This window comes from Rhinoderma darwinii, chromosome 5 (genome assembly GCF_050947455.1).
Source record: "Rhinoderma darwinii isolate aRhiDar2 chromosome 5, aRhiDar2.hap1, whole genome shotgun sequence".
NCBI classification, from domain to species: Eukaryota; Metazoa; Chordata; class Amphibia; order Anura; family Rhinodermatidae; genus Rhinoderma; species Rhinoderma darwinii.
Window position 1 is genome coordinate 213,384,032 of NC_134691.1, and position 105,485 is coordinate 213,489,516.

Here is a 105,485-nt window from a genome sequence, read left to right on the forward strand (position 1 = left end):
TTTTAACTGTTTCTAAAATCTCCTGCTCCGTCAGGTCCTGCAATAAAAAATTCTGGGAGGCAGGGTCTAAAACAGTGGTAATCTCCTTCAGTGAGTCACGCATAAAATCACGATCCACAGTCTTAACATTAAAAAGGTCAGTATAAAACTCATGAACTTTACTTAAAAGACCCTGTACATCCGACACACCTTCAATGTTTTTGATGACAGCCCTTTTGTTGTTGATTTTTTTAAAAAAGTACCTGGAGCAGGTCTCGTTCTCCTCTATGTTTTGAATTTTTGAACGAAAGATTATTTCTTTACCTTTCTGCTCCAGGCACTGGGCTATCTCCTTTTTGAGGTCGGTGATGTCGGCTTCCACTTCTATTTCATTGTCTCGCATTTTGTACAGGGTCTGCAGACGGGTGTTTAGTGTATTAAAAACAGCATATTTTATTTTGGCTTTTGCCACACTCTTTTTAATAAAAAAATCTTTTATTTTACTTTTCATCTTCTCCCACCATGCACTGATGGGAGCTCTGGTATCTCTCACCCGCCTGCTTTTCTTGTAAAATTCAATAAAATCGGTTAAAACCTGTGGATCATCTAAAAGGGAAACATTCATCTTCCAGGACTTCTTACAAATAAGATTATTAAGATCACGCTTCACATAAAAAGATAAAAGCCTATGATCTGAAAACACGTTGGTTAAAACTTCACATTTAAAAGGCAGTAAGTTCTCATTACAAAATATAAAATCTATCCTGGAGCTACAGGTGGCGTTGCTCCAGGTAACGCCGGCTTCCTCTGGACTGCTCCTGTTACATTCTTTGTAAACATCTTTTAAATTAAAATCGCTCACCATATTTTTGAGCAGTCCAGAGGTCTTATCGTAATTTCTGCTTGTAGCACTTGTAAGCCGGCGTTCCCCTCTCAGGATACAGTTAAAATCACCTGCGAGGATAAAAGGCTCAGTTGTGTTAATAAAAAGAGGTAAAACTTCTAGCATTTCTGCCCTCTCATTTTTATCAGGTGAGCCATAAAAATTTAAAAACTGCCATTTCACACCGTCAATAAAAGCCTTAACCAATAAAATACGTCCTGGTAAGATTTCTTGAATAAAATCAATTAAAACGTTTCCCTTAAATAGAATGGCGACCCCTGCTGATCTGGACTCGTTTGATCCAGACCAGACGGATGGACCATATTTCCAATCTTCTTTATATTTGGTGTACTTCATCGTATGGGGAATACCGCACTCCTGCAGGAAAAAAACAGAGGCTGCCAGGCAAGATAAAAAATTGAAGAGAGCAACCCTTCTTACTTTAGACTTGGCGCCCCTCACGTTGAGGGATATTCCCTTTAGTTCAGACATTGTGGAGTTTTGAATGCGTATTTGATTTTAAAATAATAAATAGTAGCGGTATTTTAAAATCACACATTTTCTCCACCAGCAATACCAAATATCTCACTTGGGCTCAGATACCCGCCCCCGTCCGAATCATTTGTCAGGAGGGAGAACGAAGGAGAGGAACTACCTTCGCTGAGGGTAACGCCAGCAACCAAACTTCTGCGTACGGGGAGCCCAAACTCATTCGGATCTCCCTGGGTCTCAAACGGTTGACCGTCTAGGTCGGGTGGGTCCCCTAGGGGGCTCGCACCTCCCCCCTGGGACCGTGCAGGCCCTTCTGGAGGGGGAGGTTGCGCACAAGGTGGGGTGTCAGTTTCCACGGGGGGAACAGTGCCCGCCCTCCTCACCAGTCGCGGCGAGGAGGGGGTTCTAGGAGGAGCCGCATCGTTTTTCACCGTTGTGTCCATCTGCTCCTCCCCTGTCTCCCCCCTACTGACTCTGGCTTGCCTCCCTTTTTTACGGGGACCCACCGGCACCTCGTCCTCTTCCTCCGACGAGGATGCCAGAGACCCAGGGCTTGGAGCAGGCCCGGCACCCCCTGAGCAACCAGCCTTCTGGGATGCCTCAGTTTTTCCGGCCTGCTCCTTTTCCGCCTTCCGCTTAGTCTGCCGCTTTTCCTTCGCACTGGGCTCCCCTTTATCCTCCAAGGTTGCTGGCTGCGAGGTACCTGTTTTGGCTCCAGTCCCTCGCACCTTTGAAGCCCAGGTACCTCTCTCCTCTTTCGTGTGGCTGGTCTGTTCCTCTCCCTGGGGACGGGTTTGGTCCGCTGGTGGAGCACGTGGGGGCGCTCCGGGTTGCTCATCTTCTTCGCCTCGGTACCTATAGGGGCAAGAAAAATACAGATGACCAGTTTTCTGACAAAAGTTACATTTTTTTTCTCCTGTGCATTCTCTAATTGTGTGCTCTTTGCTTCCGCAGTTCCTGCAGGTGACATCGCAGTTGTAACTGGTATGCCCATAGGTACCGCAGGCCCTGCAGAAGTTTGGCATCCCCGAGAAGTAGAGGTCGCCATTCACTGTTCCAATTTTAAAACGAGCCGGTGGGAGTCTCGTATTTTGGGTGGAGGGGTCCTTTATCAAAGTCACTAAGTACTTCCACTTGACGGTCCACACACCGCACTCGTTCATAACTCTCCCCATAAGCTTGATGTTCTTGAAGTAGGCAGCTAAGAATGCTGCCACTTCCTGGTCCTTCACATATGGGGAATACATCTTAATCACCACGAGTTTGGTTACCTCAAAAGCATGCTCTATTACCTGGACTCCCAAAGACGTGAGTTGAACTTTTTCCCTCTCAGCTTTGTCCATAGCATCACGGAGGATACCTTCTCCAACAAAAGTTATGTCAAAAACTCCACGCCTTGGGTAATCCTGGATCGCCAAAATTTCATGCTTGCGGACCGCCAGCAACTTCTCGAGGATTTCGTATACGAGGAACTTGACACCTCGTGGACCGCCTCCACCCTCTGCCAAGATGACTCTAGCAGAGTTTCGCAGCCGGGCGTATACCGGCACCGCATCGGGTTCGCCTGCCATTAGCGTGGCCAGGTCGAACCGCGCAGCTTTCGCTGCGCCCCTTGACGTACAGAGACCAAGGGGCTGGGGGGATCGCAACTCGTTGCTCAGGACTAAGCCTCTCTCCCAAATAGCAGCACGGGGGTGAAGTCCAGGCGAACCTGGACGATCCCCCGAGGCCGAGAGAGAGGGTACCTGAGCACCTTCTGACTAAAAACCTCCTGTATAAATACACTTGGTCTTAGCCAAAAGGCCGAGAAGCGATAACCCGAATGGGCCGGGCGTTGACCGAGCCTGCCTAATACTGCTGTTCACCCCTTGCAGCGATTGATTCAGCCTACTCCTAGGCAATTCCATGGGGCCCTGCAGGCTCACACACATTTACAGCTACTAAGCGGGAGGTGAATAAAGGCCGGAGAGGAAGCCAGACAGGATTTGCTTCTTTTGCTTGCACCACAATGCAGTGCTGAAAGAGGAGGAATCTACATAAAAACGCCTTCCTGGCAACGCCCAAATGCCCTCCTGCCATGCAGATAAACACTGGCAGCGGCAGCAAGTGCATGCCCACAGCCACCCCTTGTTCCTTCACACCTTGTATCAGCTGTAATCCAGTCCAGTCCAGTGCTGCCTGCTGAGCAGCACTGACCAACACTGCCTGGGCCCAGGCTTTTATCTCTGAGGCCCCATTATGATGTCAGAAAGCTGGCTCTGGAATCCTGAGGGCTCCACTATGACACGTGCAAAGTTCCGTCTGAACTTTATATAAGACGGTGCGGCTCAGTCAGTCACTCAGTGTTGCCTGAGAGGGCAACACTGCAACAGCCGGCCGCCAGGCTGTCTTTTTTTTGCACAGCTAGTTGCCTCCAGGAGGCCACAAGAGGGAGACAAGGGACTGCAAAATGGAAAATAGGCATCCACCAACTTTACAGACAACTTCTCCTTGCTCCTACAACCTCCATCCTTGCACAGTTTGTTATTCTTCCAGGTAACAAAGTAACAAATCCAAATTGCTGCTCTCTTTGTAGGCAAGCAAGGGTTTGTTGCAACTGCAATTCTTACTTCTTCTTGAAATGTAGGGACGACAGTACATTCCATCACATCCATCTAGTGTACACAGGTAGGTCCATTGTGGCGGGTAGGCGGCTGGCTGCTTTAATGGCTGTTTGCTGTTCCCCTACTCCACTCCACTCCACTATTTGACTGTGGTGCTGCATCAATCAGTGGCTGGCTCAGGTGCAGCTCTTTAACTTACCTAGGAGGGAGGGCGGAGAGAAGACAAGGAAGGTGAATGAGCTGTTCCAATGTGAAATGCCGGAAACACAGAAACACAGAAGACACACACACAACAAGAGGTGGCAATGTATTAATTAATTGCATTTAATAAATTAGCTCATTATCACACATGACTGTACAAATGCATTGTCCAACAGGTGTTGAAATAATGGGATTAAAAGGGGAGATCCCATCAGAAAGACAGAAACAATGGCAAACACAAAAAAACACTTTTGGAATCTGATTTTAGTCAACACATAAGGAAAGGGTGCACCGGTCCTGGAAATACTGCAATACCAGGTCAATGCGTGGAGTGGACAGAGCAAGCTCTATTTCCATCTCCCTGTTCTAAAAATCCATTTAATATATGGTCCCCAGATAGGGGACGTATCAGATATTAAACTGATAAGAACAGATTTTTACATTTTAATTTTTTTAGTTCTTATTCAGCTATTTCTTATAAAATCTGCGAAACAGAAAAAAGCTTCAGTTCAAACATCTTCCAACAGGACGTTCCAACTTCTTAAATTCCACCAGCTTGAGGCTTTTGGACCCACTCTCTTCCTGTCCAACAAATAGAAGACGTAAATTTCACTTAGGGCCAGCTTTATACAGTCTTTCTCGGAAATGGTGTCTCTTCTGAACAGTAAGATGTTGCGCACCTTCCATAGGGCATTTTTTAAACAGTTCAAGATAATCCACAACACTCTCTTCTTCTCTCCCACAGGATGCTTGAAGTCTCCATACAGCACCACTTCATGGTTCAGGAACCTTAATTCACAGGTAAATTTCAGTAGAATGCCAACAGTTTTCCATACCTTCTGAGCATAGGCACAGTTCCACATTAAGTGCATGACGCTTTCTTCTCCAGGACACCCAGCTCTTGGGCATCTTGGAGTGGAGACGAGCCCTCTTCTATACTGAAATGCCCTGGTAGGGAGACTTTCGTGTAGAATCATCCAAGACAAGTCTTTAAGAACATTTGATAGGTAAGGAGCGTTGGTGTTTCTCCATAGCTCCATAGACTTTGATGTTGTGAAGTTACTCACATTTGTTGTCTCTTGGTGACTGTCCAGCAACATTCTCAGCTTTCTGGCATTCTTAAGATGTTCCTGTTCCATACCTTCCAGTTGGTAGACACGGATGGTTCTTTCCAAACATACATACTGCACAGGTGGTAGCAGCAGGGTAGGCTTTGTAAGGGGCAGCTCTATCCACTTTCTCTTTCTGAACACGTGTCCAGCGGCATACCTTAGAAAATAGGCCCAGGTTTTATTCGTCTTGATGTTCTTGAAACACAAGGAGAAATACTGCAGATATAGAAAGCGTTTAAAGAAGATAATCTCCTTTCCTCCATTCTTCTTCTGCTTGTACATTATCTCTCGTCTAACTTTCTCCATTTTTGAATTCCAGATGAAATGGAAACATATCCTTTGGAGTTCCTTAAGACGATTTTCGCTTGGTAGAAAAACCTGGCTCAAGTACAACAGCAGAGGTAGTACTAGTGCTTTGATGACCAAGTTCTTCCCTTCAATTGTTAGCTGTCTGAGTTTCCAAAACTCAATCTTCTTCTTCACCTTTTCACTTATCAGCTCCCAGCTTTCTTTTCCATCATTCTGGGGCGTGAATATGACACCAAGAATTTTGATTCTGTCGCACTGGGTATTGACCTCTGGTAAGTCGAAATCCCTCCATTCCTTCAGTGTGAAGCAGTCGCACTTATTCTTATTCAATCTGAATCCTGATGCTTGACAGAAGAAGTCTGTTAGCAGTAGCGCCCTCCTCACAGATTGTTTATTGGAGCATAAAATATTGACATCGTCCATATAGGCACTTACTTTCACTGACTGCCCACCTCCTCCTGGAATCGGCACCCCTCTAAAGATCTTCTCTTTCCTCAACAGCGTGAGCAGGGGTTCGAGGACACAGATGAAGAGGATGGGCGACAGGGGGCATCCTTGTTTTACCCCAGACATCAGATCCACTTTTCCAGACAAGAAGCCATTAATGGTAACTTGGCTATAGGATTCTTTGTACAGTAATGCGACTTGTTTGATCACTGTCTCAGGAAAATTCATTTTCTTCAGCACAAGCCACAGAAACTCGTGCGAGACTCGGTCATAGGCCTTCTGAAAGTCCAGTGACAACACGGCCAAATCTTGCTTTCTGTCTTTGGAGTACCAGATGCAGTCCCTGATGGTATTTAGGTTATCTGCGATACTTCTACCCGGTACCCCACAAACTTGGTCTTGGTGGATGACCTTGTCGATGTGTTTCTTAATTCTATTGACCAAGATTTTGGATAACACCTTGTAATCGACATTGAGGAGGGTTATTGGCCTCCAATTTTCAAGGCTGGTCTTGTCTCCTTTCTTGAACAGCAAAGTAACTATTCCTCTCCTCCATGACTCAGGTAACAGCTCGCTCTTCATTGCTGCTTTGAAGATCTCCAGCAGGTCTTCCTTCAGAGTGTTCCAGAATGTTGAAAAGAACTCCACTGATAGACCATCTGATCCTGGAGCCTTCCCTCTTGCGAAACTCTTGATTACACTCAGGAGTTCTCCCAAGGTAAGTTCCTTGCATAAGTCTTCTTTCTCAGCTTGGCCAAGCTTAAGTTCTAGCGCTTCTAGGGCGTGTGAGACATAAGACATATCTATCTTCTTTTTGTCAAAGAGAGTCTGATAGAATTTCTTGGCCTCTTGAAGCATACCTTCTTTGCTGGTTTGACCAGCGATATTGGTCATGATATTTTTCTGTTCCATACTTTTCTTGAAAAAGAAGCGTGAACATTTCTCGTTATTTTCCAACTGTTGCACTTTAGTATTAAAGATCACTTCTTGTCCTTTTTGATGGATGACCTCTTTAATTTCTTTTTTAATTTTTCCCACCAGGTCAGCGACATCAACACCAGCGTTCTTCAAACTCAGGTAAGTCTGTAATTTTGTGTTGAGTCTCTTGTACCACCTTTTCTTCTCTCGGGCTCTTTTAATCCCATAATCTAAGAAGAAGTTCTTGATCTTCTCTTTAGTATTGTCCCACCATTCTAGGATTGATGGAAATTTTCCTTTAGCAGTTGCCCATTTTTTGTAGGCTACAATGAATTCCTCCTGCATCACTTTGTCTTCCAGAAAGCTGGTATTTAATCTCCATACTCCTCTTCCTCTTTCATTTGCAGGGATATGAATAGTTGCACTGAGCATTTTATGGTCAGAGAAGATATTGTCTTCAATCTTAATGTCCACTGGCTTCATATTTTTTGATGTGAGTACATAATCCAGTCTGGACTTGACTGTAATGTTCTCCCAGGTATAACCTGGTTCAGACCTCTTCAGACTCCTCCATACATCAGACAATTCAAAATCGCAAATGAAATTTTTCCACTGTTGCACGGTTTTATCTACTCTTCTTGCAGCACCTCCAGTTCGATCTTCACTTTCGAGTGCACAATTGAGATCACCTGCTACTACAAGCGATGTTGAGCCGGCAATAAATGGCTGGATATCTTCAATCAATTCTGACCTTTCATTAGTATCAGGTGAGGCATACACATTGAGGAGTTTCACTTCACTCCCATTATAGTCAACAATAACTAAAAGCGCCCTCCCGGGGATAAGTTCAACAAAGGAAATAATTCGGCAATTCTGCCCTTTCAATAAAACACCTACTCCTGTTGACTTATTTGAATTTTCGCCTGACCAAACCGATTGTCCGTGAGGCCAACTGTCTCTCAGCTCTTTATAGTCCATACTGTGATCTATATCACATTCTTGCAGAAAAACAATATCAAAGTTCAATGTGCTCAAAAACGAAAAAAAGGCAGCCCTTCTGGCAGAGCTCCTCACACTCCTCACATTCAGCGAGAGCAACTTCAGACAGGACATCATTCAGACTTCATGATGACCCATCAGAATCAGAAAGTTCAGGAAGTATATCCCCCAGGCTTGGAGTTGCGAACTCCTGGATATCCATGGTGGGCTGGATAGGTTGAGACATCTCAATTGCCGATACTGGTTGCGGTGTCTCCATTGCCAGCACTGGCTGTACGTCTTTTAATTTTGCCTTCATAGTCTTTTTCGACTTGACACTACTAGACTCAGCCGACTCAACCTTTTTCCTTTTTCTTTTCTCCTCCAGCTCCATCACTTCACCCCAGTCATCCTCTTGGCCATCAGGAAGACCGGGAGAGCGGACATCAGTCACACGAGAACCGCTAGATGGCAGACCCTTGGCCTCGGATGGGACATCGGACTCTGTAACTGCTACAGGACCTGCCACCATTACGGAAGGACTCAGGATAACGGATAGGTTCTTTTTTCCCTCTGATACTGGGGCCACCTTCCGTATGAGGCCAGCAACAGATGGCCCAGCAGCAGGCTCCTTGGATAGAATAGTCAGTCCAGGTTGTTGTTGAGCTGACGCTGCAACCTGCGCCCAAGTCTTTACCCTATCTGGGCAATCTTTGAACGTGTGTCTCTTCCCACCACACAGATTACATGTGATCTCCTCCTGACACTCGTCTCTATTGTGGCCAAGTTTCCCACAGTGACTGCAGAAGCGTGTGTCAGCCGCCTCTGCTTTGCATCCATCTGGCTTGTGCCCAAACTTCCTACATTTCCTACAATAGGAGGGCATATTGTTGTAGAACAGATAGCCTCTGTCACGGCCAATGGTGAAATTGGAAGGCGGGTGGTGAACTCCCCCAATCCCATCTGGGTCTGCTCCAAACTTCACCAAAAATTTGTATTTGCCTGTCCATAGGCCAACTTCGTCCATCACCTTCTGGCCATTTTTAATGTCCGTACAATACCGCAGCAGGAACCGAGCAATATTGTCCATGGTGACATACGGATTGTACATGAAGACAGTCACATACGCTTCACCATAGGAGTACAGCAAGGTGAATTTAAGTCCTTCCAGCTCTGGACTCCCCTCTTTCAATTTCAGAGTCTGGTAGAAGTTCTGGCAGGCAGCTGTTGTCTCCAAGACCAGGATATAATAGTCTTTTGCCGGATGTTGTAGGCAGAGAATGTCATTCTTTTCCACCAGAAGAAGTCCAAACAGGATCTCTGTAGCCAGATGTTTCAATCCGAACTCCTCCCGATAATTTTCTCCAATATCAATTCGGATGCCGTTCTTCACAAAATTTTGTCCACGCTCCAGGAATCGGATTCGGCCATAAGAAGCCATATTATCTGTATCCCTGTCTGGGAACTCAGTCGATCGCCTTCTTGTTCTCCGTGGTCTTCCCCTTATAGCAGCATAGAGCCTCAGACAGTAAACTGCCAATGCTCTAAGGCCAAGGGTATGACAGGCTAGGAGACCCTCTGACAAGCCACTTGAGCTTAGCCAAAAGGCCGAGAAGCGATAACCCGAATGGGCCGGGCGTTGACCGAGCCTGCCTAATACTGCTGTTCACCCCTTGCAGCGATTGATTCAGCCTACTCCTAGGCAATTCCATGGGGCCCTGCAGGCTCACACACATTTACAGCTACTAAGCGGGAGGTGAATAAAGGCCGGAGAGGAAGCCAGACAGGATTTGCTTCTTTTGCTTGCACCACAATGCAGTGCTGAAAGAGGAGGAATCTACATAAAAACGCCTTCCTGGCAACGCCCAAATGCCCTCCTGCCATGCAGATAAACACTGGCAGCGGCAGCAAGTGCATGCCCACAGCCACCCCTTGTTCCTTCACACCTTGTATCAGCTGTAATCCAGTCCAGTCCAGTGCTGCCTGCTGAGCAGCACTGACCAACACTGCCTGGGCCCAGGCTTTTATCTCTGAGGCCCCATTATGATGTCAGAAAGCTGGCTCTGGAATCCTGAGGGCTCCACTATGACACGTGCAAAGTTCCGTCTGAACTTTATATAAGACGGTGCGGCTCAGTCAGTCACTCAGTGTTGCCTGAGAGGGCAACACTGCAACAGCCGGCCGCCAGGCTGTCTTTTTTTTGCACAGCTAGTTGCCTCCAGGAGGCCACAAGAGGGAGACAAGGGACTGCAAAATGGAAAATAGGCATCCACCAACTTTACAGACAACTTCTCCTTGCTCCTACAACCTCCATCCTTGCACAGTTTGTTATTCTTCCAGGTAACAAAGTAACAAATCCAAATTGCTGCTCTCTTTGTAGGCAAGCAAGGGTTTGTTGCAACTGCAATTCTTACTTCTTCTTGAAATGTAGGGACGACAGTACATTCCATCACATCCATCTAGTGTACACAGGTAGGTCCATTGTGGCGGGTAGGCGGCTGGCTGCTTTAATGGCTGTTTGCTGTTCCCCTACTCCACTCCACTCCACTATTTGACTGTGGTGCTGCATCAATCAGTGGCTGGCTCAGGTGCAGCTCTTTAACTTACCTAGGAGGGAGGGCGTAGAGAAGACAAGGAAGGTGAATGAGCTGTTCCAATGTGAAATGCCGGAAACACAGAAGACACACACACAACAAGAGGTGGCAATGTATTAATTAATTGCATTTAATAAATTAGCTCATTATCACACATGACTGTACAAATGCATTGTCCAACAGGTGTTGAAATAATGGGATTAAAAGGGGAGATCCCATCAGAAAGACAGAAACAATGGCAAACACAAAAAAACACTTTTGGAATCTGATTTTAGTCAACACATAAGGAAAGGGTGCACCGGTCCTGGAAATACTGCAATACCAGGTCAATGCGTGGAGTGGACAGAGCAAGCTCTATTTCCATCTCCCTGTTCTAAAAATCCATTTAATATATGGTCCCCAGATAGGGGACGTATCAGATATTAAACTGATAAGAACAGATTTTTTGATTGAAAATTGCTTTATTGACAATCAATCGTCATCATACAAACATTACTGCGACGCAGCGCAAGCCATGAAGCAGTAAATAATAAATAATAACAGTCGTCAAACATAACATGACAGTATAATACACAGTACAGGCTAGCCTATGCTATACATTACACCACATGCTACACTAACATTCTTGCATTCACTAACGCCAAACAACAAAGCATTACAGACAAGTGATGGGATAGGGGAGTGGGTAGGAGGGGATAGGGAAGGGGGAAATCACAGGCCCGAAGCTTTATTGAAAGACAACACACAAGAAGGGAGAGTGGGGGGAAGGGGAGTATCAGTCCTCTTCCTCATCGACGTCCGGGCTGTCCCAGGTGGAATAGTCTCTGAGCAGGCTGTGGATCAGCCTGCGGCAGTCCTGGACGGACACACTCTCTCTCCGCAAAATCAGACGGTTCCTGGCAAACCATATAGCGTCCTTAAAGCAGTTCATAAGGCGCCAGGCTTCCTGGATTGCTCCATCCGTGGTATTCCCAGGAAATAGTCCATAAAGTACCGAGCGGTACGACAGTCTGTTCCTGGGTACTGCGTCCTTGAGTTCATGTTCCAAGGCTTTCAACAGACCCTGTGCAAAGGGGCACTGCCAGAAAATGTGCAAAGATGTTTCCTCCGTGAAGGGGCACCTGGGGCAGTACCGGGTCTTGCACAGGTTGCGGGCATGCATGAATGACCTAAGAGGCAGTCCTCCCTGGATGGCCATCCATGAAATGTCCTTGTGCCCGTTGGTCAACCTGCCAGATGACACGTTAGTCCAAACAGTCTCCAACGTGTCGGCATGAAGCCCTGGAACAGACTCCAGTGGGTCCTTTGCTCTGATGTGCTTGTGGATCGTCTTAGGTTTCCACAAGTCGGGCTTAAGACCCTCCAGTTGATGCTCCCTCACAAACCGGACGACATCTCCGTAGAACCAGGGAGCGTGCCAGTTGTAAGGGAAGGAGCTGTCCCACTTGTCCCAGCCAAAACCTCGCCAGAGGGGAAGGAGGAAGTAGCGGGACATGGCCTTGCCCGCAGAGCCGTTTGCTGTCCTCAGAGTCCTACGAACACAGTCACATACAAAAGCGATCCGCAGCAGAGTGGGAATGTCGGGTATACCCTTCCCACCTTTGCGGGGCTCCTTGTACATAACAGTCCGCTTTACTCTGTCCATTTTCGAGCCCCAGATGAAGCGAAACACAGTCCTGGTAATGGCCCTCGAGACGGTGGCAAGAGGGGGCCATGCCTGTGCAGTGTATTGTAGCACAGGCAAGACTTCGTTACGCAGGACCATTGCTTTGCCCTCAATAGTGAGTTGTCTGAGGCTCCACAGTCCGATCCTTTGGTTGACTTTGGCCAAGCGTTCTTCCCACGACTTTAGGGCTGCACCTTCCTTACCGAACCAGACTCCCAGAATTTTGATGAAGTCCGGCTTGATAGTAAACGGGAAGGAGGCAGGAGAAGGCAGGTACCACTTTCCGAAGAGCATGGCTTCCGACTTCCCGCAGTTGACTTTTGCCCCTGAAGCGCGTCCGAACTCCTCGCAGGTCTGGACGAGTGCAGTCACCGAACTCTGGTCAGCGCAGAAGACGGTCACATCGTCCATGTACAGCGAGCATTTGACCTCGAAGTGTCCTGGACCTGGTGCGGTGATCCCTCTGATCTCTCCATTCTGCCGGATAGCCTCTGCGAAGAGCTCTATAACACAAACAAAAAGGAGAGGTGAAAGAGGACAGCCTTGTCTAACCCCCGACGATACAGGAAAGGGGTCAGTCTTCCAGCCGTTCACCAGCACCGAGCTGTAAATGTCGCAATACATCAGGTTAACATACAAACAGAACAACCTGCCAAGCCGCAGCCTACGCAGAGCCTTACCCATGAATTCGTGAGAGACCCGGTCAAAAGCCTTCTCCTGATCCAGACTGACCAGGGCCGCGTGTGTACGGCGGCTTTGCATGTAATGCACCGTGTCCCTCACCAGGGCAAGACTGTCGGCCACCCTACGGCCAGGAATGCCGCAGGTTTGGTCCGATCCGATGATCTGTCCGATGACAACCTTCAGTCTGTTGGCCAATACTTTGGCGAGGATCTTGTAGTCCACGTTCAGGAGAGAGATGGGACGCCAGTTTTTCAGGTCACATCTCTCCCCCTTCCGCTTATACAAGATCGTGATCATGCCTTCTCTCAAGGACGGTGGCATTCTACCCTCCACCACCATCTCCTCATAGAGCTCCAGCAGGTCCGGACAGATCAAGTCCCCCAGCGCTACATAGAGCTCTGCTGGGAGACCATCACTGCCCGGGGTCCTGCCGGGTCTGAAGGATTTAGCGGCAGAGAGCAGTTCCTCCACCGTCAGGGGTACATCCATAGCCTCCGTACCTGCAGGATCAAGATGATTAGTGATACCTGACAGGAATTTATCGGCGGCTTCGGGGTCAGTGGTTTTCCGGGAGTAGAGGCTTCGGTAGTAGTCTGTGACGACTCCCATCACCTCCTTCTTCCCAGAATGCATGTTTCCGGTCTCATCTCGAAGTTCCTTCAGGGGCGTGTGGCCGGCATGGAGTTTCCTGAAAAAGAACGAGTTACATTTCTCACCCTTCTCCAGGTTCTCCACCTTGGAACGAAAGACAATTCGCTTGGATTCCTCCTCAAAGTGCCTTTTCAGGCCCTTTTTGGCTTCCTCCAGCTCCTTCCTGACGTCCCAGCCGCATTGAAGGAGGTCTTGCAGGGATCGCAGCTGACGCTGCATCTCTCTGAAGTCTCTCTTCCTCTCACACGCCTGTTGACGACTTTTTGCCTGAAAGAAACAACGAAATTCAACTTTAACATATTCCCACCAGTCACAGGTTTTGTCAAAGAAAACTTTATCATTCCTCCAAACAATATAGGCGTCTCTAAGTTCCGCCAGTACCTCCTCTCTTTCCAGCAGGGCACAATTCAGCTTCCAGGAGCCAGGGCCGGGAGGAAAACCGTGGCCGATGGCACCCTGGAAGAGAATGGCCCTGTGGTCAGAGAAGAAGCAGGGGACCATGGAGTGCCCATGCTGCTTGACTGCCCGGGAGGTGAACACAAAGTCAATCCGAGAACGAAGTGAGCCATCGGGTCGGCTCCATGAATAGTTCACAGAGCCGATCCCCATGGAGCCCACAACGTCCTGCAAGGATGCTTCGGTTACCATCTCGATAAGCAGTTTGGAACTGACATCCAGTTTGATTGAAGTGCCGGAACTTCGTCCATCCTCTTCGATGGGGCAGTTGAAGTCCCCGGCCATCACCACTGCCCTAGTGGTGGCGAGCTGGGTCCGCAGGGTCTGGAATAGTTCCAGGCGCTCAGCCTTCATAGGGGGAGCGTACACGTTGATGAGCCTAATCGGCTCTCCTGCCCAGGAACCGTCTACGACCAACAAGCGGCCGCAGGCGAGCTCCTGGACAGAGTCAACAGTAAATACGCTTCCCCTAATCAGGATGGCAACCCCTGCAGACTTACAGTCGCCCCCACCAGACCAGTAGGACGGGCCATGGGTCCACTGCCTGGCCAGATGATGGTATGACCTGGAAGAGGGGAGAGTACATTCCTGCAGCATAAATACATCACTCGACTGCTTGGAAAGAAAAGTTAGCACCATCTGACATCTAGTCCTATCTCTAACACTCCTCACATTGAGGCTAAAGATGTTAAGTTTAGCAGCCATGGGGGAGAATAAAGAAGGTTAGTGCAAACGATACACCTTAGTTACCAGTCCGGTCGGGCGGATCCTCCTCTCCTGGCGGGTCCGAAAGATCCAGCAGGCCCTCTGACAAAAATTGTTCCAGGATTGTAGCCACCTGGATGTCTGTTGTGAAGTCGATGACCTCAGGTTCAGACACGAGTTCCTCCACCATCTGCTCCATTTCCTCCTGCTGCGCAAGGGAATCTTCGCAGATTTCTACGACTTGTCGCTTTGAGGACTCAGCAGCTGGGCTGTCCCTCACCTTTCTCTTCCTCTGGATGGCACCTGAGGAGACAAGAGGGGGAAAATCCTCCAGGGAGAGGACTCCAGCAGCTGGAGGGGAAGATGTTAGTGCTGCTGGAGCTGGGGAGAAGGGAGGCTGGGTTGGGAGAGGTGCAGGTGACAGGACCACTGAGATGGGTGGGTAGGAGAAGGTGAGAGCCTCAGTGGGGGTGACAGGGGTTGGGGACGGGGGGGTGGGGAGGGCCGGGCGAGGGAGGGTGGGAAGGGTAGGGCGAGGGAGGGCCGGGAGAGGGGGGGGAGGGACTGTCGTCTTCTTACCATCCTTCTTTTTCCCGGTCTTCTGTGCCGCTGGAGCTCTGGCTGGGGCGGGGTTCCCTCTGGCTGGAGCTTTTGCTGCTACAGTTGCCCAGGATCGATCCCTCTTCGGGCAGTCCTTGTAAGAGTGGGCTGCTTGTCCGCAGAGGTTGCACATTGTCCGTTTCGGGCAGTCTTTGGTCTCGTGTCCTGTTACCCGGCAGTTCTTGCAGGCGTCCTCCTTGCAGTCCTTCACCGAATGACCCTTCTTGCTGCATCTCCTGCAGATCTGCGGCATGTCCGGGTAATAGATGAGGCCGTAGGAGTTGCCCAGCGAGAATGACTGGGGCAGGTGCTGGAGGCCGTCTTCCGCGCTCGAATCCTTGTTCAGTCGGACGATTACCGACCACTTGCCAGTCCAGAAGCCGAGTCCGTTCAGGATGTGGGTGGGTTCCCTCACCACTGTGCAGAACCGCTTCAGGAGCGTGGTGATGTCTTTGCCGGGGGTGTGTGGGTTCCGCATTGAGACCGTCACCCGCCTTTCCTCTCTTTGGACAGGGCAGTTGCCCACAAAGCGAGAGAAAGGGGATTCAGGCCTCGCCGCTTTCACCATCTCCCAGTACCTTCTGCAGATGTTGATCGAAGCGAAGGTCACGAAGAACATCCCGGTCATGAAGGCCTGGATGCTGATGGTCTCCGGCTTAGCGAAGCCCTGGTCCAGGAGCATCTTCTGGCAGAACACTTCTTCCGTCATGTCCGGCACTCTCCCGTCCACCTCCTTCAGCTTCAGGGCCACCGTCTGCTTCATCCAGGGCTCCAGGGTTGGAGCAGCCTGGTTCGGCTTCCTGGTGGCCTGTTCGCTTGAGGAGGCTTCAGGAGGAGATGTCCTGGCCTGGGCCGGCTCACCTGGTCCATCAGCCTTCTTCTTCTGGGTGGCAGGGTTGCTGGTTGAGGCCATGGCTTCTTCCAGCTGTTCCTGTCGCTTGGGGAGGATCTTCGATAGCTCTTTCCCGAAGGGGGCGGAGCTATGCAAATCTTCTCCTTGCTGGCCGAGGTTCTTCCACGAAATTTCTTCCGCAGCGGTTCCTCGTCGAGCTTCTTCTGCGGCCGAGCTTCTTCAAAGATCCCCTTCAGCAGCGGCTCTTCTCCGAAGGTCTCTGTCGCAGTTCTCCTTCTTCCCGGCAGCGATCTCCCGGAGCTTCTTCCCCGATGGCGGCTTCTCCCTTCTGGATCTTCGTCTTCGGTGGTTCTTCTCCGCAGTTCGTCGCCGGCTTCGTCTGGAACGCTCTTGGATCGCTAAGCTAGTGTTTATAGCCCCCAGTGGTTCTCCGAGCTATCTATCCTTACAAGGACTGATAAGAACAGATTTTTTTAAGTTGGCTACCCCTTTTCAGGGGTGTCAATGATTTATTTCATGATAAAAAATACAGTTTACAATAAAACCAACTTTTGTACAAATGAATAACAATAAAATCAATATTTCATTGCATTACATTACATAAAAGGGACATGGTGGCAAATCTTTATATGTTGGAGTTCCATTCTTTCACAAACCATTTATTAAGAAGGGTGGCATTTCTTTTTTTGTCTAATAAATAATAAATGTACATTTCGCTAAAACAAAGACCTAAAACATCATCAGTAGATAAAACATCGTGCTTAAAAATCAGGATGTTCCTGGCCTTCCATAGAGCTTCTTTGGCGCAATTCATCGTCTTCCACGCTATTATCTTTTGGCTCGCGGTTGGGCATCCAAATAGTCCATATAAAATATCTTCATAATTCAAGTCTTTCAGGTCTGCCATCTTTACCAAAAGAGGGAATATTTTTTTCCAAAATTCCTTCGCAAAATCACACGTCCAAAAAATGTGTCGAATCGTTTCCTCGGCCTGGCAGCCTTCCCTCGGGCAGACGGCAGACCTCGCGAGCCTCCTTCTGTATTGGAATGCCCGGCATGGAAGACATTGATGAATGCAGCTCCAGGCCAGGTCCATCTGTGTATTAAAAAGATAAAACACATTAATAATTTTGAAGATAAAAGCACTTCGTTCCTCATTAAAATTCTCAATCCTGCTGACCGTCTCACTTTCTCTTAGGTCTTTAATTAATTTTTTACTATTTTTCAGCTCATTTACATTTTTTCCCTTCAGGTTGAATAAGGTCACTATCTTTTCTAAAATCACATAGTTTATTGAGAGTTTAAAAGCGTAAGGTGAGGATAAAACAATGTTGAACCACCCAAACCTTCGCATTAAAAACCCTGTATTAAAACGTAAAAAATAGGACCAATAATGTTCTTTAAAAAGGGAATTAAAACAGAAACTGAAGAACTTGATTAAAAGAAACCTGTTAAAATTCGGAAAATCTTTGCCACCCTTCGGTTTGGATTTCATCACAATCTCTCTTTTAAGTTTCTCCATTCTGGAACTCCAAAAGAAGGTAAAACATGCTTTAGTAATTTTTTGCAATAAAACCGTGGGGGGAGGGAAAACCATACTGAGATATAAAAGCAGGGGTAAAATGACCATTTTAATAATTAAAACTTTTCCCTCCATGGTAAGTTTTCTCATGTTCCACATACATATTTTTTGATTTACCTTCTGCGCCACCATGTCCCAACTGATAAAACCATTATCGCACTCACTGAAGGAGACACCTAAAATCGTAATATTATCTGACACAGGGACGGGTATGTCTCTAAAAGCCATGCTTCCTATATTTAAAATATTACTTTTGTCGAAGTTCACCTTAAAACCGGAAGCACAGCAATAAAACTCAATTTGTCTGAGGGTTCTCTGAAGCGACAGGGTGTCCCTGCAAAAAACCGCTACATCGTCCATGTACCCCACTGCTTTAGCCTCTACGCCGCCACCCCCGGGCAGGGGGACTCCACGTATTAACTTATCGCGGCGAATTGTACACAGTAGAGGCTCTAATGCGCAAATAAAAAGCAGTGGGGACAAGGGACACCCCTGCTTCACCCCTGAGTCTAAAATCACGTCCTGTGTCTTAAAACCATTCACTAAAATTTTGCTTGTGCAATCTTTATAAAAGGCTTTAAGTGATAATAAAAATCCTTCAGGTATACCCATACGCTCTAAAACCTTAAAAAGATAAAAATGAGAGACACGGTCGAACGCCTTCTCGAAGTCTATAGATAAAATGGCTAATTTACCTCTTCTAGACCTCGTGTCCTCAATCACATCTTTTACCAGGTTAAGATTATCCCAGATGCTGCGGCCTGGCACCCCACACACCTGGTTAGAGTGTACAATGTGGGGTATTATGGCTTTTAATCTATTTGCGCACACTTTTGCCATTATTTTATAGTCGCTATTCAGAAGGGTTATTGGTCTCCAGTTCTTCAAAACTGCGATGTCACCTTTCTTATGTAGCAGGGAGACCTCACCCTTCCGCCAGGACTTAGGCAGCATCTTGGAATTAAAAACTTCATAAAAAAGGCTAAAAAGATCCTCTTTTAAAATGTCATAAAATTTGACATAAAACTCACTGGGTATACCGTCCGGTCCGGGAACTTTTCCGGCTTTAAAACTCTTTACCGTTTCTAAAACCTCCTGCTCCGTCAGCTCCTGTAATAAAAAATTCTGGGAGACAGGGTCTAAAACAGTAGTAATCTCCTTCAGTGAGTCACGCATAAAATTATGATCCACAGTTTTAACACTAAAAAGGTCAGCATAAAACTCATGAACTTTACTTAAAATACCCTGTACATCTGACACACCTTCAATATTTTTAATAATAGCCTTTTTATTGTTAATTTTTTTAAAAAAGTACCTGGAGCAGGTCTCATTCTCCTCCACATGCTGAATTTTGGAACGGAAAATGATTTCTTTGCCTTTCTGCTCCAGGCACTGAGCTATTTCTTTTTTTAAATTAGTGATGTCAGTTTTAACGTCAATTTCATTATCTCTCATCTTGTACAGGGTCTGCAGACGGGTGCTGAGAATTTTAAAAAAAGCATGTTTTTCTCTGGCTTTCGCCACGCTCTTTTTAATAAAAAATTCCTTTATTCTTTTTTTCATTTTCTCCCACCATGCACTGATGGGAGTACGCATGTCTCTCCCCCGCCTGCATTTTTGGTAAAATTCAATAAAATCAGTAAAAACCTGTGGATCATCTAAAAGGGAAACATTTAACTTCCAGGACTTCTTACACACCGGTTTATTAAAATCACGCTTTACATAAAATGATAAAAGCTTGTGATCTGAGAAAACATTAGTTAAAACTTCACAATTAAAAGGCAGTACATTCTCATTACAAAAAATAAAATCTATCCTGGAGCTACAGGTGGCGTTGCTCCAGGTAACGCCGGCTTCCTCTGGGCTGCTCCTATTACATTCTTTGTACAAATCTGTTAATTTAAAATCATTTACAATATCTTTGAGCAGTCCAGAGGTCTTATCGTAATTCCTACTTGTAGTACTGGTAAGCCGGCGTTCCCCCCTCAGGATACAGTTAAAATCACCTGCGAGGATAAAAGGCTCAGTTGTATTAATAAAAAGAGGTAACATTTCTAGCATCTCTGCTCTCTCCTTTTTGTCAGGTGAGCCGTAAAAATTTAAAAACTGCCATTTTACGCCGTCAATAAAAGCTTTAACCAATAAAATACGTCCTGGAAGAATCTCTTGAATAAAATCAATAAAAACGTTTCCCTTAAAAAGAATGGCGACCCCTGCTGATCTGGACTCGTTAGATCCAGACCAGACTGATGGACCATACTTCCAATCCTCTTTGTATTTATGGTACTTCATTGCATGGGGAATGCCGCACTCCTGCAGGAAAAAAACAGAGGCTGCCAGGCCAGATAAAAAACTGAAGAGAGCAACCCTTCTGACTTTGGACTTGGCGCCCCTCACGTTGAGGGAGATCCCCTTTATTTCAGACATCGTGGAGTTTTAATTGTGTTAGTCTTGATTTTAAAAAATAAATAATCGTGTTACTTAAAATCAGACTTGGCCTCCACCAGCAATACCAGAAATCTCGCTTGAACTCATCTCCCCGCCCTCGTCTGACTCTAGCGAGAAAGGGGATGATTCAGGAGAGGAACTACCTTCCGTGAGCGTCGAGCCAACAGCCCTCATCTCGTATACAGGGAGTCCAGATTCACACAGCCTTACCTGGGTCTCTAACGGCTGACCATATAGGTCTGTATCGGGTGGGTCCCCCAAGGGCCCCGCCGCTCCCCCCTGAGGCCGTGCAGGCCGTGCAGGCCGTTCTAGAGGGGGAGGTTGCGCACATGGCGGGGTGTCGGTTGGCTCGGGGGGAACAGTGCCCACCCTCCTCACCAGTAACGACGAGGGGGCGGTCCTAGGAGGAGCCTCACTTTGCTTTACGGACGTATCCATTTGCTCCTCCCCTGTCACCCCCCTACCGGCACGCTCCTGTTTACCCTTTTTACGGGGACCCACTTTCAGCCAACCTTCCTCTTCAGACTCCGTATCTAGAGACCCAGGATTGGGAGCAGGCCCGGCATCCACTGAGCAACCAGCACTCTGGGATGCCTCAGTTATCTCACTGGCCTGCCCCTTCTCAGCCTTACGTTTGGCTTGGCGTTTTTCCTTCGCACTGGACTCCCTTCTCTCCTCTGAGGCTGTTGGCTGTGAGGTACCTGCTTTGGCTCCAACAGACCGTACCCTTGAAGCCCAGGTACCCCGCTGCTCCTTTGCAGCACTGGCTTGTTCCTCTCCCTGAGGGCGGGGCTGGTCCGCTGGTGGAGCACGTGGGGGCGCCCCGGGTTGCTCTTCTTCTCCGCTTCGGTACCTATGAGGACAAGAAAAATACAAGTGACCAGTTTTTTGACAAAAGTTGCATTTTTTTTCTTCTGTGCACTCCCTTATATTGTGCTCTTTGCTTCCACAGTTTCTGCAGGTGACATCGCAGTTAAAACTGGTATGTCCATAGGTACCACAAGCCCTGCAGAAGTTTGGCATCCCTGAGAAGTAGAGGTCGCCATTCACATTTCCAATTTTAAAACGAGCCGGTGGTAATCTCGTTTCTTGGGTGGAGGGGTCCTTAATCAGCGTAACTAAAAACTTCCATTTGGCGGTCCACACTCCACACTCGTTCATCACTTTCCCCAGGAGTTTGACATTTTTGAAGTAGGCAGCTAGAAATGCTGCCACTTCCATATCTCTCACATATGGGGAATACATTTTAATCACCACGAGTTTGGTTATTTCAAATTCATGCTCTACTACCTTGACTCCCGCTGCTACGAGTTCACCTTGTTTCCTCTCAGCTCGGTCCATAGCATCACGGAGTATTCCTTCTCCCATGAAGGTGACATCGTAGATTCCTCGCTTCGGGTAGTCCTGGATAGCCAAGAGCTCGTTCTTGTGGACCGCCAGCAGATCTTCCAAAATGGCGTGGACTAAAAATTTAATACCACGGGGACCGCCTCCACCCTCTGCCACGATAAATCGTGCAGAATTCTTAAGCCGGGCGTACACCGGCACCGCATCGGGTTCGCCTGCCATTAGCGTGGCCAGGTCGAACCGCACAGCTTTCGCTGCGCCCCTTGTCTTACGGAGACCAAGGGGCTGGGGGGGATCGCAACTCGTTGCTCAGGACTAAGCCTCTCTCCCAAATAGCAGCACGGGGGTGAAGTCCAGGCGAACCTGGACGATCCCCCGAGGCCGAGAGAGAGGGTACCTGAGCACCTTCTGACCAAAAACCTCCTGTATAAATACACTTGGTCTTAGCCAAAAGGCCGAGAAGCGATAACCCGAATGGGCCGGGCGTTGACCGAGCCTGCCTAATACTGCTGTTCACCCCTTGCAGCGATTGATTCAGCCTACTCCTAGGCAATTCCATGGGGCCCTGCAGGCTCACACACATTTACAGCTACTAAGCGGGAGGTGAATAAAGGCCGGAGAGGAAGCCAGACAGGATTTGCTTCTTTTGCTTGCACCACAATGCAGTGCTGAAAGAGGAGGAATCTACATAAAAACGCCTTCCTGGCAACGCCCAAATGCCCTCCTGCCATGCAGATAAACACTGGCAGCGGCAGCAAGTGCATGCCCACAGCCACCCCTTGTTCCTTCACACCTTGTATCAGCTGTAATCCAGTCCAGTCCAGTGCTGCCTGCTGAGCAGCACTGACCAACACTGCCTGGGCCCAGGCTTTTATCTCTGAGGCCCCATTATGATGTCAGAAAGCTGGCTCTGGAATCCTGAGGGCTCCACTATGACACGTGCAAAGTTCCGTCTGAACTTTATATAAGACGGTGCGGCTCAGTCAGTCACTCAGTGTTGCCTGAGAGGGCAACACTGCAACAGCCGGCCGCCAGGCTGTCTTTTTTTTGCACAGCTAGTTGCCTCCAGGAGGCCACAAGAGGGAGACAAGGGACTGCAAAATGGAAAATAGGCATCCACCAACTTTACAGACAACTTCTCCTTGCTCCTACAACCTCCATCCTTGCACAGTTTGTTATTCTTCCAGGTAACAAAGTAACAAATCCAAATTGCTGCTCTCTTTGTAGGCAAGCAAGGGTTTGTTGCAACTGCAATTCTTACTTCTTCTTGAAATGTAGGGACGACAGTACATTCCATCACATCCATCTAGTGTACACAGGTAGGTCCATTGTGGCGGGTAGGCGGCTGGCTGCTTTAATGGCTGTTTGCTGTTCCCCTACTCCACTCCACTCCACTATTTGACTGTGGTGCTGCATCAATCAGTGGCTGGCTCAGGTGCAGCTCTTTAACTTACCTAGGAGGGAGGGCGGAGAGAAGACAAGGAAGGTGAATGAGCTGTTCCAATGTGAAATGCCGGAAACACAGAAACACAGAAGACACACACACAACAAGAGGTGGCAATGTATTAATTAATTGCATTTAATAAATTAGCTCATTATCACACATGACTGTACAAATGCATTGTCCAACAGGTGTTGAAATAATGGGATTAAAAGGGGAGATCCCATCAGAAAGACAGAAACAATGGCAAACACAAAAAAACACTTTTGGAATCTGATTTTAGTCAACACATAAGGAAAGGGTGCACCGGTCCTGGAAATACTGCAATACCAGGTCAATGCGTGGAGTGGACAGAGCAAGCTCTATTTCCATCTCCCTGTTCTAAAAATCCATTTAATATATGGTCCCCAGATAGGGGACGTATCAGATATTAAACTGATAAGAACAGATTTTTTTAAGTTGACTACCCCAACTTTGGGGGTAACCGTTTATTTAAAATTTTTCAGGTTTTACAATAAATTAACATTTTTCAACATTTTTACAGGGATTCACATTTTACAACAATGGTTAAAAAATAAATACAAATTGTCAGATTAAAATCATACAATTTATAAAAGGGCACTTGGTGGCATCATATTATAGAATTCCATTCGCTAAAAAACCATTTTCTACTTAAAACAGGAGAGAATTTTTTGTCTAAAAGATAATACTTGTGCATTTCATAAAAACAAATTCCTAAAATATCATTCACAGATAAAATTTCATGTTTGAATAAAAGAATATTCCTGGCCGCCCACAGAGCTGCTTTAACGCAGTTAGTAATCTTCCATGCCATAATTTTCTGAGTCCTTGTTGGGCACTCCAGACATCCGTAAAATACGCCTTCACTTGTAATTCTTTTTATTCCGGTTATCTTCTTCATCAAGGGGAGGATTTTTGTCCATATTAGTTGTGAAAAATAACATTGCCAAAAGAGATGTAAGACTGTCTCGTCATCGCGGCATCCTCCCCTTGGACACGCAGCCGAGTTGGTCAGTCCCCTTCGATGCTGGAATGCCCGGCATGGAAGACACTCGTGGGCGCAGCTCCAGGCCAGATCCTTCTGTGAATTAAAAATGAATTTAGCATTAACCATGCTCCAGATAATTTTGCATTTGTTTTCATTAAAATTGCTAATGGGGGCTATTAAAACATTTTCTTTTATTTCCTTTAAAACATATTTACTATTTTTTACATCTTCTATTCTTTTGTCTTTTAGGTTAAAAAGGTTCACTATTTTTTCTAAAATCTTATACTGGTCTGGCAGGTTAAAAGCATATGGCGAGCTTAAAACCGTAGAGAACCATCCGTACCTCCTCATAAAATAGCCAGTGTTAAAACGGATAAAATAAGACCAGTAGTGTTCCTTAAAAACAGTATTAAGACACAGTGTAAAAAAATGGATTAAAAGAAATGCTTTTATATTTGGAAAATCTTTACCACCCATTAGCTTTGGTAACATCACTTTTTCTCTCCTGAGCTTCTCCATCCTAGAATTCCATAAAAATGTAAAACATGCCTTGGTAATCTTTTTTAATAAAATATCAGGGGGAGGGAAAACCATACTTAGATATAATAAAATTGGTAAAATCACCATTTTTGTGATTAAAATTTTTCCCTCCATTGTCAGTTTTCTAAGATTCCATAAACAAATTTTCTTATTAACTTTTTGTGCCACCAAGTCCCAACTGATAAAACCATTGTTTGACTCATTGAAGGAGACCCCTAAAATCTGTACAGACTCCGACACAGGGACTGGAATGTCCTGTAAAATCATATTGCCAATATTTAAAATATTACTTTTATTAAAATTGACTTTAAAACCGGAGGAGCAGCAAAATTGGTATATCTGTTGTAATGCTTTTTGCAGTGACGGGGCGTCCCTGCACAGGACCGCGACATCATCCATGTACCCCACCACTTTTGCCTCTAGTCCCCCCCCGCCCGGCAGGGGGACTCCACATATCTGCCTGTCATTCCTCAATCTGCAGAGTAGAGGCTCGATCGCACATATAAAAAGTAGTGGGGACAAGGGACACCCCTGCTTCACTCCGGAGTTTAAAAGGACATCCTGTGTCTTAAAACCCTTTACTAAAATCTTGCTCGTACAATTTTCATAAAAGGCCTTCAGAGACTGTAAAAAACCTTCTGGTATACCCATCTTTTCTAAAACCTTAAAAAGATAAAAATGTGATACTCTATCAAAGGCTTTCTCGAAATCTATGGATAAAACCGCCAATCTGCCTTTTCTCTCCTTCGTATCACCAATAGCATCTTTTAAAAGGTTTAAATTGTCCCATATGCTCCTCCCAGGTATCCCACAGACTTGGTTGGAGTGGACGATTTTCTCTATAACAGCCTTTAGTCTATTCGCGCAAATCTTGGCCATTATTTTATAGTCTGCGTTTAGTAAGGTGATAGGCCTCCAGTTTTTAATATCTGTTTTGTCCCCCTTTTTATAAAGCAGGGACACCTCACCTTTCTTCCAGGACCCCGGGAGGGCTTTTGTTCTAAAAACTTGAGTAAAAAGGGAATAGAGATCCTCTTTTAAAACTCCATAAAATGTGACATAAAACTCTATGGGTATACCATCAGGGCCAGGGACTTTACCTGTTTTAAAACTCTTGATGGTATCTAAAATCTCCTGTTCCGTAATATCCTGTAATAAAAAATCTTTGGAGACAGGATTTAAAACAGCGTCAACCTCCTTCAATGAGTCGTTCATCAAATCAACATTAACAAGCTTTATATTAAAAAGATCCGCATAAAATCTGTGTACCTTTTTTAAAATATTGTCAGTGTTTGTATCTCCATCAACATTGTCTAACAGGGTATGCTTATCGTTAATTTTCTTAAAAAAGTACCTGGAGCAGGTCTCATTTTCCTCGAGGTGTTTCATTTTTGAGCGAAAGACAATTTCCTTACCTCTCTGCTCCAGGCACTGGGAGATCTCCTTCCTAATCTCCATAATCTCCTCCTCCACCTGCATACCCTGTTCTCTGAACTTGTATTGGGTCTGCAGCCGGGTATTCAAATTAGCAAAAAAATCCTGTTTTTCTTTTGCTTTTCTCCTTCCGATTTTTATGAAAAAGTCTCTTATTTTTATTTTTATTTTCTCCCACCATGAGACTATGGACATATTTGGATGTCTTACCCGTCTGCAGCCCTTATAAAAGGTAATAAAATCAGATAAAATTTGCGGATCATCTAAAAGGGAAACGTTCATTTTCCAGGCTTTTTTGACAGTATTTTTCCCAATATCATTTTTAACTTTAAAATACAATAATTTATGATCAGATAAAACATTGGGATTAAGATCACATTTAAAAGGCAGTACTTGATAAGAGCAGAATATAAAATCGATCCTGGAGCTACAGTTCACATTGCTCCAGGTGACGCCGGCCTCTGCAGATAAATTGCTGTTACATTTCTTAAAAACATCAGTAAGTTTAAAATCAGTAACTATATCTTTTAATAATGAGGAGGTTTTGTCATAATTCCTGCTTACTGAGTTAGAGAACCGGCGTTCCCCCTTTAAAATACAATTAAAATCACCCGCTAAAACAAGTGGCTCTGAATCGTTTAAAAAAAGGGGTAAAATCTCTAGCATTCTAGCTCTTTCATTCTTGTCCGAGGACCCATAAAAATTTAAAAACTGCCATCTAATACCGTCTATAAAAGCTTTGACCAATAAAATTCTACCTGGTAAAATTTCATTAAAACTGTCAATTAAAACGTTCCCTTTAAATAAAATGGCGACACCTGCGGCTCTGGAATCGTTAGACCCGGACCACACTGAAGGTCCGAGTCTCCAGTCTTCCTTATATTTGTTGTAGTTCGTGCGATGTGGGATACAGCATTCCTGTAGGAAAAAAACAGTGGCGGAAAAAATAGAAAGATAATCAAACAGGGCAGCTCTTCTCGTCTTGGAATGCACGCTCCTAACATTTAAGGAAATGCCACCTAACTCTGCCATGAGGAAAAGGGAAAAGAGACAGTCTTATGTAATCTTACCCGAGGTGGCCTCAGCAGTCCTCGGCGTTACCAGAGACCTCACTCGAACTCTCATCGCCCTCCGACTTCAAACCGACTGTATAACTTGAGGAGATTGGAGAGGAACTCATGTCAGACAGCTGACCCCCCGCCATACCTGAGGCACTGATCGAAAATGGGTCCCATATGGACTCCACGGGCAAGGTTTCTGGAGCATCTTGTATGGCAGCCTCCTCCCCTACGATAGGGGCAGGAAACGCACTCGCGGCCGTTTCCGGGACTTCTGTCACCTCAGAGGTAGCTATGCTTGTCTCCCCCAACTGGCGAGAAGGGGGGAGACCTTCAGCTGGTGCTTCCGGGGGCGCGTCAACTGGTTTCCCTGCTTTCGCTCTAGCAGGTACTCCCATCGGCACCCCCGCTGCCACCTCTGAGTACGCCCTACGCCTTTTAGTCCTTGCTGCCGCTCCGCCCGGGTCCTCTGCCTCAGGTACAGGCTGACCCAGCACCTCCTGCGGCCCAGGCGGATCAGCTTCATCCGAACTACCCATCTCCTCCGTTTCCTGAGGGGGCTTTTTCGTCCGCTGATCACTGGCTCTTCTCTTAAACCGCCTTTGCTCTTTTGGGTCACCTGTTTGGGGGGGTCTGCTGGAGGTGTCCATGTCATTTGCCTCTTCACCTCCTGGTTCCTCTCCTTGTGCGGGGGCGATCTGGCCTGCTGGCTGCTCTGGACGCCTCGGCCGGACCTCGGGTTGTTCCGATCTGTGGGGACAAGTAGCATATAGATGACCAACTCGGCTGCAAAAACGACACCTTTTCCCCAGAGGGCAAGTTTTGGCCTCGTGCTCAGAGCTGCCACAATTCCTACAGGTGCTTTCGCAGAACTCTTTGGTGTGACCGTACTTTTGACATTTTCTACAGAATGGAGGCATTCCTGTATAAAAAAGATCTCCTGCCATATCACCTAATTTAAAGCGTGCTGGCGGCAACATTATCCCCCCTGCTGTATTGGCATCTCTATAACAAGTTACTAAAAATCTCCACTTTGACGTCCAAACTCCAACTTCGTTCATTATTTTGCCAATACATTTTACACTTTTGAAATAGGGGGATAAAAAGGACATCACATCTTTTAAATCAGCAAACGGGCAGTACATTTTTATCACAATCATCTTAGTGATGTCCAACACATGTTCGTAAAATTCAATACCGTCCAGTCTCGGATCGTTTTTTACCATGTATGCCGCCAGCAGATCTTGGAACACTCCATTCTGTACAAACGTTATGTCATATGTTCTTCTCCTTGGATAGTCTTGCACCGCCAATATCTCCCGCTTCTGAATGTTGAAAATGCCAACAAGCACGGTCTCCACCAAGAACTTCAGGCCGCAGGTTGTCGCCTTCTCTTCTGATACAATAACACGGATTGTATTTTTTATCCGGGCATACGCCGGTATGTCACCAGGACTTTCGTCCATGGTGAGGGGATTTCGGGAAAGTTACGCCACCCGTTGGTGACGCAACGTCTACGCAGCTTCCCCTTTTCGGCCGAAGCCTACACGGGGGATATGTGGATCGCAACTCGTTGCTCAGGACTAAGCCTCTCTCCCAAATAGCAGCACGGGGGTGAAGTCCAGGCGAACCTGGACGATCCCCCGAGGCCGAGAGAGAGGGTACCTGAGCACCTCCCAACTAAGACCAGGCAGCACTGACTACAAGTAACCAGCACTACACTTGATCTCAGCCAGAAGGCCGAGAAGCGATAACCCGAATGGGCCGGGCGTTGACCGAGCCTGCCTAATACTGCTGTTCACCCCTTGCAGCGATTGATTCAGCCTACTCCTAGGCAATTCCATGGGGCCCTGCAGGCTCACACACATTTACAGCTACTAAGCGGGAGGTGAATAAAGGCCGGAGAGGAAGCCAGACAGGATTTGCTTCTTTTGCTTGCACCACAATGCAGTGCTGAAAGAGGAGGAATCTACATAAAAACGCCTTCCTGGCAACGCCCAAATGCCCTCCTGCCATGCAGATAAACACTGGCAGCGGCAGCAAGTGCATGCCCACAGCCACCCCTTGTTCCTTCACACCTTGTATCAGCTGTAATCCAGTCCAGTCCAGTGCTGCCTGCTGAGCAGCACTGACCAACACTGCCTGGGCCCAGGCTTTTATCTCTGAGGCCCCATTATGATGTCAGAAAGCTGGCTCTGGAATCCTGAGGGCTCCACTATGACACGTGCAAAGTTCCGTCTGAACTTTATATAAGACGGTGCGGCTCAGTCAGTCACTCAGTGTTGCCTGAGAGGGCAACACTGCAACAGCCGGCCGCCAGGCTGTCTTTTTTTTGCACAGCTAGTTGCCTCCAGGAGGCCACAAGAGGGAGACAAGGGACTGCAAAATGGAAAATAGGCATCCACCAACTTTACAGACAACTTCTCCTTGCTCCTACAACCTCCATCCTTGCACAGTTTGTTATTCTTCCAGGTAACAAAGTAACAAATCCAAATTGCTGCTCTCTTTGTAGGCAAGCAAGGGTTTGTTGCAACTGCAATTCTTACTTCTTCTTGAAATGTAGGGACGACAGTACATTCCATCACATCCATCTAGTGTACACAGGTAGGTCCATTGTGGCGGGTAGGCGGCTGGCTGCTTTAATGGCTGTTTGCTGTTCCCCTACTCCACTCCACTCCACTATTTGACTGTGGTGCTGCATCAATCAGTGGCTGGCTCAGGTGCAGCTCTTTAACTTACCTAGGAGGGAGGGCGGAGAGAAGACAAGGAAGGTGAATGAGCTGTTCCAATGTGAAATGCCGGAAACACAGAAACACAGAAGACACACACACAACAAGAGGTGGCAATGTATTAATTAATTGCATTTAATAAATTAGCTCATTATCACACATGACTGTACAAATGCATTGTCCAACAGGTGTTGAAATAATGGGATTAAAAGGGGAGATCCCATCAGAAAGACAGAAACAATGGCAAACACAAAAAAACACTTTTGGAATCTGATTTTAGTCAACACATAAGGAAAGGGTGCACCGGTCCTGGAAATACTGCAATACCAGGTCAATGCGTGGAGTGGACAGAGCAAGCTCTATTTCCATCTCCCTGTTCTAAAAATCCATTTAATATATGGTCCCCAGATAGGGGACGTATCAGATATTAAACTGATAAGAACAGATTTTTACATTTTAATTTTTTTAGTTCTTATTCAGCTATTTCTTATAAAATCTGCGAAACAGAAAAAAGCTTCAGTTCAAACATCTTCCAACAGGACGTTCCAACTTCTTAAATTCCACCAGCTTGAGGCTTTTGGACCCACTCTCTTCCTGTCCAACAAATAGAAGACGTAAATTTCACTTAGGGCCAGCTTTATACAGTCTTTCTCGGAAATGGTGTCTCTTCTGAACAGTAAGATGTTGCGCACCTTCCATAGGGCATTTTTTAAACAGTTCAAGATAATCCACAACACTCTCTTCTTCTCTCCCACAGGATGCTTGAAGTCTCCATACAGCACCACTTCATGGTTCAGGAACCTTAATTCACAGGTAAATTTCAGTAGAATGCCAACAGTTTTCCATACCTTCTGAGCATAGGCACAGTTCCACATTAAGTGCATGACGCTTTCTTCTCCAGGACACCCAGCTCTTGGGCATCTTGGAGTGGAGACGAGCCCTCTTCTATACTGAAATGCCCTGGTAGGGAGACTTTCGTGTAGAATCATCCAAGACAAGTCTTTAAGAACATTGGATAGGTAAGGAGCGTTGGTGTTTCTCCATAGCTCCATAGACTTTGATGTTGTGAAGTTACTCACATTTGTTGTCTCTTGGTGACTGTCCAGCAACATTCTCAGCTTTCTGGCATTCTTAAGATGTTCCTGTTCCATACCTTCCAGTTGGTAGACACGGATGGTTCTTTCCAAACATACATACTGCACAGGTGGTAGCAGCAGGGTAGGCTTTGTAAGGGGCAGCTCTATCCACTTTCTCTTTCTGAACACGTGTCCAGCGGCATACCTTAGAAAATAGGCCCAGGTTTTATTCGTCTTGATGTTCTTGAAACACAAGGAGAAATACTGCAGATATAGAAAGCGTTTAAAGAAGATAATCTCCTTTCCTCCATTCTTCTTCTGCTTGTACATTATCTCTCGTCTAACTTTCTCCATTTTTGAATTCCAGATGAAATGGAAACATATCCTTTGGAGTTCCTTAAGACGATTTTCGCTTGGTAGAAAAACCTGGCTCAAGTACAACAGCAGAGGTAGTACTAGTGCTTTGATGACCAAGTTCTTCCCTTCAATTGTTAGCTGTCTGAGTTTCCAAAACTCAATCTTCTTCTTCACCTTTTCACTTATCAGCTCCCAGCTTTCTTTTCCATCATTCTGGGGCGTGAATATGACACCAAGAATTTTGATTCTGTCGCACTGGGTATTGACCTCTGGTAAGTCGAAATCCCTCCATTCCTTCAGTGTGAAGCAGTCGCACTTATTCTTATTCAATCTGAATCCTGATGCTTGACAGAAGAAGTCTGTTAGCAGTAGCGCCCTCCTCACAGATTGTTTATTGGAGCATAAAATATTGACATCGTCCATATAGGCACTTACTTTCACTGACTGCCCACCTCCTCCTGGAATCGGCACCCCTCTAATGATCTTCTCTTTCCTCAACAGCGTGAGCAGGGGTTCGAGGACACAGATGAAGAGGATGGGCGACAGGGGGCATCCTTGTTTTACCCCAGACATCAGATCCACTTTTCCAGACAAGAAGCCATTAATGGTAACTTGGCTATAGGATTCTTTGTACAGTAATGCGACTTGTTTGATCACTGTCTCAGGAAAATTCATTTTCTTCAGCACAAGCCACAGAAACTCGTGCGAGACTCGGTCATAGGCCTTCTGAAAGTCCAGTGACAACACGGCCAAATCTTGCTTTCTGTCTTTGGAGTACCAGATGCAGTCCCTGATGGTATTTAGGTTATCTGCGATACTTCTACCCGGTACCCCGCAAACTTGGTCTTGGTGGATGACCTTGTCGATGTGTTTCTTAATTCTATTGACCAAGATTTTGGATAACACCTTGTAATCGACATTGAGGAGGGTTATTGGCCTCCAATTTTCAAGGCTGGTCTTGTCTCCTTTCTTGAACAGCAAAGTAACTATTCCTCTCCTCCATGACTCAGGTAACAGCTCGCTCTTCATTGCTGCTTTGAAGATCTCCAGCAGGTCTTCCTTCAGAGTGTTCCAGAATGTTGAAAAGAACTCCACTGATAGACCATCTGATCCTGGAGCCTTCCCTCTTGCGAAACTCTTGATTACACTCAGGAGTTCTCCCAAGGTAAGTTCCTTGCATAAGTCTTCTTTCTCAGCTTGGCCAAGCTTAAGTTCTAGCGCTTCTAGGGCGTGTGAGACATAAGACATATCTATCTTCTTTTTGTCAAAGAGAGTCTGATAGAATTTCTTGGCCTCTTGAAGCATACCTTCTTTGCTGGTTTGACCAGCGATATTGGTCATGATATTTTTCTGTTCCATACTTTTCTTGAAAAAGAAGCGTGAACATTTCTCGTTATTTTCCAACTGTTGCACTTTAGTATTAAAGATCACTTCTTGTCCTTTTTGATGGATGACCTCTTTAATTTCTTTTTTAATTTTTCCCACCAGGTCAGCGACATCAACACCAGCGTTCTTCAAACTCAGGTAAGTCTGTAATTTTGTGTTGAGTCTCTTGTACCACCTTTTCTTCTCTCGGGCTCTTTTAATCCCATAATCTAAGAAGAAGATCTTGATCTTCTCTTTAGTATTGTCCCACCATTCTAGGATTGATGGAAATTTTCCTTTAGCAGTTGCCCATTTTTTGTAGGCTACAATGAATTCCTCCTGCATCACTTTGTCTTCCAGAAAGCTGGTATTTAATCTCCATACTCCTCTTCCTCTTTCATTTGCAGGGATATGAATAGTTGCACTGAGCATTTTATGGTCAGAGAAGATATTGTCTTCAATCTTAATATCCACTGGCTTCATATTTTTCGATGTGAGTACATAATCCAGTCTGGACTTGACTGTAATGTTCTCCCAGGTATAACCTGGTTCAGACCTCTTCAGACTCCTCCATACATCAGACAATTCAAAATCGCAAATGAAATTTTTCCACTGTTGCACGGTTTTATCTACTCTTCTTGCAGCACCTCCAGTTCGATCTTCACTTTCGAGTGCACAATTGAGATCACCTGCTACTACAAGCGATGTTGAGCCGGCAATAAATGGCTGGATATCTTCAATCAATTCTGACCTTTCATTAGTATCAGGTGAGGCATACACATTGAGGAGTTTCACTTCACTCCCATTATAGTCAACAATAACTAAAAGCGCCCTCCCGGGGATAAGTTCAACAAAGGAAATAATTCGGCAATTCTGCCCTTTCAATAAAACACCTACTCCTGTTGACTTATTTGAATTTTCGCCTGACCAAACCGATTGTCCGTGAGGCCAACTGTCTCTCAGCTCTTTATAGTCCATACTGTGATCTATATCACATTCTTGCAGAAAAACAATATCAAAGTTCAATGTGCTCAAAAACGAAAAAAAGGCAGCCCTTCTGGCAGAGCTCCTCACACTCCTCACATTCAGCGAGAGCAACTTCAGACAGGACATCATTCAGACTTCATGATGACCCATCAGAATCAGAAAGTTCAGGAAGTATATCCCCCAGGCTTGGAGTTACGAACTCCTGGATATCCATGGTGGGCTGGATAGGTTGAGACATCTCAATTGCCGATACTGGTTGCGGTGTCTCCATTGCCAGCACTGGCTGTACGTCTTTTAATTTTGCCTTCATAGTCTTTTTCGACTTGACACTACTAGACTCAGCCGACTCAACCTTTTTCCTTTTTCTTTTCTCCTCCAGCTCCATCACTTCACCCCAGTCATCCTCTTGGCCATCAGGAAGACCGGGAGAGCGGACATCAGTCACACGAGAACCGCTAGATGGCAGACCCTTGGCCTCGGATGGGACATCGGACTCTGTAACTGCTACAGGACCTGCCACCATTACGGAAGGACTCAGGATAACGGATAGGTTCTTTTTTCCCTCTGATACTGGGGCCACCTTCCGTATGAGGCCAGCAACAGATGGCCCAGCAGCAGGCTCCTTGGATAGAATAGTCAGTCCAGGTTGTTGTTGAGCTGACGCTGCAACCTGCGCCCAAGTCTTTACCCTATCTGGGCAATCTTTGAACGTGTGTCTCTTCCCACCACACAGATTACATGTGATCTCCTCCTGACACTCGTCTCTATTGTGGCCAAGTTTCCCACAGTGACTGCAGAAGCGTGTGTCAGCCGCCTCTGCTTTACATCCATCTGGCTTGTGCCCAAACTTCCTACATTTCCTACAATAGGAGGGCATATTGTTGTAGAACAGATAGCCTCTGTCACGGCCAATGGTGAAATTGGAAGGCGGGTGGTGAACTCCCCCAATCCCATCTGGGTCTGCTCCAAACTTCACCAAAAATTTGTATTTGCCTGTCCATAGGCCAACTTCGTCCATCACCTTCTGGCCATTTTTAATGTCCGTACAATACCGCAGCAGGAACCGAGCAATATTGTCCATGGTGACATACGGATTGTACATGAAGACAGTCACATACGCTTCACCATAGGAGTACAGCAAGGTGAATTTAAGTCCTTCCAGCTCTGGACTCCCCTCTTTCAATTTCAGAGTCTGGTAGAAGTTCTGGCAGGCAGCTGTTGTCTCCAAGACCAGGATATAATAGTCTTTTGCCGGATGTTGTAGGCAGAGAATGTCATTCTTTTCCACCAGAAGAAGTCCAAACAGGATCTCTGTAGCCAGATGTTTCAATCCGAACTCCTCCCGATAATTTTCTCCAATATCAATTCGGATGCCGTTCTTCACAAAATTTTGTCCACGCTCCAGGAATCGGATTCGGCCATAAGAAGCCATATTATCTGTATCCCTGTCTGGGAACTCAGTCGATCGCCTTCTTGTTCTCCGTGGTCTTCCCCTTATAGCAGCATAGAGCTTCAGACAGTAAACTGCCAATGCTCTAAGGCCAAGGGTATGACAGGCTAGGAGACCCTCTGACAAGCCACTTGAGCTTAGCCAAAAGGCCGAGAAGCGATAACCCGAATGGGCCGGGCGTTGACCGAGCCTGCCTAATACTGCTGTTCACCCCTTGCAGCGATTGATTCAGCCTACTCCTAGGCAATTCCATGGGGCCCTGCAGGCTCACACACATTTACAGCTACTAAGCGGGAGGTGAATAAAGGCCGGAGAGGAAGCCAGACAGGATTTGCTTCTTTTGCTTGCACCACAATGCAGTGCTGAAAGAGGAGGAATCTACATAAAAACGCCTTCCTGGCAACGCCCAAATGCCCTCCTGCCATGCAGATAAACACTGGCAGCGGCAGCAAGTGCATGCCCACAGCCACCCCTTGTTCCTTCACACCTTGTATCAGCTGTAATCCAGTCCAGTCCAGTGCTGCCTGCTGAGCAGCACTGACCAACACTGCCTGGGCCCAGGCTTTTATCTCTGAGGCCCCATTATGATGTCAGAAAGCTGGCTCTGGAATCCTGAGGGCTCCACTATGACACGTGCAAAGTTCCGTCTGAACTTTATATAAGACGGTGCGGCTCAGTCAGTCACTCAGTGTTGCCTGAGAGGGCAACACTGCAACAGCCGGCCGCCAGGCTGTCTTTTTTTTGCACAGCTAGTTGCCTCCAGGAGGCCACAAGAGGGAGACAAGGGACTGCAAAATGGAAAATAGGCATCCACCAACTTTACAGACAACTTCTCCTTGCTCCTACAACCTCCATCCTTGCACAGTTTGTTATTCTTCCAGGTAACAAAGTAACAAATCCAAATTGCTGCTCTCTTTGTAGGCAAGCAAGGGTTTGTTGCAACTGCAATTCTTACTTCTTCTTGAAATGTAGGGACGACAGTACATTCCATCACATCCATCTAGTGTACACAGGTAGGTCCATTGTGGCGGGTAGGCGGCTGGCTGCTTTAATGGCTGTTTGCTGTTCCCCTACTCCACTCCACTCCACTATTTGACTGTGGTGCTGCATCAATCAGTGGCTGGCTCAGGTGCAGCTCTTTAACTTACCTAGGAGGGAGGGCGGAGAGAAGACAAGGAAGGTGAATGAGCTGTTCCAATGTGAAATGCCGGAAACACAGAAACACAGAAGACACACACACAACAAGAGGTGGCAATGTATTAATTAATTGCATTTAATAAATTAGCTCATTATCACACATGACTGTACAAATGCATTGTCCAACAGGTGTTGAAATAATGGGATTAAAAGGGGAGATCCCATCAGAAAGACAGAAACAATGGCAAACACAAAAAAACACTTTTGGAATCTGATTTTAGTCAACACATAAGGAAAGGGTGCACCGGTCCTGGAAATACTGCAATACCAGGTCAATGCGTGGAGTGGACAGAGCAAGCTCTATTTCCATCTCCCTGTTCTAAAAATCCATTTAATATATGGTCCCCAGATAGGGGACGTATCAGATATTAAACTGATAAGAACAGATTTTTTTTTTTTTTTTTTTTTTTTTTTTTTTTTTAGGTTTCAACAAAGTTTTTTATTGGCAAAAATAATATATTTTACAGACTTTTTTTTAAGAATTGAAACCACAAGATAAAATCAATGGCATAATACATAAATATTCATACATTTAAATGAATACAAAAGAATAATAATAAGACCAGTAATACAGATGTTATAATAAAAGTACAGAACAATAGCAGGATAAAATTTGTACAGGGCATAAAAGACATAAAAGAATAAAACCATTTTTATTTACAATGTTATGGTATTCCACATTTGCAAACACCACATGGATGTTGCTTCTTTTACCCCTAGCTGCTTTTTGTCCCTAAGATAATAAATATACATTTCACTTAGGGCATATTTCACACAATTTTTAACGTCAATAAAATCATGTTTAAAAAGCAGAATGTTCCTAACCTTCCAGATGGCATTCTTAAAACAGTTTAAAATGATCCAACAGACCATTTGCTGTTTAAAACTTGGGCAGTTAAAAAGACCATAAAACACGTATTCAAATTTAAGATCTTTAAGACCGCAGGCCCATTTCAGCAATGGGCCTACCTTCCTCCAAACCTCCTGTGCATATGGGCAGTTCCAAAACAGGTGCATTACCGTCTCGTCGTCACCACACCTGTCTCTCGGGCACTTGGCTCTCGCCACCAGTCCTCGCCTATGCTGGAATTCACGGGTAGGGAGGCACTGGTGAACGATTGCCCAGGCAAGGTCCCTGTGCACATTTGCCATAAATTTCCCGAAAACGTTCCGCCACACCACCTTGGACCTTGCCTGTGAGAAATTTGAAACTGCCAGTGTATCTTCCTGCCGCCTACAGGAGAGTGACACTTTTTTCTGGTCCCCCAATATGTCAGGCCCCAATTCTTGGAGACCTAGGAGCCTGACAGTTTTTTCGAGCACCGCATATTGTTTTGGGGGACACAGAAGCACAGGAGAATTCAAAGGGACACGAAACCATCGTTTAAAAATCATGCCCGTAGCGTACTTTAAAAAGTAGCTAAAAATACCATCAGAATTATACATTTTAAAACAGAAGCAAAAGTATTTAATGTAAAAGAAGTTAAAAAGGTTAGGAACATCTCTCCCGCCATTGTCCTTACATCTGTACATAAAATCACGTTTTAGTTTTTCCATTTTGGAACCCCATAAAAACATAAAACAGATCCTGGTCACTTTTTTAATATATAAAATTGTTGGAGGGAAAACCATAGCTACATAGAGCATTATAGGTAATAAAACAGATTTAATTATTAAAACTTTTCCCTCCATGGTGAGATTTCTCAAATTCCACATTAAAACCTTTTTTTCCATTTTGGCAATTACTGAATCCCAATTGGGTCTCCCATCGTTTTCTTGATTAAAAACAATTCCTAAAATTTTTATCTGATCCTGCTGCATGTTAACTCCTGGTGTCACAGAGGAATCCCATACACCAGTATAAAAACAGTCACACTTATCAACGTTTAATTTAAAACCAGAGGCTTCACAAAAAAAGCCGGTGTTCCTCAATGCCCTTCTCATAGAAGCGGCGTCTGGGCATAGGACGGTGGCGTCATCCATATAGCCCAGGATTTTTACCTGGTTCCCCCTTCCTCCAGGTATGGGCACGCCTCTGATGACTTTATCATCTCTTATTAGGGTGAACAGAGGTTCTATGGCACAAATAAAAAGGAGCGGAGACAACGGGCACCCCTGTTTCACCCCTGATAAAAGAGGAACACCTTTAGTTAAAAATCCGTTGATAGAAATTTGGCTAAAACAGGATCGATATAAAAGCTTAATACGTGTTAAAATAATTTCAGGAACAGCCATCTTTTTAAGAACCATAAAAAGATATTCATGGGAGACCCGGTCAAAAGCCTTCTCGAAATCTAAGGATAAAATAGCAAGACTTTGACCCCTTTCTTTAAAATACCAAATGATGTCACGTAAAATATTCAGGGACTCAGTAATTGACCTCCCAGGTACCCCACATACCTGGTTTGGATGGATTAATTTATGAATAAAAGGTTTAAAACGGATTGTTATTAGTTTAGCTAAAATTTTACAATCAACGTTTAAAAGAGTAATAGGACGCCAGTTTTTTAACTGGTCCTTCTCACCTTTTTTAAAAATTAAGGACACAATCCCCCTCCTCCAGGAAGGGGGCAGCTCTTCAGCAATAAAAACTTCCTTATACAATAAAAACATGTCATTCTTTAAAATTTCCCAAAAAGCATGATAAAATTCGATGGGCAGACCATCTTCCCCAGGAGCTTTCCCATTAGAAAAACTTTTAAAAGCAAATAAAAGTTCCTCCAAGGTAATATTACGGGATAAAACTTCCTGGTCTAAAATATCTAGCTTGGCATCAAGGGAATTAAGAACATGTTCTAAAAAGGAAGGATCAATATTTTTCTTGTTAAAAAGAGATTGGTAGAAATTAAAAGCAGAATTTAAAATGCCGACCATAGTGGTTTCTCCTTCAAGGTTTAAAATGACATCTCGTTTATCCATTACCTTTTTGAAGAAGAACCGGGAACACTTCTCGCCATCCTCGAGGTGCTTTACATGTGAATTAAAAATTATTTGTTTCCCTTTCTCTTCTATGGCATGTTTTATTTCAGCTTTAAGATTTAAGATATCATCATCAACATCCATACCAATCTCCTTCAATTTAAAAAGTACATGTAAACGTTTATTAAGAACATAAAACCATTGTTTTTTCTCTTTTGCTTTCTTCTTACCTGCTCGAATAAAAAAAGCTCTGATTTTGGGTTTAATGCCCTCCCACCAGTGTAGCATAGGCTGACTGGGCGCTCTATGGGACTGCCAACACTGGTAGGTCCGCACAAACTCCTCTTTAATGATGGGGTCCTCCAGGAGCGTGGTGTTTAGTCTCCAGGGACCCCTACAAGCTTTTTGCTCCCCCTCTAGCTCCAAGTGCACCGAAAGGAGCTTGTGATCAGATAAAATATTTGTTAAAAGCAAACATTTTTTGGGAATAAAACTGTTAGAAGTGAAAATAAAATCAATTCTGGAGCTCACTCTTCCATTGGACCAGGTGGGGCCTGGGTCTGCAGGCAAGAGTTCCCTCCAGCAATCTTTCAATTTAAAATCACCAATAAAATTCTTGAGCAGGTAAGAAGTACGGTCAATTTTTCGATTAAAATCCCCACCCTGCCGGTGTTCTCCATCTCGTACACAGTTAAAATCACCACCCACCAGCAGGGGGGTAGACCCAACACAAAACAATGGTAAAATTTCTAATAGTTCTGCCCTCTCCTGTTTGGAAGGAGGGGCATAAACATTTAAAACACGAATTAAAATTCCATTAAAAAGCAAATGTATTAAAATAGCTCTGCCGGGCATGATTTCAGTCACTGTTTGGATGGAGATAAAACGACCTCGGCAGAGCAATCCAACCCCCGCAGAGCGACAGTCATTTCCACCAGACCAGACTGAGGGGCCTAGTTTCCAGTCCATCTTTAGATCTTCATATTCCAAGTCATTAGGGATTCCACATTCCTGAAGCAGGCAAAGGTCAAAGTCCACAGTCTCTAAAAATGAAAATAAAGCAGTCCTGCGAACAGGGCTCTTTAGGGACCTCACATTTAGTGAGGCGACTTTGATAGGAACCAACATAGTCTTTAAGTCAGAGTCCGAACCAGAAGAGTCGTACTCGGAGATCAGCTGCGAATCTGGACCCCCTTTTTGAGGGGTCAACAAATCTTTAATGTTGGTAGGGTCAGAGCCAGATACGTGGGCGGCTCCAACCCCCACACTGCTTTCATCGGAACTCCGGTAGGCAGCTTTCCTCCGAACTCCGGACTCCTCCTCCTCTCGCTGTCTCTTAGCAGAATGGCTCCTATCCATCTCCTCGAAGTCGCTCTCACCCATCTCTGGCCCCTGGCTGAAGATATCGCTGATGTCTCTACTTGGCAGCTGCACAGGGGCCTGTGAGGTCCCATCACTTTTGGCAACCTTTGCCTGCTTACGGGGAGCCTTCATCGCAAGCCCCTCTACAACCGCAGTGGAGGAACTTTGCTCTGGCCCCCCTGTTGACCGGTAATGGTCAAAACGAGGCTCCAATCCAGCATGTTTGGGGGTTTTCTTAATGGAGCCCTCGTTTGACACAGAGTGTCTCCGCTCCATGCCCACACTCTTGGGACAGGCGTCAGGTCTTACCGCAGAACCTACGGAAGCACGACGCCTGTCGCTAACCACTGCCTCAACAGGGTCCACTGCAGGCGGAGCAGAGGACCCGTCTGCAGAGGTGCCGGTCAACTTATGTCCAGCAGAGTCAGAATTCCTCCTGCTCTGCCTGGACCCAGTGGAATCCCTGTGGCCGTCCCTCGAGGCTGACATCGGTGGGCCCCCCGATGGAGCTGTGAAGGACTTTGGCCTGGACCCCTCAGTCGTCAATGCTCGTTTTGGGGCATTACCAGCGGCGTCTGCACATGTTGCAAACTGCCGCTCTGGCCCTGGTCTGGGTGGCCCAGACTTCGCTCTGCGGGGGCAGTCTTTAAAAGCATGCCCAGTCATGCCGCACAGATTGCACAACACCTCGGAACTGCATTTTGCCGCCACGTGTCCAACCTGGCCACACCTGTTACACTGCACCACATGGGGCCGGTCACAATGTTCTCTGGTGTGGCCATATCTCAAGCAGTTCCGGCAGGCTATTGGCATCTGGGGGTAAAATAAGAATCCTCGATTCTTCCCAATGGCAAAGTTCTGGGGTGGGTGGTGAAAGCCTCCAATGCCATTGGGATCCTGGCGGAACTTCACCCAATATTTTCTTTTCCCATTCCAGAAGCTCTGGGTATTCAAGATCTTGTGTGAGAAGCGGACCTCCCTGCAGTAACGACTGAGGAAGGTTTCAATGTCACACTCTGGGACAAATGGACTGAACATACATATCACGAGCGGGACCTCTTCCTCCCCGTAGAGGAATAAAAAGTTCAGTCCATTTAGCCGCTCCTCACTCTGGCCCGCATCAGATAGTTTCTTGTGCATATTCTCGCAGCATGCCGCGGCCGTAAAGGAGATGGTGTACCGACCGCGGCTTTCCTGGTCATTGAGACACAGGATGTCCGCCCGCTTGAGCCCCAGGAAGTCCAGCAGAATCACCTCCACAATGAAGCGAAGGTTCTTCCGCTGACGATGGCCTTCTTCCACCTCGATGCGGACGGACTGGCGCAACCGGGTGTCCCCGGATGCGAAACCAAATGTGAATGGCATTTTCAGTGCCTGGGGGCTAAGCCTGTCCCTTATAGCAGCAAGGGCTCAGATTCCACAATTAAGTGAAACCCTCCCCCAAGGCCAAGGATTAGGGTACCCCAGACACCTACGATGCCCGACAAAACGCCCTTGGAACGCTCGTTTAATGACGCCTCAAGGCCGGTTGACCTCTTGGAAAAGGCGCGATCGCCACTCGTTGTCCGGGGGCTAAGCCCACTCCCCAAATAGCAGCAAGGGGGTGAAGTCTCTCTGTGAAAAGAGACGATCCCCCAAGGCCAAGGAGCAGGGTACCCCGGACACCTCCCAACAAAACCAGATGCAGAAATACTACACCCGATCTTGCCAAAAGGCCGAGAAGCGATAACCCGAATGGGCCGGGCGTTGACCGAGCCTGCCTAATACTGCTGTTCACCCCTTGCAGCGATTGATTCAGCCTACTCCTAGGCAATTCCATGGGGCCCTGCAGGCTCACACACATTTACAGCTACTAAGCGGGAGGTGAATAAAGGCCGGAGAGGAAGCCAGACAGGATTTGCTTCTTTTGCTTGCACCACAATGCAGTGCTGAAAGAGGAGGAATCTACATAAAAACGCCTTCCTGGCAACGCCCAAATGCCCTCCTGCCATGCAGATAAACACTGGCAGCGGCAGCAAGTGCATGCCCACAGCCACCCCTTGTTCCTTCACACCTTGTATCAGCTGTAATCCAGTCCAGTCCAGTGCTGCCTGCTGAGCAGCACTGACCAACACTGCCTGGGCCCAGGCTTTTATCTCTGAGGCCCCATTATGATGTCAGAAAGCTGGCTCTGGAATCCTGAGGGCTCCACTATGACACGTGCAAAGTTCCGTCTGAACTTTATATAAGACGGTGCGGCTCAGTCAGTCACTCAGTGTTGCCTGAGAGGGCAACACTGCAACAGCCGGCCGCCAGGCTGTCTTTTTTTTGCACAGCTAGTTGCCTCCAGGAGGCCACAAGAGGGAGACAAGGGACTGCAAAATGGAAAATAGGCATCCACCAACTTTACAGACAACTTCTCCTTGCTCCTACAACCTCCATCCTTGCACAGTTTGTTATTCTTCCAGGTAACAAAGTAACAAATCCAAATTGCTGCTCTCTTTGTAGGCAAGCAAGGGTTTGTTGCAACTGCAATTCTTACTTCTTCTTGAAATGTAGGGACGACAGTACATTCCATCACATCCATCTAGTGTACACAGGTAGGTCCATTGTGGCGGGTAGGCGGCTGGCTGCTTTAATGGCTGTTTGCTGTTCCCCTACTCCACTCCACTCCACTATTTGACTGTGGTGCTGCATCAATCAGTGGCTGGCTCAGGTGCAGCTCTTTAACTTACCTAGTAGGGAGGGCGGAGAGAAGACAAGGAAGGTGAATGAGCTGTTCCAATGTGAAATGCCGGAAACACAGAAACACAGAAGACACACACACAACAAGAGGTGGCAATGTATTAATTAATTGCATTTAATAAATTAGCTCATTATCACACATGACTGTACAAATGCATTGTCCAACAGGTGTTGAAATAATGGGATTAAAAGGGGAGATCCCATCAGAAAGACAGAAACAATGGCAAACACAAAAAAACACTTTTGGAATCTGATTTTAGTCAACACATAAGGAAAGGGTGCACCGGTCCTGGAAATACTGCAATACCAGGTCAATGCGTGGAGTGGACAGAGCAAGCTCTATTTCCATCTCCCTGTTCTAAAAATCCATTTAATATATGGTCCCCAGATAGGGGACGTATCAGATATTAAACTGATAAGAACAGATTTTTTTTAAGTTGACTACCCCAACTTTGGGGGTAACCGTTTATTTAAAATTTTTCAGGTTTTACAATAAATTAACATTTTTCAACATTTTTACAGGGATTCACATTTTACAACAATGGTTAAAAAATAAATACAAATTGTCAGATTAAAATCATACAATTTATAAAAGGGCACTTGGTGGCATCATATTATAGAATTCCATTCGCTAAAAAACCATTTTCTACTTAAAACAGGAGAGAATTTTTTGTCTAAAAGATAATACTTGTGCATTTCATAAAAACAAATTCCTAAAATATCATTCACAGATAAAATTTCATGTTTGAATAAAAGAATATTCCTGGCCGCCCACAGAGCTGCTTTAACGCAGTTAGTAATCTTCCATGCCATAATTTTCTGAGTCCTTGTTGGGCACTCCAGACATCCGTAAAATACGCCTTCACTTGTAATTCTTTTTATTCCGGTTATCTTCTTCATCAAGGGGAGGATTTTTGTCCATATTAGTTGTGAAAAATAACATTGCCAAAAGAGATGTAAGACTGTCTCGTCATCGCGGCATCCTCCCCTTGGACACGCAGCCGAGTTGGTCAGTCCCCTTCGATGCTGGAATGCCCGGCATGGAAGACACTCGTGGGCGCAGCTCCAGGCCAGATCCTTCTGTGAATTAAAAATGAATTTAGCATTAACCATGCTCCAGATAATTTTGCATTTGTTTTCATTAAAATTGCTAATGGGGGCTATTAAAACATTTTCTTTTATTTCCTTTAAAACATATTTACTATTTTTTACATCTTCTATTCTTTTGTCTTTTAGGTTAAAAAGGTTCACTATTTTTTCTAAAATCTTATACTGGTCTGGCAGGTTAAAAGCATATGGCGAGCTTAAAACCGTAGAGAACCATCCGTACCTCCTCATAAAATAGCCAGTGTTAAAACGGATAAAATAAGACCAGTAGTGTTCCTTAAAAACAGTATTAAGACACAGTGTAAAAAAATGGATTAAAAGAAATGCTTTTATATTTGGAAAATCTTTACCACCCATTAGCTTTGGTAACATCACTTTTTCTCTCCTGAGCTTCTCCATCCTAGAATTCCATAAAAATGTAAAACATGCCTTGGTAATCTTTTTTAATAAAATATCAGGGGGAGGGAAAACCATACTTAGATATAATAAAATTGGTAAAATCACCATTTTTGTGATTAAAATTTTTCCCTCCATTGTCAGTTTTCTAAGATTCCATAAACAAATTTTCTTATTAACTTTTTGTGCCACCAAGTCCCAACTGATAAAACCATTGTTTGACTCATTGAAGGAGACCCCTAAAATCTGTACAGACTCCGACACAGGGACTGGAATGTCCTGTAAAATCATATTGCCAATATTTAAAATATTACTTTTATTAAAATTGACTTTAAAACCGGAGGAGCAGCAAAATTGGTATATCTGTTGTAATGCTTTTTGCAGTGACGGGGCGTCCCTGCACAGGACCGCGACATCATCCATGTACCCCACCACTTTTGCCTCTAGTCCCCCCCCGCCCGGCAGGGGGACTCCACATATCTGCCTGTCATTCCTCAATCTGCAGAGTAGAGGCTCGATCGCACATATAAAAAGTAGTGGGGACAAGGGACACCCCTGCTTCACTCCGGAGTTTAAAAGGACGTCCTGTGTCTTAAAACCCTTTACTAAAATCTTGCTCGTACAATTTTCATAAAAGGCCTTCAGAGACTGTAAAAAACCTTCTGGTATACCCATCTTTTCTAAAACCTTAAAAAGATAAAAATGTGATACTCTATCAAAGGCTTTCTCGAAATCTATGGATAAAACCGCCAATCTGCCTTTTCTCTCCTTCGTATCACCAATAGCATCTTTTAAAAGGTTTAAATTGTCCCATATGCTCCTCCCAGGTATCCCACAGACTTGGTTGGAGTGGACGATTTTCTCTATAACAGCCTTTAGTCTATTCGCGCAAATCTTGGCCATTATTTTATAGTCTGCGTTTAGTAAGGTGATAGGCCTCCAGTTTTTAATATCTGTTTTGTCCCCCTTTTTATAAAGCAGGGACACCTCACCTTTCTTCCAGGACCCCGGGAGGGCTTTTGTTCTAAAAACTTGAGTAAAAAGGGAATAAAGATCCTCTTTTAAAACTCCATAAAATGTGACATAAAACTCTATGGGTATACCATCAGGGCCAGGGACTTTACCTGTTTTAAAACTCTTGATGGTATCTAAAATCTCCTGTTCCGTAATATCCTGTAATAAAAAATCTTTGGAGACAGGATTTAAAACAGCGTCAACCTCCTTCAATGAGTCGTTCATCAAATCAACATTAACAAGCTTTATATTAAAAAGATCCGCATAAAATCTGTGTACCTTTTTTAAAATATTGTCAGTGTTTGTATCTCCATCAACATTGTCTAACAGGGTATGCTTATCGTTAATTTTCTTAAAAAAGTACCTGGAGCAGGTCTCATTTTCCTCGAGGTGTTTCATTTTTGAGCGAAAGACAATTTCCTTACCTCTCTGCTCCAGGCACTGGGAGATCTCCTTCCTAATCTCCATAATCTCCTCCTCCACCTGCATACCCTGTTCTCTGAACTTGTATTGGGTCTGCAGCCGGGTATTCAAATTAGCAAAAAAATCCTGTTTTTCTTTTGCTTTTCTCCTTCCGATTTTTATGAAAAAGTCTCTTATTTTTATTTTTATTTTCTCCCACCATGAGACTATGGACATATTTGGATGTCTTACCCGTCTGCAGCCCTTATAAAAGGTAATAAAATCAGATAAAATTTGCGGATCATCTAAAAGGGAAACGTTCATTTTCCAGGCTTTTTTGACAGTATTTTTCCCAATATCATTTTTAACTTTAAAATACAATAATTTATGATCAGATAAAACATTGGGATTAAGATCACATTTAAAAGGCAGTACTTGATAAGAGCAGAATATAAAATCGATCCTGGAGCTACAGTTCACATTGCTCCAGGTGACGCCGGCCTCTGCAGATAAATTGCTGTTACATTTCTTAAAAACATCAGTAAGTTTAAAATCAGTAACTATATCTTTTAATAATGAGGAGGTTTTGTCATAATTCCTGCTTACTGAGTTAGAGAACCGGCGTTCCCCCTTTAAAATACAATTAAAATCACCCGCTAAAACAAGTGGCTCTGAATCGTTTAAAAAAAGGGGTAAAATCTCTAGCATTCTAGCTCTTTCATTCTTGTCCGAGGACCCATAAAAATTTAAAAACTGCCATCTAATACCGTCTATAAAAGCTTTGACCAATAAAATTCTACCTGGTAAAATTTCATTAAAACTGTCAATTAAAACGTTCCCTTTAAATAAAATGGCGACACCTGCGGCTCTGGAATCGTTAGACCCGGACCACACTGAAGGTCCGAGTCTCCAGTCTTCCTTATATTTGTTGTAGTTCGTGCGATGTGGGATACAGCATTCCTGTAGGAAAAAAACGGTGGCGGAAAAAATAGAAAGATAATCAAACAGGGCAGCTCTTCTCGTCTTGGAATGCACGCTCCTAACATTTAAGGAAATGCCACCTAACTCTGCCATGAGGAAAAGGGAAAAGAGACAGTCTTATGTAATCTTACCCGAGGTGGCCTCAGCAGTCCTCGGCGTTACCAGAGACCTCACTCGAGCTCTCATCGCCCTCCGACTTCAAACCGACTGTATAACTTGAGGAGATTGGAGAGGAACTCATGTCAGACAGCTGACCCCCCGCCATACCTGAGGCACTTATCGCAAATGGGTCCCAGATGGACTCCACGGGCAAGGTTTCTGGAGCATATTGTATGGCAGCCTCCTCCCCTACGATAGGGGCAGGAAACGCACTCGCGGCCGTTTCCGGGACTTCTGTCACCTCAGAGGCAGCTATGCTTGTCTCCCCCAACTGGCGAGAAGGGGGGAGACCTTCAGCTGGTGCTTCCGGGGGCGCGTCAACTGGTTTCCCTGCTTTCGCTCTAGCAGGTACTCCCATCGGCACCCCCGCTGCCACCTCTGAGTACGCCCTACGCCTTTTAGTCCTTGCTGCCGCTCCGCCCGGGTCCTCTGCCTCAGGTACAGGCTGACCCAGCACCTCCTGCGGCCCAGGCGGATCAGCTTCATCCGAACTACCCATCTCCTCCGTTTCCTGAGGGGGCTTTTTCGTCCGCTGATCACTGGCTCTTCTCTTAAACCGCCTTTGCTCCTTTGGGTCACCTGTTTGGGGGGGTCTGCTGGAGGTGTCCATGTCATCTGCCTCTTCACCTCTTGGTTCCTCTCCTTGTGCGGGGGCGATCTGGCCTGCTGGCTGCTCTGGACGCCTCGGCCGGACCTCGGGTTGTTCCGATCTGTGGGGACAAGTAGCATATAGATGACCAACTCGGCTGCAAAAACGACACCTTTTCCCCAGAGGGCAAGTTTTGGCCTCGTGCTCAGAGCTGCCACAGTTCCTACAGGTGCTTTCGCAGAACTCTTTGGTGTGACCGTACTTTTGACATTTTCTACAGAATGGAGGCATTCCTGTATAAAAAAGATCTCCTGCCATATCACCTAATTTAAAGCGTGCTGGCGGCAACATTATCCCCCCTGCTGTATTGGCATCTCTATAACAAGTTACTAAAAATCTCCACTTTGACGTCCAAACTCCAACTTCGTTCATTATTTTGCCAATACATTTTACACTTTTGAAATAGGGGGATAAAAAGGACATCACATCTTTTAAATCAGCAAACGGGCAGTACATTTTTATCACAATCATCTTAGTGATGTCCAACACATGTTCGTAAAATTCAATACCGTCCAGTCTCGGATCGTTTTTTACCATGTATGCCGCCAGCAGATCTTGGAACACTCCATTCTGTACAAAAGTTATGTCGTATGTTCTTCTCCTAGGATAGTCTTGTACCGCCAATATCTCCCGCTTCTGAATGTTGAAAATGCCAACAAGCACGGTCTCCACCAAGAACTTCAGGCCGCAGGTCGTCGCCTTCTCTTCTGATACAATTACACGGATTGTATTCTTTATCCGGGCATACGCCGGTATCTCACCAGGACTTTCGTCCATGGTGAGGGGTTTTCAAGGAAAGTTACGCCACCCGTTGGTGACGTAACGTCTACGCAGCTTTTCCCCTTTTCGGCCGAAGCCTACACGGGGGATATGTGGATCGCAACTCGTTGCTCAGGACTAAGCCTCTCTCCCAAATAGCAGCACGGGGGTGAAGTCCAGGCGAACCTGGACGATCCCCCGAGGCCGAGAGAGAGGGTACCTGAGCACCTCCTAACCAAGACCAGGCAGCACTGACTACAAGTAATCAGAACTACACTTGATCTCAGCCAGAAGGCCGAGAAGCGATAACCCGAATGGGCCGGGCGTTGACCGAGCCTGCCTAATACTGCTGTTCACCCCTTGCAGCGATTGATTCAGCCTACTCCTAGGCAATTCCATGGGGCCCTGCAGGCTCACACACATTTACAGCTACTAAGCGGGAGGTGAATAAAGGCCGGAGAGGAAGCCAGACAGGATTTGCTTCTTTTGCTTGCACCACAATGCAGTGCTGAAAGAGGAGGAATCTACATAAAAACGCCTTCCTGGCAACGCCCAAATGCCCTCCTGCCATGCAGATAAACACTGGCAGCGGCAGCAAGTGCATGCCCACAGCCACCCCTTGTTCCTTCACACCTTGTATCAGCTGTAATCCAGTCCAGTCCAGTGCTGCCTGCTGAGCAGCACTGACCAACACTGCCTGGGCCCAGGCTTTTATCTCTGAGGCCCCATTATGATGTCAGAAAGCTGGCTCTGGAATCCTGAGGGCTCCACTATGACACGTGCAAAGTTCCGTCTGAACTTTATATAAGACGGTGCGGCTCAGTCAGTCACTCAGTGTTGCCTGAGAGGGCAACACTGCAACAGCCGGCCGCCAGGCTGTCTTTTTTTTGCACAGCTAGTTGCCTCCAGGAGGCCACAAGAGGGAGACAAGGGACTGCAAAATGGAAAATAGGCATCCACCAACTTTACAGACAACTTCTCCTTGCTCCTACAACCTCCATCCTTGCACAGTTTGTTATTCTTCCAGGTAACAAAGTAACAAATCCAAATTGCTGCTCTCTTTGTAGGCAAGCAAGGGTTTGTTGCAACTGCAATTCTTACTTCTTCTTGAAATGTAGGGACGACAGTACATTCCATCACATCCATCTAGTGTACACAGGTAGGTCCATTGTGGCGGGTAGGCGGCTGGCTGCTTTAATGGCTGTTTGCTGTTCCCCTACTCCACTCCACTCCACTATTTGACTGTGGTGCTGCATCAATCAGTGGCTGGCTCAGGTGCAGCTCTTTAACTTACCTAGGAGGGAGGGCGGAGAGAAGACAAGGAAGGTGAATGAGCTGTTCCAATGTGAAATGCCGGAAACACAGAAACACAGAAGACACACACACAACAAGAGGTGGCAATGTATTAATTAATTGCATTTAATAAATTAGCTCATTATCACACATGACTGTACAAATGCATTGTCCAACAGGTGTTGAAATAATGGGATTAAAAGGGGAGATCCCATCAGAAAGACAGAAACAATGGCAAACACAAAAAAACACTTTTGGAATCTGATTTTAGTCAACACATAAGGAAAGGGTGCACCGGTCCTGGAAATACTGCAATACCAGGTCAATGCGTGGAGTGGACAGAGCAAGCTCTATTTCCATCTCCCTGTTCTAAAAATCCATTTAATATATGGTCCCCAGATAGGGGACGTATCAGATATTAAACTGATAAGAACAGATTTTTTTTTTAATTTTTATTGAAAATAAAGTCAGATTACATTTCATACATTTGTCATGAAAAGTACAAAAACAAAATATTCAAAGATACATCCATCATTTCAAAAGAGAAATATCCAAAAATACAAACACAAATACATTGTATCCTCCCAAAAAAAACAAAAAAAACCCATTCTTATAAGAAAAGAAAAAAAACACATTAAATTCAATTAATAAGCCATGACCGCCATTTTTTGTATTTCCAGACTCCTTCGGCATCACTGCCAAGTCTTTTTCGGTCACATAACACATACAGAAATAAACGTCCACGGATCATGCCCAAACACTCATACACTTCAACGTCCTTTTGCTTAAAAACTAAGATATTCCTGACATCCCACAACACTTCTTTTACGCAATTTACAATCAACCACAACAACCTAGCTTTCTCTCTATTCACACCACACAACCCAAACATCATCATATTAAACGTCAATAATTCAACCCCAGTTATACCTTTAATCAATTTACCCATCCCTTTCCATACATTCTTAGCATACTCACACTCCCACAGTAAATGAACATAATTCTCACACCTACCACATCCTGCCCTGGGGCAGTTCTCACTGTTTACCAACCTTCTTCTCCGTTGAAACTCGCGCGTAGGTAAACACCTATGCACAGTCATCCAAGCAAGATCCTTTTGCCTGTTTACTAACTCTTTATTTTGCACATTCTTCCACACTGCTTTACTCTCATTCTCAGTCAAACCAGCCACACATTCAACCATCTCTCTTGACTCCAAAACTTTCATCACTTTCTTGCTCTCACACCAATCATTCACTGTCACATTCTCTAAGTGGTTCCTCCTAATGCACCTATCAATCCTCATATAAAACCATGGAGTACCAAAACTTGTTGGCTCCCTCAAATCCCTTACCATTAATTTATATCTCAGTAACACCCTTCCAGCCAAATACTTCACCATACAACCATACACACTTTCCTTCTTACTGATCGACATACAAAAACTTACATACTTCACCGCCAGAAAACATTCAATATTCATCAGACCTTTTCCACCATTCACTCTTCTCTTCACCACTTTCTCTCGCTTCAATTTCTCCATCTTTGAGTTCCAAAGGAACAAAAAAATTACTCGGATGATTCTCGCCAGACATCTGTCAGGCGGAGGAAAAACATAATTAATATACAACAAAATTGGAATAATCACAGATTTAATCACCAAAACTCTCCCATCAATCGATAAAGTCCTTAAAGACCAAAAATTTGTTTTATTTTTCACCCGTTCTAAAACTCTCCCCCAACTCTCTTTCCCATACAAATCATTGTCAAAAATCACCCCCAGAACTTCCACCCCACCCTGTCTCACTGGCCATCCACACAAGTCATTTTCCTTCCATTCATCAAAAAACTTACAACCACTTTTATCCACATTCAACTTAAACCCACTCATCATACAAAAACATTCAATCAGCAACTTAGCCCGCTTAACAGCAGCCATACATTTACACACAACCGTGACATCATCCATATAACCAATCACACGCACATCTCTCCCCTTACTGCCAGGGATTTCTACACCCCGCATTACCTTGTCCCGCCTAAACATACCCAACAACGGTTCAATCACACAAACAAATAAAATTGGTGACAATGGACACCCTTGACGAACTCCTGACATAATCCTCACCTTCTCGCTCAGAAAACCATTCACCTGGATTCTACTCCCTATATCTCTGTATAAACACTGAATCCATCCAACCATTCTCTCCGGTACACCCATTTTCCTCAAAATCTTGAACATAAAATCATGCACAACTCTATCATACGCCTTCTCAAAATCAACCGTAATCACAGCCACACCTTGTTTCCTATCCTTACAGTCCCACAACACATCTCTCAAACCCAGCAAACATTCAGAAATCCTCCTGTCAGGCACTGCACACATTTGTTCTTCACCAACCATACAGTCAATCACACTTCTCAACCTATTAGCAATAATCTTAGATATAATCTTGTAATCGCAATTTAAGAGCGCTATCGGCCTCCAATTTTTTAAACTCTTTTTCTCCCCCTTCTTAAACAAAAGAACAGTCACACTTTCACTCATACTTTTTGACAACCTACCTCTCTCCAAAACTTCCTTACAAACTTCCCATACATAATCACCAATCATATCCCAAAATACACAATAAAATTCTACAGGCAAACCATCACTCCCTGCTACTTTCCCCTTCTTCATACCATTCATTGCATCCTCTACTTCACTCTTCCTTATGTCCTCACTCAAAAAACTCTGATCAATCTCATCCAACTGTTTATCCACATACCCCAAACATTCACTCTCTAATGAACAATCACGCTTCTTCTCAGTAAACAAATCCGTATAAAACTTCCATACTTCATCCAGAATCTCATTTTTACCAAACACTTCTACACCATCCTCTCTCAACACACTCACCATTCCAGTTTTTTTATTAAAAGCTTTTTTAAAGAAAAACTTTGTGCATTTCTCATCTTTTTCCCTTACTTCCACTCTAGCTTGTGCAATAATTTTCTTACCTTTTTCCTCCAAACATCTTTTAACATAATCACGCGCTTCTTCAATCTCACCTTCAACATTCATACCCACCCGTCTAAGTTCATACAAATACTCCAATCTTTTTTGCCATCTCTCATACTCCTCCATCTCCTTCCTTCCTCTTTCACACCCTTTTTTTTACAAAAAACCTTTTTGTTTCCCTTTTAACCCATTCCCACCAGTCAATCACACTAAAAAACTCCCCTTTCTTTGATTGCCACATCCCAAACAATCTCCTATATTGCTCCCGAACACATTCATCATCCAACAATGTCACATTTAATTTCCATACACCCCTACCAAATTCATACGTACTGTTACTTTTAACCACACATTCGATCCACGCATGATCCGTGAACGGCATCCTCCTCCTTTTAAAGTCCATAACAGTTAATGACCTAGAACAAAAAATAAAATCAATTCGTGACGATATATTTCCAGTATTACTAAAATACGTATAACCAAAAGAACCATCATTTTTTTCACGAAAACAATCCTTAAGTTCAAATAAACTCACAATTTCATTTAATTGTTTCCCAGTACTATCCACCCCACTATCACCTCCCCCTCCAACATTACTCCTATCCCCTGCATTCACTGTACAATTAAAGTCTCCCAGAAGGAAACAATTTTCCCTCCCCCCCAAGAAAAAATATAATTTCTCAAACATCTCCGCTCTTTCTCTCCGTCCAGTCGGAGCATAGACATTAATAACTTTATAAGAGGCACCTCTATACTCAAAATTAACTAATAAAACCCTCCCCTGAACTATGTGAATTACCTTCTTCACAACAAAATCATTACTTTTAAATAATATTCCCACCCCCCCGTTTCTTTCCTGGGATCCTGACCAAATTGCAGGACCCAAGGCCCAGGTAGCATTTATAGGTTCCTCCAGCAAACAACACTCCTGCAAACATAAAACATCAAAATGATAATTTGACAGAAAATCAAAAGTTGCAGCTCTTCTTGTTGCAGTCCTGATACTCCGGACATTTAAGGAACCTATAACAAAATGCATTATTTATAAATGAAAGTCAAAACAATTCAAACACAGGGCCTCACGACTTCTTTAAAGCACCCCTTCCTCTATGTTTCGTCGGAGTCCCATCCGCAGCAGTACGAGCCACATTCTCCTTCTTATTCCCCACTACACCTCTTGTGAAGTGAATGGTTTTCGCCAACTTGGTAACAGTACCACTCTCAAGGTAGCCAGCCCCAAAAGAAGAGGTAGAAGAGTCAGAATCCACCGCAGCCGATGAATCTCCCCCTCCCCCACCCGGACTGGAAAATTCCTCAATGCGCTCACTCAATGGCGTTGAAACTACGCTCTCTGGTTCCTTGCGCTTCAGAGAGGATTTATCAACCTGCATCTCCCCCGGATCTCCAGAGGACTCAGATGGAGCTTGAGCCTCCTCCCCTTCAGCGACCAACAGGTCCGGAACTGCAACAGCTTCCGTCATCACCGCAACAGGAACATCCTCCACAACAGCCGCCTCATGAACCTCCGGCTCCATCACAGGCGGCGCTGTTGGACCGGAGGCAGCAATCTCACCTCTCACGACCCCGGCATAGGACCTCTGTACCTCTCCATACACCTTAGGGCACCGCCTGGCCAGGTGTTCCACAGATCCGCAGAAGTGACACTTACGTGCCTCCTCGCAATTGGCAGTCTCATGTCCAGGCTTGTAACAGTTTCTGCATACCTGTCCAGTGGTACAATTCTCCCGGGTGTGGCCAAAGGCGTAGCACACCCTACAAAAATCCGGCTGGCCAGGGTAGTGAAGGAAACCTCTGTTGTTCCCAATAGCAAAATTCTGGGGAGGGTGGCACAGACCATCATGCCCATTTGGGTCTGGACGCAGCTCCACCCAAACCCTCCTCATACCATTAAAAGTCCCAAGAATGTTCTTCCTTTTCTCCACACCAGAGACATAGGCACAATAACGACCCAAAAATGCCTGGATCTCCTCATCCTCAACAAAAGGATTGTACATGTGGATTACCACCGGGATCCTCTTTTTCTTGGTCTCACAAGGGACAAAATCAATTCCCTGCAGCTCTGGATGGGAAAGGTTCTCCTGACTCCGGAGGTAGCAGGTCCTCATTTCACTCACGGTGGAAAAACTTGCATCAAAGAATCCTTGCTGGGGAAAGGACTGAAGACAGAAGATCGATTCGTGTGCCATTCCCAGAATTCCTTCCAACACCTTCTGTTGCACATGCAAAATTCCATACGACGTCCTCTTCTCCTCTGCGATAAACAGCCGAACTGTATTTGGTGCATTAGGCGGTCCAGCCATAATCCTCCTCGTCCTCGTCCTCCGATCGCCTTCCCTGTCTCCTGGATCACCCCCTAAAGCAGCAGGTGGCTTAAGCTGGCGGACCAGCGATGCCACAAGGCCAAGGGCGAACACTCAGACGGACCTCCCAGCTAAACCACTTGAGCTTAGCCAAAAGGCCGAGAAGCGATAACCCGAATGGGCCGGGCGTTGACCGAGCCTGCCTAATACTGCTGTTCACCCCTTGCAGCGATTGATTCAGCCTACTCCTAGGCAATTCCATGGGGCCCTGCAGGCTCACACACATTTACAGCTACTAAGCGGGAGGTGAATAAAGGCCGGAGAGGAAGCCAGACAGGATTTGCTTCTTTTGCTTGCACCACAATGCAGTGCTGAAAGAGGAGGAATCTACATAAAAACGCCTTCCTGGCAACGCCCAAATGCCCTCCTGCCATGCAGATAAACACTGGCAGCGGCAGCAAGTGCATGCCCACAGCCACCCCTTGTTCCTTCACACCTTGTATCAGCTGTAATCCAGTCCAGTCCAGTGCTGCCTGCTGAGCAGCACTGACCAACACTGCCTGGGCCCAGGCTTTTATCTCTGAGGCCCCATTATGATGTCAGAAAGCTGGCTCTGGAATCCTGAGGGCTCCACTATGACACGTGCAAAGTTCCGTCTGAACTTTATATAAGACGGTGCGGCTCAGTCAGTCACTCAGTGTTGCCTGAGAGGGCAACACTGCAACAGCCGGCCGCCAGGCTGTCTTTTTTTTGCACAGCTAGTTGCCTCCAGGAGGCCACAAGAGGGAGACAAGGGACTGCAAAATGGAAAATAGGCATCCACCAACTTTACAGACAACTTCTCCTTGCTCCTACAACCTCCATCCTTGCACAGTTTGTTATTCTTCCAGGTAACAAAGTAACAAATCCAAATTGCTGCTCTCTTTGTAGGCAAGCAAGGGTTTGTTGCAACTGCAATTCTTACTTCTTCTTGAAATGTAGGGACGACAGTACATTCCATCACATCCATCTAGTGTACACAGGTAGGTCCATTGTGGCGGGTAGGCGGCTGGCTGCTTTAATGGCTGTTTGCTGTTCCCCTACTCCACTCCACTCCACTATTTGACTGTGGTGCTGCATCAATCAGTGGCTGGCTCAGGTGCAGCTCTTTAACTTACCTAGGAGGGAGGGCGGAGAGAAGACAAGGAAGGTGAATGAGCTGTTCCAATGTGAAATGCCGGAAACACAGAAACACAGAAGACACACACACAACAAGAGGTGGCAATGTATTAATTAATTGCATTTAATAAATTAGCTCATTATCACACATGACTGTACAAATGCATTGTCCAACAGGTGTTGAAATAATGGGATTAAAAGGGGAGATCCCATCAGAAAGACAGAAACAATGGCAAACACAAAAAAACACTTTTGGAATCTGATTTTAGTCAACACATAAGGAAAGGGTGCACCGGTCCTGGAAATACTGCAATACCAGGTCAATGCGTGGAGTGGACAGAGCAAGCTCTATTTCCATCTCCCTGTTCTAAAAATCCATTTAATATATGGTCCCCAGATAGGGGACGTATCAGATATTAAACTGATAAGAACAGATAAGGTTTCAACAAAATTTTATTGACACATATATATATATACAGAGAATACATTTCATAGAATAAAATTCAGTAATAAAATGCTTGTTGTACATTTCATAAAATATTTTTGGTGTAATACAATTCTGTAATAAATTATTTGTTTGTACATTTTTCTTTAATAAAATTCAGTAACAAAAGGTTTTTATAATTCATTTCATTAAAACCTTTTTGTAAAATTAAATTCAGTAATAAAATGTTTATTTTTAATACATTTCATTAAAATGATAAAAGCAATAAATTTTTAACGAGAAGGTTTCTTTAAAAATATGACAATGGCAGGATAAAACAAGCAGTAAAATCACAATTACAAATACATAAATTATTTACATGGTAATCGTGTTCCACAGAGACAGACACCACATGGATGCCGCCTCTTTTGCTCCTAGATTTTTTTTGTCTCTGAGGTAGTATACATACAGCTCACTTAGCGCAATCTTGACACAGTCTGTAATGTCAATAAAATCACGTTTAAAAAGAAGAATGTTCCTAACCTTCCAGATGGCATTTTTAAAACAATTAATAATCATCCAGCAGATCATCTGCTGTCTGAATGATGGGCAGGTAAAAAGGCCATAAAAAACGTATTCGTACTTAAAATCTTTAAGACCACAGATCCATTTTAGTAAAAGGCCTGCTTTCCTCCATACCTCCTGTGCATAGTGGCAGTTCCAGAACAAGTGCATTATTGTTTCATCATTCCCGCACCTATCTCGTGGGCACTTGGCTCTCGCCACCAGTCCTCGCCTATGTTGGAATGCACGTGTAGGGAGGCACTGGTGGACGATTGCCCAGGCAAGGTCCTTATGCACATTTGCAAGATATTTTCCAAAGACATTTCGCCACACTTGCTTGGACCTTGCCTGCGAGAAATTGGACACTGCCACTGTCTCTTCTCCGTGTCTGCACGCCATCGACACCTTTCTCTGGTCCCCCAATATGTCAGGCTCCAATTCTTGGAGGCTCAGGAGCCTAACAGTCTTCTCTAGCACCACATAGTGTTTTGGGGGACACAGAAGCACAGGAGAATTTAGGGAGATACAAGCCCAACGTTTAAAAACCATGCCCGCTGCGTATTTTAAAAAGCAGCTAAAAATGCCATCGGATTTAAACATTTTAAAACAGAAGCAGAAATATTTGATATAAAAAAATGTAAAAAGGTTAGGAACATCTCTCCCACCATTGTCTTTACCTTTATACATAAAATCACGTTTTAATTTTTCCATCTTGGAGCCCCACAGAAACATAAAACAAATGCGTGTTAGCTTTTTAATATATAAAATGGATGGAGGGAAAACCATGGCCACATAGAGCATTATTGGGATTAAAATCATTTTTATGATTAAAATTTTCCCCTCCATCGTGAGGCTCCTAAGATTCCACATTAAAACCTTCTTCTCTATTTTTGCTATCACTGAGTCCCAGTTAGAGGTCCCATTGTTCGCCTGATTAAAAACAATCCCTAAAATTTTAATCTGGTCCTTCTGCATTCTGACTCCTGGGGTCAGGGAGGAATCCCAGCCTCCTATGTTAAAACACTCACATTTATCAATGTTAAGTTTAAAACCAGAAGCCTCGCAGAAAAAGGTGGTGTTCCTCAGCGCCCTCCTCATGGATGATGAATCGGGGCACAGAATTGTCACATCATCCATGTAGCTTAATACCTTTACTTGGTTGCCCCTCCCACCAGGTATTGGGGCGCCTCTAATAACTTTATCGTTCCTGAGCATGGCTAAAAGGGGCTCCATTGCGCAAATAAATAGTAGGGGAGACAATGGGCACCCTTGCTTGACTCCAGATAAAAGAGGAACACCACTAGTTAAAAATCCATTTATAGAAATCTCACTAAAACAGGACCGATATAAAAGCATAACACGACTTATAATAAAATCAGGCACCGCCATTTTTTTAAGCACCATAAAAAGGAACTCATGGGACACTCTATCAAAGGCCTTTTCAAAATCAAGGGATAAAATAGCAAGGTTTTGGCCTCGATCTTTAAAATACCAAATAACATCTCTTAAAATATTAAGGGACTCAGTGATAGATCTACCAGGTACCCCACAGACCTGATTTGGGTGGATTAATTTACTGATAAAAGGTTTAAAACGGACCGCTATCAGTTTGGCTAAAATTTTATAATCTACATTTAAAAGCGTAATCGGGCGCCAATTTTTGAGCTGGTCCTTTCCACCCTTATTTTTAAAAATTAGGGACACAATCCCCCTTCTCCAAGAAGGGGGCAGCTCTTCTACAATAAAAGCCTCTTTATATAATAAAATCATATCCTCGTTTAAAACATCCCAAAAAGTTAGATAAAATTCAATAGGCAACCCATCCTCCCCAGGGGCCTTTCCCGCTGAAAAACTTTTAAAAACAAATAAAAGTTCCTCCAAATTAAGATCCCGGGATAAAACCTCCTGGTCCAAAGTATCTAACTTAAAATCAAGGGAGTTAAGAGCATGATTTAAAAAGGATTCATCAATGGCTTTTTTACTAAAAAGGAGTTGGTAAAAATTAAAAGCTGCCTTTAACATTCCTCCCACGGAAGTCTCCCCTTCTAGGTTTAAAATAGCGTCTCTTTTGTCGTTTACCTTTTTAAAAAAGAATCGGGAGCACTTCTCGTCTTCTTCTAGATGCTTCACGTGGGAGTTAAAAATTATTTGTTTACCTTTATCATCAAGACATTTTTTTATTTCAGCTTTTAAGTTTAAAATATCAGAATCCACATCAAACCCAACATCCTTCAATTTAAAAAGCACATGTAGACGCTTATTAAGAACATAAAACCACTGTTTCTTTTCTCTGGCTTTCTTCCTACCTGCTCGGATAAAAAATAATTTAATTTTTGGTTTAATGCCCTCCCACCAGTGCAGCATGGTCCCGTGGGGTTTTCTCTGTAATTGCCAGCACTGGTAGGTCCGCACAAACTCATTTTTAATTTCAGGGTCCTCCAGGAGCGTGGTGTTCAACCTCCAGAGGCCCTTACTTACTTTTTGCTCTCCCTCCAGCTCCAGAGACACATTTAGGAGTTTATGATCTGAAAAGATGTTATTTAAAAGCATGCATTTTTGAGGGGTAAAATCATGGGAGGCAAAAATAAAATCGATTCTGGAGCTCACTCTTCCATTAGACCATGTGGCGCCTGCGTCTCCTGGCAAGAGATCCTTCCAGCAATCGCGTAATTTAAAATCATCAATAAAATTTTTGAGCAGGTAGGTAGTGTGGTCTTTCCTATTTGCATCACCCCCCTGCCGGCACTCTCCTTCTCTTATGCAGTTAAAATCACCCCCTACCAGCAGGGGGGCAGACCCAACACAAAACAGTGGTAAAATATTAAAAAGTTCTGCCCGCTCCTGTTTGTCAGGAGGGGCATACACATTTAAAATACGAATTAAAAGTCCATTAATGTGCAGGTGGGTTAAAACAGCTCTGCCGGGCATAATCTCAATCACATTTTGTATAGAAATAAAATGGCCACGGCAGAGTAATCCCACACCTGTAGAACGACAGTCATTGGCTCCAGACCACACCGAAGGGCCCAGCTTCCAATCTTGTTTTAGATCCATATAGTCCATGCTGTTAGGGATTCCACACTCCTGCAGTAGGCAAAAATCAAAGTCCATAGTCTCAAGGTAAGAAAACAAAGCAGCCCTGCGAACAGGGCTCTTTAGGGACCTCACATTCAGTGAGGAGAATTTTAGGGTACTACAAGGCATAATTTATGGAGAGTCAGTGTCCACTTCTGAGGAGCCCGACTCCGATATACTCTGGGAGTCAGGCTGCCCCGCATCCGGGGACGCGAACTCCACGATGTTCACAGGGTCAGAGCCGGACAGATGTTTCGACCCGACCCTTCCCCTGAATTCGCTTTCGTCCGAACTGCGGCATAACGTTTTCCTCTTTATTGTAGACACCTCCTCCTCTCTTGACCTCTTCCCCGTACTGGATAAATCCATCGTCGTATCGTCCTCGTCCTCCTCACTCGACGTCACCTCGGTCTCCTGGCTGATGTCATCTCCGTCACGATCTCCGGCCACTGCTACCTCAGGTGCGGCTACAGGTTCCTCCGGATCGCTGGTCGTCTTGGGTTACTCAGGAGCCTGTGAGGTCCCTTCCTTCTTCCTTATCATTCCGCCTACTGCATCTAAAGCCGTCAGCATCCGACCCTCTATTGGCGTGACAAGAGGGACCGACTCTAGCTGCCCGGCCGATCGGCGGCGGCTGGTGCTTGGGGTATCCCGCAAGGAGCCCCTACGTCTGGACTCCTTATTTGGCTCTTCACCAGCCGCCATCTCTGCCCAGTCCCCTTTTGTGGGTATCGAGGACCGGCGAGACTTTTTGCCGACCGGCTCCGGGTTGGAGCTTGGGGCCTTCATTACAGAGCTAGAACAGCCCTGCTCGGCACCCTTGGAATCCCTAGGACCACCCTCCACACGTGGCCCGGAGGGTATTGGCCCTGACCCTTCGGTGGGTCCCGGGGCATTACCAGCAGTGCCCGCACCTGTTGCAGGCTGCTGCCCTGGCCCCGGTCGGGGTGGCCCAGGTTTGGGTTCACCCCTCAATGACTGCGTTCTCTTTGGACATTCTTTGTACATGTGTCCTGTCTCCCCGCACAGGTTACACATGGTGCTGGAACTGCATTTGGAGGCCACGTGCCCAAGGCCTCCACATTTATTACAGCGTATGACATGACCCTCACTGCATGCGTCTTTCGTATGTCCATACGACTGGCAGTTCCAGCAGAACCGAGGCATCTGGGGGTAAAAGAGATATCCCCGGTTCCTCCCAATGGCAAAGTTGGCTGGCGGATGTATAAAGCCTCGTATGCCATTTGGGTCTTGGAAGAATTTCACAAAATACTTCCGCTTTCCATTCCAGAAGCCTTCCGCATTTTTAACTTCATGGCTGAAGTGGATTTCTCGACAGTATCGCCCAAGAAAGATCTCAATGTCCCTGGCAGGGACAAACGGGCTGTGCATCACCACGACAAGTGGAATAGATTCCTCCCCGTAGAGGAATGCGAAATAGAGCCCGTCCAGGCGCTCTTCTGTCTGGTCCGCACCAGACAGGGCTGCACAGATGGTGTCGCAGCAGGCCGCGGTACAAAAGGAGATGGTATATCGTCCGCGGCCTTCCTGGTCATTAAGACACAGGATGTTCTCCCGTCTGAGGCCGAAGAAGCCAAGCAGGATTTCCCCTACTATGAACTTCAGGTTCTTCCGCTGGCGATGTTTCTCCTCGACCTCAATCCGGATAGATTGTCGCAACTGGGTTTCCCCAGTCACGAATCCGTACGCAAACGGCATTTTCAGCTTGTCCCGACAAGGATTCGCCCTTCTAGGCCGTCCGGCGCAAGCCGTCCGCCTAGTGATCCCTTCTCGTTGCCTGAGGACTAGTCCGACTACCCAATAGCTGCAGGGGGGTGAAGTCAAGGCGATAAACCTGTGACGATCCCCCCAGGCCAAGTAGCCGGGTACCCCAGGCACCTTCTGACAAAACCTCCTGTATAAATACACTTGGTCTTAGCCAAAAGGCCGAGAAGCGATAACCCGAATGGGCCGGGCGTTGACCGAGCCTGCCTAATACTGCTGTTCACCCCTTGCAGCGATTGATTCAGCCTACTCCTAGGCAATTCCATGGGGCCCTGCAGGCTCACACACATTTACAGCTACTAAGCGGGAGGTGAATAAAGGCCGGAGAGGAAGCCAGACAGGATTTGCTTCTTTTGCTTGCACCACAATGCAGTGCTGAAAGAGGAGGAATCTACATAAAAACGCCTTCCTGGCAACGCCCAAATGCCCTCCTGCCATGCAGATAAACACTGGCAGCGGCAGCAAGTGCATGCCCACAGCCACCCCTTGTTCCTTCACACCTTGTATCAGCTGTAATCCAGTCCAGTCCAGTGCTGCCTGCTGAGCAGCACTGACCAACACTGCCTGGGCCCAGGCTTTTATCTCTGAGGCCCCATTATGATGTCAGAAAGCTGGCTCTGGAATCCTGAGGGCTCCACTATGACACGTGCAAAGTTCCGTCTGAACTTTATATAAGACGGTGCGGCTCAGTCAGTCACTCAGTGTTGCCTGAGAGGGCAACACTGCAACAGCCGGCCGCCAGGCTGTCTTTTTTTTGCACAGCTAGTTGCCTCCAGGAGGCCACAAGAGGGAGACAAGGGACTGCAAAATGGAAAATAGGCATCCACCAACTTTACAGACAACTTCTCCTTGCTCCTACAACCTCCATCCTTGCACAGTTTGTTATTCTTCCAGGTAACAAAGTAACAAATCCAAATTGCTGCTCTCTTTGTAGGCAAGCAAGGGTTTGTTGCAACTGCAATTCTTACTTCTTCTTGAAATGTAGGGACGACAGTACATTCCATCACATCCATCTAGTGTACACAGGTAGGTCCATTGTGGCGGGTAGGCGGCTGGCTGCTTTAATGGCTGTTTGCTGTTCCCCTACTCCACTCCACTCCACTATTTGACTGTGGTGCTGCATCAATCAGTGGCTGGCTCAGGTGCAGCTCTTTAACTTACCTAGGAGGGAGGGCGGAGAGAAGACAAGGAAGGTGAATGAGCTGTTCCAATGTGAAATGCCGGAAACACAGAAACACAGAAGACACACACACAACAAGAGGTGGCAATGTATTAATTAATTGCATTTAATAAATTAGCTCATTATCACACATGACTGTACAAATGCATTGTCCAACAGGTGTTGAAATAATGGGATTAAAAGGGGAGATCCCATCAGAAAGACAGAAACAATGGCAAACACAAAAAAACACTTTTGGAATCTGATTTTAGTCAACACATAAGGAAAGGGTGCACCGGTCCTGGAAATACTGCAATACCAGGTCAATGCGTGGAGTGGACAGAGCAAGCTCTATTTCCATCTCCCTGTTCTAAAAATCCATTTAATATATGGTCCCCAGATAGGGGACGTATCAGATATTAAACTGATAAGAACAGATTTTTTTTTTTATTTTAAAGCCCGAGTCGTGCTTTCTATCACCCAAGTGCATAAAAAGTGCAGAGGTGCCACACAAAAAGTGCACAAGGATGCGGTCTATCGCAGCCCTTCTCTTAAAAGAGAGAGGCCCCGCATAACCATTCCCTGACCCTCCAAACCATAGGCCTAGAGGATCAAGGATCGATGGTCCCCCCTCGCCGAAGCTTAGGGAGACCCAAACACACTCCTAGGCTTCTACCTGGGCTGCCACCCCAGTGTCCACCTAGGAGCCTGCATCCTAGTTGCACCTCCCCTCCGAAGAAGGGAGGCCGGGTTGCAGGGGAAAAAGGAACCAGAAGGCCACACATTTTCCCCCTAGACCTCAGGAGGGTCCCAAAAGGGCACCGCATCCCAAAATCCTTGTGACAAACGTGACAAACACACAGTGAAAAACAAAATTAAATAAGTGGATGTGCGCTGTGATACAGCCTGGACATCCGCCAGGTATATAAAAATTCCTCATCTCCCAGCCAGAAGGCCGGGAGAAAAAAGGTGTGTGCTTAGAAGTGTGAAAGAAGAGTGCGTGCAAGTGTGCCTTCACTCAGTGGGATCCCACCCCCAGTGAGTTAGGGCACCCCAGGGTCACCAGCCCTGGGGCACATAGCAACTCGGGCTTTCAAACTACCCGACCTCCTGACCTCGATCCGGCGGTCGCCCGGTCACCTACAAATGGTACCTTTAAACCAAATGCGTACACCAGAGCGATGACCGTTGTGGTTCCCTGCCCTCACCTCGGCGTTCTGTCATCCCCCTACGATGGCCCACGTACCACCGGCAGGGATGATTACTAACCTCAGCTTGAGCAGGTACTACACTTGATCTTAGCCAAAAGGCCGAGAAGCGATAACCCGAATGGGCCGGGCGTTGACCGAGCCTGCCTAATACTGCTGTTCACCCCTTGCAGCGATTGATTCAGCCTACTCCTAGGCAATTCCATGGGGCCCTGCAGGCTCACACACATTTACAGCTACTAAGCGGGAGGTGAATAAAGGCCGGAGAGGAAGCCAGACAGGATTTGCTTCTTTTGCTTGCACCACAATGCAGTGCTGAAAGAGGAGGAATCTACATAAAAACGCCTTCCTGGCAACGCCCAAATGCCCTCCTGCCATGCAGATAAACACTGGCAGCGGCAGCAAGTGCATGCCCACAGCCACCCCTTGTTCCTTCACACCTTGTATCAGCTGTAATCCAGTCCAGTCCAGTGCTGCCTGCTGAGCAGCACTGACCAACACTGCCTGGGCCCAGGCTTTTATCTCTGAGGCCCCATTATGATGTCAGAAAGCTGGCTCTGGAATCCTGAGGGCTCCACTATGACACGTGCAAAGTTCCGTCTGAACTTTATATAAGACGGTGCGGCTCAGTCAGTCACTCAGTGTTGCCTGAGAGGGCAACACTGCAACAGCCGGCCGCCAGGCTGTCTTTTTTTTGCACAGCTAGTTGCCTCCAGGAGGCCACAAGAGGGAGACAAGGGACTGCAAAATGGAAAATAGGCATCCACCAACTTTACAGACAACTTCTCCTTGCTCCTACAACCTCCATCCTTGCACAGTTTGTTATTCTTCCAGGTAACAAAGTAACAAATCCAAATTGCTGCTCTCTTTGTAGGCAAGCAAGGGTTTGTTGCAACTGCAATTCTTACTTCTTCTTGAAATGTAGGGACGACAGTACATTCCATCACATCCATCTAGTGTACACAGGTAGGTCCATTGTGGCGGGTAGGCGGCTGGCTGCTTTAATGGCTGTTTGCTGTTCCCCTACTCCACTCCACTCCACTATTTGACTGTGGTGCTGCATCAATCAGTGGCTGGCTCAGGTGCAGCTCTTTAACTTACCTAGGAGGGAGGGCGGAGAGAAGACAAGGAAGGTGAATGAGCTGTTCCAATGTGAAATGCCGGAAACACAGAAACACAGAAGACACACACACAACAAGAGGTGGCAATGTATTAATTAATTGCATTTAATAAATTAGCTCATTATCACACATGACTGTACAAATGCATTGTCCAACAGGTGTTGAAATAATGGGATTAAAAGGGGAGATCCCATCAGAAAGACAGAAACAATGGCAAACACAAAAAAACACTTTTGGAATCTGATTTTAGTCAACACATAAGGAAAGGGTGCACCGGTCCTGGAAATACTGCAATACCAGGTCAATGCGTGGAGTGGACAGAGCAAGCTCTATTTCCATCTCCCTGTTCTAAAAATCCATTTAATATATGGTCCCCAGATAGGGGACGTATCAGATATTAAACTGATAAGAACAGATTTTTTTTTTTTTATTGAAAGCCCGAGTCGTGCTTTCTATCACCCAAGTGCATAAAAAGTGCAGAGGTGCCACACAAAAAGTGCACAAGGATGCGGTCTATCGCAGCCCTTCTCTTAAAAGAGAGAGGCCCCGCATAACCATTCCCTGACCCTCCAAACCATAGGCCTAGAGGATCAAGGATCGATGGTCCCCCCTCGCCGAAGCTTAGGGAGACCCAAACACACTCCTAGGCTTCTACCTGGGCTGCCACCCCAGTGTCCACCTAGGAGCCTGCATCCTAGTTGCACCTCCCCTCCGAAGAAGGGAGGCCGGGTTGCAGGGGAAAAAGGAACCAGAAGGCCACACATTTTCCCCCTAGACCTCAGGAGGGTCCCAAAAGGGCACCGCATCCCAAAATCCTTGTGACAAACGTGACAAACACACAGTGAAAAACAAAATTAAATAAGTGGATGTGCGCTGTGATACAGCCTGGACATCCGCCAGGTATAAAAAAATTCCTCATCTCCCAGCCAGAAGGCCGGGAGAATAAAGGTGTGTGCTCATATAGCGTGAAAGAGAGTGCGTGCAAGTGTGCCTTCACTCAGTGGGATCCCACCCCCAGTGAGTTAGGGCACCCCAGGGTCACCAGCCCTGGGGCACATAGCAACTCGGGCTTCCAAACTACCCGGCCTAATGACCTCGATCCGGCGGTCGCCTGGTCACCTACAAATGGTACCTTTAAACCAAATGCGTACACCAGAGCGATGACCGTTGTGGTTCCCTGCCCTCACCTCGGCGTTCTGTCATCCCCCTACGATGGCCCACGTACCACCGGCAGGGATGATTACTAACCTCAGCTTGAGCAGGTACTACACTTGATCTTAGCCAAAAGGCCGAGAAGCGATAACCCGAATGGGCCGGGCGTTGACCGAGCCTGCCTAATACTGCTGTTCACCCCTTGCAGCGATTGATTCAGCCTACTCCTAGGCAATTCCATGGGGCCCTGCAGGCTCACACACATTTACAGCTACTAAGCGGGAGGTGAATAAAGGCCGGAGAGGAAGCCAGACAGGATTTGCTTCTTTTGCTTGCACCACAATGCAGTGCTGAAAGAGGAGGAATCTACATAAAAACGCCTTCCTGGCAACGCCCAAATGCCCTCCTGCCATGCAGATAAACACTGGCAGCGGCAGCAAGTGCATGCCCACAGCCACCCCTTGTTCCTTCACACCTTGTATCAGCTGTAATCCAGTCCAGTCCAGTGCTGCCTGCTGAGCAGCACTGACCAACACTGCCTGGGCCCAGGCTTTTATCTCTGAGGCCCCATTATGATGTCAGAAAGCTGGCTCTGGAATCCTGAGGGCTCCACTATGACACGTGCAAAGTTCCGTCTGAACTTTATATAAGACGGTGCGGCTCAGTCAGTCACTCAGTGTTGCCTGAGAGGGCAACACTGCAACAGCCGGCCGCCAGGCTGTCTTTTTTTTTGCACAGCTAGTTGCCTCCAGGAGGCCACAAGAGGGAGACAAGGGACTGCAAAATGGAAAATAGGCATCCACCAACTTTACAGACAACTTCTCCTTGCTCCTACAACCTCCATCCTTGCACAGTTTGTTATTCTTCCAGGTAACAAAGTAACAAATCCAAATTGCTGCTCTCTTTGTAGGCAAGCAAGGGTTTGTTGCAACTGCAATTCTTACTTCTTCTTGAAATGTAGGGACGACAGTACATTCCATCACATCCATCTAGTGTACACAGGTAGGTCCATTGTGGCGGGTAGGCGGCTGGCTGCTTTAATGGCTGTTTGCTGTTCCCCTACTCCACTCCACTCCACTATTTGACTGTGGTGCTGCATCAATCAGTGGCTGGCTCAGGTGCAGCTCTTTAACTTACCTAGGAGGGAGGGCGGAGAGAAGACAAGGAAGGTGAATGAGCTGTTCCAATGTGAAATGCCGGAAACACAGAAACACAGAAGACACACACACAACAAGAGGTGGCAATGTATTAATTAATTGCATTTAATAAATTAGCTCATTATCACACATGACTGTACAAATGCATTGTCCAACAGGTGTTGAAATAATGGGATTAAAAGGGGAGATCCCATCAGAAAGACAGAAACAATGGCAAACACAAAAAAACACTTTTGGAATCTGATTTTAGTCAACACATAAGGAAAGGGTGCACCGGTCCTGGAAATACTGCAATACCAGGTCAATGCGTGGAGTGGACAGAGCAAGCTCTATTTCCATCTCCCTGTTCTAAAAATCCATTTAATATATGGTCCCCAGATAGGGGACGTATCAGATATTAAACTGATAAGAACAGATTTTTTTTTTTTTTTTTTTTTTTTTTATTAAACCATTCAGGTTTTTTTGAATAAAACCGAGAACTGTAGTTGTTCAAACCACCTCTCTATTTTTCAAAAAATCTCATCACTCTGGTTCATTATTTTATTTTTCCATCAAATACAAGATAAATCAAACAAAATTCCTCAAACTAAATACCTCCATTTTAACATTCGCCATATCCCTTCCGCATCCATACCTCTTTCTAGATCCCATTTATAATAAAAATACAATTTAGCCAATACCATACTAACCACATCCTCCATCTCAAATACTTCTCTTTTATACACATTCAAATTCCTCGTATTCCACAATACTTCTTTCACACAAGTCAGAAAAATCCACAACACTCTATCCTTTTCACTACCCAAACTACACAAACCAAACAAGACAATTTCATACGTCAAAACCTTCAAACCAGTCAATTCTTCACACAACCCACTCAACTTTTTCCAAACATCCTTTGCATGCTTACACGACCAAAACACATGGCTCACATCCTCATCATCCCCACAACCTTCTCTCGGACACCTTTCAGACGCAACCAAACCTCTTCTTTTCTGAACACTCCTTACAGGCAACACTCCATGTACCGACATCCATAACAAATCTTTCTGCTTATTTGACACATCATACGTAACAATCTTCTTCCACACAGACTTAGACTCCATCGAATTCAAACCATTTACAGAACACATCACATTATTCATACACATACTTCTCACAACATTCTTTTCGCTCAAAAATCTCTCCATTCTTACATCCTCTAGCTGGAACTTTTTAATAAATTTTTCAACATACAAATACCACCCTGTGCACTGAAAAGCAATTGGTTTACATAAATTACGTTTTTCCCACCTTAGACGCTGAATCACCGTACCAGCTAGATACTTCGACATTCTGGAAGCCTTGGATTCTTTAAATAAAAGCTCTACAAAAAACCGTACACAATTAATTCCAATGAAGATCTCCAAATTTGGGAAATCAAGGCCTCCATTTCGTCTGCTTTTCATTAGAATTTCTCTCTTTGCCTTCTCAATCCCGCTCCCCCATAAAAAAAGGAACAAAACTCTATTCACTTTTTTTAACATATCAACAGCAGGAGGAAAAACCAGAGCAACATATAAAATCATAGGTAGAATAATACTTTTGACAATTAAAACCTTCCCCGAAAAAGAAAGATCCCTCATTCTCCACATTTCCAACTTTCTCACAATCCTACCACCTAACTCATCCCAACTTTCTCTCCCTTTCAACTCATCATCAAACACAATACCCAAAATTTTCACACCATCCACCTGTTCCATATCAGAATCACTCACTCGCTCATTACTGAAAAAAAATTTAAATTTGCTCTTACCCCAATTTATTTTAAAAGCAGACGCAATACAAAACATGTTTACAATCAACTTCACTCTGGACATATCATACACTGAATCACACAATACACAAATATCATCCATATATCCCAAAGCTTTCACACGTTTTCCATCACACCCGGGCACCACCAAACCTTTCACAACCTTATCATTTCTAATCATTTGCAACAATGGTTCAATCGCACAAATAAATAGGATGGGAGACAACGGACAACCCTGTCGCACACCAGACATAATACTAAATGATTCTGAAAAAAACCCATTCACCTGCACACAACTCTTTGCATTCGCGTATAAATTCTTCAACAAACTCACAAACTGAACCGGAAAACCCATTCTCTCTAACACTTTAAACAAAAACACATGCGCCACACGATCAAACGCTTTCTCAAAATCTAACGCACACACAATCACCTTCTTATTCCGACCCTTACAATCCTCAAGCATGTCCCGCACCAACGCCACGTTCTCATGCAATTTCCTTTTCGGTACCGCACATACCTGATCCTCATCAATCACACACCCAATCACGTCTCTCATACGATTCGCAATCAGCTTGGCAAAAATTTTATAATCCGTATTCAGCAAAGTAATCGGTCGCCAGTTTTCTAACCGCCTCTTATCTCCTTTTTTATGCAACAGAACTACCATACCCTTCTTCATCACATCACACATATTCGTCCCAGAAAACAACACTCTCATAACATCTATAACATCCTTCCCAATTATGTCCCAATATTTCCCATAGAACTCAGCTGGTATCCCATCGATCCCTGGAGACTTATTTTTAGCCATACTTCCCACCACATCCTTTACTTCACCATCCATAATCTCACCAAGCAAAACCTCACATTCACTTTCAGGAACAAAATTACACACAATATCCAAAAACTCCTCATCATCACCCAAATCACATTTCTTCACATCATACAGTTGTTTATAAAAATCAGACACCACATCAATCACATCCTTACCAAACACCTCTTTATCATCCTTATCCAATAACACATTCATTCCACTTTTTCCACCACACATTTTTTTAAAGAAAAATCTAGTGCATTTCTCGTGATTATCTCTAACCTCCACCTTAGACCTAAATATTATTTCTTTCCCTTTTTCTCGGAACCACTCCTTAATATCTTTTTTTGTTTTTTCCAAATCGTGTCTTACATCCATACCCAAATTTTTACATTGATGAAGGAACGTCATCCGCATGTTAAAGCGTGAATATTGCAATCTTTTCCTTCTCGCTCTTCTATATCCTATTTGTCTAAAAAACCCACCAATCTTTTTTTTCACCCATACCCACCATTCACACACATTAGAGAAAGAACTTTTCTTCCTAACCCAAAACCCATATTTTTTCCCAAACCTAGTTTTCACCCTTTCATCACTCAGAAAACTAACATTCATCTTCCATACCCCTCTACCATAAAAGAAATTATTTATGACAAAAACCCCCAACAAACACTCGTGATCTGAAAACCACACTCTCTCCTGCGAATAATCTACACATTTCATTGCTGAAGTAGAAAAAAAGAAAAAGTCCAGACGAGAATCCGTTCTTCCGTCATCGGCATGGTAAGTAAATGGACCTGGTTTCCTGGTGACAGCGTCCTGCAAAGCAAAGTCCTGCAACATTTTATTCCACAAAACTCCAGTGACATCCACATTAGACTCTGTGGACCCAGCTCGGGCCTGCTTCTCCAGGATACAGTTAATGTCACCAACAATAATTACAGGAACTTTACCATGAAGAAAAAATTTTAAAGAATCAAAAAGTGCCAACCTATCAGTTTTCACAGCATGGCCATAGATATTAATTAGCCTAAACTGCCATCCCTTATAGGATAGTAACACACAGACACATCTTCCTTCTTGTATAATTTGAGTCTGTTTGATGACAAACTCATTATTTTTAAAAAGAATACCAATTCCATCATTCCTATTTGTGGAAGAAAAAGACCAAATTGCTTCCCCAAACTTCCATTCTTCTTTCCTAGGCATTTTTGACAAACCACATTCTTGTACGCAAACAATGTCACTGCCCTTAGAGGCCAAAAAGTCCAGGACTGCAGCACGCTTGTGAGCAGAGGAGAACACCCGTACATTTTGTGAGACAATTTTTAATCTCAAAGACATGCGGGCATAGTATGGTTAGTGCAATGGAAAGCCATGAGATAACCAGAACATATCACGTCCCAGGGAAATACATCGCTCTTTCCAAATTTGCCACATTGACTTCACTGAGGAAACCTTCCCCAGGAGAGCTGGGTACTTCTGAAGCCACCTCAGATGACTTAGGGCTAGAACTGGAGTCACTATCCAGCAAAGAAAAAGGATTTGCATGAGCAGAATCTTCCAATAAGCCTATCTTAAGTCTCTTCACCGCCTTTCCAGACTTCCCCCTTTTTGAGACAACTTTATGGAAGATTTCCGCACTAGTGGCACTAGGCATCCTGGCCTCCTTCTCGTCCTCCTCCGATATTGACCACTCCACTTTTGCTGAATCGTCCATTTTTGACTCTGGGCTAGAAAAGGACAAAATTTGCATACTTGCACCATTATCAGGGTATGCACACCCACTAGGTGGCGCTGTGTCTTTACCTTCCATAGGTATAACCCCAGGTGTCTCATCAACAGTTGGCTCTGCAGGAGGGACCACACCCAACTCCATGCTGTCAGTATGTGAGGTTAGAACCTCTCCTAATCCAGCTTTCCCAGGGTCCTGAGAAGCAGCCACAGAAACACTGCCAGCTGGCTCTGAAATTACCTCAGAAGAGGCAGCAAGGGAACATGTTGTTCTCACCTGTCTGCCCCATGTTCTTCTCTCTTGTCCTAAGAAAGGAAACACCTTTGGACATTTCCTACAAGTATGACCCGGCAAACCACAAATGTCACACCTGGATGGGGAAATGCATGCACTAGCCTCATGTCCTGTTTCCTTGCAATTTCTGCAAACTTTGCCTTTGCATGCATCTTTGGTATGCCCGTAGGAAAAACATGATCTACAAAAGCATGGCATATCTTGGTAGTACAGATATCCCTTATTCCCACCAATGGAAAAATTAGCAGGAGGATTCATCACTCCTCCAATACAGCTGGAGTCAGGTTTCAGCCTGACCCAGTACTTGATATCACCATTAAAGACTCCCCATAGGTTCTTCTGCTCCACACCTCCTCTAACATGGGTACAGTAATGAGCTAAAAAAGCCCTGACCAGCCTTCTATCCAGAAATGGGTTATACATATGAATTGTTATACATTTCTCCACTGTAGAAAAAAGAGGTTGCACTTCAATGGATGTTAAAGCCTCATGCATGTGTTTTTCCTTTAGCAACTGAAAAACGTTTAAACAGTAGGCGGCCTCAAAAAAGGATACATCGTATGTAGCAATATTGCTGAAAGCTTGGATACAGAATACCTCTACCAACTTAACTCCAGCCAGGTCCAGAAGGATGTTCTCAATGATATGTCCAGTATCAACTTCGTCTCTCCTCTGCTCATTCACCACGAAACGGATAGTGTTACGCACAGCTGCCATCTTGAAATGGAATGCCCAACGGCACGATGATCGCTCCCAAAAACGTCGGATAGGACTCCACGAAAGACCGAACCCCCGGCCCAGACCAGGCAATAAACCTGATCTGAGCCAAAAGGCCGAGAAGCGATAACCCGAATGGGCCGGGCGTTGACCGAGCCTGCCTAATACTGCTGTTCACCCCTTGCAGCGATTGATTCAGCCTACTCCTAGGCAATTCCATGGGGCCCTGCAGGCTCACACACATTTACAGCTACTAAGCGGGAGGTGAATAAAGGCCGGAGAGGAAGCCAGACAGGATTTGCTTCTTTTGCTTGCACCACAATGCAGTGCTGAAAGAGGAGGAATCTACATAAAAACGCCTTCCTGGCAACGCCCAAATGCCCTCCTGCCATGCAGATAAACACTGGCAGCGGCAGCAAGTGCATGCCCACAGCCACCCCTTGTTCCTTCACACCTTGTATCAGCTGTAATCCAGTCCAGTCCAGTGCTGCCTGCTGAGCAGCACTGACCAACACTGCCTGGGCCCAGGCTTTTATCTCTGAGGCCCCATTATGATGTCAGAAAGCTGGCTCTGGAATCCTGAGGGCTCCACTATGACACGTGCAAAGTTCCGTCTGAACTTTATATAAGACGGTGCGGCTCAGTCAGTCACTCAGTGTTGCCTGAGAGGGCAACACTGCAACAGCCGGCCGCCAGGCTGTCTTTTTTTTGCACAGCTAGTTGCCTCCAGGAGGCCACAAGAGGGAGACAAGGGACTGCAAAATGGAAAATAGGCATCCACCAACTTTACAGACAACTTCTCCTTGCTCCTACAACCTCCATCCTTGCACAGTTTGTTATTCTTCCAGGTAACAAAGTAACAAATCCAAATTGCTGCTCTCTTTGTAGGCAAGCAAGGGTTTGTTGCAACTGCAATTCTTACTTCTTCTTGAAATGTAGGGACGACAGTACATTCCATCACATCCATCTAGTGTACACAGGTAGGTCCATTGTGGCGGGTAGGCGGCTGGCTGCTTTAATGGCTGTTTGCTGTTCCCCTACTCCACTCCACTCCACTATTTGACTGTGGTGCTGCATCAATCAGTGGCTGGCTCAGGTGCAGCTCTTTAACTTACCTAGGAGGGAGGGCGGAGAGAAGACAAGGAAGGTGAATGAGCTGTTCCAATGTGAAATGCCGGAAACACAGAAACACAGAAGACACACACACAACAAGAGGTGGCAATGTATTAATTAATTGCATTTAATAAATTAGCTCATTATCACACATGACTGTACAAATGCATTGTCCAACAGGTGTTGAAATAATGGGATTAAAAGGGGAGATCCCATCAGAAAGACAGAAACAATGGCAAACACAAAAAAACACTTTTGGAATCTGATTTTAGTCAACACATAAGGAAAGGGTGCACCGGTCCTGGAAATACTGCAATACCAGGTCAATGCGTGGAGTGGACAGAGCAAGCTCTATTTCCATCTCCCTGTTCTAAAAATCCATTTAATATATGGTCCCCAGATAGGGGACGTATCAGATATTAAACTGATAAGAACAGATTTTTTTTTCAGTTGGCTACCCCCTCGCGGGGGTGTCAATGATTTATTAATAAAAATTCAATTTTACAATAGATAACACTACAATTACATCAAACATTTTCATATTGTTACAATAGTAAAAATCAAATTACATTAATATTTATAGGGGGACATGGTGGCAAATCTTTATTTATTGGAGTTCCAGTCAGTCACAAACCATTTATTTAGAAGGGTGGCATTTGCTTTCCTGTCAATTAAATAATATAAATACATCTCACTAAAACAAAGACCTAAAACATCATCCGTTGTCAAAACGTCGTGTTTAAAAAGAAGGATGTTCCTGGCCTTCCAAAGAGCTTCTTTAGCGCAATTCATCGTCTTCCATGCTATTGTCTTCTGATTCGCGGTCGGGCATCCAAATTGTCCATATAAAATATCATCGTAACATAAGTCCTTCAGGTCTGCCATCTTTTCCATAAGAGGGAATATCTTTTTCCAAAAATGTTGTGCAAAGTAACATGTCCAAAGTAAATGACGCACTGTCTCCTCAGCCTGGCAGCCTTCCCTCGGGCAGATGGCAGACCTCGCGAATCTTCTTCTGTATTGGAATGCCCGGCATGGAAGACATTGATGAATGCAGCTCCAGGCCAGGTCCTTCTGTGTGTTAAAGAGATAAAATATGTTAGACATTTTCCAGATAAAACCACTGCGTTTTTCGTTAAAATTGTCTATTCTGCTGACCGCATCCTCTCTTTTTAGGTCGATTAAAAGCTTCTTGCTATTTTTAAGATCATTAATACTCTTCCCTTTTAATTTAAATAAAGCAACTATTTTTTCTAAAATTACATATTGTGGGGGTAAATTAAAAGCATAAGGTGAGGTTAAAATAATCTGGAACCACCCACACCTTCGCATAAAAAACCCTGTATTATAACGTAAATAAAACGACCAATAGTGCTCTTTAAAAAGGGAATTAAAACAGAAGCTAAAAAATTTTAGTAAAAGAAACCTATTAAAATCTGGAAAGTCTTTGCCACCCTTTGGTTTGGACTTCATCACGATTCCTCTCTTTAATTTCTCCATTCTGGAACTCCAAAAGAAAGTAAAACAAGCTTTGGTTATTTTTCTCAGTAAAACCGTGGGAGGAGGGAAAACCATACTCAGATATAAAAGCAGGGGTAAAATGACCATTTTAATAATTAAAATTTTTCCCTCCATAGTAAGCTTCCTCATATTCCACATACATATCTTCTTGTTTACTTTCTGCGCCACCATGTCCCAACTGATAAAACCATTGTCGTACTCACTGAAGGAGACCCCTAAAATTTTAATATTATCCGACACAGGAACTGGTATGTCACTAAAAACCATGCTTCCTATGCTTAAAATACTACTCTTGCTAAAGTTTATCTTAAAACTGGAAGCACAGCAATAAAACTCTATCTGCTTTAGGGCTCTCTGAAGCGACCGGGTGTCCCTGCATAATACCGCTACATCATCCATGTACCCCACTGCTTTAGCCTCTATGCCGCCTCCCCCTGGTAGGGGGACTCCACGTATCAACTTGTCTCGGCGAATTGCGCATAATAGAGGCTCTAACGCACATATAAAAAGCAGTGGGGACAAGGGACACCCCTGCTTCACCCCAGAGTTTAAAAATACGTCCTGTGTCTTAAAACTATTTACTAAAATCTTACTTGTACAATTTTTATAAAAGGCTTTGATGGATAATAAAAATCCTTCAGGTATACCCATACGCTCTAAAACCTTAAACAAATAAAAGTGAGAGACACGGTCAAAAGCTTTTTCAAAGTCTATTGATAAAATTGCTAAATTATTCTTCTTAGACCTCGTGTCCTCAATCACATCTTTAATAAGGTTAAGATTGTCCCAGATGCTGCGGCCTGGCACCCCACATACTTGGTTGGAATGTATTATGTGGGGTATTATGGCTTTCATCCGGTTCGCACATAATTTAGCCATGATCTTGTAGTCGCTGTTTAGAAGGGTTATTGGTCTCCAGTTCTTTAAAACTGCGATGTCACCCGTCTTGTATAATAGGGAGACCTCACCCTTCTGCCAGGACTTAGGCAGCATCTTGGATTTAAAAACTTCTGCGTATAGTAAAAACAAATCTTCTTTTAAAAGATCATAAAATTTTACATAAAACTCACTGGGTATACCGTCCGGACCAGGAACTTTACCTGCTTTAAAACTTTTAACTGTTTCTAAAATCTCCTGCTCCGTCAGGTCCTGCAATAAAAAATTCTGGGAGACAGGGTCTAAAACAGTGGTAATCTCCTTCAGTGAGTCACGCATAAAATCACGATCCACAGTCTTAACATTAAAAAGGTCAGTATAAAACTCATGAACTTTACTTAAAAGACCCTGTACATCCGACACACCTTCAATATTTTTGATGACAGCCCTTTTATTGTTGATTTTTTTTAAAAAGTACCTGGAGCAGGTCTCGTTCTCCTCTATGTTTTGAATTTTTGAACGAAAAATTATTTCTTTACCTTTCTGCTCCAGGCACTGGGCTATCTCCTTTTTAAGGTCGGTGATGTCGGCTTCCACTTCTATTTCATTGTCTCGCATTTTGTACAGGGTCTGCAGACGGGTGTTTAGTGTATTAAAAACAGCATATTTTATTTTGGCTTTTACCACACTCTTTTTAATAAAAAAATCTTTTATTTTACTTTTCATCTTCTCCCACCATGCACTGATGGGAGCTCTGGTATCTCTCACCCGCCTGCTTTTCTTGTAAAATTCAATAAAATCGGTTAAAACCTGTGGATCATCTAAAAGGGAAACATTCATCTTCCAGGACTTCTTACAAATAAGATTATTAAGATCACGCTTCACATAAAAAGATAAAAGCCTATGATCTGAAAACACGTTGGTTAAAACTTCACATTTAAAAGGCAGAAAGTTCTCATTACAAAATATAAAATCTATCCTGGAGCTACAGGTGGCGTTGCTCCAGGTAACGCCGGCTTCCTCTGGACTGCTCCTGTTACATTCTTTGTAAACATCTTTTAAATTAAAATCGCTCACCATATTTTTGAGCAGTCCAGAGGTCTTATCGTAATTTCTGCTTGTAGCACTTGTAAGCCGGCGTTCCCCTCTCAGGATACAGTTAAAATCACCTGCGAGGATAAAAGGCTCAGTTGTGTTAATAAAAAGAGGTAAAACTTCTAGCATTTCTGCCCTCTCATTTTTATCAGGTGAGCCATAAAAATTTAAAAACTGCCATTTCACACCGTCAATAAAAGCCTTAACCAATAAAATACGTCCTGGTAAGATTTCTTGAATAAAATCAATTAAAACGTTTCCCTTAAATAGAATGGCGACCCCTGCTGATCTGGACTCGTTTGATCCAGACCAGACGGATGGACCATATTTCCAATCTTCTTTATATTTGGTGTACTTCATCGTATGGGGAATACCGCACTCCTGCAGGAAAAAAACAGAGGCTGCCAGGCAAGATAAAAAATTGAAGAGAGCAACCCTTCTTACTTTAGACTTGGCGCCCCTCACGTTGAGGGATATTCCCTTTAGTTCAGACATTGTGGAGTTTTGAATGCGTATTTGATTTTAAAATAATAAATAGTAGCGGTATTTTAAAATCACACATTTTCTCCACCAGCAATACCAAATATCTCACTTGGGCTCAGATACCCGCCCCCGTCCGAATCATTTGTCAGGAGGGAGAACGAAGGAGAGGAACTACCTTCGCTGAGGGTAACGCCAGCAACCAAACTTCTGCGTACGGGGAGCCCAAACTCAAACGGTTGACCGTCTAGGTCGGGTGGGTCCCCTAGGGGGCTCGCACCTCCCCCCTGGGACCGTGCAGGCCCTTCTGGAGGGGGAGGTTGCGCACAAGGTGGGGTGTCAGTTTCCACGGGGGGAACAGTGCCCGCCCTCCTCACCAGTCGCGGCGAGGAGGGGGTTCTAGGAGGAGCCGCATCGTTTTTCACCGTTGTGTCCATCTGCTCCTCCCCTGTCTCCCCCCTACTGACTCTGGCTTGCCTCCCTTTTTTACGGGGACCCACCGGCACCTCGTCCTCTTCCTCCGACGAGGATGCCAGAGACCCAGGGCTTGGAGCAGGCCCGGCACCCCCTGAGCAACCAGCCTTCTGGGATGCCTCAGTTTTTCCGGCCTGCTCCTTTTCCGCCTTCCGCTTAGTCTGCCGCTTTTCCTTCGCACTGGGCTCCCCTTTATCCTCCAAGGTTGCTGGCTGCGAGGTACCTGTTTTGGCTCCAGTCCCTCGCACCTTTGAAGCCCAGGTACCTCTCTCCTCTTTCGTGTGGCTGGTCTGTTCCTCTCCCTGGGGACGGGTTTGGTCCGCTGGTGGAGCACGTGGGGGCGCTCCGGGTTGCTCATCTTCTTCGCCTCGGTACCTATAGGGGCAAGAAAAATACAGATGACCAGTTTTCTGACAAAAGTTACATTTTTTTTCTCCTGTGCATTCTCTAATTGTGTGCTCTTTGCTTCCGCAGTTCCTGCAGGTGACATCGCAGTTGTAACTGGTATGCCCATAGGTACCGCAGGCCCTGCAGAAGTTTGGCATCCCCGAGAAGTAGAGGTCGCCATTCACTGTTCCAATTTTAAAACGAGCCGGTGGGAGTCTCGTATTTTGGGTGGAGGGGTCCTTGATCAAAGTCACTAAGTACTTCCACTTGACGGTCCACACACCGCACTCGTTCATAACTCTCCCCATAAGCTTGATGTTCTTGAAGTAGGCAGCTAAGAATGCTGCCACTTCCTGGTCCTTCACATATGGGGAATACATCTTAATCACCACGAGTTTGGTTACCTCAAAAGCATGCTCTATTACCTGGACTCCCAAAGACGTGAGTTGAACTTTTTCCCTCTCAGCTTTGTCCATAGCATCACGGAGGATACCTTCTCCAACAAAAGTTATGTCAAAAACTCCACGCCTTGGGTAATCCTGGATCGCCAAAATTTCATGCTTGCGGACCGCCAGCAACTTCTCGAGGATTTCGTATACGAGGAACTTGACACCTCGTGGACCGCCTCCACCCTCTGCCAAGATGACTCTAGCAGAGTTTCGCAGCCGGGCGTATACCGGCACCGCATCGGGTTCGCCTGCCATTAGCGTGGCCAGGTCGAACCGCGCAGCTTTCGCTGCGCCCCTTGACGTACAGAGACCAAGGGGCTGGGGGGATCGCAACTCGTTGCTCAGGACTAAGCCTCTCTCCCAAATAGCAGCACGGGGGTGAAGTCCAGGCGAACCTGGACGATCCCCCGAGGCCGAGAGAGAGGGTACCTGAGCACCTTCTGACTAAAAACCTCCTGTATAAATACACTTGGTCTTAGCCAAAAGGCCGAGAAGCGATAACCCGAATGGGCCGGGCGTTGACCGAGCCTGCCTAATACTGCTGTTCACCCCTTGCAGCGATTGATTCAGCCTACTCCTAGGCAATTCCATGGGGCCCTGCAGGCTCACACACATTTACAGCTACTAAGCGGGAGGTGAATAAAGGCCGGAGAGGAAGCCAGACAGGATTTGCTTCTTTTGCTTGCACCACAATGCAGTGCTGAAAGAGGAGGAATCTACATAAAAACGCCTTCCTGGCAACGCCCAAATGCCCTCCTGCCATGCAGATAAACACTGGCAGCGGCAGCAAGTGCATGCCCACAGCCACCCCTTGTTCCTTCACACCTTGTATCAGCTGTAATCCAGTCCAGTCCAGTGCTGCCTGCTGAGCAGCACTGACCAACACTGCCTGGGCCCAGGCTTTTATCTCTGAGGCCCCATTATGATGTCAGAAAGCTGGCTCTGGAATCCTGAGGGCTCCACTATGACACGTGCAAAGTTCCGTCTGAACTTTATATAAGACGGTGCGGCTCAGTCAGTCACTCAGTGTTGCCTGAGAGGGCAACACTGCAACAGCCGGCCGCCAGGCTGTCTTTTTTTTGCACAGCTAGTTGCCTCCAGGAGGCCACAAGAGGGAGACAAGGGACTGCAAAATGGAAAATAGGCATCCACCAACTTTACAGACAACTTCTCCTTGCTCCTACAACCTCCATCCTTGCACAGTTTGTTATTCTTCCAGGTAACAAAGTAACAAATCCAAATTGCTGCTCTCTTTGTAGGCAAGCAAGGGTTTGTTGCAACTGCAATTCTTACTTCTTCTTGAAATGTAGGGACGACAGTACATTCCATCACATCCATCTAGTGTACACAGGTAGGTCCATTGTGGCGGGTAGGCGGCTGGCTGCTTTAATGGCTGTTTGCTGTTCCCCTACTCCACTCCACTCCACTATTTGACTGTGGTGCTGCATCAATCAGTGGCTGGCTCAGGTGCAGCTCTTTAACTTACCTAGGAGGGAGGGCGGAGAGAAGACAAGGAAGGTGAATGAGCTGTTCCAATGTGAAATGCCGGAAACACAGAAACACAGAAGACACACACACAACAAGAGGTGGCAATGTATTAATTAATTGCATTTAATAAATTAGCTCATTATCACACATGACTGTACAAATGCATTGTCCAACAGGTGTTGAAATAATGGGATTAAAAGGGGAGATCCCATCAGAAAGACAGAAACAATGGCAAACACAAAAAAACACTTTTGGAATCTGATTTTAGTCAACACATAAGGAAAGGGTGCACCGGTCCTGGAAATACTGCAATACCAGGTCAATGCGTGGAGTGGACAGAGCAAGCTCTATTTCCATCTCCCTGTTCTAAAAATCCATTTAATATATGGTCCCCAGATAGGGGACGTATCAGATATTAAACTGATAAGAACAGATTTTTTTTTAAGTTGACTACCCCAACTTTGGGGGTAACCGTTTATTTAAAATTTTTCAGGTTTTACAATAAATTAACATTTTTCAACATTTTTACAGGGATTCACATTTTACAACAATGGTTAAAAAATAAATACAAATTGTCAGATTAAAATCATACAATTTATAAAAGGGCACTTGGTGGCATCATATTATAGAATTCCATTCGCTAAAAAACCATTTTCTACTTAAAACAGGAGAGAATTTTTTGTCTAAAAGATAATACTTGTGCATTTCATAAAAACAAATTCCTAAAATATCATTCACAGATAAAATTTCATGTTTGAATAAAAGAATATTCCTGGCCGCCCACAGAGCTGCTTTAACGCAGTTAGTAATCTTCCATGCCATAATTTTCTGAGTCCTTGTTGGGCACTCCAGACATCCGTAAAATACGCCTTCACTTGTAATTCTTTTTATTCCGGTTATCTTCTTCATCAAGGGGAGGATTTTTGTCCATATTAGTTGTGAAAAATAACATTGCCAAAAGAGATGTAAGACTGTCTCGTCATCGCGGCATCCTCCCCTTGGACACGCAGCCGAGTTGGTCAGTCCCCTTCGATGCTGGAATGCCCGGCATGGAAGACACTCGTGGGCGCAGCTCCAGGCCAGATCCTTCTGTGAATTAAAAATGAATTTAGCATTAACCATGCTCCAGATAATTTTGCATTTGTTTTCATTAAAATTGCTAATGGGGGCTATTAAAACATTTTCTTTTATTTCCTTTAAAACATATTTACTATTTTTTACATCTTCTATTCTTTTGTCTTTTAGGTTAAAAAGGTTCACTATTTTTTCTAAAATCTTATACTGGTCTGGCAGGTTAAAAGCATATGGCGAGCTTAAAACCGTAGAGAACCATCCGTACCTCCTCATAAAATAGCCAGTGTTAAAACGGATAAAATAAGACCAGTAGTGTTCCTTAAAAACAGTATTAAGACACAGTGTAAAAAAATGGATTAAAAGAAATGCTTTTATATTTGGAAAATCTTTACCACCCATTAGCTTTGGTAACATCACTTTTTCTCTCCTGAGCTTCTCCATCCTAGAATTCCATAAAAATGTAAAACATGCCTTGGTAATCTTTTTTAATAAAATATCAGGGGGAGGGAAAACCATACTTAGATATAATAAAATTGGTAAAATCACCATTTTTGTGATTAAAATTTTTCCCTCCATTGTCAGTTTTCTAAGATTCCATAAACAAATTTTCTTATTAACTTTTTGTGCCACCAAGTCCCAACTGATAAAACCATTGTTTGACTCATTGAAGGAGACCCCTAAAATCTGTACAGACTCCGACACAGGGACTGGAATGTCCTGTAAAATCATATTGCCAATATTTAAAATATTACTTTTATTAAAATTGACTTTAAAACCGGAGGAGCAGCAAAATTGGTATATCTGTTGTAATGCTTTTTGCAGTGACGGGGCGTCCCTGCACAGGACCGCGACATCATCCATGTACCCCACCACTTTTGCCTCTAGTCCCCCCCCGCCCGGCAGGGGGACTCCACATATCTGCCTGTCATTCCTCAATCTGCAGAGTAGAGGCTCGATCGCACATATAAAAAGTAGTGGGGACAAGGGACACCCCTGCTTCACTCCGGAGTTTAAAAGGACGTCCTGTGTCTTAAAACCCTTTACTAAAATCTTGCTCGTACAATTTTCATAAAAGGCCTTCAGAGACTGTAAAAAACCTTCTGGTATACCCATCTTTTCTAAAACCTTAAAAAGATAAAAATGTGATACTCTATCAAAGGCTTTCTCGAAATCTATGGATAAAACCGCCAATCTGCCTTTTCTCTCCTTCGTATCACCAATAGCATCTTTTAAAAGGTTTAAATTGTCCCATATGCTCCTCCCAGGTATCCCACAGACTTGGTTGGAGTGGACGATTTTCTCTATAACAGCCTTTAGTCTATTCGCGCAAATCTTGGCCATTATTTTATAGTCTGCGTTTAGTAAGGTGATAGGCCTCCAGTTTTTAATATCTGTTTTGTCCCCCTTTTTATAAAGCAGGGACACCTCACCTTTCTTCCAGGACCCCGGGAGGGCTTTTGTTCTAAAAACTTGAGTAAAAAGGGAATAAAGATCCTCTTTTAAAACTCCATAAAATGTGACATAAAACTCTATGGGTATACCATCAGGGCCAGGGACTTTACCTGTTTTAAAACTCTTGATGGTATCTAAAATCTCCTGTTCCGTAATATCCTGTAATAAAAAATCTTTGGAGACAGGATTTAAAACAGCGTCAACCTCCTTCAATGAGTCGTTCATCAAATCAACATTAACAAGCTTTATATTAAAAAGATCCGCATAAAATCTGTGTACCTTTTTTAAAATATTGTCAGTGTTTGTATCTCCATCAACATTGTCTAACAGGGTATGCTTATCGTTAATTTTCTTAAAAAAGTACCTGGAGCAGGTCTCATTTTCCTCGAGGTGTTTCATTTTTGAGCGAAAGACAATTTCCTTACCTCTCTGCTCCAGGCACTGGGAGATCTCCTTCCTAATCTCCATAATCTCCTCCTCCACCTGCATACCCTGTTCTCTGAACTTGTATTGGGTCTGCAGCCGGGTATTCAAATTAGCAAAAAAATCCTGTTTTTCTTTTGCTTTTCTCCTTCCGATTTTTATGAAAAAGTCTCTTATTTTTATTTTTATTTTCTCCCACCATGAGACTATGGACATATTTGGATGTCTTACCCGTCTGCAGCCCTTATAAAAGGTAATAAAATCAGATAAAATTTGCGGATCATCTAAAAGGGAAACGTTCATTTTCCAGGCTTTTTTGACAGTATTTTTCCCAATATCATTTTTAACTTTAAAATACAATAATTTATGATCAGATAAAACATTGGGATTAAGATCACATTTAAAAGGCAGTACTTGATAAGAGCAGAATATAAAATCGATCCTGGAGCTACAGTTCACATTGCTCCAGGTGACGCCGGCCTCTGCAGATAAATTGCTGTTACATTTCTTAAAAACATCAGTAAGTTTAAAATCAGTAACTATATCTTTTAATAATGAGGAGGTTTTGTCATAATTCCTGCTTACTGAGTTAGAGAACCGGCGTTCCCCCTTTAAAATACAATTAAAATCACCCGCTAAAACAAGTGGCTCTGAATCGTTTAAAAAAAGGGGTAAAATCTCTAGCATTCTAGCTCTTTCATTCTTGTCCGAGGACCCATAAAAATTTAAAAACTGCCATCTAATACCGTCTATAAAAGCTTTGACCAATAAAATTCTACCTGGTAAAATTTCATTAAAACTGTCAATTAAAACGTTCCCTTTAAATAAAATGGCGACACCTGCGGCTCTGGAATCGTTAGACCCGGACCACACTGAAGGTCCGAGTCTCCAGTCTTCCTTATATTTGTTGTAGTTCGTGCGATGTGGGATACAGCATTCCTGTAGGAAAAAAACGGTGGCGGAAAAAATAGAAAGATAATCAAACAGGGCAGCTCTTCTCGTCTTGGAATGCACGCTCCTAACATTTAAGGAAATGCCACCTAACTCTGCCATGAGGAAAAGGGAAAAGAGACAGTCTTATGTAATCTTACCCGAGGTGGCCTCAGCAGTCCTCGGCGTTACCAGAGACCTCACTCGAGCTCTCATCGCCCTCCGACTTCAAACCGACTGTATAACTTGAGGAGATTGGAGAGGAACTCATGTCAGACAGCTGACCCCCCGCCATACCTGAGGCACTTATCGCAAATGGGTCCCAGATGGACTCCACGGGCAAGGTTTCTGGAGCATATTGTATGGCAGCCTCCTCCCCTACGATAGGGGCAGGAAACGCACTCGCGGCCGTTTCCGGGACTTCTGTCACCTCAGAGGCAGCTATGCTTGTCTCCCCCAACTGGCGAGAAGGGGGGAGACCTTCAGCTGGTGCTTCCGGGGGCGCGTCAACTGGTTTCCCTGCTTTCGCTCTAGCAGGTACTCCCATCGGCACCCCCGCTGCCACCTCTGAGTACGCCCTACGCCTTTTAGTCCTTGCTGCCGCTCCGCCCGGGTCCTCTGCCTCAGGTACAGGCTGACCCAGCACCTCCTGCGGCCCAGGCGGATCAGCTTCATCCGAACTACCCATCTCCTCCGTTTCCTGAGGGGGCTTTTTCGTCCGCTGATCACTGGCTCTTCTCTTAAACCGCCTTTGCTCCTTTGGGTCACCTGTTTGGGGGGGTCTGCTGGAGGTGTCCATGTCATCTGCCTCTTCACCTCTTGGTTCCTCTCCTTGTGCGGGGGCGATCTGGCCTGCTGGCTGCTCTGGACGCCTCGGCCGGACCTCGGGTTGTTCCGATCTGTGGGGACAAGTAGCATATAGATGACCAACTCGGCTGCAAAAACGACACCTTTTCCCCAGAGGGCAAGTTTTGGCCTCGTGCTCAGAGCTGCCACAGTTCCTACAGGTGCTTTCGCAGAACTCTTTGGTGTGACCGTACTTTTGACATTTTCTACAGAATGGAGGCATTCCTGTATAAAAAAGATCTCCTGCCATATCACCTAATTTAAAGCGTGCTGGCGGCAACATTATCCCCCCTGCTGTATTGGCATCTCTATAACAAGTTACTAAAAATCTCCACTTTGACGTCCAAACTCCAACTTCGTTCATTATTTTGCCAATACATTTTACACTTTTGAAATAGGGGGATAAAAAGGACATCACATCTTTTAAATCAGCAAACGGGCAGTACATTTTTATCACAATCATCTTAGTGATGTCCAACACATGTTCGTAAAATTCAATACCGTCCAGTCTCGGATCGTTTTTTACCATGTATGCCGCCAGCAGATCTTGGAACACTCCATTCTGTACAAAAGTTATGTCGTATGTTCTTCTCCTAGGATAGTCTTGTACCGCCAATATCTCCCGCTTCTGAATGTTGAAAATGCCAACAAGCACGGTCTCCACCAAGAACTTCAGGCCGCAGGTCGTCGCCTTCTCTTCTGATACAATTACACGGATTGTATTCTTTATCCGGGCATACGCCGGTATCTCACCAGGACTTTCGTCCATGGTGAGGGGTTTTCAAGGAAAGTTACGCCACCCGTTGGTGACGTAACGTCTACGCAGCTTTTCCCCTTTTCGGCCGAAGCCTACACGGGGGATATGTGGATCGCAACTCGTTGCTCAGGACTAAGCCTCTCTCCCAAATAGCAGCACGGGGGTGAAGTCCAGGCGAACCTGGACGATCCCCCGAGGCCGAGAGAGAGGGTACCTGAGCACCTCCTAACCAAGACCAGGCAGCACTGACTACAAGTAATCAGAACTACACTTGATCTCAGCCAGAAGGCCGAGAAGCGATAACCCGAATGGGCCGGGCGTTGACCGAGCCTGCCTAATACTGCTGTTCACCCCTTGCAGCGATTGATTCAGCCTACTCCTAGGCAATTCCATGGGGCCCTGCAGGCTCACACACATTTACAGCTACTAAGCGGGAGGTGAATAAAGGCCGGAGAGGAAGCCAGACAGGATTTGCTTCTTTTGCTTGCACCACAATGCAGTGCTGAAAGAGGAGGAATCTACATAAAAACGCCTTCCTGGCAACGCCCAAATGCCCTCCTGCCATGCAGATAAACACTGGCAGCGGCAGCAAGTGCATGCCCACAGCCACCCCTTGTTCCTTCACACCTTGTATCAGCTGTAATCCAGTCCAGTCCAGTGCTGCCTGCTGAGCAGCACTGACCAACACTGCCTGGGCCCAGGCTTTTATCTCTGAGGCCCCATTATGATGTCAGAAAGCTGGCTCTGGAATCCTGAGGGCTCCACTATGACACGTGCAAAGTTCCGTCTGAACTTTATATAAGACGGTGCGGCTCAGTCAGTCACTCAGTGTTGCCTGAGAGGGCAACACTGCAACAGCCGGCCGCCAGGCTGTCTTTTTTTTGCACAGCTAGTTGCCTCCAGGAGGCCACAAGAGGGAGACAAGGGACTGCAAAATGGAAAATAGGCATCCACCAACTTTACAGACAACTTCTCCTTGCTCCTACAACCTCCATCCTTGCACAGTTTGTTATTCTTCCAGGTAACAAAGTAACAAATCCAAATTGCTGCTCTCTTTGTAGGCAAGCAAGGGTTTGTTGCAACTGCAATTCTTACTTCTTCTTGAAATGTAGGGACGACAGTACATTCCATCACATCCATCTAGTGTACACAGGTAGGTCCATTGTGGCGGGTAGGCGGCTGGCTGCTTTAATGGCTGTTTGCTGTTCCCCTACTCCACTCCACTCCACTATTTGACTGTGGTGCTGCATCAATCAGTGGCTGGCTCAGGTGCAGCTCTTTAACTTACCTAGGAGGGAGGGCGGAGAGAAGACAAGGAAGGTGAATGAGCTGTTCCAATGTGAAATGCCGGAAACACAGAAACACAGAAGACACACACACAACAAGAGGTGGCAATGTATTAATTAATTGCATTTAATAAATTAGCTCATTATCACACATGACTGTACAAATGCATTGTCCAACAGGTGTTGAAATAATGGGATTAAAAGGGGAGATCCCATCAGAAAGACAGAAACAATGGCAAACACAAAAAAACACTTTTGGAATCTGATTTTAGTCAACACATAAGGAAAGGGTGCACCGGTCCTGGAAATACTGCAATACCAGGTCAATGCGTGGAGTGGACAGAGCAAGCTCTATTTCCATCTCCCTGTTCTAAAAATCCATTTAATATATGGTCCCCAGATAGGGGACGTATCAGATATTAAACTGATAAGAACAGATTTTTTTTTTTTTTTTTTTTTTTTTCAAACAAAGTTTTTTATTGGCAAAAATAATATATTTTACAGACTTTTTTTTTTAAAAATTGAAACCACAAGATAAAATCAATGGCATAATACATAAATATTCATACATTTAAATGAATACAAAAGAATAATAATAAGACCAGTAATACAGATGTTATAATAAAAGTACAGAACAATAGCAGGATAAAATTTGTACAGGGCATAAAAGACATAAAAGAATAAAACCATTTTTATTTACAATGTTATGGTATTCCACATTTGCAAACACCACATGGATGTTGCTTCTTTTACCCCTAGCTGCTTTTTGTCCCTAAGATAATAAATATACATTTCACTTAGGGCATATTTCACACAATTTTTAACGTCAATAAAATCATGTTTAAAAAGCAGAATGTTCCTAACCTTCCAGATGGCATTCTTAAAACAGTTTAAAATGATCCAACAGACCATTTGCTGTTTAAAACTTGGGCAGTTAAAAAGACCATAAAACACGTATTCAAATTTAAGATCTTTAAGACCGCAGGCCCATTTCAGCAATGGGCCTACCTTCCTCCAAACCTCCTGTGCATATGGGCAGTTCCAAAACAGGTGCATTACCGTCTCGTCGTCACCACACCTGTCTCTCGGGCACTTGGCTCTCGCCACCAGTCCTCGCCTATGCTGGAATTCACGGGTAGGGAGGCACTGGTGAACGATTGCCCAGGCAAGGTCCCTGTGCACATTTGCCATAAATTTTCCGAAAACGTTTCGCCACACCACCTTGGACCTTGCCTGTGAGAAATTTGAAACTGCCAGTGTATCTTCCTGCCGCCTACAGGAGAGTGACACTTTTTTCTGGTCCCCCAATATGTCAGGCTCCAATTCTTGGAGACCTAGGAGCCTGACAGTTTTTTCGAGCACCGCATATTGTTTTGGGGGACACAGAAGCACAGGAGAATTCAAAGGGACACGAAACCATCGTTTAAAAATCATGCCCGTAGCGTACTTTAAAAAGTAGCTAAAAATACCATCAGAATTATACATTTTAAAACAGAAGCAAAAGTATTTAATGTAAAAGAAGTTAAAAAGGTTAGGAACATCTCTCCCGCCATTGTCCTTACATCTGTACATAAAATCACGTTTTAGTTTTTCCATTTTGGAACCCCATAAAAACATAAAACAGATCCTGGTCACTTTTTTAATATATAAAATTGTTGGAGGGAAAACCATAGCTACATAAAGCATTATGGGTAATAAAACAGATTTAATTATTAAAACTTTTCCCTCCATGGTGAGATTTCTCAAATTCCACATTAAAACCTTTTTTTCCATTTTGGCAATTACTGAATCCCAATTGGGTCTCCCATCGTTTTCTTGATTAAAAACAATTCCTAAAATTTTTATCTGATCCTGCTGCATGTTAACTCCTGGTGTCACAGAGGAATCCCATACACCAGTATAAAAACAGTCACATTTATCAACGTTTAATTTAAAACCAGAGGCTTCACAAAAAAAGCCGGTGTTCCTCAATGCCCTTCTCATGGAAGCGGCGTCTGGGCATAGGATGGTGGCGTCATCCATATAGCCTAGGATTTTTACCTGGTTCCCCCTTCCTCCAGGTATGGGCACGCCTCTGATGACTTTATCATCTCTTATTAGGGTGAACAGAGGTTCTATGGCACAAATAAAAAGGAGCGGAGACAACGGGCACCCCTGTTTCACCCCTGATAAAAGAGGAACACCTTTAGTTAAAAATCCGTTGATAGAAATTTGGCTAAAACAGGATCTATATAAAAGCTTAATACGTGTTAAAATAATTTCAGGAACAGCCATCTTTTTAAGAACCATAAAAAGATATTCATGGGAGACCCGGTCAAAAGCCTTCTCGAAATCTAAGGATAAAATAGCAAGACTTTGACCCCTTTCTTTAAAATACCAAATGATGTCACGTAAAATATTCAGGGACTCAGTAATTGACCTCCCAGGTACCCCACATACCTGGTTTGGATGGATTAATTTATGAATAAAAGGTTTAAAACGGATTGTTATTAGTTTAGCTAAAATTTTACAATCAACGTTTAAAAGAGTAATAGGACGCCAGTTTTTTAACTGGTCCTTCTCACCTTTTTTAAAAATTAAGGACACAATCCCCCTCCTCCAGGAAGGGGGCAGCTCTTCAGTAATAAAAACTTCCTTATACAATAAAAACATGTCATTCTTTAAAATTTCCCAAAAAGCATGATAAAATTCGATGGGCAGACCATCTTCCCCAGGAGCTTTCCCATTAGAAAAACTTTTAAAAGCAAATAAAAGTTCCTCCAAAGTAATAGTACGGGATAAAACTTCCTGGTCTAAAATATCTAGCTTGACATCAAGGGAATTAAGAACATGTTCTAAAAAGGAAGGGTCAATATTTTTCTTATTAAAAAGAGATTGGTAGAAATTAAAAGCAGAATTTAAAATGCCGACCATAGTGGTTTCTCCTTCAAGGTTTAAAATGACATCTCGTTTATCCATTACCTTTTTGAAGAAGAACCGGGAACACTTCTCGCCATCCTCGAGGTGCTTTACATGTGAATTAAAAATTATTTGTTTCCCTTTCTCTTCTATGGCATGTTTTATTTCAGCTTTAAGATTTAAGATATCATCATCAACATCCATACCAATCTCCTTCAATTTAAAAAGTACATGTAAACGTTTATTAAGAACATAAAACCATTGTTTTTTCTCTTTTGCTTTCTTCTTACCTGCTCGAATAAAAAAAGCTCTGATTTTGGGTTTAATGCCCTCCCACCAGTGTAGCATAGGCTGACTGGGCGCTCTATGGGACTGCCAACACTGGTAGGTCCGCACAAACTCCTCTTTAATGATGGGGTCCTCCAGGAGTGTGGTGTTTAGTCTCCAGGGACCCCTACAAGCTTTTTGCTCTCCCTCTAGCTCCAGGTGCACCGAAAGGAGCTTGTGATCAGATAAAATATTTGTTAAAAGCAAACATTTTTTGGGAATAAAACTATTAGAAGTGAAAATAAAATCAATTCTGGAGCTCACTCTTCCATTGGACCAGGTGGGGCCTGGGTCCGCAGGCAAGAGTTCCCTCCAGCAATCTTTCAGTCTAAAATCACCAATAAAATTCTTGAGCAGGTAAGAAGTACGGTCAATTTTTCGATTAAAATCCCCACCCTGCCGGTGTTCTCCATCTCGTACACAGTTAAAATCACCACCCACCAGCAGGGGGGTAGACCCAACACAAAACAATGGTAAAATCTCTAATAGTTCTGCCCTCTCCTGTTTGGTAGGAGGGGCATAAACGTTTAAAACACGAATTAAAATTCCATTAAAAAGCAAATGTATTAAAATAGCTCTGCCGGGCATGATTTCAGTCACTGTTTGGATGGAGATAAAACGACCTCGGCAGAGCAATCCAACCCCCGCAGAGCGACAGTCATTTCCACCAGACCAGACTGAGGGGCCTAGTTTCCAGTCCATCTTTAAATCTTGATATTCCAAGTCATTAGGGATTCCACATTCTTGAAGCAGGCAAAGGTCAAAGTCCACAGTCTCTAAAAATGAAAATAAAGCAGTCCTGCGAACAGGTCTCTTTAGGGACCTCACATTTAGTGAGGCGACTTTGATAGGAACCAACATAATCTTAGTTGAGGTCAGAGTCCGAACCAGAAGAGTCGTACTCGGAGATCAGCTGCGAATCTGGACCCCCTTTTTGAGGGGTCAATAAATCTTTAATGTAGGCAGGGTCAGAGCCAGATACGTGGGCGGCTCCAACCCCCACACTGCTTTCGTCTGAACTCCGGTAGGCAGCTTTCCTCCGAACTCCGGACTCCTCTTCCTCTCGTTGTCTCTTCGCAGAATGGCTCCTATCCATCTCCTCGAAGTCGCTCTCACCTATCTCTGGCCCCTGGCTGAAGATATCGCTGATGTCTCTACTGGGCAGCTGCACAGGGGCCTGTGAGGTCCCATCACTTTTGGCAACCTTTGCCTGCTTATGGGGAGCCTTCATCGCAAGCCCCTCCACAACCGCAGTGGAGGAACTTTGCTCTGGCCCCCCCGTTGACCGGCAATGGTCAAAACGAGGCTCCAATCCAGCATGTTTGGGGGTTTTCTTAATAGAGCCCTCGTTTGACACAGAGTGTCTCCGCTCCATGCCCACACTCTTGGGACAGGCGTCAGGTCTTACCGCAGAACCTACGGAAGCACGACGCCTGTCGCTAACCACTGCCTCAACAGGGTCCACTGCAGGCGGAGCAGAGGACCCGTCTGCAGAGGTGCCGGTCAACTTATGTCCAGCAGAGTCAGAATTCCTCCTGCTCTGCCTGGACCCGGTGGAATCCCTATGGCCGTCCCTCGAGGCTGACATCGGTGGGCCCCCCGATGGAGCTGTGAAGGACTTTGGCCTGGACCCCTCAGTCGTCAATGCTCGTTTTTGGGCATTACCAGCAGCATCTGCACATGTTGCAAACCGCCGCTCTGGCCCTGGTCTGGGTGGCCCAGATTTCGCTCTGCGGGGGCAGTCTTTAAAAGCATGCCCAGTCATGCCGCACAGATTGCACAATACCTCGGAACTGCATTTTGCCGCTACGTGTCCAACCTGGCCACACCTATTACACTGCACCACATGGGGCCGGTCACAATGTTCTCTGGTGTGGCCATATCTCAAGCAGTTCCGGCAGGCTATTGGCATCTGGGGGTAAAATAAGAATCCTCGATTCTTCCCAATGGCAAAGTTCTGGGGTGGGTGATGTAAGCCTCCAATGCCATTGGGATCCTGGCGGAACTTCACCCAATATTTCCTTTTGCCATTCCAGAAGCTCTGGGTGTTCAAAATTTTGTGTGAGAAGCGGACCTCCCTGCAGTAACGACTGAGGAAGGTTTCAATGTCACACTCTGAGACAAATGGACTGAACATGCACATCACGAGCGGGACTTCTTCCTCCCCGTAGAGGAATAAAAAGTTCAGTCCATTTAGCCGCTCCTCACTCTGGTCCGCATCAGAAAGTCTCTTGTGCATGTTATCGCAACATGCCGCGGCCGTAAAGGATATGGTGTACCGACCGCGGCTTTCCTGGTCGTTGAGACACAGGATGTCCGCCCGCTTCAGCCCCAGGAAGTCCAGCAGAATCACCTCCACAATGAAGCGAAGGTTCTTCCGCTGACGATGGCCTTCTTCCACCTCTATGCGGACGGACTGGCGCAACCGGGTGTCCCCGGATGCGAAACCAAACGTAAATGGCATTTTCAGTGCCTGGGGGCTAAGCCTGTCCCTTATAGCAGCAAGGGCTCAGATTCCACAATTAAGTGAAACCCTCCCCCAAGGCCAAGGATTAGGGTACCCCAGACACCTACGAAGCTCGATAAACGCCCTTGGAATGCTCTTATAACGCCTCAAGGCCGGTTGACCTCTTGGATAAGGCGCGATCGCCGCTCGTTGTCCGGGGGCTAAGCCCACTCCCCAAATAGCAGCAAGGGGGTGAAGTCTCTCTGTTAAAAGAGACGATCCCCCAAGGCCAAGGAGCAGGGTACCCCGGACACCTCCCAACAAAACCAGATGCAGAAATTTTTTTTTTTTTTTTTTATTAAACCATTCAGGTTTTTTTGAATAAAACCGAGAACTGTAGTTGTTCAAACCACCTCTCTATTTTTCAAAAAATCTCATCACTCTGGTTCATTATTTTATTTTTCCATCAAATACAAGATAAATCAAACAAAATTCCTCAAACTAAATACCTCCATTTTAACATTCGCCATATCCCTTCCGCATCCATACCTCTTTCTAGATCCCATTTATAATAAAAATACAATTTAGCCAATACCATACTAACCACATCCTCCATCTCAAATACTTCTCTTTTATACACATTCAAATTCCTCGTATTCCACAATACTTCTTTCACACAAGTCAGAAAAATCCACAACACTCTATCCTTTTCACTACCCAAACTACACAAACCAAACAAGACAATTTCATACGTCAAAACCTTCAAACCAGTCAATTCTTCACACAACCCACTCAACTTTTTCCAAACATCCTTTGCATGCTTACACGACCAAAACACATGACTCACATCCTCATCATCCCCACAACCTTCTCTCGGACACCTTTCAGACGCAACCAAACCTCTTCTTTTCTGAACACTCCTTACAGGCAACACTCCATGTACCGACATCCATAACAAATCTTTCTGCTTATTTGACACATCATACGTAACAATCTTCTTCCACACAGACTTAGACTCCATCGAATTCAAACCATTTACAGAACACATCACATTATTCATACACATACTTCTCACAACATTCTTTTCTCTCAAAAATCTCTCCATTCTTACATCCTCTAGCTGGAACTTTTTGATAAATTTTTCTACATACAAATACCACCCCGTGCACTGGAAAGCAATTGGTTTACATAAATTCCTTTTTTCCCAACTTAGACGCTGAATCACCGTTCCAGCTAGATACTTAGACATTCTGGAAGCCTTGGATTCCTTAAATAAAAGCTCTACAAAAAAACGTACACAATTAATTCCAATGAAAATCTCCAAATTTGGGAAATCAAGGCCTCCATTACGTCTGCTTTTCATTAGAATTTCTCTCCTTGCCTTCTCAATCCCGCTCCCCCATAGAAAAAGGAACAAAACTCTATTCACTTTTTTTAACATAGCAACAGCAGGAGGAAAAACCAGAGCAACATATAAAATCATAGGTAGAATAATACTTTTGACAATTAAAACCTTCCCCGAAAAAGAAAGATCCCTCATTCTCCACATTTCCAACTTTCTCACAATCCTACCACCTAACTCATCCCAACTTTCTTTCCCTTTCAGCTCATCATCAAACACAATACCCAAAATTTTCACACCATTCACCTGTTCCATATCAGAATCACACACTCGCTCATTACTGAAAAAAATTTTAAATTTGCTCTTACCCCAATTTATTTTAAAAGCAGACGCAATACAAAACATATTTACAATCAACTTCACTCTGGACATATCATACACTGAATCACACAATACACAAATATCATCCATATATCCCAAAGCTTTCACACGCTTTCCATCACACCCGGGCACCACCAAACCTTTCACAACCTTATCATTTCTAATCATTTGCAACAATGGTTCAATCGCACAAATAAAAAGGATGGGAGACAACGGACAACCCTGTCGCACACCAGACATAATACTAAATGATTCTGAAAAAAACCCATTCACCTGCACACAACTCTTTGCATTCGCGTATAATTTCTTCAACAAACTCACAAACTGAACCGGAAAACCCATTCTCTCTAACACTTTGAACAAAAACACATGCGCCACACGATCAAACGCTTTTTCAAAATCTAACGCACACACAATCACCTTCTTATTCCGACCCTTACAATCCTCAAGCATATCCCGCACCAACGCCATATTCTCATGCAATTTCCTTTTTGGTACCGCACATACCTGATCCTCATCAATCACACACCCAATCACATTTCTCATACGATTCGCAATCAGCTTGGCAAAAATTTTATAATCCGTATTCAGCAAAGTAATTGGTCGCCAGTTTTCTAACCGTCTCTTATCTCCTTTTTTATGCAACAGAACTACCATACCCTTCTTCATCACATCACACATATTCGTCCCAGAAAACAACACTCTCATAACATCAATAACATCCTTCCCAATTATATCCCAATATTTCCCATAGAAATCAGCTGGTATTCCATCGATCCCTGGAGACTTATTTTTGGCCATACTTCCCACCACATCCTTTACTTCACCATCCATAATCTCACCAAGCAAAAGCTCACATTCACTTTCAGGAACAAAATTACACACAATATCCAAAAACTCATCATCGTCACCCAGATCACACTTCTTCACATCATACAGTTGTTTATAAAAATCAGACACCACATCAATCACATCCTTACCAAACACCTCTTTATCATCCTTATCCAATAACACATTCATACCACTTTTCCCACCACACATTTTTTTAAAGAAAAATCTAGTGCACTTCTCGTGATTATCTCTAACCTCCACCTTAGACCTAAATATTATTTCTTTCCCTTTCTCTCGGAACCACTCCTTAATATCTTTTTTTGTTTTTTCTAAATCGTGTCTTACATCCATACCCAAATTTTTACATTGATGAAGGAACGTCATCCGCATATTAAAGCGTGAATATTGCAATCTTTTCCTTCTCGCTCTTCTATATCCTATCTGTCTAAAAAACCCACCAATCTTTTTTTTCACCCATACCCACCATTCACACACATTAGAGAAAGAACTTTTCTTCCTAACCCAAAACCCATATTTTTTCCCAAACCTAGTTTTTACCCTTTCATCACTCAGAAAACTGACATTCATCTTCCATACCCCTCTACCATAAAAGAAATTATTTATAACAAAAACCCCCAACAAACACTCGTGATCTGAAAACCACACTCTCTCCTGCGCATAATCGACACATTTCATTGCTGAAGTAGAAAAAAAGAAAAAGTCCAGACGAGAATCCGTTCTTCCGTCATCGGCATGGTAAGTAAATGGACCTGGTTTCCTGGTGACAGCGTCCTGCAAAGCAAAGTCCTGCAAAATTTTATTCCACAAACTTCCGGTAGCGTCCACATTAGACTCTGTGGATCCAGCTCGGGCCTGCTTCTCCAGGATACAGTTAATATCACCGACAATAATAACAGGAACTTTACCATGTAGAAAAAATTTTAAACTATCAAAAAGTGCCAACCTATCGGTTTTCACAGCATGGCCATAGATATTGATAAGCCTAAACTGCCATCCCTTATAGGATAGTAACACACAGACACATCTTCCTTCCTGAATGATTTGAGTCTGTTTGATGACAAACTCATTATTTTTGAAGAGAATACCAATTCCATCATTCCTATTTGTGGAAGAAAAGGACCAAATTGCTTCCCCAAACTTCCATTCTTCTTTCCTAGGCATTTTTGATAAACCACATTCTTGTACGCAAACAATGTCACTGCCCTTAGAGGCCAAAAAGTCCAGAACTGCAGCACGCTTGTGAGCAGAGGAGAACACCCGTACATTTTGAGAGACAATCTTTAATCTCAAAGACATGCGGGCATAGTATGGTTAGTGGAAAAGAAAGCCATGAGAAAACCAGAACATATCACGTCCCAGGGAAATACATAGCTCTTTCCAGATTCGCCACATTGGCTTCACTGAGGAAACCTTCCCCAGGAGAGCTGGGTACTTCTGAGGCCACCTCAGATGACTTAGGGCTACAACTAGAGTCACTGTCCAGCAATGAGAAAGGATTTGCATGAGCAGAATCTTCCAACAAACCTATCTTCAGTCTCTTCACCGCCTTTCCAGACTTCCCCCTTTTTGAGACAACTTTGTGGAAAATTTCCGCACTAGTGGCACTAGGCATCCTGGCCTCCTTCTCGTCCTCCTCCGATATTGACCACTCCACTTTAGCTGAGTCTTCCGTTTTTGACTCTGGGCTAGAGAAAGACAAAATTTGCATACTTGCACCATTATCAGGGTATGCACACCCACTAGGTGGCGCTGTGTCTTCACCTTCCATAGGTATAACCACAGGTGTCTCATCAACAGTTGGCTCTGCAGGAGGGACCACACCCAACTCCATGCTATCAGTATGTGAGGTTAGAACCTCTCCAAATCCAGCTTTCCCAGGGTCCTGAGAAGCAGCCACAGAAACACTGCCAGCAGGCTCTGAAATTACATCAGAAGAGGCAGCAAGGGAACCTGTTGTTCTCACCTGTCTGCCCCATGTCCTTCTCTCTTGCCCTAAGAAGGGAAACACCTTTGGGCATTTTCTACAGGTATGACCAGGCAAACCACAAATGTCACACCTGGATGGGGAAATACATGCACTAGCCTCATGTCCTGTTTCTTTACAATTCCTGCATACCTTGCCTTTGCATGCATCTTTGGTATGCCCGTAGGAAAAACATGATCTACAAAAGCATGGCATATCTTGGTAGTAAAGATATCCCTTATTACCACCAATTGAAAAATTAGCAGGAGGATTCATCACTCCTCCAATACAGCTGGAGTCAGGTTTCAGCCTGACCCAGTACTTAATATCACCATTGAAAACTCCCCATAGGTTCTTCTGCTCCACACCTCCTCTAACATGGGTACAGTAGTGAGCTAAGAAGGCCCTGACCAGCCTTCTATCCAGAAATGGGTTATACATGTGGATGGTAATACATTTCTCCACTGCTGAAAAAAGAGGTTGCACTTCAATAGATTTTAAAGCCTCATGCATGTGTTTCTCCTTGAGCAACTGAAATACATTTAAACAGTAGGCGGCCTCAAAAAAGGATACATCATATGTAGCAATATTGCTGAAAGCTTGGATACAGAATACCTCTACCAACTTAACTCCAGCCAGGTCCAGAAGGATATTCTCAATGATATGTCCAGTATCAACTTCTTCTCTCCTCTGCTCATTCACCACAAAACGGATAGTGTTACGCACAGCTGCCATCTTGAAAAGGAATGCCCAACGGCACGGTGATCGCTCCCAAAAACGTCGGATAGGACTCCACGAAAAGGCCGAACCCCCCGGCCCAGACCAGGCAATGAACCTGATCTGAGCCAAAAGGCCGAGAAGCGATAACCCGAATGGGCCGGGCGTTGACCGAGCCTGCCTAATACTGCTGTTCACCCCTTGCAGCGATTGATTCAGCCTACTCCTAGGCAATTCCATGGGGCCCTGCAGGCTCACACACATTTACAGCTACTAAGCGGGAGGTGAATAAAGGCCGGAGAGGAAGCCAGACAGGATTTGCTTCTTTTGCTTGCACCACAATGCAGTGCTGAAAGAGGAGGAATCTACATAAAAACGCCTTCCTGGCAACGCCCAAATGCCCTCCTGCCATGCAGATAAACACTGGCAGCGGCAGCAAGTGCATGCCCACAGCCACCCCTTGTTCCTTCACACCTTGTATCAGCTGTAATCCAGTCCAGTCCAGTGCTGCCTGCTGAGCAGCACTGACCAACACTGCCTGGGCCCAGGCTTTTATCTCTGAGGCCCCATTATGATGTCAGAAAGCTGGCTCTGGAATCCTGAGGGCTCCACTATGACACGTGCAAAGTTCCGTCTGAACTTTATATAAGACGGTGCGGCTCAGTCAGTCACTCAGTGTTGCCTGAGAGGGCAACACTGCAACAGCCGGCCGCCAGGCTGTCTTTTTTTTGCACAGCTAGTTGCCTCCAGGAGGCCACAAGAGGGAGACAAGGGACTGCAAAATGGAAAATAGGCATCCACCAACTTTACAGACAACTTCTCCTTGCTCCTACAACCTCCATCCTTGCACAGTTTGTTATTCTTCCAGGTAACAAAGTAACAAATCCAAATTGCTGCTCTCTTTGTAGGCAAGCAAGGGTTTGTTGCAACTGCAATTCTTACTTCTTCTTGAAATGTAGGGACGACAGTACATTCCATCACATCCATCTAGTGTACACAGGTAGGTCCATTGTGGCGGGTAGGCGGCTGGCTGCTTTAATGGCTGTTTGCTGTTCCCCTACTCCACTCCACTCCACTATTTGACTGTGGTGCTGCATCAATCAGTGGCTGGCTCAGGTGCAGCTCTTTAACTTACCTAGGAGGGAGGGCGGAGAGAAGACAAGGAAGGTGAATGAGCTGTTCCAATGTGAAATGCCGGAAACACAGAAACACAGAAGACACACACACAACAAGAGGTGGCAATGTATTAATTAATTGCATTTAATAAATTAGCTCATTATCACACATGACTGTACAAATGCATTGTCCAACAGGTGTTGAAATAATGGGATTAAAAGGGGAGATCCCATCAGAAAGACAGAAACAATGGCAAACACAAAAAAACACTTTTGGAATCTGATTTTAGTCAACACATAAGGAAAGGGTGCACCGGTCCTGGAAATACTGCAATACCAGGTCAATGCGTGGAGTGGACAGAGCAAGCTCTATTTCCATCTCCCTGTTCTAAAAATCCATTTAATATATGGTCCCCAGATAGGGGACGTATCAGATATTAAACTGATAAGAACAGATTTTTTATTTTTTATTTTTTTTTTAATTTTTTTTTATTAAACCATTCAGGTTTTTTTGAATAAAACCGAGAACTGTAGTTGTTCAAACCACCTCTCTATTTTTCAAAAAATCTCATCACTCTGGTTCATTATTTTATTTTTCCATCAAATACAAGATAAATCAAACAAAATTCCTCAAACTAAATACCTCCATTTTAACATTCGCCATATCCCTTCCGCATCCATACCTCTTTCTAGATCCCATTTATAATAAAAATACAATTTAGCCAATACCATACTAACCACATCCTCCATCTCAAATACTTCTCTTTTATACACATTCAAATTCCTCGTATTCCACAATACTTCTTTCACACAAGTCAGAAAAATCCACAACACTCTATCCTTTTCACTACCCAAACTACACAAACCAAACAAGACAATTTCATACGTCAAAACCTTCAAACCAGTCAACTCTTCACACAACCCACTCAACTTTTTCCAAACATCCTTTGCATGCTTACACGACCAAAACACATGGCTCACATCCTCATCATCCCCACAACCTTCTCTCGGACACCTTTCAGACGCAACCAAACCTCTTCTTTTCTGAACACTCCTTACAGGCAACACTCCATGTACCGACATCCATAACAAATCTTTCTGCTTATTTGACACATCATACGTAACAATCTTCTTCCACACAGACTTAGACTCCATCGAATTCAAACCATTTACAGAACACATCACATTATTCATACACATACTTCTCACAACATTCTTTTCGCTCAAAAATCTCTCCATTCTTACATCCTCTAGCTGGAACTTTTTAATAAATTTTTCAACATACAAATACCACCCTGTGCACTGAAAAGCAATTGGTTTACATAAATTACGTTTTTCCCACCTTAGACGCTGAATCACCGTACCAGCTAGATACTTCGACATTCTGGAAGCCTTGGATTCTTTAAATAAAAGCTCTACAAAAAACCGTACACAATTAATTCCAATGAAGATCTCCAAATTTGGGAAATCAAGGCCTCCATTTCGTCTGCTTTTCATTAGAATTTCTCTCTTTGCCTTCTCAATCCCGCTCCCCCATAAAAAAAGGAACAAAACTCTATTCACTTTTTTTAACATATCAACAGCAGGAGGAAAAACCAGAGCAACATATAAAATCATAGGTAGAATAATACTTTTGACAATTAAAACCTTCCCCGAAAAAGAAAGATCCCTCATTCTCCACATTTCCAACTTTCTCACAATCCTACCACCTAACTCATCCCAACTTTCTCTCCCTTTCAACTCATCATCAAACACAATACCCAAAATTTTCACACCATCCACCTGTTCCATATCAGAATCACTCACTCGCTCATTACTGAAAAAAAATTTAAATTTGCTCTTACCCCAATTTATTTTAAAAGCAGACGCAATACAAAACATGTTTACAATCAACTTCACTCTGGACATATCATACACTGAATCACACAATACACAAATATCATCCATATATCCCAAAGCTTTCACACGTTTTCCATCACACCCGGGCACCACCAAACCTTTCACAACCTTATCATTTCTAATCATTTGCAACAATGGTTCAATCGCACAAATAAATAGGATGGGAGACAACGGACAACCCTGTCGCACACCAGACATAATACTAAATGATTCTGAAAAAAACCCATTCACCTGCACACAACTCTTTGCATTCGCGTATAAATTCTTCAACAAACTCACAAACTGAACCGGAAAACCCATTCTCTCTAACACTTTAAACAAAAACACATGCGCCACACGATCAAACGCTTTCTCAAAATCTAACGCACACACAATCACCTTCTTATTCCGACCCTTACAATCCTCAAGCATGTCCCGCACCAACGCCACGTTCTCATGCAATTTCCTTTTCGGTACCGCACATACCTGATCCTCATCAATCACACACCCAATCACGTCTCTCATACGATTCGCAATCAGCTTGGCAAAAATTTTATAATCCGTATTCAGCAAAGTAATCGGTCGCCAGTTTTCTAACCGCCTCTTATCTCCTTTTTTATGCAACAGAACTACCATACCCTTCTTCATCACATCACACATATTCGTCCCAGAAAACAACACTCTCATAACATCTATAACATCCTTCCCAATTATGTCCCAATATTTCCCATAGAACTCAGCTGGTATCCCATCGATCCCTGGAGACTTATTTTTAGCCATACTTCCCACCACATCCTTTACTTCACCATCCATAATCTCACCAAGCAAAACCTCACATTCACTTTCAGGAACAAAATTACACACAATATCCAAAAACTCCTCATCATCACCCAAATCACATTTCTTCACATCATACAGTTGTTTATAAAAATCAGACACCACATCAATCACATCCTTACCAAACACCTCTTTATCATCCTTATCCAATAACACATTCATTCCACTTTTTCCACCACACATTTTTTTAAAGAAAAATCTAGTGCATTTCTCGTGATTATCTCTAACCTCCACCTTAGACCTAAATATTATTTCTTTCCCTTTTTCTCGGAACCACTCCTTAATATCTTTTTTTGTTTTTTCCAAATCGTGTCTTACATCCATACCCAAATTTTTACATTGATGAAGGAACGTCATCCGCATGTTAAAGCGTGAATATTGCAATCTTTTCCTTCTCGCTCTTCTATATCCTATTTGTCTAAAAAACCCACCAATCTTTTTTTTCACCCATACCCACCATTCACACACATTAGAGAAAGAACTTTTCTTCCTAACCCAAAACCCATATTTTTTCCCAAACCTAGTTTTCACCCTTTCATCACTCAGAAAACTAACATTCATCTTCCATACCCCTCTACCATAAAAGAAATTATTTATGACAAAAACCCCCAACAAACACTCGTGATCTGAAAACCACACTCTCTCCTGCGAATAATCTACACATTTCATTGCTGAAGTAGAAAAAAAGAAAAAGTCCAGACGAGAATCCGTTCTTCCGTCATCGGCATGGTAAGTAAATGGACCTGGTTTCCTGGTGACAGCGTCCTGCAAAGCAAAGTCCTGCAACATTTTATTCCACAAAACTCCAGTGACATCCACATTAGACTCTGTGGACCCAGCTCGGGCCTGCTTCTCCAGGATACAGTTAATGTCACCAACAATAATTACAGGAACTTTACCATGAAGAAAAAATTTTAAAGAATCAAAAAGTGCCAACCTATCAGTTTTCACAGCATGGCCATAGATATTAATTAGCCTAAACTGCCATCCCTTATAGGATAGTAACACACAGACACATCTTCCTTCTTGTATAATTTGAGTCTGTTTGATGACAAACTCATTATTTTTAAAAAGAATACCAATTCCATCATTCCTATTTGTGGAAGAAAAAGACCAAATTGCTTCCCCAAACTTCCATTCTTCTTTCCTAGGCATTTTTGACAAACCACATTCTTGTACGCAAACAATGTCACTGCCCTTAGAGGCCAAAAAGTCCAGGACTGCAGCACGCTTGTGAGCAGAGGAGAACACCCGTACATTTTGTGAGACAATTTTTAATCTCAAAGACATGCGGGCATAGTATGGTTAGTGCAATGGAAAGCCATGAGATAACCAGAACATATCACGTCCCAGGGAAATACATCGCTCTTTCCAAATTTGCCACATTGACTTCACTGAGGAAACCTTCCCCAGGAGAGCTGGGTACTTCTGAAGCCACCTCAGATGACTTAGGGCTAGAACTGGAGTCACTATCCAGCAAAGAAAAAGGATTTGCATGAGCAGAATCTTCCAATAAGCCTATCTTAAGTCTCTTCACCGCCTTTCCAGACTTCCCCCTTTTTGAGACAACTTTATGGAAGATTTCCGCACTAGTGGCACTAGGCATCCTGGCCTCCTTCTCGTCCTCCTCCGATATTGACCACTCCACTTTTGCTGAATCGTCCATTTTTGACTCTGGGCTAGAAAAGGACAAAATTTGCATACTTGCACCATTATCAGGGTATGCACACCCACTAGGTGGCGCTGTGTCTTTACCTTCCATAGGTATAACCCCAGGTGTCTCATCAACAGTTGGCTCTGCAGGAGGGACCACACCCAACTCCATGCTGTCAGTATGTGAGGTTAGAACCTCTCCTAATCCAGCTTTCCCAGGGTCCTGAGAAGCAGCCACAGAAACACTGCCAGCTGGCTCTGAAATTACCTCAGAAGAGGCAGCAAGGGAACATGTTGTTCTCACCTGTCTGCCCCATGTTCTTCTCTCTTGTCCTAAGAAAGGAAACACCTTTGGACATTTCCTACAAGTATGACCCGGCAAACCACAAATGTCACACCTGGATGGGGAAATGCATGCACTAGCCTCATGTCCTGTTTCCTTGCAATTTCTGCAAACTTTGCCTTTGCATGCATCTTTGGTATGCCCGTAGGAAAAACATGATCTACAAAAGCATGGCATATCTTGGTAGTACAGATATCCCTTATTCCCACCAATGGAAAAATTAGCAGGAGGATTCATCACTCCTCCAATACAGCTGGAGTCAGGTTTCAGCCTGACCCAGTACTTGATATCACCATTAAAGACTCCCCATAGGTTCTTCTGCTCCACACCTCCTCTAACATGGGTACAGTAATGAGCTAAAAAAGCCCTGACCAGCCTTCTATCCAGAAATGGGTTATACATATGAATTGTTATACATTTCTCCACTGTAGAAAAAAGAGGTTGCACTTCAATGGATGTTAAAGCCTCATGCATGTGTTTTTCCTTTAGCAACTGAAAAACGTTTAAACAGTAGGCGGCCTCAAAAAAGGATACATCGTATGTAGCAATATTGCTGAAAGCTTGGATACAGAATACCTCTACCAACTTAACTCCAGCCAGGTCCAGAAGGATGTTCTCAATGATATGTCCAGTATCAACTTCGTCTCTCCTCTGCTCATTCACCACGAAACGGATAGTGTTAC

At 44.6% G+C, this 105,485-nt stretch overlaps 1 long non-coding RNA gene, 7 other non-coding genes and 10 pseudogenes across 8 annotated transcripts; 1 reads left to right on the forward strand and 17 right to left on the reverse strand.

Moving 5' to 3' along the window:
* Positions 1–4,439: 4,439 nt before the first annotated feature.
* LOC142653813 (U2 spliceosomal RNA) lies at positions 4,440–4,630 on the reverse strand. The gene has a single exon (XR_012848672.1). It is a non-coding gene; the product is annotated as a U2 spliceosomal RNA (small nuclear RNA).
* A 6,174-nt stretch (positions 4,631–10,804) lies between these two features.
* On the reverse strand, positions 10,805–10,992 carry LOC142653801 (U2 spliceosomal RNA). The gene has a single exon (XR_012848666.1). It is a non-coding gene; the product is annotated as a U2 spliceosomal RNA (small nuclear RNA).
* A 12,253-nt stretch (positions 10,993–23,245) lies between these two features.
* LOC142654051 (U2 spliceosomal RNA) lies at positions 23,246–23,433 on the reverse strand. The gene has a single exon (XR_012848848.1). It is a non-coding gene; the product is annotated as a U2 spliceosomal RNA (small nuclear RNA).
* A 6,579-nt stretch (positions 23,434–30,012) lies between these two features.
* Positions 30,013–30,203, reverse strand: LOC142653814 (U2 spliceosomal RNA). Its single transcript, XR_012848673.1, has one exon. It is a non-coding gene; the product is annotated as a U2 spliceosomal RNA (small nuclear RNA).
* A 448-nt stretch (positions 30,204–30,651) lies between these two features.
* Positions 30,652–31,417, forward strand: LOC142652847 (uncharacterized). The gene is made up of 3 exons (XR_012847950.1): positions 30,652–30,738; positions 31,163–31,244; positions 31,342–31,417. It is a non-coding gene; the product is annotated as an uncharacterized LOC142652847 (long non-coding RNA).
* Positions 31,418–36,385: 4,968 nt separating this feature from the next.
* LOC142654177 (U2 spliceosomal RNA) lies at positions 36,386–36,590 on the reverse strand (annotated as a pseudogene).
* Positions 36,591–43,429: 6,839 nt separating this feature from the next.
* On the reverse strand, positions 43,430–43,610 carry LOC142654096 (U2 spliceosomal RNA; annotated as a pseudogene).
* A 6,590-nt stretch (positions 43,611–50,200) lies between these two features.
* On the reverse strand, positions 50,201–50,389 carry LOC142653728 (U2 spliceosomal RNA). Its single transcript, XR_012848645.1, has one exon. It is a non-coding gene; the product is annotated as a U2 spliceosomal RNA (small nuclear RNA).
* A 6,289-nt stretch (positions 50,390–56,678) lies between these two features.
* On the reverse strand, positions 56,679–56,853 carry LOC142653923 (U2 spliceosomal RNA; annotated as a pseudogene).
* A 6,835-nt stretch (positions 56,854–63,688) lies between these two features.
* On the reverse strand, positions 63,689–63,865 carry LOC142654068 (U2 spliceosomal RNA; annotated as a pseudogene).
* Positions 63,866–64,655: 790 nt separating this feature from the next.
* LOC142654667 (U2 spliceosomal RNA) lies at positions 64,656–64,725 on the reverse strand (annotated as a pseudogene).
* Positions 64,726–65,995: 1,270 nt separating this feature from the next.
* On the reverse strand, positions 65,996–66,175 carry LOC142654127 (U2 spliceosomal RNA; annotated as a pseudogene).
* A 788-nt stretch (positions 66,176–66,963) lies between these two features.
* LOC142654668 (U2 spliceosomal RNA) lies at positions 66,964–67,033 on the reverse strand (annotated as a pseudogene).
* Positions 67,034–68,304: 1,271 nt separating this feature from the next.
* LOC142654120 (U2 spliceosomal RNA) lies at positions 68,305–68,518 on the reverse strand (annotated as a pseudogene).
* Positions 68,519–74,797: 6,279 nt separating this feature from the next.
* Positions 74,798–74,995, reverse strand: LOC142654237 (U2 spliceosomal RNA). The gene has a single exon (XR_012848946.1). It is a non-coding gene; the product is annotated as a U2 spliceosomal RNA (small nuclear RNA).
* A 6,568-nt stretch (positions 74,996–81,563) lies between these two features.
* Positions 81,564–81,732, reverse strand: LOC142654117 (U2 spliceosomal RNA; annotated as a pseudogene).
* Positions 81,733–88,335: 6,603 nt separating this feature from the next.
* Positions 88,336–88,543, reverse strand: LOC142654003 (U2 spliceosomal RNA; annotated as a pseudogene).
* Positions 88,544–100,394: 11,851 nt separating this feature from the next.
* On the reverse strand, positions 100,395–100,592 carry LOC142654027 (U2 spliceosomal RNA). The gene has a single exon (XR_012848834.1). It is a non-coding gene; the product is annotated as a U2 spliceosomal RNA (small nuclear RNA).
* Positions 100,593–105,485: the final 4,893 nt, after the last annotated feature.